Here is a 144,179-nt window from a genome sequence, read left to right as displayed (position 1 = left end):
TTAAAACATAAATATGATGAAGAATTTCTAATACATAGTACTTATGCCTGTCAATCATACCAATCAACGGCATATGAATTTATTGATGACATTGATTACCATATGTGAGAGATGAGATCGTGGAATATCTTAAGGAGCCTATTGCGCCGACATTGACAATATTTTGGATTGGTGAGCGAAGAACGCCGCCAGATATCCCATTTTGTCGTTAATGGCTAGGGGCGTTTTAGTGCAACAAACTACAAATATTGTCAGTGAGTTTCAGCAAAGCGGTTGAGTGCATGACCAATTAAAGGGATGGCTTCAAAAACCCTTAAAGGAATACATGTAAATTTTAATATAAACTTTGTTGTGATGGCGTTTAGACAGTATTAACATATAACTTAGTCTGAATAATATTTTTTTAAACTTTAAACAATCATTTTACCCCCCCCCCCCTAAATTAAATTTATTAATGATTTTTAAATTCTTCTAATATATCTTTATATTTATTTTGGAGCTTTCCGGAAGAAAAAGATTTGGCAAATGAAAGATGAACAGACATTATTTTTTTTATATTATAATATTTTTATTTATTAAATTTTTGTATTGTAATTGTAAAATTTTAATTCACGATTTATAAAGATTTAAATAAATAAAATGAAAATTTCAAAGCGGAGTTCTGAGCACTACAAAATATGAGTTATAATTTATTTCATAAATAGACAAGCCCTGATTCGAATAAAATTCTTAAACAAAGTTAGGACACTATTTCAGGAAAAAAATTGTTTCGTGTTCATAAATTCTAGGAGTTTTTAAAAAAATATATTAAATAAACATATCTTAATCCTCAAAATTTTCCTCAATTACCTAATCGATTATGTTTATTACTATTTTAAAGATGATCTGAAGATCGGTTGGTTTTTGGGTATTGTTACGAGCATTCTTTTTTTATAATATTATTCTTTTTTTAAATCTAGATAATTAAACTTTTTTATAAATTCGTATTATCCAAGTCAGTCAGTGGCCTCTACACTTTCTGAGCGATGGATGCAGAATACCACCCTGAAAAGTACACCTCCCCTACTTCGAAAAAAATGGTTAATTATTTTTTGACACCCATAAATTTCAATAATAATTTTTATTGCAACAATCTTTAATATATAATATAAAAAAAATATATACTTTAAAAATATTATTTTTAAATAAATTAGGGAAAGAGAAAGCGAAAGAATTTACAATTTCATCAATTTTAAATAAATTTTTTCCCATTGATACAATGTTTAAATTATTAAGAAATGTATCATTCATGGTACTACGAAGTCTTGTTTTAATTAATTTAATTTTACTCTGACCCTTTCGTCGGCACATGAGGTATTAGGAATGGTTAATAAATATTTATATAAAATTTTTAATTAGGGAATGCAGAAAAATTTTAAAGTAAACGATAAGGTAAAATAAACGAATAGTTTTTCCAGTCTGAATCAGAATTATCATCAGAAGAAGAAGAAGCCAAATAATATATTAATAAAAATATTTTAATTAAATAAATTTACAATTCTCGGAATCCGACAAATCTTTAGATTCTTTAACCTAGGTCTAGTAATAATTACATCCCCCGTTTTAGCCATCTTAACTACAACATTTCTTCAAAAATTTGACTTGAATTTAAATGGTAAAATTCACAGATATTATCTTTAACGATTGTATTTTCCGCAATTCCCGTTTGTTTAAAAAATGATGTTTGATTTAAAAATTTCATCGATTCATTATAAAATCTTTTACAAAAATGTACCCCAATTCAAATTTTTAGAAGCAGTTGCTTCGGACATCCCTTCCCCCCCCCCCGTTTTAGGGGCCACTTAAGTCAATTATAAAATAGGTATTTTAACAATTTTCTAAATCAGCTGTAACATATTATATTTTGATAAATAAAAATATATCAAGATCATCCAAATCTGTATAATTTACCAAGTTTTGATAAATGCTCAGTTAATATATGTATTACATTATGAAAATAAAATAAATTGGTTTTGTAAATTAATTCTTGTGTGTTTATTATTTTTGGGTTAGAAGTATTCCTATTGTCATCAAAAGATATAACCGTACAAGATATTACAAGGAAGGTTAAATAGTCATATTAGGGAGTTGTCCAAATTATCAGGAACCCAAAATAGACAGATTTGATTGTATTAGGAAAGAGCAAAACGCTACCTTTATAAGTAGCACGCTATCGCTATCGTTTTCAAATGAGTAGCGCGCTATTAGCTACTTTTTACGCTATTTTGATTTTTTTTTAAATATTTTTTATGTAACTTTATTTCCACAAATAAAATATTGGTATAAAAACATGACTATAGTTTGTTACACATATATATATATAATTTATTTATTATTGCACTTTAATAATAATAACATTTTAGTACTCTCATCCCCAAGTCTAGAGCGACCATCAGAAAGTATAAGCTTTGCCATACCATACTAAATAATCGTTCAGCACTAGCACTTGAGGGCAACGCAGTATTAAATTTAATAAACACTTTTTATATGAAAAATATCATCAAAAATATTTAAATGAGTATTTTTAGATTTAAAAAAAGCATCTAGAGGTTTAATAATATTATTATTTTATCAAATAAATCGTTATGGAAGGCCGCGGTTTCGATCGTATCGTGGTTAGGCATGGCATTTTTTAACGTTACCATCAGCCTATCAAGTTGCCATTTAGATTCAGTCAAATTAATGTATGGCCAATTTAACTTGAAACTAGGATGAACGATAGCAGCTATTACATTATCATCATCATACAGATCTTAAAATCTAATTTATATAAAGCGATTGTATTTATTATAAAAAAAGAAGTTAATTTTCAAAATATAAATTTATCTGAGATTTAGATTCATTTATAAAAAAATATTAAAAAGCATTAAATTATGGTAAATAAAGATTTTAAAAATATAATTATTATACACAAGGTAATTAATAATATATTCATTTTGAATTTTATATTAATACTATATGTTAATATTATTACATTGTGTTGTAAATTAAGCCAATTTAAATTATGGCTAATCAAGCAATAAATCATTCATTTTATATAAATAATAGAAAATAAAAATAAAGTTTTGACCTTTTCTCAATGCCTTGAACAGTATCTATTATAAAGTTCATTATGACTTTGTCAGCCAATTTTTGAGATACACCTGGTGTTGATGAATCCAAATTGCATAATTTTGTTTGAATTAAATTTGATTTGGAAGTGGATGTATCTTCTTCCATTACCCCAAAACTTTTGAGATATTTTTCAACCTCTTTATAATTTAAGGTGTGAACAGTCTAAAATTATAATAGGATAATTAAATAAAAATGATTGAAATAACTATTTTAAAATGTTTTAAATTTTTTAGATAAAATTTATGAATATATAAAAAAAATGATTAATCTTTGATTTAAATTTATTTTAAAAATTAAAGATTAGCCTACACATTGATATTAAATTTGTTTAATATATTACCTTTAAATGTTTTTTCAAAAGCTGCTTGGATGATTTGAGGATAAAATTTTGCGACACATCTTGCAGCGAAACCGATATCTAGTAGTAATTTTTTCTTCAAGATTAAAGTATTTTGAATTTTGGGAAAGGATAATCTATATTTTTCTAAAGAAATTTCTCTATCTTCAACAATCTCACACATTTTTAATAACTAAATTTATAATGCTAACTAGATTTTTAATTTATATTTTTAAATATAAATTTCAAAATTAAATTAAATAAAAGGATTATAATTTTAGATTTAATAAAAAATATATTTTAATAAGTTTTAGATGTATTTATTATGTAAAATTGAAACGCGCTACTTCGCTACTTTCTAAATTAGTAGCGAGCTACCGCTATCGCTATTTTCTAAAAAAAGTAGCCCGCTAAAGCTACCGCTACTGAAAAAAGTAGCACGCTATTTTAACAACACTTGGAAAGAGTCTGAGATGTGTTTGAAATTATGCAACATCTATAGCATTTTTTGGATATATTATCAACCATTATGGGATAATTTAACATCCTCAAAATAAAAATCACCAAATTTTATCTATCAAGATTTGAAATAGATTCTTATGGATTCGCCGGTAATAATATTTTGAGATTTGTAAGTTCTGCATGATGAATTAAGAACTTTTCATTCATTTGAGTACTACAAATATCCTAGATGGGGATATTTTATAGTATTCTTCGACTGACCCTTTATTAATTTTTGACCGATGGGCCTACCTTAGATAAATATTAGATTCATAGAGCTCTGCTTTTAACTCAACAATCACATGTAATTTATTAAATTCGTCATCTATTATTGTCCTAATTTTCTTAAGTTGCAATATATTGCTTTCAGCTATCCTCATAGTCACAATCAATCGATGTCATTTTTTTTAAATATATTACATAAAATACTTATGTAATTAAATAATTTGTTTATATTTAATGTAAAAAGAAGTTTGGTTGTAGTTTTGTGTCCAATAATCTACTTCTGAATAAATGTTTTTAAGTTATAAAAGTCGCTACTACTTGATGCTGAAGGCTTCATCTTGTTGGACAAACTTTTTGTAATATTTTCCATGTTGGACAAGGAGCTTAACATATTCTATTTATTATATTTTATATCTTGATGTTTAGCTATCTTGCCTAATGTATTTTAATCAAAATAAATAAATTATACCTAAGAAATTTAGTATCAATTGGTAATGGTATATAGGTCATTATTTTTTATATAGGCATGAATCCCATTTGATTGCCTACTCATTGCATGACTCCATCATACTATCAAGATGACTAGTATTCTAGTTTTTATCAATACTATTTTAACAGTTCTTATTAAATTAATTTTGAACCTTAAATATTAATTTTTTGAAATATTTAGATTTGCATTAAAAAAAGTTGAAAATGTGGTAGGAAATTTTAAAATTTGAGGTTAATATAAAACTAAGGAAAATTTGAAATCAATATTAATTCATAGAATAAATTAGTTGCATATATATTTCTGCTATAGAGATGATAAAAACTGCAAATTGAAATGTATGTACGATAAGAGGTAGGAATGATTATAAAATATAAATTAATAATCATAAATCCCCCCTCCCTCCACTGCATACGTGCCTGAACAAGGAAAAACTATCTCACAAAGTTCACGAAAAGATTGGGTTGGAACTATTGTGTCACCCTCTGTTGGTTATTTATTTCAGAGCAATGACGTAAAGCAGCTTACAAACGTTCATTAATTAGGAATGGCTAGAGGCCTATCAGCAAAACAATAATATCACGTCTGACAGAGTGCAGTGGCAATCATTAGGGATGAAAACATCTCAACCACATAAATGCCAAAGAAATATGTGGCACATGTTTACCATAAAGCAAAACATCCTCTCCATGGTCTTTTTAATTGATATAAGGCATAAAAACAACTGATTTTTTAATCATATACGACCACTTGCAATTGCTGAGAGAAAGAAAGGCCTAAAATAATGATACATATATATTGATAATTATCCCATTAGTTGTATCATCTCTCTTCAAACTTATAAGTCAAGGACCCCTAAATCCATATCGAAGCGATTAAAATGAAACAATAAGCTACGAACAGATTTATGGTCATTATCATATGATAAACTTTTAATTTTTTGTTTTTAAATTGCCCTATTGGCTAATTTTATTTCTAATTTTTTTTTATATATTAGCCACATTTACTTTTTAGTATTTTAATGTTATATTATTCTTATATATTTGAAATAAATGTTTAAAAATATAATTAAAACGCTAACATCTTTACCCTCCTAATACTTTTTAATTTATTGTTTACTATCAAATATATTTTATTCTTTTTACAAAAAAAATAAAGGTTAATGTGGGTTAGATTCTTTGGAAACGTTTGGATATACCCCATATTTCATGTATTATCAACTTATGAAATATTCTTATTTCTTTCAGTCATTGTGCTCTTGTTTATAACTTTCTCCTTTTTGGGCCAAAAAGTCAACCAAATCATTTGGCGACCTAGTTAGATTTTTTTTTAAATTTTATACCTTATTTTTGTTTTATAGGCAAAATTCCAAAGAATATGCTTTAAATATATCGCAAGTCATTATTACTAGAAGCAAAATTCCAAAATGTATTGAATCTCAAATTTATAATTTTTAAAACAATGCTTTACCTAATTAATTTATTAGCAAAATGTTTATTTAAATGTAATTTAACTAATAAAAAACCGATAAAATTAAAACTTTTTATTTTGGATGATAAAAAAAAATTTATAAAAAAAATAACTTGATACCGTTGATATACGCAGATATAATATAAAAAATGGAAAATAAAAGTTTATATTTATATATTTTGTATGAATTTGAAATCATAAATACGCGTCGTCCGTCGATATAATTAATGTAAATAGAGTAGGAAACAAAATGATATTTATAATGAGTAAAAGATGATATAATAGGAATATGACAATTTTAATATATACTAAAAAAACTAAGCTAAAATTTATGGTATTTTTTATTTATTTTTAAAAATTCATATTTGTTTCAAAGCATTATAATAAAATTATTTTGTCATATCACAGTTGGGCAAAGGGGACTGAAATAATATTTCCAACTTTCAAATTTTTTTAAAATGGTTGTAAATGTTACTTTGGGTAAGTTATACTCACTACTTAAAATTAGAATTTTTAAGCTAAAAAAATAATACTTTGTTTGGTGGATTTAATTATTTTTAATTTGTAAAAGGACCCTATTTTATTTTAAATTTGTATTTTTAAAAACATACGAATTTATTGTTTAAAGAATGTAAACGGCGTAATACTTTTTCGTAAATTATTATTTATGAAAATTGAATATAAATGTTATATTTATGTTTTTCTAAGATCAAAGATTTTTTTAAAATGAAAAAGTTAAATATTGTTTATAAAATCTGTTTATGGCGCGTTTAGTATCCATTATCTTGATTGGTTTCTTGTGAGTTGAATAGTCTGTAAAAAGATTTCATATGTTTGTATTGTTCTATCTCGGCCTGTTGCTTATATATCACGATGGACAATTCGGCCTTGTGTCTTATTTTTCAAATATTAATCATTAATACGTTCAAGAATTTAGACTCGATATTTTTTTGCATTAAATAACAAATAAAATATATCTCTTGTCGAACTCTATTTTAAATTAAAACTTATAGTGCTTAACAATTTTTAAGAGATTTAATTTGAGAAATGATTAATTTTTTTTAATAAATAATTTAAATTATGTCTATTTTAAAACCTTGATATTAGCTTTTGGTAATTATCATCGTAATCTTCATAATCCTCTAAGTAGAGTGGTCTTAATGATTGTGGAGAAAATTGAGTTATCTAATTTTTTGTTTTTTGAAAAAAATAATGGCTTAATAATCATTCCCTTTAAATTTTTAAAATTTTCAACCATTAATTACTTAAAAAGATAAACGTGTATTTATTTTTCGAAAATATATAAAACAAAATTTATAAAAATCCATACCTTGGAATAGCAACTTTTGCAGAGAAACTTTTCAGATTCATCCAGATCTCGTCTTAATAGTTCGTCACCACAAGGTGGCCTTAGCTGTGTTCCATAGGCGGGATGCTGATGTGGTGAAGCTTCTGAAGGTAAATATGATGTTTCCCTGTATTTTATCATAGTTTTTTCAAACAAGATGCTCAACTTTTGGAGATCTTCTTCGCTTTTACAAGCTCTAGGTACTAAGCCACCATATTTGAATGGTAACGGAGCTTGGCTATTGTGGAAGTAATCCAATGAAGATTGCTGATTATCGTGACCAAGGATATTATATTGGTTGGGAATAGGTTGGTGAATATTGTTCCCGCTACTGATGCTATCTTGGTGGAAAGATGAAGAAAGGTGATTATTTGGGTGATGATGATGATGCCCGTTGAGCCGGCTTCTCACAGGAACTTTGCGTGTCAACCTCATTTGCATATTGAGATTGTTCACACTATTATCGGCACTATGGTTTAAATTGTTGGTATGATTCCTACGTTGTTTCGAAGAAATCTGGGGTGGTAGTTGATGCCTACCTTGCATTAGCGCCAACATATTAGTTGGGAAAGGGGAGCGACTAGTGTGTGAATGAGTAGAAGAAAGGCTACCTCCTCTATAGTGACTGTGGTGGTGATGGCGAGAAGTTGGTTTGCGTTTATGCTGTCTGGCTTCTGTTGCTTGGTAGCAACTACGAGCGTCCGGAAAATCTATGTTGTAATCATTTTTGAGTGGAGCAAAGAAAATATCCAAATTGCGGTCGTGATTGGCGTTGACATGGCCTTCTTGGACGCTGCCTTGGTCCTCGACTTCCAGGAGATCAAGACCACCAAGTAAGCTTTCTGTGCTAGAACTACGAGAAATAGTGAAAGGACTTGAATGGACAGAAAAGAGGGATGATTCCTCCTAATATTATAAAGATAATAATAAAATAAATATTTTAACTGAAAAAATTTAAAAGATGCAAAAATAATATCTTAAAAAATTACTTTCTCGTCCTTTTTATCTAAATGTTCATGTTCCATATACTGATAAAAATGGTATGATGGCTGATAGCTTGAAGTGTAAATAGGCATAGAAGGTTCTGTACTCAGAGGCTTAAAGTACACGGGTTCAGGGTATTTTATCTGAGAAGAATTATAGTCTTCAATAGTATTTTGATTAGTTACTCCTATACAGCCGTTAAGAAAAATCTTTCCTTCAGTATTGCTAATTGAGAAACGCCCTTTTTTGGTAGTAGTATACTTTGAATTGTTAATACGAACATCTATATTTTCATCGGAGGCCCCACTATTCGATTTTTTAATGGGCGATCCCGTTTTATCTATAAGCCGTTCAAAATTGGTTTCAGCAGTGTTTACATAATTGGGATTTTCAGCTTCCTTCGGTCCATTATCCACAGGTTCTGTGACGATTGATGGTTTGACATTATTGGGGTCCACTACCTTGTCACAAGTAATACTTTTACCAGTCTCTTCAAATCGAGCTATAATCTCCTTTCCAGTAAGCGATTCACATCTCTTCAACGAATCGTTAGAACCTTCAACGGAGTTTGTCTGATTGTGAAGAAGTACTGAGTTTATCACATTCTGTGATACCAATCCAATGCTAAGAGTTGGCAATGAAGCTTTTTTGAAGCTGTTAATGTTGATCGATGAAGGGTTTAGAACATTGTTGCTAATATTATTTCCGCAACCATTAGCAGTATTTGAGTTTCCGCCACTAGTGTTAGTATTATTTGCAAAAACTTTGTGTAGTTTGTGATTTAGGGATTCAAGATCTAAGAGAGGAGTCGATTTATTGTTGTTGTGGTAATTAGAGCCTCCTAAGGCGGTGTTATTTGGAACTAAATTGCTACCTGTGTGATGTGACAATGTTTTTTTAGCAGTAGTGTTGATGAGACTGTTTATACTGGCCGAGAGGGTTGAAACCGTAGAGGATTTATTACTAATTATATTGTTACCAGTGATTTGAAAGATAGATGATTGATGAGAGTCAATTTTCTTGACCGTTGTAATAGTATTTGGATTGAAACTAACATTAATATTTTCGATGCTGAGAGCCGTTGAAGATCCTATAAAATCGTTAGTCATATTTGCTTCTCTATTTAATGTCGTTTTCATATCGATGGGAGTCGTTGTTTTTAGATAGTTGGAGGATATTTGTTGTGGCTGCAGCGGACGCTTTTCATTGATTTCGGGCATATTATGAGTTGTTAACGATATAGGTTTCGAGTAGGAGTTGTTAATCATGTTTTCCATTACGGAAGAAAAGGGAGGTATAAATGTCGGGTTAGAAACGTTGGAAGAAGAGGAATTAGAAGAGTAAGGCAAGTTGAGGGACCTGGTGCCACTATACATGGGAGTTTGCTGAATGTGATTATGATTTTGCATGATATTGTTTTGAAAGGGTGGCCCGTAAGGCATAAACCTATGTGGGTGACTGTAAAAGTTGGCTAACGGGTGATTGTGGGGAAGGGCATGTGGATGAGGAAATGGAGGTAGCATTGTATGTTGCTGATTTATTTGATTCCACAAGTGATACTGATAAAAGTAATCGGTAGAATAGGGATAATAAGTGTGGTAGCCGGAAAAAGAGTTCCTGTGGGATATAGCAGGTTCGAAACAATTCAGTGGCGTATTTTGTTTTTGATCGTAAAAATTTTGTTGGTTATTAATAAAGGGCTGAGGGGCGTGCCCCATCAAAGAAGGGTGGTAGTGGTTGTAATTATTGGGTGGCGTTGGCAGAGTAATGTAAGGATTATTGAGCATTTGGTCTTGGTTGAGCAAAAGCGTTTCCCAAAATCGGTTCGATAAGTTTATATCTTGCATCTCCTTGAGTCATAATTTAATTTTTTTTAAAAAAAATATTTGATAATTATAATTCTATACCTTCATTTTTCTAAAAAAATAATTAAATTTACTTTCCAAATCACACAAACCAAGTGAAAAATTAGTGGCTACTCTTAAAGGTCATAAATATATTTATCATTGAGTGACCAGTCACTGTACGATCACAGTATAATATAACAAACGAATGATAGGTTTAAGGTTTACAATATTAAAGTAATAAATAAATAAATCATGCACCTTTTTGGCATTGTAACCAACATCTCGATTCTCAATCTTCACAGGGTGCTGACCACTATCAAAGTTTAAAGTGTTTTCGTTTCCGTTCTGATAAATAGAACCAGTAGAGTTGGGTTGTTGAACCTGATCTTGACTTTGTTGTCTAAAAATTTGGCACTGGATTTCCTGTAACTTCTGTTGCAGCTTTTGAATGGCTATGTTTGTGAGCATGACGTCTCTTTCCAAATACAAATTACTATGACTACTATTACCATTAGCGTGTGGGGCTGAGCCTCGCCTCTTCAAATTATTGATTTCTCCGTTCATTGCCTGTCTGTTCTCTTGCTCGGTTTCGGAGTGATTGGCTGAGGCCAAAGGAATGGGCGTGGATGAGGAAAATACGAAGGGCAAACTGTGGGTTATTTTCAAATGTATTTTATAATTTATATTCCTTCATTTAATAAATATTTAAATTACTTTCCAGGAGGGAGAATCGTAGTTGCGATAGTTGAAGAAGACATGTTTTTGTGAACATCTTTGACCGAACTGATGAGGTGAATAAGTCTTTGCGTGAAGGCTTCACTCTGGGTACATGAAAGGAGGTTTTGTTGAATCTAATGATATCAAAAAAGATTTCATTATGAAAGGATGATAGAGCTTGAAATATTTTTATATGATCAAATATCACGATTTATATCTTAAAATGAATATAATAAAGTATGACATTCCCAAAATTTTTAATTACAAACTTATATTTTAACATGCAAGTGGATTGTATGAAATGGAAAATGTTTTATAAAAATATATTTAAAAGCAAGATTTCAATAAGACTTAGATATGTAATTTCTTTCAGCGGTATTCAATCAAGAAGACATTAATTAATATCTTTCCAATAAAAATTATAAGTAAAAAAACAAAAAAATAATGGAAAAATAAATGTTACCAAATTATTGGCTATATCGTTGGGATCCGTTGCCTCGGGCGTGAACTTAAAAGTGGTAGTTATTTGCTTCCCCGTGTCTATAACACATTCCAAAACTAGCTCCACCAAGCCGTTTTCTTGGTCCATACTTATGACAGCTAATTTGGGAAGTGACGAGCAAATCGAAGAGGAGGAAAGAGAAGTGGGACAGGAATATTCAATTCCAATGCTTTTCTTTTTAGCCCTGCTTGTCAAAGGTTCAGTGTTGATATTTGTAATAATAGTGTTAGTGGAGGTACAGGTGGTGGAAGAAAGTGTTGTGGATAACTGAGACTTAGCAGATAAATATAGGTTTGTGGATGAAGAAGATAGATCTTCGTTACGAAGGGATTCACTTTTGAGTATAAGTAAGATAAACATATATTAAGCTACTTAAGAAATAAATGAAAAATATAAAATTCGAAATAGGCGTGTAAATCTATAATTACACTTAAACCTAGGAAGCTAAAAACCAAAAGTCTATGATTTATTACACTAAAAATGTCTAGCAATCAAACCCGAATTGGGATTAAAAACGAGAATAATAATTGTTTTATATATATAAAATATCCAGTTACCTCTCAGAACCGGAAATAATCATGTCGTGTTGAACGGTTTCCGAATCGGATATTGGTTGCTGTGATTCGACGCTACTACTCATCATTTTTTCAATATCCTATCAGAAAAAATCGAAGATTATTATATGGCTTGTGTTAAATAAAAATTAAGAATAGAAAAAAGGAAGTATTATAGTTTAAATATTTTTTTTAAACAGAAAAGGTTTCAAACAAAAAAGATAAAGGTTCAATTAAAAAATGAAAAGAATAAAATTTTCATTTTTATATTATTTTCAAAACTAAAAATTCAAATAAAATTTAAAAAAATGGTTATATATATTGAATTTTAAAAAAAATAGCAATAACGAATTTTCCTTTGAATGGGAATCCCGGCACTAATTATGGAAGTGTGAATTGATTTAAAAATAAATCATTTATATGATTATGAAAAATATAATGAGCTTTTAAATATGGTATTAAAAAATTATTTATTTACTAAATCTAATATAAAATAATATTTTAGAACTTGATCACTGGGCAGCATTGATACTACAGGTTCGAATATTGGACTTTCGGGAGATTCTGCAAAATATGTCAAATATAAAATCAATAAATCTTTTCATCAATTTTTTGTACATTTAAAGGAAAAGTAAAATAAAAATCTTATTCATTCAAAAGAGTGGCATACTGTTAAAACAGCCATATTTGATTATTCTGATTGGCCTGTAGTGAACTCATCTTTGTAGATATTATTTACATAGATCATTATTACCTTCTATAATCGGGTTAAGGAGGCAGGAAATAGACGAAAACAAAGAGGAAGGCACCACTGGCAATGGAATAAAATTGGAATGTGATGTTAATGGCCCGTTTACAATACTATTCATCGGATTTGTCAAGGAACAAGCTGATAAGCTGCTATTATTGGTGGATTCGTTTTGAATGTTCTCGCTATTCGTATTCATGTCAGAAGTGATGGCGTCTTTGCTATCCTTTTCTCTTTGAGAAGCATTAATAGCGACAAAATTTTCTTTCTCGTTAATCGTATTTGTCGAAGTCAGGGACGTTTCCCTCGAAGGAGCATCTTCGGATGGTTTATTTGATAATCTCATTTCGCAACTATCCATAATTGTTTCCTCTACAATCGTTCCCCCATTATTATCCAAACACTCAATCGAAAAACTTTCGGAAGTTGGATTTAACAGCTGAGCGGAAGTGTGTGTTGTCTGAGACAAAGAGTTGCTCCTAACCACTAACGAGGGTGTAGCGTTGTTACTTAATTGCAGAGATTCGTGCTTGGTCAGAGCTTGTTTTTCCTTTTCCAACGCTTTGCTGACAATCGCCACTCGTTCTCGAATGAGCTTTGCTACACAACGAATGTTTTCCACATCTTCTTGGAAAAAACCGGAATTGGCCTGTAGAGAAATATGATCATTATTTATTTCTTACTTTTAAAAACAGCTCTATTTTTTTTCTTTCTTTCCTCTTTTCTTACTTTCTTTACAAATAAATACTCACCATCTCCTGGGCCACTTCCATTGGATTATCAAGATTGATATCAAAATCAAACTGCACCGCCTCGTTGGTTTTGCATTTATCCTTTCGCTTAGCAGGGTTAAGAACAAACAGGCGTAGTTGTATACAATTTGGCGTTTCGTTTCTACATTCCTCTGGGGCTACCAGTTCGACCTTTGATAAAATATATTAATGCAACATTTTTTTAGTTTTGTGTTGGGGTAAGAATGTTTTTAAACTATACAAAGGAATGATTTCTAAACAAGGTGGAACAGGGTAATGTGGGTCAGCCCAAGACAAATACTTTAAAATTCATATTGAAAAATCGCTTATAGATTAACGTTTCACTTTCTACTAATTTAGTAAATAAATAATAAATATAATCAAATTTTTAACAGTAGTTTTTAATTAAATAATTACAAAATGATATTATATAGTACTAGCAAAAATTATTTGCAATAATATATAATTTTGAAAAAAAATTTGATTAAATGTAGTGCTGTAAAGTAACGTCATTACTAACGGTATTACTTTTTTGAAGAAAAGGAATTCCATTCGTTACCCTTTTCTAGAGGTAATGAGTAATTGTAAGTGTTTCTTTTTTTGAGTAACGGTAACGCAAAACGTTACCTTAAAATTTTTTCCTAAAAAATATGGGAAAAACATATTTTGTACTATAAAATTATTTTTTAAATTTTATAAATAATTTAAGCAGAGTTTTTAAGTCAGATACCAATAAATTCCTTCATTTTTATTTTAAATTTTCAGTCAAGATTTTTAATCTAATTAATATTGAATCAATCAAAATATGTTAATTTTTAATTTTATTCTGTAATATTATAATTTATTTTATAAATATTATGTCAATTGTATATATTTCTTCAGATGAACATGATTTAACCTGCCCTAGTCCCAATATGATACATTTTTTACGCCAATAAAGAAAATGAAGGATACAAAGTCTAAACTTTGTAAAATTGTGTCCCAACTCAAATATTTCATTGTGCAATAAACATACAGTCTCAAACTGTGCCGCCATTCTTAAGGAAAAAAATATAACTGATTAAACAGGTTATAACAAGGTAAAACTCTTTTTATAACTCCGTGAAATTAATAGTTTTATTAAGGAGTATAGCATATTTGATGAATCTTGTGATAAATCCGAATTGCAGAGATTTTCAGATAATGATAAGTTGTTCATATTTATATTGTGGTTAGTGTTAATTAAAAAATATGATTTATGGAACCTGTTACTAAGGTTTTTCGATTTTAAAACTTTTGGGATCACTCTTACGATAACTATTATAATATTAAAACTTAAAATTTTCTTTAAATAATTTCAAGTTTTGTAAGCCACTTATTAATGCAATCCTGCAAGATATAGATAAAATGTATACAGTTGAAATATTGTTTAGAATTTTTATTTTTGATTATATTTATTTTCAATAAATCGAACACATCTATAAAGATGAATATATATTATCATCAATATTCACCCGCTACTTAGATTAGATTGGCCCGAATAAAATTATAAGCCAACGAAGGCAGAAAGCTTGAACTTATTTCGAGTTCGAGAAAATATCTTGACAAAGAAAAAACAGACTTTAATTCCTTTAAAAAACAACACACATACCAGATTATTTCCTGATAAAAATAAAAAGAATTTTGATGGAAATTTGAATGAAGATTCCATTGAAGATCTAGCTTTTTTCAAAATAAAGATCATTCCTAAATTTTTAATAAATTCCCCCAATTAAAATTTTTATTTAACCATGCTCTGCGGCAGTTGAACGTGTGTGTGTAGCACAGCGAAATATGTCTTGTTTATCTGATCAAAATTTTGGAAATCATTTGTTGTTAAAAATAAATAAAAAATTATTATAACAAATAAATTATTCTTTTATAATCTTATTTATATTATATATAGGGAAAAAAAATTATTATAAAAAAATCTCATATAATATATTTTTTGTATAATTTTATTTATATTGTGTATAAGAAATATTTGTATATAATATTTAATTTTTCAAGTAACGCGTTACTTTCTGAATAGCAGTAACACGCGTTCTTTTTTTAACATGGTAACGAGTAACTCGTTTCTTTTTTGAAAACGTTTACAGCACTAGTTAAATGTATTCATTTGAAAAACAAAACGGTCTTAGTTATAAAAATAAACTTTTCTCCAAAGAGAGGACTTTTATGAAACCATAAATTTAAAAAGTTTTATCGCATAATATAATATATTTTTCAAAATTCTAAAAGTATGAAATATTAATAAAATAAACTCTTGTCTTTGTGTATATGTGGTAACGGGATTCGATGAGGATTATGAAATTCTCAATTTTAAATTTATTACTCATTGTACATTTGGAAAATCTATTTGACCGGTAATGTATTCCAGTATCCATAGTATCTCATTACAAATTTCTAACAATTTTGCCGTTTACTCTTAAACTTATACAATATAATTGATTTTTTTTCAAGTTATAATAAAAAAAATATCAAAGGTACATGGCAAAATTGTATGAATACTCTAAACATGCGGATTACATATCCCGTGTTAATGAATTTCAGACAATTTGACATAAAAACTTGTATTATTTTTAAATTTTATATGAACAATCTATAATTATTATAAATCATGAATAGTTTACAATACTTGTCAAAATTGTCTGCCATCTGGAAATACATTTCCGATCAAATAAAATTTACAAATTTAAAAATTGCCCTCAGTAAACGATTTAAGTGAGAGATTCCGAATCCCCATGGATTCCATATCCCATTACAACGCATATTCGCAAATCAATCTAACCTTGAATCCGTAATCCTCCATAAAAAGTTCGTGGTTCAACAAGCTTTTAGCAGTGAAACGCTTATCACATTTAACATCTATACAACCTTGGATTATTTCACGTAGGGCCGGAAGCTCGACTTTCTCCAAAGCCACGGGTTTAACCCCCTGTATTATTATTTTTTTAAATTTAATCTCAAATCTTATAATCTTTGTACTTTTTTGGAATTCAAGTATGAATTTTTTATATATATCTTGACAGTATTTAATCTCAACTACAATGTTTCTTTTTGAAAAAATCTTTGCCCTATTTATATCTCACATAATTAAGGTATAGTATGGTTACGTACTGTGGTTACTCTCTTGTAAATCTGTGCTGCGTTATGGCATTCTGAATAAGGATATTCGCCAGTGGCCATCTCCAGCACGCACATACCGAAAGCATATATGTCTACGCTTTCGTCATAGTGTTCTTCGTACATCTCGGGAGCCATAAATTCAGGAGTGCCTAAAAGAAATTTTAAAAAATTGTAATATAAATTTTTATTATGAATGTAATTCAGATAATTACCTTGACTAATTATACATCATATTTATATGACTAAATTTCATGAAGCCTATCTAAAAATGAATATTAATTAGTTTATCTATAATAAAATAACTACGTAATATTGATAAATTTATAACTTCATTTTACAACAAATGGTACCAATTAGACCTATTCAAAAGCGAATACGAATCGAATAATGATTTATTTGCATTGGATTCTTCTACATAAATCGAATAAAAAAATATGCTATTCTTATTCGATTAGATAATTAAAAATAGTGAATAATATAATTCTAAGGTTGTTAAACGGCTCGATTTTTAAAAACGGCTAACCCAATATTTTAGCCATAAAATATTATGCAAGCTTGATATTTCATTAATATGTCTAAACTTTTATGCCATCTATAAAATCTCCGGGCTTTCGTAACATTTTTTTGTTAAAATCTTGGGTTAGCAGTTTTTAAAAATCGAGCCGTTTAACAATCATAACGATTAGTTTAAAGAATCTAATGAATAATTCATTATTCAATTCGTATTTGAATAGGCCTTGTGCTAATATAGCAAACCACTTTTTCAAAAAAATCTAATGAAGGAATGTGAGACGTTTTTTTATTTAAATTTTTTGGGGGCAATACAGATTAAATTTCAGCGATAATTAATTAAATTGTTTTCAATATTTTTTCTTTTCGGAATTATTAATAAGATAGTATTCTTGTATTCTTGGAGAAATTTAGGCTAGCGTGTAAATTAATATACAATATAATTTGAATATTTTTTATCGCTCTAGCTTATCGTTAATTTACCATATTTCGATTTGGCAAATAAACTTTTAAAAAAACGACGCTTGGAGCTCTACTACACAATGATTCAATATGAATATATGATATAGTTATTAGCATACGTGATTAAAATTAATGAAAAAAAAAGTAAACAAGATATTTATTTATGAACTCGTATTTTTAAAAAAAATGGGTTCAAATAATTTTAGCTGATATCAGCGAATAAAACTTTAACTTCAGAAAAAAATTAAAACTACAAAATTTTATTAAACAATTATAATTCGTTCTAAATTAAGTGAATGGAAATTTACAAGGCTGCTTCCAAATCTTTTTTTAACTCTTTCTTTTCGTTAGCTCTAATCTATTTTTTGATACAAATGATCGGAACACGTAACCAAAAAAAATTGGGTGTGGCATTCTTGGGATCAGCCCTCTCCCAAAATATTTTATTAAACAATTATAATTCGTTCTAAATTAAGTAAATGGAAATTTACAAGATTTGTTTTTTTTAACTTTTTCTTTTCGTTAGCTTTACACAGTGTTGTGATGATTTAATGAAACATATTGACGATTAAATTAAAACCCATCCATATAAAATTATAATCTTTGCAAAAATAATTAAAATATAAAAGCATTATTGAAAATTCTTTTATTACTCCTTTTGTTATTTTAATTATTTTTGCAAATAAAATAATTTTATATGAATGAGTTTTAATTTAATCGTCAATATGTTTCATTAAATCATCACAACACTATAATCTATTTTAGATACAAATGATCAGACCGCGAACCCAAGTTCGGCTTAGCAAACCCTCATTACAAACCCCGATTTTCCCCAAATTCCATCAAATTTTTTGAAGTTTAGATATAAAAAAAATTCACCCCCCCCCCCTTAAGGTAATGTTTCATGTAAACCTGATACGATTTTTATTGTTATTACTAAAATTTGGTATTTAAAATTAGTACGAATTTAGTGGTTAATGTTTTGCTTTGGTACTTAATTTGTTATTTCTCGTGCATGTTTTATAACAAAAAAAATACAAAAGTTCAGCTCATTTTCTTTAATTTTTGTTTGGTTTTTATTTTTTAAATATTTTTTTATTCGATTATTAGGGTTAGACTGTGCCTTAAATATCAAAAAATTAAATTCACAAACTTTATTGGAAACAAGGTCCAAAACATAATTCTAGAAAATTTTATAAATTTAACATACGGACTTAATTAAAATTTGTAACTTTTAGATTTTTTGAAAAAGATTTTGAACACAGCCTTAACAAAAATAATATATATGATTAATTTTTAAAATCCAAAACTTGCAAAAATCCGGAACAAACCGAAAGGAACGAAGATTTATAAACTAGGACGAACCTATATCAATTTTAAAAAACTGAAACCGAAATAAGCCGTTTTGAACCGAAATGGAACTGAAGAGTTATATATTGGTTAGACGCCCTGATTCTACTTAATCTGATGATATATATTTTTTAAATCGAAATATTTATATAACAAGTATTATACCTATCACGCTTTTAGCGAAGGATGATTTTTTGAGGGTAGCCAGACCTAGGTCTCCAATCTTGACAGAGCCAGTGTTGCCGGTTATGAATATATTGTCGCATTTAAGATCCCTGTGAATTATGGGCGGATCCCGCGTGTGCAAAAAATTCAACCCTTTCAGAATCTGTCGGCACCAATTCTTTAGGACTTTTATGTTGAGTTTCTTAAAGCGCTTGATGTAACTTTATTTATATTTTTTATAAATAAAATAATTCATAGTTCTCAAATATTTGTCGGTTTTTCAAAAATAGAAACTTTTGTTAAATTTCGCATTGGCATATTTGTTCTATTAAGACTGATCAACACGAATTCAGTTAATTAAAATTTGCGAGCACAATCCAAAAATTCGCTATATTAGCCTTGTCTTTGCAGCAAATTAAAAAATGGAGCGAATACCCACATTTTGTAAAAATACTACCTTTTTATTGGTGCGCGTCAAAAAAGCGCAAAGCTTAGTCCGGCCAAAAGTATTTCTATTAAATCATGTGTAAAAAAATTGGATATTATGATCATGTCTATCGTTTTTTTTAAATAATTTACAAATTTATATTTTTGCGTCGGAAAACTGATTTAATTTTTTTAAATAGATGCGCAGTAATCATTAGTGCATCTCGTGACTTAAATAACGATTTAGACTTTCTCTAATATAGTAAATACTAATTGATAAATTTTCTTCGCTCTTTTTAAAATTAAAATTAATGTCGGCTAACATTATAAAAACCAAACTGAATTATTTTTCGGATAATTTCAAAAATATGGCGATTTCATAAGTCTGTTATTTTATTTTATTTTATTTATGATAATATTTACTCGCTTTCAGTATGCTTTTGGCACTCCCCGAAGCAAATGATATAAATAAGTAATTTTACAAATTACTTTTTTGTTTACGTGTTTGGTGGATTCAGAATTTAAAAAAAACTATATTATTGTTATTATCTTTTAAAAATTTAGAATACATAATACTTACCATTTAAACCAACACAAACGAATTATGCAAACTAATGTTGATAAACGGCTCGATTTAAGCCGATTTTTTAAAAAGCTAATTCAATGTTTTATTCAGAAAAATATAATGCAGGAAAGGTGCTCAATGGGTATTATAGCCAAAATCGGTTGGGGGGGATAATAACCAAATTATAGCTGAAAGATATTCATTGAGTATTTACATAGCTATCTACTTAATATTTAAATATTTCCTAACCCTCGAGATATCACTAATACATGTCCAAACATTTATGACATTTATAAGAAAAATCTTCAGGCTTGCGTAATATTTTTCTAGGTAAAATATTGAGTTGGCTGTTTTTAAAAATCGGCTCAACTCGAGCCGTTTAACTTCACTAGTTACAGCCTGTCTATAACATCTTTGTGCCTTTAATGTTTTGATTTCAAGTTCCTGAAATATTAATTTACAATGTTTCTACTAGGTCTTGAAATTTCGGGCTTTCATAAAAATTTAAAAATTCTGCATTCCTTTGCAAACATTATTCGATCGAAAGAGGGCCGAAAAATTAAGACCCCAAATGGTCCCGATTTTTAAAAAGATAAATTTTAAATCAATTAACCAGTTTGATGAAGCATCATTAGTTTCTCATAAATATTATATTTCTTGATTTTTCTTAAACTAAATGGACTGACAGATACAGCTTTTTTTCGATTTTGACTTCGAATTCAGCCCTGAAAATAAACACTCATTAAATTTTCTTTCCTGCCCATATCTGTTATTTTTTCTAATATTATTCTTATTTGCTATTTTAACTAAAAATTTTAAAAATAGAATTATATAAATTCTTTCTCATCATAAATAAGAATTTAAAGGATAGAAAACAACATTTTGTATTATAGTTAATGTATGTCTATGATGTTAGGTTTTTGAAAGAAGAAAGAAACAAAAATTATATAATATTCTCAAACAAACATAAATTGGGAATTTAAATAAAAAATAAATTATAGAAGGGGATTTTAATTTTTTTTGAGATAATAAAAAAAATCATTTTAAATTTAATTATAATTTTTAAAAAGCAGTCTGCGATAAAATAAAATCTTATTATATTTTTAATTATTTATAAAAAATATAAAATGTATAAATAATTATTATATATCATGAAACCTCTATAAAGTGACCTCTCCAGCGAGGTAACTAAACCACCGTTCTAAGATTATAAAAAAAAGAGTAAGCGACCCACATTATAGAGGTTTTTACTGTATCAATTATTATATATAAGATAAACAAATGAGATTACTTTTTGTATGTGGTAGTAGTAGGAAGATTTACAAAAGAACAAGGATACATTTTGAAAATTTTATTTTATGTGGAATAAAAAAAAGTACTAGACACAATTAAAATTAATTTGTTTTATATATTTTTTTAATACCATTTTTCGTAAACCAAATTTTTTTGGCTAAAAATAACATAAAATGTATTATATATTATATAAATTTCTAAAATAGAAGGTTCAATGAATCCATGAGTGAAGGCGGGAGGGGGGGGGGGGAGAAAACACCACATATTTTATACCAAAATTTGTTTCACAAATAAAAATAATATCATTCATTTCGTGTAAAAAAAAATTGGTGGTAGAAGAAAAAAGAAACATTTTCAGTTTATTTTTGCAAGATAAAACCTATAAATAAAATAAATGCATAATCATCTCTTTGGAACACTTCAGTTCGGTCCGCCCCAGCTAAACTGTTATTTAAAATAATCTAATCAAACTCGTGGTCATTTATAAGATGTTTCAATATATTAATGTAGACTCATATCTCCAAACTCTACATTTCAAAACTAATTTATGGTTCTAGAGAAAGATTTGCTACGACATATTTTTTGCAAATGAAAATAGCAATTTGGAGCAAGCGCGCCAAAAATCCAGTTATTAATTACTGAATTTTTTATTATGACAAATCGATTTCGAAGAAAATTTAGAGTAGCGTTAATTTTTTATGTGTTTTATTAAAATGTTATATAGCGTGTATCCTTATATATAAAAAAAATTGATGATTTTGAGAAACGTATGCTACCTAGTCGGTTCAGTAAGTGTCTCCCAATTCGAAGGTTGTGGGCTCGAATCCAGCAAGGGTCATGTTTTTTAAGCCAATTTGGTGGTTCCGTCCTTGGGAGAATGATACATAGTATATCGGACTCTACCACGTAATTCCGTCAAATATATATTAAAAAATTAATGTGCCTTATCGTATTTTATTAAATTTTGGTCGTTGTTTAGCAAGTGGTCTAACGTGATATATCATTACCCGAAAATTTTCAGACCATAATATGTAAAGTGAAAATAATAAAAACACGAAATAGATTTGAGAATAAATTTTATTATAATTGGCGCAACAGGATCTATATTTTTTTTAAAGCTGATCAAATAAGAAATTAAATCTAATTATTTACATTATTCGTAAATGATAAGGAAAAATACCTAATTCGACATCGCATGAATCTTAAAAAATTTAGATATTGGTTTAAAAAGTGGCAATGGGTTTAAAGAAAATATAATAGTGCGCACACATTGAGCGTTTCAAACCAAACGCAACATTTTAAATAAGTTCCTAAAAAAGGATTTGTCTTTTGAAAATCATATTATCGTCTGCGTTTTTATTTCTTTAATTTCTAAATATTCCTTTTTAGGATATAAGTAAGATATTTATATTACATTTTATATAATATTACACAGCGAATAATAATAAAAAGTAATGATAAAGCAAACCTATTTGCGTTTTTTAAAATGGTTGCTAACGCCAAACTCTAATTTTACCAATTTGCACGAGGTCATTTGGAATGCATTATTTGCGCTTGAAACGCAGTGTTTGAAACTCAATTTGTGCGCATTATAAATGAGTTAATCCAATACTAAACTTATATAGGATATGTTAGACTGGACATTTCTTAACTCGATAAAAGGATATGTTAGACTGGACACTTCTTAACATTTAAAATACGAGAGGTAATAGTAGTATTATTAAAATACATACAAGTGTTAGATTTGTATTACTTTAAAACTATACATAATTATAATCGCACAAGGGATTTAATGCTTTTATTTATTTTATTAATCAATGAACATAAATATTGTATAATGTATATAAAATATTTTTTTCTTTTACTTATTATTTAAATGGTGTCGTGGCCAGATATAATAAATTATATTTCAGATATAAACAAAATTATAGCAAAGCTATAAAGGTCATATAGAATATGGAATAGAAAAAGGAAAAGGAAATAGTAAATGTATCTTATGGATGGCAATGAAAAGTTAAAAAAACATAATTTATAAATCAACTTATTTTACATTATTTTATATCTGTTTCTGTGCAATAAACGAAGAAGAAGGAAGAGGGAGGGATTATGGATAAAATTTTAATTTGTTAATAAAAATATGATAATATAATCTTATATTTATGAATAGATAGATATAAAATTTTAAAATTAAATTATTATTAACCGCAATTATAAGAATTAATCAACTCGTGTGAGTTTCGAGTTATTAAATAAAATACTTCGCATGAACTTTAATAAAATAAGTTTAAAAAATTTACATCATAGTTTAATTTTTTTTATGCATATAAACATAGTATAAATATAATAATTTATAAAAATAATATTCATCGCGGAAATTTATAAAATATGACATTTATGATAAATGGTTTTATTTTATATTAAAAAGAAAAAAGTATTAATAGAAATAGTGAAAAAATTTAGAGTTTTATAAAATAAAATATGACTGCTTCCAGGGAATTAAATAAAATTACAAGTCTTCCAGCTATATCTGTGCTAGAATCTTGCAAGATATATAAAAATTTGGCCCGAGCCTGCTGGTAAAAAGAAACTTTATGATAACCAGTAGTGCTGCAAAGTCGCTCCATTTGAGCTTATTTTTAAAAACGCTAACTCAATATTTTATCCAGAAAAATGCTAGATTCTGTTCATAGATGCAAAGGCTTGGGAATTTATTAGCGAAATCTCGAGGAGCTAATATTTTTCTCTCTAAAATCACTAATAACCAGTTCAATGTATTGTATTTTAATTTGTAAATCTATATTAATAATTATTTTTGGTTTCGAGATAATTTATTGATGATCTCTCATGGGCCGGGCTCGGGTCGACCCCGCGGAATTCTAGTCTATTTATATCAGAGACCTTATTTTAAATTTTTAAAATATACTCAAGCTGGGCCTGAAAAATTTTTTTTTAAATGGCCGGGCCGTATTTTTTTAAAAAATTTATACAACATGAATTATTATATTTGTCAATTAGATATGGTTATAATGATTATATATAGTTATGAATATAATGTTTGGTGAAAATTAACACTAGCTAACACTTATAGTATCTATTACATAATATAATTATAGTTTTCCTACCATGGAATAAATACGCTAAGGATAAAACACATTATTATATAATAATATGTTATTTTTTATTAATTAAAATATCAGTTTTATTTTTTTTATAAATACAATTAATATAGTATATTCTCAAAATATTATTTACACAAATTTTTTATAGTATCAATTTGTAATATACTGAATATCTGTTTAGAATAATAAAAAAATAAAAATATGTAGTAATGTTGTTAAACGGCTCGTTTTGAGCCGATTTTTAAAAACGGCTAACTCCGTTTTTTATGCAGAAAAATATTATGCAAGCCTGAAAATTTTGCTCATAGAAGGAGCAAAGGTCTAGACACATAGTATCGAAATTTCGAGGCTTAGTCAATATTTTTCTGGCTAAGATATTGAGTGCCGTTTTTAAAAATCGGCTCAAAACGAGCCGTTTAACAAAATTAGCTAATAAGCTTGATTATTAAATGATAATACACGCCGAAAAATATGATAAAATACCAAATAGGTGAATTTTTTGCATATACCAGGTCAAATACAATTTTAAAAAATTCCGAGCCGGGCCCAAAAAAATTTTTTTCAACTATCCGGGCCGGGCTTAAAATTTTTAAACCCGAGCCGGGCCGGGACGTAAAAAATTTTTGAGAAAAAAATCCGGGCCGGACCCAAAATTTATTAATCCAGGCCGGGCCGTGCAAATGGTACCTCTGCAGGTATCTGATTTATATTTAATGTTTTTGGTTGATTTTTCAAAAATTATAAAGATAGATGTATTAGTCTAGGGTAAGTTGAGTCTATAATAGAACTATGCCTGGCCTATGTTTTTAGGCTCGACCCGATCAGACAGAAAAAAATCGTCCTACATGTCCAAAAGAATTTTTAAAGATTCGACTCCTATCCGAAGTCTTATTTTGTAACTAAATCCAAACAATTAGGTGTTTGGCCGAAATCCTAATCCTGTCGAATGAAAAATTTGTAATCAACACCCTGCCTAACTGAGTTATGAAAGAATGCCCGTCAAGTCTAATTGTTCCAAGTTGGACCGAATCTATGAGGTCCGTACAAAGGTCTTGTATATGTGAGGTGTGGCAAGGATTGATTAATAATTTTTTCGGAAGGGAGGTAACGGCAGTTTTTCCTGGGATTCGAAAAGTATAGATAAGATAAAATTTCTAAAAAACTTTCATTTATTTGGGAATGATAATGAAATAGATTTTAGTAGTATTTATACTATAATAATTTATAAACTATCCTTAAAGCAAATTGCATCTTCAAACATAAAAATTAATATTAAAAAAACGAGACAACTGAACTCGTAAAAGAGAAAATATTTTGCCAACTATTCGCGATCATCCAATCCCATAAAACGTTTTAACAACATTTTTACCATATTTATATTATTTATAGTAATGTAATATGAAACACTTAGAAAACAAGCTTTCCAATAAAAATTGAGAATTTTGTGATATCATTATTTTTATTATTATACTTATAAGCTTTTCTGCCCTATATTTATCATTTAACATGCATTTTATTACACAATTATTTTTTTAAATGTTATATAATTCTAAAGGTTTCGATTTTATTATCGATAAAATAATATTTTTAAGATAATGGAGTAAATTTTACAAAATAATTATAAAAATGGGGAAGAATTTATTGACATTATATCACGATAACATCGTGAGAACAATAGGCCCCCGAGGACAGAAGGGACATTATAGGAATAAAATATAATGATACAAATTTCCAATAACTAAAGAAAGACAAAAATAGGATGATGAACGAGGTTAAGGTGATTTTTTTTGGTGAAATAAAAATTATAAATAGATCTACGTATAAAGAAAAAAAATGCAATGAATTATGCCATCTTATCTTACTGCCAAGGATATAGGACCATTTAATAATAAAAAAATAACCAATATATTTTAATAACTAATTTTGGCAGACAGGATAAATTATATAACCCATATAAATTTTACGATGTCAAATATTAAATAAATAATAAAATCTCGATTGTCGTCTTTTTCGCATTTTTTTTATTTTCAAATAAAATATATAAAATAAAAATGCCGTTTTTAATAGTTCGCAAATCATGACATGAAAAATATTAATCCACTTTGCTTCAGTTATAGAAAGTTGTCATAAAAACAAAAACTGTAGATAACGTTTATTTTATACTTATTAAAGCAACTCTTCTAGCAAAGCACTTTTTATTTTGACTTCATTATGAGACAATCTATTAGGCCAATTCAAAAGAGATTATTATCGCCCACATTCCAAACCATCTTGAGCCCAGAAATTTATTTCATGTCAAAACAAAATCAAATTTAAGATATTTATTTTATAAAATTTGATCGTATTATTTGGAATAACACAAAATAAAAATAAACTAAAATAATGATTACCAATACCATTATTTATTGTTATTGTATTTTTGTAGTTGTTTATTTGGATTGTAAATTTTACTATTAAATATACAAAAAATGGGAGCCAATATCGCAGCTATTATTTTTGTGAATAGATTGCAAAATTTAAATTTTTAATGATAATAAATAATTTGGGTTCAATTTTTGTTTTATAATAGATAGATGATACCAAACAAATAGTAATATTAATGTCTGCCATTAAATTTTGATTTAAAATATTTATTCGCATTTTAAGAGATTTTGTTTGGGCAAATTTTAGAAATTAATATTTTAAGCGAAATGCATCTACAAATATAATATACAATGAAAAGTTAATGCAATTAAGATAGCCTAGCTATCTTTTTCCAATATTTCCACACCATAATAATTGATTAGAAAATTTATGGACGTCTGTAGCACAAGAAAAAAAGATAATAATGATTAATAATCTATAAAATATATCGATCCATGACTTTAAAAAAAACAATTTAATCATTTTATTCGGCAGTGGTAAGGAAAGAAGATTATACAATAAAAAAAATATTACGTTTTTAGGGTGCCTGAAGTCATTAATTCGGTAACCAATACAATGAATTTGCGCTTGGGCATGAGGACTTCCCAATAATCGTAAAACCTGACAATGTTAGGATGTTGCAAATTTTTGAGCATTTCCGCTTCCTCCCTGAATCGCTGCCTCTCCGCTTTGGATAACTTCTTTTCCTATTATAGATAGATTTAGATATGCAAAAAATAGGATATAATAAGATAATTGAATTGCGAATTAACATATAATTGCGATTTCCACCATTGCGAAATGATAAAATTAATTTGAATTTATTGATTATCTTTAGAAAAAAACTCAATATGATTTATAAAATGTTTTGAAATAAGATATAATTTCTGCACCCCATAATCTTGTTATTAAATACTTATGGGGGAAGGACATCTAGGAATCGTATGAAATACTGTTCCACTTTAATAAGTTAGAAATTATAATTTAAAACCTACATATACCCGCTGAGGTGAATGATATAATGCGAAAGATAGTATTAGGTATATTATATCGATTTTCCTAGCCATAATTTACTGCACCCCCCCCCCCCCCTATTCATCTCTTCGAAAACGTATTCTTAATATTTTTTTTAAAAAAATAATGTCCCCGTTCCATTCCCTGGCTTCTCAAAAATAAACCCATTCAAATACGAATAATATTAATCGATTCGTATTTAATTCTTTCGAACGAATCGAATAATTTACTATTCGTATTCATATGAATAGTAAAATATATTATTCTTAATCGATTGGTATTATTATGAAAAAATATCGAATTTTTGAGCCTACTCTAAAATATGGCATTTATTGTTCCCGAAACTTTTATGGAAAGTTCAAAGCCAATGATTTTGAGTTTGACCCTAATTCAATTTCGATCAAAAATGGAGTTTAGATGCAATCCTATAACAATCTAGCCATGTTGTTTAGATTTTAGAATAATATCTTTTTTATAACAATATAAAGAAATATTTTATGTAATTGATAGAATAGATTTCGTAAATATGTAATGTAACATCTGTAAAACTGATAATTTAATCATTTTTTTTTAAAAATTAATTATTTATTAAATTCTTTTTATAATAATAGATAATATATAATTTTTTTTAATCTTTTAAAATATAAATAAAACTCTAGATAATTGATTTAGATAATCAATAAATAAAAATAATCTTATTACATAATAAAACCCTGCAATGAAGACCAAGCCACCACTTATGTAGTAAGTAGCCCGTTCTTCCATGTCGATATTCAATCTGAATGAGTTACTAAAATCATTTTATAATAGTAAGTACTCTTAACAAGGTGCATATGAACGATACGCTCTTCAGTGGTCAATTTAATAATGTTCACTGCTTAATATTAATATATGAAGCTAAATGCATGATTAATAACCAGTTGGTCAGATTTTGTTACTCATATAATAATGAATAATATTAGCTATGAATGATATAATATATTTTAAAAAAATTGAAACAGGCGTAGTGTTGCTTTGAAATATATAGATAATATAGGCATAGGCAGCCGACTTTTTTTTAGTTTTGTAAAATATATTATTTTATTAAAACATTAAAATAATATGCAAGATGATTTTAAATTTAATTATAAATATATTTGCATAAATTTCTTGATAAATAAATAAATATTATACATTATTTTATTAAACTATAGAGCCGCTGCATATCAAACGCCAGCCACCAAATATTTTAAGGGCGACAGAATGGCGACTCGGTGTAAAAAGAGTTTTTATTCATACAAATTCTGAACGTAAATTAAATTCTTGCTTTCTAATTAACTAATAAAAATATAACCGGCATGCTAAATTTAGGTTGGGGGGGGGGGAGATGTTACAAAAGTCAACGTAGAAAGTAACTTCACTAGGGTAGGTCGAGTTGTGTGGAATGCTGACATTTTAAATCCTAGGTGATATGAAAACATTACTCATGGTTCTAATAGTCATGAACCGCTCTTAAAACTTGCGCCGTTTTTTAAAAAATCCAACTTCACATAATTTAAAAATAAATATTTATCGAATAAATGAAATCATTGTTTATCAGAGCAAAATTAAATGCTAAGACAAAAATTGGAGATAGTTTAGTCTAGACTTTTATTAAATGATTAGAGACGCTTGCAATTTTTTCTTCTTCGGATATGCTTAAATCAATCCGCTATTTGAAAACAATTTAAAGACGATATATGGAAAATAAAGTTATATTTATAATGACTAATGAAAATAAAGCACGTCTTTGTATAACATATACTAAACAATGCCCTAATTTATTTATATTATTTTTTAATAATTACCTTACCCACCCTTTTAACCTTACCCCACCCTTTTAACCTTACCCCACCCTTTTAACTTTACCCTAACCTCGCGGTTGATCTAAGGAAAAAACTGGCCCCATCAGAGATCTATCCAGGATCTTGATGAGCATTATAAGATGTTTTTTTTTGACTTATAAGGATAATTCTCAAACAAAGTTCTGAACTACTCATTATTCTTTCTAATTTAAGAGATAATAATAAGAAAATATTAACGGTTTATGCTAATCATCTTGAACTTGAAACTATTAATATTTATTTATAAATAATAAAATTAAATATCTTCCGTTCATAATAATAATCACAATTTGTTTCTGAATAAAGGTGTGTAAGAAATGAAAGGCTTCCAAATAGAACATCCGATAGGCACGATTTTTCAATTATGGAATTAAAAAAGTCGTTTTAAAGGAGTTCCTTTAAGCCATTAATTCCTGAAGCTATAGATTAATCAATATTATTGGTAAATTATTGATTATCGATTAACCATATATAATAGCAGTTCTCCTTTATCCAGAGACGTCACTTTAGAAGTTTCGCAGTATCGCATTAAAATTAAATTTGTTCAAAATTGAATCAGTTTTGCCGATCCAAAACTTTTATTTGCCGGTACCAAACCCTCCTTAAAATATTTTTGTTTGATAAGATATTTTTAAGTGTTATTAACATTCCAAGATATATATGTATTAAAAAATATCTGTCAATCTTGTGCCAACAAAATATTTACATTTATAACCAGGTCATTTTAAAATCGGCAAAAAAATAGGTGCAACCCTAATCGTTTGAAGTACAATTTTTTTTCAAAGCATATAAAATTAGAATTCTTCACGGCCCATAGGAATTAGTTTAAGGTAGCGGTAGTTCTTTCACAACTTTACAGATCATTTTAATTTTTTTTACCACATCCATTTAATTATCTAAAAAAACAAGGATTATGTAAAATATATACCTTTTTATTTAAAGCGAGAGAAAAGGAGTAATTAGATATTTAGGAATGAAAATTAAGGGAAAGATTAGAGCAATATTTACTATATATAAATAACCTATAATAAATAATAAAGAAAATATGGTTAAGTAATTGACACTCAATTTTATTTTCGGATAATTTCATCTTTTTTTTTACTTTGTCTAGATTCGCAAAAATAATTTGCCATCTCACTCTTATTGTCTTTCAAACATCGTATTTATTTATTTAATAAATATTTATTTATAACTTAATATTTAAAATATTATAATATAAATGAGGAGATTATATATAATATAGATGAATTATACAAATATAATTTATCATCGTCCTACATCTCTATTTCCACAAATAAAAAAAAGACCGGAGGTGTTAAAGACAAAACTTCAAAAAAAAAATTTTATGATAAATTATGCTAGTCACACCCAACCAGAACAGAATAGGTATAAAAACGAATGAATGAATGCGTGATTGTATCATTTTTAAGAGAAATAAGGATAAAATATACAAAAAAATATTATACCTACTAGACGATTTAATAAAGTTAGAAAAAAATAAATATTTTATGAAAATAAAAAGGTAATAAATAAGTCGATACTAGGTTTATGATATACTAAAGGTCATTTTTTATGTGTAGTGGTGGCCTTTTGTAAAAAAATAATAATTGAAAAGCAGAATAATTTGAGTTTAGATAATTTTATTAAGACCAAAATTTTAAATAATATAAGAGCAAGGCTGGACTTATCATTCGAGTCAAACACAAACTTGGAACAAGAGTTAATTTTTGAGATAATAGTGCTACATTTATTTTGAAAAATACCGATTAGCAATATCGCATTCCTTTTTAAAATATTTTTTCATATAAAATATTAATTTTTTTTATGCTATTAGTTCAAAGTTAGATGATAAATAAATAAAATTCTAAATATCGGATCTGTAAAAAAAAATTTGTGAATTGGTATAGCCCTAAAATAAATATACTATTATAAGTAGATCGGCAGTCTTGGAACCGGAAAATCTGAAAATTCAGATCGGACTTTTAAAAAAAAATTAAATAGGCTGGGCTGGGACAGGGCAATATAAAATAAACTTTAATTACACCAATTATCTAGTTGGAAGAATCTTCATAATATAATGGACTTTTTAACATTTATATATAAAATAAAAATATAATCTTTACTTATTTCGTTTTGGTGTTATTTTTTTTATCTATCTATCTTAATATGAGTTGTAAATTTTCAGCTAATTTTCAATATATTTAAAATATGATGGAAAAAAATAAAGAAATTAATGCTTTATAACTGCATTTATTGAATAAATATCACTAAACCTAATATAATAAAGATCAAGCCTTTAAGGCCAACTCCAATTTAAAACAGCCCAAATTTTTTTAAAAAAGATTTTTGTATACCAGTCTAAATTTAGTCATTTTAGATAATTTTGGCTGTATTTTATAATATGTTTCAAGAGAAAATAAATTTATAAAATAGTTATAATATAGATACTTTAAAAATAAATGCATAAATTATTTTATCGCAAAACATATTCCTCTGATCTGATCTGAATCAAAGAATGTATTGATTTGGATTATCTATTATTTGATTAATAATTATTTTATTATAATATTGTAAGCTATGTATGCATTCCATTCATTCTCTAATTTTTTATAAATAAATTTGAGTGTGTTATTATTTTTATTTGTTTTAATTTAATTTTAAAGAATGATTAATTTAAAAAATAAATGAAAAATTAATAAAAATCTCAAAATTTAAGGTTAAATGAATGTAGACATGGGTTAGTCCTTATTATTTTTTTTATTTTATTAATAATATTTATTTTTTTTAAATTAGATCATAGTTTTGTTATATAATTAATTAAAAATAATGTGTTTAATATATAAAAGTAAAATTATTTAATAAAATATAAATTTAATTTATAGGTTAATGAAGATGTATTGGTAATATATAATCATAAAAACTTTAGATTTCTTAGGTAAATAAAGTATTTTCATTAAAATAAAATGAAACCATCAAAAGATATTTTTTAAATAATATAAAATATGCATAGATAAAATAAAATCACTTTGTGTAATTGTTATTGCATAACATAAAGAAAATTTTAATATAATTAGTCTAGAATAATAATATAATATTGTTAGAGTCCCAGCCAGGCGCATAACAAATGGGGGGGAAAGGGGGAAATTTCCCCCCCCCATCGCAAATTTGACTATTTTCATAAATATCATTTTAAGCTAATAAAAATTTTACCCCCACCCCCCAGAACCCCCCCCCCACAAATCAAAATTTTACAAATATTTGAATATCAATTTTCCAACATATTATTCAAAAATATTAATAAAATGTAAAAATATTTAGTCAAAGAGATTGAAATCAAACGATAATTTATAAATAAGGCTGAGCATGAAAAAAAGTAATGTGTCGTTAGCAGCGATATCATTATTGAATTCAATTGATCAATCAGAGTTTATCATTGCTGCTAGTTGCATCAATAAATTATTTTTAGCTCACTACTTTGTAGAAATTTACAAAAACCAAATTTAGATTTGGTTCAAGTTATTGATTTGGCGGAAAATATACATGAACAGGTAGATACAATAAGAATGAATGTAGATAAATATTAAATCGAAGGCTAAATTTTATGATATAATACTAATTAAACCTCGTCTAGCACCTAGGCCATTTTTGAGATGAAAATAAATATTGGCTCAACTGAAGAATATTCTAAAATATCCATTTTCATCCCATTCTTAGATACTTTTTTATAGCAAATAAAAGTAAGGGTTTTAGATAAAAAACAAGTCTTTAGCAATCTTCAAGTTTTATTACCCAAAGATCCTTCTTCATTTTCTAATGCCACTATTGGTAAAATTAAATATTTAGAAAAATTTTATTCCTATGAGATTGATACTGAAATAAATTTAATCAGTGAATTCGAATTGTGGTATAAATATTTATACGTTTAGCTATTTTACCTGAGCATGCTATTGATGCGCTCAATCGGTGTAAAGAAACCTTGGCTCAATTTCCTAATATTTCGAAGTTGTTTTATATTCTTGCATGTTTGCCTATTACAACATGTACGAATGAAAGGACTTTTTCCAACTTGAGAAGGTTGAAAACATATTTACGAAGTACTGAATCTCGGCTAAATGGGTTAGCTCTGTTAAATATACACAGAGATTTGGTTCCAAAGACAAACGAAATAATTAAAAATCTTGTATTTGATAAGAAGTTAAAAAAAACTTGTTAATTTAATTATTTTCTAGTCAATATTTAAACTACTATTAGTATTTTCAATAAAAAAAATTATATTCTACTTATATTGTATGAGAATTTAAGCTGAGGCTAGTTTTTAAAGCAAATTTTATAAAAAAAATGACATTACACTTTATTTCAACTTTACATATAAATAAACCATTACATTTAAAAAAACTTTATTAAATATAATATACCTAACTTGAAATAATAAAAAAGAGGCTTGTAATATCCTATCCATAAGCACGAATTAGTAAATAATAGTTAAAAATAGAAATATAATTATTATTAAATTATTCATAATTTAATAGAATAGCTAAATAAGACCTGGCCGAAGGCCGGGGGAAAGCTGGCCGAAGGCCAGGTAAAAGGGGTGTGGGGGCGAAGCCCCCAAAAAAATTTTTCCCCCCTATAAGAAAATCCTGGATACGCCACTGGTCCCAGCTATAATTAAGAGTTATATAAGTATATGATAGCAAAAAAATTTAGGTACATTATTTTCAATATATATTAATATCAAGTCATTTAAAAGCAAAACTTTAACTGGAAGTTTTATTAAAATTAAAAGCTTTTATCACCTTATATCTAAAGGCACAGAATGGTATAACTAGTGTTGTTAAAGAGTTCGATTTGGGTCGATTTTTCAAAATGGCCCGATTAAGATTTTAGCAAAAATAATATTATGTAGGGATTGAGATTTGGCAAATAGATGCCCAAGGATTTCTACAAGCTATGGGCAAAATCTTTAGACTTGCATAATATTATTTTAAATATAATCTTAATTGGGCCATTTTTAAATTGACCTGAATCTGGCTTTTTAACAACACTAGGTATAACAACCTATAATATAGGCACTTTTTGGTGTTTTAAAAAAGGATCTCAGAAGAATATAAAACAATATATTTTAATAAAAGAATTTTTTGTTTAAATATTCAGAATCAGTGATGTTCTAACTTTCTGCATTTAGATAGAAATAAAATTGTTCAATTTAACCCTAAATCACTATACATTGCTCTATTAGAAACATATAGTTTTCAATAATTTTGATTTTCATTATTTCCCACCATTCATATCAAAAAATTTTATTGTTTTTTTAATTTCATAGTTTTAAGAATAAAAATAATTCCTTATTAGACACATGTTTAATAGTAAAGTTATATTTTTTAATAAAATTATATTGAGGATAATTCTGATTAATTTTCTCTTTGTGAAATGGGACTTTTTTAGAATTTGATATAAAGGGGAATGATTTTGATTGAAATTTACCTTTGATTATAACCTTGCCATTAAAATAGATTAAATAAAATATGCCCATATTTGGCAGAGATGGTCATTCTTTATTTCATATTTTATCTAGTACAGCATTTATTTCCTATATGCCAAACCCAAAAAAGTTGCCCAGGTATTATCAACAATTCATGCTAAACCAAGATTTCCATAGGCAGCTCAACTTAGTTATCTAATATGGGTGCATGGAAAATATAGATGGCATATCATATAGCTTTGAAGTGAAGTATTCCTTTTCTATGGTAGAAGCTCAAAGCAATGAATTATAACAAATGAATGAAAAATCAGGTCTCCTGAATTGTCAATTTTGCCATTTTAAAACATGTAAATGACAATTTCCATGCCAAAAATTTTGAAAAGAATATCAAACAATTTGTTGTGCCAATTGTAATATTATGAGTATATTTTAATAATTATTATATAAAAATTTAAACCCAGTTATTCTCCTGAAATTTAATAAATGAAATACATGTTTAGTAATAACACTATTAAAACATTTGATTAGTGAATTAGGGTTAAATCATGATATGAACATTTTAAAATATATATATACATAGTTAAAAATTTTACTTGTAACTCACACCATGCTACATAAACCCCATTTTCAGTGTCTAGGCCTCTATAAACTGTTTTAAAAGATCCTCTGCCAACTTCTTCATCAAATTTAAGAAATCTTCCATCTGGTGAATATGCTACAGCTTTTTCCTCTAACTCTTCACAAGAATCTTTTAATTCTGATACTTTATTTCCCAATTTTTCTACATCTTGAATATTACTACAAATTAATGTTTGGTCCTTTTTTGCTTCTTTTGTATCATTATATATTTCACATATATTTCTAGAAAATATATAATCAATTGATACATTGCTAATTTTGATAGAACCATTTGCAGGTTGAAATTTATCATTAATAAGTGTTAGACTAGTGCTTTTACTTCTTTTATTGATTTTAGTACCAATTGAATTTGTAATTTTTGGTGATAGGTCAAACCTTACTGGTCTATTCTTTTGATTTAATATAGGTGATAATGAAGAATTTCGGTATATTGATTTTGTTTTGTTTTTTAGTTTCTTTAATGAGTTTGATTTAGAATTACTTTCTTTCTTTCCATCATCAGTAAGAAATATAACATCACGAAATTTATATTTATGTCTAAGATTATTTTTTGGAATATTATGCTGATTATCAACTTGCTTGTGAGTATCATGTTTTTCGAGTTTAATTTTTTCCACTTTTTTGCTAAAAGGCTTAGGACTTAAAGATTGTGATTTAATATCAGGAATAAGTGGATCATCCTCAAACACATCCGGAGAATTTATGATTGAGAATTTATAATTCCTACCCTTTTTCATATTTTATATGTTAGAAATTACTAAAAAATTAAAATTTATTAAAATTTCTCATCGCAAATTCATTTATACTAAAAAAATTATTTACTAAACGTTAAAGAAACAAATCACAATATTGATATTTTTTACAAACAAAATATTTTATATAAAGTGAATGGGAATTTTTAATATTGAAAATTTAGATTATATGTAAAATTTTTATGTATAATTTTTAATTTATCATATGGGTAAAATTATTTTTATAAATATGAGTTGTATTTCTTAAACATTGCATTTTCAATATATATTTGTGAGCGTCATTTTATTATTCATAATATATTATAATCAGATATTGATATTCGAAAAAATCTATCTTTTATAACTAAATTTAGCGAAATCATATGAGAAACATATCGATATCATTTGTAACGTTACATGTTTGTGGGCAATCCACGCAACCGAAAACTATTATTTGAACGTTTGTGGGCTGAATAAAAAGTGATTAGGTCCAGTGGCGTCGCTAGCCTTTACAATCTCAGGGGGCTCAACTAAAAAAATTTTTATGGGGGCTAAAATTAAGGGGCTAAAATTAATTAACTCTGAACAATTATTCTGATTTTCATATTTTGTCATTTATTATATTATGCATACAAAATAAACTGGCATATAAGAAACCACATAATGCAATAATATAATTCTTAGCAACTTACATTGACAAAAGGTTATCAAACTAGTATAACTCTCTGTTATCATTTTAGACAATGTTTTATACGATAAACTAATAAGGAAAATTTTTATAGGCCTCTACTAAATCAACAATTTTTGAAGAAAAGAGTATAAACGACCAATCCAAATCATAAAACTATATGGTGGTTAGAGCTTCCTTTTAGATGACATGATGGAAGCTAGATAAATAATCGAGAAAATTATCGTGAGATATTAAATTTCTAAAAGATTATCTTCCATTTTAAATGATATATAAACGACTACACAGTTGACCATTATTGTTTATCTAAAATATGCAATCATATTCTCTCAGCCGTTGTTGTAATAATCTTAAATTACATAGCGTCACAAATAATATACACTGGTTAATTTGCAGTAATAGCCATGACACTCACGATGTAAACTAATATCAGAATTTATTAAGTTGGATAAATTGATAAAATAAAAACACTAAAAATAATTATGCAAATATATTGAAGCCTGGAGTTATTTACACGGCAATGCCATATTAGAAATGAAACATTTTCTAACTATAAAATAAGGACCAGAATGATATGATGAAACAATTAAGATTTAATATATTGTCGATATTATATCTTAAAATAATAGTAGTTTGTAATAATATCAAAAATATACTTGTATTAAAAATTTAATTCAAAACTGTTTTTCGAAAAAGAAAAAAATAGAAAAGAGAAGAGAAGAAAAGAAAAGAAAAGATAAATTTATTACATCTATTGCAGAATGAATAATGAAATGTCTATTAAAATTATTTATAACTAAATAGATGGCGTTAAATACTTAAATGCATATTGTTACTATATTTATTATCAAAACTATTTATTAGTAAAATTTATTATAATATTAACTGTAATATATTATATAGTTGTCAAATACGTCTATAAAAGTGGCATTTTATCTAATATTTTAAAACCAACTGTATATAATAGAGGATTATAAACTATATCTCTATTTATTTACTTTTTATAAAGTAATCTCTTATACTTATTTCAATGACATATGTCATTGACTTATTTGGATCTTGAAAATATTTTTAGGAATAGGTATGATAATTAAATTTAAAAATAAATATACAGTTGATTAGTCATTTTGAACTCGGCTAATTACAATATTAAATTTGTTAATTTTGAAATAATATATGATTATATTTATTTAATCAGGGTTATATAATAATTTAAATAATAAAAGTCAATTAAACTTCAACTCTTAAAGCTAAACTAATATTTAGTGGGTTATTGATATTATATTTTTAATACAGAATTTGATTGCAAGCTGACATAGTGAAAATAAAATTTATATGTTTTAATCTAATCTAATAATTAAAATGGTATTCATTTAATAAAAATTTAAATAGTCTTATTAATTTCTAAATAATAAAATTAAATCTATATATTACTTAATGGAATTATAAAAGAAATCATTAAGGGAGCTATCAAAAAAATTCATTTTTAGTTCAAGGGGATATTAAGTAGCCATTAAAAAAAAAATTTGCTTCAGGGGGCTCTTCAAATTTTTCAGGGGGCTCGAGCCTCTGCTCCCCCCCCCTGGCGACGCAACTGATTAGTTTAAGAGCATAGCTCCAGCCTCGCAACTGACCATCATGTTTTCTTATAACTCTATTCACATAATTAACAATATATGAATAAATAAAACTTTTTGGCTCTTGCGAATCTTTACCCTTATATTTTAAATCGTGATTTTTTTATATATTTAGCGACTTCATAACAAATATCTGGTCTTATCCAAAAAAAATTGTGAATATTATTTTTTAGAATTTAAATTATATTAAAAACCCCTTGGGTCACACCATAAAGGGGATAGAAGTAATACATCTGGACAGAACACCTATAGCTTTTATAGCAACCCAAAAATAAGGCGGAAGTTCATTCATTCCTGGATATGGTAAATTATTACCATAGATTTATAGGAGAATTTGCTAAGATAGCCTCTCCGTTATATCATTTATCAAAGAAAGGCATACATTTTGAATAGGAAAAATCCTAACAAAATGCCTTTTAATTAATGAAACAATAAATTGGTGATTAATTTATTTCAATAATGATTTACAATTTTATCTATTGACGCGTCTAATAAAGGTGTCTGCGAATCATTATTACATTTAATAAATGATATAGAAAACCCTATTTTATTTTTCTCAAGAATTTTTCATGATGTTGAAACTCGATACTAAAACTTCAAACAGTTCTGTGTTAACGCACAAACCAAATATATTTTGGTACCACCAAATCATTCTAGCTCTAATAAGCAGACTTAGAGGATGATGACCATTGTTAAAATAGTTAAAATACGCCAAATAAGACTAGTTTTGCAGAATATATGACCTCTTGTTGCCTTCCATACCAGGTCTTTTCTGACCTGAGGGCTAGCACCTTCTTCAAATCTACTGGACTTTGGAGAAAAAGCGTGCTCCTTTCGGATGAGTCCATGCGTTCCTCGGCACCTTGTGATCTTACGGTTCCAATATCTCCTACGTTGGCATTTGGCAATGGTACTTGATATATCCCCATTCCCAACAGCGGAGACATCTACGTTCTTTGAGGCCATTAACTTGACCGTAGGTCAGTACCCTTCTTCCTTCCTTCTACGACGAAATATCTCTGAGTAATGTGAATATGTCACAGTATTGGGTGAACATAATAAACAAAAATATTACAAAAGAAAAATTGTTTAATTTCCAATATCGCCATAAAAAATTTAACAAAATTCGAGTGTAACCATAACGCCTGGTGGAAATGAGGGAGAATGTGTAATATTTGAGAGTTACAAAATACCCAAAATAAATTAATGATAAATCATATAGATTCTCAAAATTATGGCCTATATTGGCTTTATAAAAGATTTATGGAACAACCTCCGGCTGGTATTTGCTCAAAATAAAAAGATCGTAAAATTTGAAGATCTTTTATTTTTAAAAAATTTTGAGCAACGATCTTCAAAGATCTTCATATTTTATAATGTTATAGTAAATTATTAATTTTATGATATTATTTTTTAAAGTAAATGGGTTAGTAAGCATGCTAAATTAAAATAAAAATTCAATAAAGATGTACCGACAATTTTCATAATCGTTATTTTTTTAAACTTTTTTTGACATATATGGGTAAAAATTTATATTTAAAAAAAAAATTATATTAAAATTTCAATGAAGATGTAATGTAACACAGAAAAGTGACAATTGTCATAATCGTTATTTTGTAAATTATTTGATTTATTGTATCGCAAATAGGTAAAAATTTATATTATTTAGATGTAAAAATAAAATTTCAATGAAGATGTACCATAGAAAAGTGACAATTGTCATAATCCTTATTTTAAACTTTTTTGAATTTTTTTAAAGTAAATGGGTAATAATTAAAATTTCAGTGAAGATGTACCACAGTAAAGTGACAATTGTCATAATCGTTAATTTTTATCTTTTTTGAATTTTTTTAAGGTAAATGGGTGAAAATAGATTTCTATTTTTTACCCATTTGCTTTAAAAAAATTCAGAAATTTTAATTTAACATGTTAACAATATCTATTTTTACCCATTTGTTTTAAAAAAATTCAAAAAAGTTCAAAAATAACGATTATGACAATTGTCACTTCCTGTGGTACATCTTCACTGAAATTTTAATTTAACATGTTAACAAAATCTATTTTTACCCATTTGCTTTAAAAAAATTCAAAAAAGTTCAATAATAACGATTATGACAATTGTCACTCTCCAGTAGTACATCTTCACTGAAATTTTAATTTAACATGTTAACTATATCAATTTTTACCCATTTGCCTTAAAAAAATTCAAGTTCAAAAATAACGATTATGACAATTGTCATTTTCCTGTGATACATCTTCACTGAAATTTTAATTTAACATGTTAACAATATCTATGCTTTAAAAAAAATTTCAAAAATAACGATTATAACAATTGTCACTTTTCTATGGTACATCTTCATTGAAATCTTATTTTTACATCTTAATAATAAAAATTATAACCTATTATTTACGACACAATAAATCAAATAAGTTAAAAATAACGATTATTACAATTGCCACTTTTTTGTGTTACATCTTCATTGAAATTTTAATTTAATTTTTTTTTAATATTAATTTTTTTTTTACCCATATATGTCAAGAAAAGTTTAAAAAAAATAACGATTTTGTAAATTGTCAGTACATCTTTATTGAATTTTTAATATAACATGCTTACTAACTAACCCATTTACTTCAAAAATATCAAAAAAATAATAATTTACTATAACATTATAAAATATAAAGATCTTTGAAGATCGTTGATCTAAAATATTTTTAAATATAGATCTTTGAAGATCGCTTTTAAAAATAAAAGATCTTCAAATTTTACGATCTTCAAGATGGTTACTAAAAATTTTTAAAAGTAAAAGATCTTCAAATTTTCAGATCTTCAAAGATCTCGCTCAAGAATCTTCAAAGAAGATCTTTTGTACAACTCTGTAGATAGCAATATATTAGATATTATTTAAATAAAATAACAGGGGTCAGATAATCTTAGCATATATTTCACCACAGTCGCATAACTAATGAAATAGGGGGGGGGAATCCCGCCATTGCAAATTTGTATGTTATAATAATATCATTTTAAGCTACTAAAAATTTAATACACCCCCCCCCCCCCTCAAAAAAAAAATCAAATTATGCAAATATTTGAATATCAATTTTTTAACATAAAACTTATTTTTTAAAAATAAATTTTATGAAAATTTTCTTTCCTTATGAGTATATTAACATTATTTACTTTGTAGAAATTTACAAAAACTAAATTTACATTTGGCTCAGGTTATTGATTTGGCGGAAATTGTATATGAACAGGTAAATAAGAATGAATGTAGATGAATATTTTCATAATATTTATCTAGACGTTCAATCAAAAGCTAAATCTTTTAATATAACACTAATTAAATTGTATAGCACCTAGGCAATTATTGAGTTGTAATATAAATGTTGACTCAACCGAAGAATATTACACAATATCCATTTCCACCCCATTCTTAGATACTTTTTGGAAAATAAAAGTACGGTTTTTAAATAAAAAACAAGTCTTTAGTAATCTTCAAATTTTATTATCTAAAGACCTTTCTTCTTTTTATGATGTCACTATAGGTAAAATTAAATATTTAGCAAAATTTTATTCTTATGATATTGATATTGAAATCAATTTAATCAGTGAATTCGAATTGTGATATAAATATTACATTTGCTTATCTTACCTGCATCTCATTCGATGTTAGGAAACCTTGGCTCAATTTTCAAATATCTAGAAATTGTTCTATATTCTTGCATGTTTGCCTATTACACAAATGAAAGGACCTTTTCCAACTTGAGAAGGTTGAAAACCTATTTACGAAATACTACTTCCGAATCTCGGCTAAATGGTTTAGCTCTGCTAAATATCCACAGAGATTTGGCTCCAGCGACAATTGAAATTATTGATGGATGGGAAAATTTCCCACGAAAATTAAAAATCACAATATAATTATAGTATTTAATAATTTTTTTATATAATTGTATTTGATAAGAAGTTATAATAACTTGTTTTTTAAATTATTTTATTATTTTTAGTCAATATTTTATATACACTACAATTAATATTTTCAATAAAAAATTTTTTTTTTGTTTATTTTGTATGAGGCTAGTTTTTAAAGCAAATTTTATAAAAAAATACTAAATTTTATTTCAATTTTACATTAAAGAAAATTTATTAGATATAATATATCTATCTTAAAATAATAAAAAATTGGGTTATAACCTTTATTTCTTCTTTAAATACCCATAAGCACAAATTAGTAAATAAGGGTTAAAAATTAATTTAATTACTATTGAATTATGAATAATTTAATAGAATGGAAAAAAGCTGGCCGAAAGCCAGCTAAGGGGGGTTTATAGGGCAATTCACCCATAAAAATTCCCCTCTCCCTATAGGAAAACTCTGGATACGTCCATGTTTTACCAAATTGTTTATGTTTGGTAGCATTTTTAATAGAAGAACAACAACAATAATAATATTACCGTACGAAAAACTTAACAACCCACCGCCTAGGCTAAATCTGATGACAATGTTGGTCAATTAATTCGTGGTGTATATACGTTTATGTCATTCAAGCTAATGATGATACTCAAACAGGAATTATTAAGGACATTGATGACTCGGATATTCAACAATACGGTAGGAAACAACAAAAGAGATGACATCTAATCATACATCATTAAGATTATAAGGTTGAAGGTTTGAACACCATTGTAGAAGATAAAAATAGTTGAATCTAAATAAAAAGAGATAATAGATAGAATAATGAAGGGTATGAAGATTGAAACAAAATGTTAATAACATAATTTGTGTTTTCCTTTATTCATCTCCATTAATTATAAATTAATATAATGTAATATATATTACATTAACATTATGAAAAGATTATAGTAAAAAAATTAACAATAAAAAAAATTATTAAAATAATAAAGATAATAAAAAGATTATAGTATTAAGAATAAAAAAAATAAAAATAATAAAGAGTGAATAACTGAAAAGTTGTAAACCGTTAAAGTATATATATATCTACGATTATTTCGATTGTGGATTTTATAATTGATACAGTTCAGCCAATGTCCTTGGTTGATAATACATCATTTACTATGATGATTAAAAATTTATCACCTGTACAACTATTTTATGTCGCCAGACACTTGTGAATAAAATAGCAGATAAGTTTAAAGTGATGAAAGATGCTTTAATAGTAGAATTATCAGAGATATCTCATATATGTACCACGGCAGATAGTTGGACACATAACAGAAGGTAAACACTTATTTATATTTATAAATTGATCTGATTAAATATTTTAGAGCTTATTTGGGAATCACAGGCCATTGGCTAAACCCTAGGACTTTAAAAAGAAGATCAATAGCATTAGCCCTCAAAAGGATAATAGGATGCCAGACATACGATGTACTTGCAAATAAAATTATTGACGTCCGCAAGTCTTTTAGGATTCATAATAAAGTTTGCAAGATGGTGACCGATAATGGGTCCAATTAGCTGAAGGCCTTCAAGTATTATAAATTAATTTTTAAAATATTTAGAGTAATAAAATTAAATCAATAATAGTTAAGTTATTAATTAAATTTTTCAGAATTTATTTAAAAGTTGTTTAATATTTCACATTATATATAGAATTTTTATTAACTAAATACATACATATTTTAGTAATATTATATCATAATTTATATCAAATTATAAAAAAAATTAGTGAATTTAACTAATAAAATTTACAACAGAGATGGATTATTTCATTAGTTTTTATTGCACAGTGTCATTGAGCTTAACATTTAATATGATATGGTTATTGAATATTTCATGGATGATTAGATTTTTACTATATTAATTTCTTATTGATTAATATCCATCAATTTATATACAGTACAGGGAATTCAATGTATTCATTTGATAAAATATTTTTACTTAGTTACATCATAATTCCTGAGGTTTAAAATTTAGAATAGCAACCTAATGATTTTACCACTCCATTTTTGATAAATATCACTACACATTTCTATTAAAAACGGGATGAATAATTTTTTCTATTTAATATGAATATAGAATATTTGGTGAGGATAATGCTGAAGGTGAGACACAGAGAGATTATTTAGTAAGGCAAAACTGATACTTTCTGATCGTCGCTCTAGACTAGGGGATGATAATATTGAAATGATTTTATTATTAAAATTCAACAAATTCCCATAAATATTTAAAATTTATTACACAAATTTTTTTATAATCAAAATTAACTATATTTTAATATTTATAAATGTTGATTTTTATATATTATTTACTATACAATTACATTATATACAAAATAAAAAAAATTGTTTTTATAAAAAGTAGTAGCTAAAAGCGAGCTACTTTTTTTTAACAATTAGCGTAGCGGTAGCGCGCTAATTTTTTGACAAATAGCGATAGCGGTAGTGGGCTACTTTTAAAAGTAGCGATTAACAACTCTGTCTAAAACCTTCGAATTCATAAAGAAATTTTCAGTGCCATTACTTTTTAGCTCAAAATCTAAAATTTAGATATATATAAAATTTATATATTTATATTTTGAGCTCAGTAAGTTCTAATACCATTGGGTCTAATAATAAATTAGCATTGTCATTATATTTTACTCCACGGGGGGAAAAAATTATGAAAATTTTGTATAACTTTCTTTTAAGCCTTTTTTAAACTTTTAGATATAGAAAGATGTTTTAAAACTATGGGTTCATACATAAATTTATAGTGCCATTATTTTTTAACTCCATGCTTAAAATGAAAAAATATAAAAAAAATCATACTCAATTTAAATATGCCTTGAAAAGATTGATTGTCTATGGTATGAAACACAAGGTTATTTTTCATCAAATATCTAAGTTTGTACTAATTTATTGCAATAAAAATTTTCATCAGCCAATAATTTTTTCGAACTATACAATGTATCTGATACTTTAACAGATTCTGTGAATGAGGATTGTTTATATAGAAATATTATATGTTTTCACAAATTGGCTAAAAATATAAATAAATTTCCCTCATCTTATTTTTGCTTAAATATATTGCTAAAATAAATCTATTTGTTATATTATCGTATTAGTAATATAATATTTGGGTATTTCCGTGCATTTTAACATAAGGGGGATTTAAAAATTAACAGCCATTTTAAAAAAATATTGATTATTACATAATAAATATTAAGATATTTGAAATTGTAAAAAAACCAAAATTCTTTATTGCCATTTTAAAATATATTTTAAGAACGAAGGGACAAATAATAATCAGCGTTCATGACATAAATTCATAAAATTTATTATAATTTTTAGGCAAAAGTCTTAGCATTAAATCAGGTGGGCATTTTGAAAACTTTAGAATACTAACAAAAAAATGAATATTTTAAATTTCTATATGTCATTTTATAGTTCATTATGGAAATAGAATTCAATTGATTTTAAAATATTATTTAAAAAATCGAATGATTCACAAAAATATATAACAAATATTTGAGATAATAAATATTTTGGTAAATAAATATTATCCTTACGTATAAATTATCAGACTAGTGGCTGACGCACGCTTAGCAGAATTCTTTAGCCGATAGCTTTTTAGTTTAGCCGATTTTAATGATAGGCCTAATTAGGTTAAATCTGTTTTTTATGGCTAAGCCGAATTCGTCTTAGGCGTTTATAACTGATAACGCAACACTAGATTAGGTCACAATATAACACTTAGAATTTTTAATATAAAATTGTAAATTATGAGAATTTCCTTGAGATACCTCTTTGTTAGATTTTTAAGATGGAAAAATGGCAAGATCTTTGTATTAGTAATGTAACTGTATTTTTAACTTTTGACCAACTCCACTGATTACAATAATCTCTATTGTGCCTATGAATATATTTTAACATGATAATTTACGCAGTGAATTGTAAAAGAACATTTAGTAAATTTATAGTCTTAGGGCTAGTAAAGGTTAAATTTGAGCTAATTTTCAAAAAGGTAGCCAGGAATATATATTACAAACCTCAAGATTTCGCTAATAGAAATTAAAATCTTTTACCATCCATGGGCAAAATCCTAAGGCTTGAATAATATTTTTTTACCTAAAATATTAAATTAGCCGTTTTCAAAAAACGACTCAAATCGATCTGTTTTATGAGAAAATATGAGATACAATAAATTCTATTGATTTCCTCTGAAAGAGAATGTTGATGCAAATTTAACTTGATTCGTTTACCATGCAATTCTTAAAAAGTGTATAACACATTGTTTAGATATGTCTTGTTCAAAAAATAAGAAATAATAAAAACAAGGTGTAATTGGAATAAACCCGCCATCGATAGAATTTTAAAATTTTATAAACCTTTAAAAAAATATTTCTTAAACAAAGATTATAAAAGCTGTCCTAATATTTTGAAAATTTTTTTCAATAATGAATGGCAAAGGTATATTTAGGAATGATTTTACATGTAGGAAATCTACTACATGCTGTTAATGTGTAATTGCAATAAGAAGAATCTTAACAAAGATTCACTAAATTATGCTGCAGATGTGTTCATCTTTACAGTTAAAAATTGACAATAAATTTTATGGCGCTATTGCTAAAACTTAATTATATTTTATTTGAGATTAAATAATAGAACTGAATGTTTACCGTCGTTATTGAGATATTTATAAAATTCCTGGCATGACATATTATATATTTGTTTAACCATTCGCTCGGCCTCTAATGTTGTAAAAGCAATCCGATTTCTCTCCTTTTTCCAGGCAGTCCTCATCAGGCTAAAAATGCGCTTGGATGAGGCATTAGAATGAGGTAAGGAGAAGACATACTCGCATATTTTTTCCAATCATGGGGATTTATCGTTATTACGAAAATATTCTACCCATTTCTCCTCTAGACCATCTAACTTTAAAGTATTTTGGCGAATCATAAAAAATAGAGAGAATTACAATCCTCAAACAAGAAATCAATGTCTTTTGGTATTTTTAATATATTTATTAAATTATAATAACCATCAATTGATGGTTTCTGTTCCAAGGTCATAATATTTATACATTTGTAAATAGAGTTATTAAAATCAAATTTTGATTGTAAATATTCTAAAATTGTCTTAATAAAAATATCTGCTTCATTTAAAAATGTATTAATTAGAGTCTTATTTGAACATTTTATTATAATATTTTTAGCAATAGCGCCATAAAATTTATTATCAATTTTTAACTGTATAGATGAACAGAGCTGTAGCATGATTTTGTGAATCTTTTCTATAAAGAATATTCTGATTGCAACTGAATATTAAATGCATGAAGTAGATCTCCTACATGTGAAACGAATCCCAAATATGCTTCTGCCATTTCATACTCGAAATTTTTTTAAAATATTTTAGGGCAGCTTTTAAAATCTTTATTTAAGAAGTATTTTTTTAAGGGTTTGTAAAATTTTAAAAACTTTTTATACATTAACTTTTTTATTTGATGACTAAATTCGTTAAAACATTTCATCACAATTATTTCGACATCCACAGATAGTACATTTATTGCCTTCTTTCAAGAATTATGTAGTATATGGCATATAAAGCCAATTGGTATTAATTCATTATTGTGCTGCCTCAATCCTGTAACTTTGGTTTTTGCCTAAATTTACAGAGGTATTATCAGCGCAGAAAGCTGACATGCTAATCATTGATAACCCTGAATCAGCTATATTTACCATTATGTGGCTTGCTACATTGTTGGATTTTTCACTATCCGAGGAATAAATTTTAACAGTTTTATTGAAATGTTCTTATTCTTGTTGAAATAGCGAACGATCAAGGGAAATGTTTTAATATTTCCCTTATTAGTTGCATCTGTTAGAATTTCATATGGGTGCCCATCTTTCAAATCGTCTAGAATTGACCTCTAGGATTCAGGTACTAAAACACTTGTGATAGCCTTGCTCATTTTTGTTCTGCCACAAGTAAGGTTTGCACTTATATTGGAGTCGTTAAATATCATGAGAAAAAGATTCGACCCACATTATGATGATATAGCTCTGTGAATGTTGAACTACATGAGAGATGTATACGATTTCCACAAATGTAGTTGCATCTGTATTATTTATTATTTGGGAATATTTTTGTATTGCAATCGATGTTAATATACTCCCCTGTACTGACTTATATGAACGAAATGATGTTGATTTATTATTGGATAAAAATAAAATAGGATAGAAAGAAATTTACAAACTGACATGTTTTTCGAATAAATATTTAAAATTATTTTGGAAATATAAAAATAATCAATTAATGTCTCTCAAAATTATTATTTATATATTAAAAATGTTAAAATACTAAAAAAAAATTGCGGTAGATTTTTGCGTGAGATTTGCTATTGTGGTAGTTTTGCGGGAGAGAAATGTCTGCGTGCAAACTAAAAAATTGCTGGAGTCTCCCGCTGATAGGGGAAGACATGGCAACCCTGTCTACTTACTTTTTATGAATAAATCTCTTAAACTTATTTGGATTTGGACCTTGAAAATAATTTTAGAAAGAGACATGCATATGATAATTAAATTTAAAAATCATTAATATAGTTGATTAGTGATGTTAAAATCGGCTTATTACAATTAAATTTGTTAATTTTCAATTAATAAATGATTATATTAATTTAATTAAGGTTATATAATAATTTAAATAATAAAAGTCAATTATGATTCTGCTAAATAAGTAAATTATATATAATAATATAAACTATATGTCTACTTACTTTTTATAAATAAATCTCTTAAACTTATTTGGATTCGGGCCATTGTCCTACATATTCCACTAAATATATGTCTTTAACATCATGATTAGGGTTTTCAATAAAATAAATTTTTAAAATGCGGCGTTTATACTCTTTACTTCTCTTTAAAATACTATAGTATTTATAAAGAACAATAATATTTTTGGTTAAAGGTTGAGGTTCTATTTTTTTAAAAATTCTAGAACCACCTAGGCGAGTGTCCTGCCTAAATAGGCCATCTTTAAAAATATATGGACTTTGAACATTATCGTTATATATATTATAATATAATTTTTTTGAGCTTGATTTTGAACCCGTCCATGGTCCACAATCATCTATTAATAAATGATTTATTATGTGGTTAACCGAGCCACATTTCCCAATCGAGCGATATTTACTAGCCGAGCGATATTTAGTAATAAATGATTTATTATTTAGTTAGCCGAGCGATATTTTCTAGCCGAGCGATAAATAGACCCACCCGTATTCATTTAATAAAAATTTAGATAGTCTTATTAATTTTTAAATAATAAAATTAAATCTATATATAACTCAGTAGAATTATGAAAGAAAATGTTCAGGGAGCAATTAAAAAATTTATTTTTAGTTCAAGGGGATATTAAGGAGTCATTAAAAAAATTTTTTTGCTTCAGGGGGCTTTTCAAATTTTTCAGGGGCTCGAGCCCCTGCGCCCCCTAGCGACGCCACTGGTCTGGGTTTTACAAAACTAACCACTTGACAACAGTAGTACTAAGTGCCTTTTTTATATAATTAACTATCAAAATCATTAAATTCTAAATCAGAGCTTAAAGTTTAATTTTAGAATATACATCTTCCGATATGTTTTTTAGAAGTAAAGCAACCTTATCAGCATCTGATAATGTTATATTATTTAAAAAATATATATATTTCTTTCAATATATAGGTCACACTATATTTTCCTTATAAAATTTAATAAAAAAATTACCTGATTTTATGATTTTTTTCTCCATTTATTTAATTAATAAGAAATAGTGTATTGTAGCATGAATTTATATATTTTTTAAATTTTAACAAAGGCACATGATATTTGTAGGAATTTATTCTCGTCATAATTATAAAAACTTCCGTCAAGTAATTTATAATATTTTAGCATCTCCATAAGGTATGAAAGCATAAAAACGTACCCACAATTCGCAAGTCTGTAGTACTCAATATACTGAGTTCCTAGTGTCGAAAGGCAATTGACATATATAAATGGTCGATGGTATATTTAATATTTTAAAAACAAACATATTTTATAATACAACATTTTTTTACATTTATATATATTGGATACTATGACCATTTTATTTTATATACTGGATCATGTTATTTACCTTTTATATATTTTAAGTTAATATGTATATATATATTTTTTATATCATAAAATATTTTTCTTTTTTCTTTTCCCACCGTAATAAATTACGGAAATATAAGTTAAGAAATAAGAAAAGTTGAATTGAATATTCAAATCGTATAAAATAAGGTTAAATTTAAATATAAAATTTAATGACTTAGTATGAATATCCCTAATATATAATACCATTTTATAGATTTTTAATCATTTTAAAAATTTTAAAAATTTTCCTTATTTTGTCATATAGTTTTTATATATTGCTATTTTAAATTATTATGTTTTTTATATAATTTTTTTGATGTTAGACTTTTTAAATAAAAATCGAATTTATTATTAAAATTTTAACAAATTTATATTTAAAATTTTATCAAATTTATATTATATAGATACTTTATAGTTAAAATTAATAATATAGACCTGGGAATTAATTAAATAATGTATAATTATAACATATTATTACTAAATCATTTTTGCAACGATAATCTTGTCTGTAAAATTAAAATTTTTTAAATCCCACATGAGTTTTTCAAAGCAAAATTTATCCCAATTGGTAATCTTAAATTAATCAAAATATATGATAATATGATTTATAGGATGTTTCTAAATTATCACCCCTTACGCCTGAAGTTATTAGCAAACAAGCAACCATAAATATTGGTTTTTTTTAATCAAGACAAAATTATCTTTACAATTTTTATATGTAGGTACTATTGGACATGTAGCACATGGAAAATCAACCGTTGTTAAAGCTCTATCTGGTGTACAGGTAACCTTTTTTTTAAATATATTTAATTGAATTGACCAAAATGAAAATTTATATATATTTTTTAATATAGTATATATAAATGAGTATATATATATGTATATTTATATAAAGACTGTTAGATTTAAAAATGAATTGGAAAGAAACATTACTATCAAACTAGGATATGCAAATGCTAAGGTTATTATTATTTTATTTGATATATAATAATATATATAAATTGTAATTTAACAAAAATCGAGGATAATTACCCCCTCCATGTTTACCCCATTAAAAAGCATTTATATAGAATAAGTGATATTTACCCATGTGGTGATAATATTTGTCCCCTTAGTAAATAAATAGCATTTTTAAATGATAAATAAGTGATACCTTATGGTAAATAGAATAAATATAGAAAAAACAATATTAACCACCTTATTGAGTAAATAGAATCAGTATAGAAAAAAAAAATGGAAATAATTCAATTTTTATATTATGCAAAATTTTTATCAACAAATATTTTTATGAGTCTTAAAATTAAGCATTTCTTTTTCCAAAGATCAATATTTTAATCCTGGCTTGGATTTGTAATAAATTAATAAAAAAAAATTATAGATGAGCAAATAAAGACCCTAATGAATAATTTTAGTATATCTATAAACTAGAGATCTGTGAATTCCTGCTAGCCAGAATGAGCTGGGCCTTATTTAAAATTAGACTACACCATATTTTAAAACAAAAATTACCCAGGCTGGGTTTGGCTTAAATTTTTAAATATAATATCACTCAATTTTGTGGAATAAATTGATATATTTTAATATTTTTACAAGAAACAAGACACACCAATATTACAATTAAAAAATATTAAATTTTTTTATATTAAATATATTTGGGCCAAGCCAAGTGGGCAAATAATTTTTTTTAATTTTAAGTCTTCTAAACTAATAAAAAAACTTTTCAGGATTGGGCCAGGCAAATATGTTAAAAAATTTTTAGACCAGCTTGAAAAATTAAACCTGATACAGATCACTAATATAAATTAATTCCTTTTATGAGGTTTTTTAAATTCTACATTTAACAGATATAAATTTGAAAGTTTATTTTTGCTGTTACTCGTAGCCTACTTTTAAACAATATATTTTATGTGTCTTTATATTCAAACATTTGCTAATATATTATAGTCCAATATATTAAACTTAACTAATAAAGTAATATATCAAATTTATATTTTGACATTTTTTTTATTTGATAAAAAACAATTAAATCAAATATACATTTTGGCATTTATTTTTATTATATAAAATAACATAATAATTATTTTTTAAAAATAGTGGAAAATAATATCATAAATGTCAAATGTATATCAAAACACAAAATATAAATATTATGAATTTTGCCATGTACTACAAAACCAAAATTTAAAGCAATTTTTATTAATATTTTGGCTATGAGAATGATATCAGTTTAGACAATTATCACATAAAAGTAAACTGCTTTCTATTTACATTTGGCAATCCTTGCAATTTATCGGTTTAATTTCCATGTATGAATATGCTTTATTTGTAATGTAGGGAGTAATTAAATGAATATCAATACATACATTATTTTAACATTGCACATCTATTGTAGTAAAAAATAAGATATCCTCGTTTAAAATATCATCTATATTATGTATTTTGTACAGTTAAGTTCAATAATTTTTTTAAAATATCAATATAGCTTGCTCTTCTTTAAGCAGTGCTGAAAATGGTTTTATACTATCAGAAATGTGTTTTAATTCATACAGCATTTTCTTTTCTAAATTAAAATTGAAAATATTTTATCAAGATTCTGTATTGATTCCGTAGCTAATAGCAGAGGGATAAAGTAAGCATGAGAATGTAGTGTCTTTTTAGTAGTAATGGAAATATAGAAATCTTTTGTATTGTATTTTTAGTAGTAATAGAATTCTCGCTTTTATTTCTTTTATTTCATATCAAAATAATAAATAATATTTTTTTATTCAAATTCATATGATATATATAATAATGAAAATAAACATTTTACAAAAATAACAAAACAACAATTCAATACCTATCACAATCTATTTGGTTTTGTTTGTATTCTTTTCGGATAACGATTTTCACTTGTATCATCTTCCTCCCTCTCCTTTAGATTCATTTCATCGTTATTGCTTTATTTCCTCTTAGTTTACTCTCTCTTCGGTTCTCTCTTCTACTTCAGATCTCTTTTCTAATTCATATTCTTCAGTTAATATATTTTCGTTCCTTAATTGATCAGTATGACGTATAATCGTTTTACCCTCTATACTTACTTCATATCGTAGTGATCCGAGTATGCTTTTAATAATGGCTTTTTTCCATTTTTTTTCACTTTTTCATTTATCTCGAATTTTTGAGTATAGTATTCTAACTTCTCCTTTTTGTTCCCCCGTTCGAATATTTGGTCTAACAATGCTCTAGGTTTAATTTTTAGTAGTATTTCAGCGGAACTTTGTTCAGTTTCTGCCCCTGGTGCATTTCTATAATTGTAGAGAAAAATAGCTAGACTGGTTTCTAAATCCCTTTCGTCTCTTTTATTCATGCTCTGTTTAAAAGTTCGAACTAAACGTTCGGCCATGCCGTTTGTCTGTGGATGGTAAGAACTTCCGTGCACTAATTGTATTCCATTTTTTTCGCTGAAATCATTGAATTCTTTGCTGCTGAATTGTGGTCCGTTATCAAAACGATTATCTTAGGAAATCCAAATCTGGCAAAAATATTTTAAATATTTTTAACGTGTTTTCGGTTGTATTACTGATCATGGGAACTATTGGCCAGCGACCATCTATCACTACCAACCAATCATGATTGTTTCTATATCTTGGTTTATATTAGGACACCACGCGTATTGTCTTGCTCTCATCTTTTTTTTACTATTCCAATATGTCTTGATGTATCATATCTAACACGTTGTTTCGGTATTGTTGTGGTATTATCATTTTAGTTCTCCACAAGAAACAATCTCTCTGTTGTAATTTCCTCTCTCCTTTGGCTATACTCCATTAAACATGCATCATAGTTTATTGGCCATCCGTCCGTCTATTGTATATCTGTATACTTAGAGAGTACAGCATCTTGCATTGTTTTTTTTCAATTTCGCTTGCATTTAAAGGTGTTTGTTCTCCCACCTGTATTTGATCTAGTGTTTCTTCTTTTGATATTATGGTTCCCTGTATAGGTAATCGAGATAGCATGTCAGCATTGGCTAGTTATCGACCATTTTTGAATTCTATTTCATATTGGTATAAAAACCCATCTTTGTATTCTGGCAGTAGATGTTATTGATATATCTTTTCTGGATGAAATAAATTCATTAATGGCTTGCGGTCTGTTTGTAATGTGAACTTTTTTCCATATAAATTCTTTGAATTTTGTAACCGCAAATATGATGGCAAGAGCTTCTCTTTCAATTTGTATATAATTTTTCTCAGCTCCATTTAGTGTTCTTGAGGCGAATGCAATTGGTCTCTCCTTACTCCCTTCTATATGTGATATTACTGCCCCAATTCCTATGGCTGACGCATTTGTTGCTAATATAATGGGTAATTTTGGATCATAATTTTGTAATATTGGAGTACTATTTATTTCTTACTTATTTTTTCATACGCGTCTTTGAAATCATTAGTCCATCTCCAAGCAACTGCCTTTTCTAATAATTTGAATAATGGTTTGGCTTTGGCTGTAAAATTTGAAAAAAATTTTGAATAGTATGTTGCTGACCCTAGAAATGACTGTAATTGTTTTAAGTTTGTTGGTTCTGGCAGGCGCGTACGCAGGAATTTGGTCTGGGGGGGATAATAAATTTTTTTGAGAAATATTATTGTTTTTTAAAAATATCAAGCATAAATTTATTAGGACTAATAACTATTCCTAATACACAATTTTAAATTAATGTGAATTATAAAAAAATAATATGTAAAGAATCACTTAAATGACCCAAAATAGAAATTTGAATTTTTTGAGCCTTTACACAAAAAGTTTTTTAGGAATAATTGTATTTTGTATGTTATATATTTACAATGTAAAATCCAATCTTCGTTGGAATTGAGCTAATCTTTCAATTATCTCATCCTTGCTCGTCGTCAAATTCCTATGAATATTCAAAAAATCCAAACCTTTCAATCTACTTTCACATGGTGTACTTCTTGGTATGTTTTTCAGAGACCTGCAGGCCCGCATCCTGGGCCGGACAATATTTTAATTTTTTTAATTATACCAAGGCCGGGCCTAAAATTTTTTTTAAAAAACACCCGGGCCGGACCTAAATTTTTTTAAAAAAACACCCAAGCCGGGCTGTATTTTTTAAAACAGCCTATATTTGAAATCGTTATTATTAGCTAAATCCAGGCCGGGCCTGAAAATTTTATTTTAAAAAAAGCCGGGCCGAGCCTGTAAATTTAAAAATAAAGCCGAGCGGCCTAAAAAATTTTTTAAAAATAGCGTAAAAAATCTTAAAAAAATCCGGGCCGTGCCCTGCTAATAGTACTTCTGCAGGCCTCTGTTATTCTTCTTAAAAAAGAGTGTTCTCTCATTAGTTTACGAATGGGAAGAGTTTATAAACCCTTTTAATACATTGGGAATTTAATCTAAAATGTGTTTGAAATAATGCAGAGCATCCATAGCATTTTTTGGGACTATATCAACTATAGTTAATCTTATAAACATAGTTATTCAGCTAGTAAGGCATCATAAGATACTTTAACATCTTCATAATAAAAATCTAACAAATATTTTTTTTTCTCTCACCATCTGAAAAAGGTTGGTAAGGCTTTTGTGGAAGTAATATTTGCAGATGTTAAGTGCTGCATGATATATTAAAAATTCATTTATTTGGGTTATAAATGTATCTGCATCTAAGATAAACTCTTCTACTGATCCTATATTAATGTTTTAACGATGAGCTTGCCTTGCTGTCGAGGGAGACAAATATTAAACACGTATAGCTCTGCTTTTGACTCAACAATAAAATATAAAATATGAAATTCTTCATCAACATTAGCCCTAATTTCCTTGAGTTCTGATAAAATGCTCAATATGAAATTCTTCATCAACATTAGCCCTAATTTCCTTGAGTTCTGATAAAATGCTTTCCGCTATTCTCATCTTCTTAATCAAATCATTGTCATGTTTTTGAAAAGTAATACTTAAAATAGTTGTATAATTAAATAATACATTTTAATGAGAAATAAAATTTGGAATAAGCATTAAATCCAATAATTTTCTTGCTTCTGAGGAAATATTTCTTTCAGGCCATCGTAATATTTCAGTAATAGCAAATAATTGGCTCTTCTAACTCCTTAATAGCTGTTAGTGCTTGATGGAAGAGGCTCTATCTCGTTGGACAAGGTTGCAATTTCTTTTTCCCTGTTGGACCAGAAGTTTCAGAAATAATTATTATTTGACTAGAAATTTGAAAATGGTAGATAAATATTACGCCACTAAAAATTTGAAAATAATAAGTAAATATTACGCCGGAAAACTTGAAATCGAAATTAATTGATAAAATAACTTATGAATGTGATAATAAATGTAATATAATATATATTTAATATGAGATACGAATAAATATTAATAAATATAAATTAATATAAACAATAATATTTTTGAAAAATATATCCGGCATCTGCATTTTTTGGCTTTGGGGGGGGGGATTTGTCCCCCTGCCACCCACCCCGCTGCGTACGCCAATGGGTTCTGGTGCCTTTTTTTACTGCCTCAGTATTTTTTTCGGTAGTTGTAATTCCGTTTTTTGAAATATTGTGTCCCAAGTACTCGACATTTTGTTTGAAAAATTTACATTTTTCTATTTTTAGCTTGATTCCATTTTCATCTAGACATTTTAGCACCCTTTTTAAATTTGTTTCGTGCTTTTCTCTATTTTTCCCGGTTATTATATTATTATCTAAATAACATGCTACTCCTTCAAAGTCTTTTAATAAATATCGATAGCTCGTTGAAATATAGCTGGAGAAGACGATATACCAAAAGGTAGTCTTTTAAATAATCCTCTATGCGTATTGATTACAAGATATTTTTGAGACTCTTCCCCCACTTTAATTTGAAAATAGGCATCAGAGATCTAATATTAAAAATTCCTCTCCTTTTCCCAAACTGGCTAATAAGTCTTGGATTCTTGGTATTAAGTGTTAATCATCATTAATATTTTGAATTACAGTCCTTTTAAAATCCCCGCAAATTCGTAATGTTTTTTTGAACAATTATTATGGGTGATGCATAAAGTGAATGATTAATTTTTTTAAACTCCTATTTTTAGCAATCTGTCTAAATCTTCTTCAACTTTATCTTAAAATGCGTATTGTACGGGACGTGATTTACATAAAATTGGTTTCTCGTTTTCCATATATATTTGTGCCTTAAAATCTTTCAAGAGCCCAATTCTTTGGTAAATAATTTAGGTTAATTTTGTATATTAATGTTATTTATTTATATGGTCCTTTGAGGTATTTCAGTCATTTTGGGAAATTTAATTATCCAGTTTCATCCAATTAGATTTTTGGTATATCCTTTTGTAATTATGAGAGGTAGTTCTAATGTTCGTCCTTTATATTGTACTTTTACTCTGTCCCAAATTCAGGCACTTACATTGTTGCCAGTGAAAGAGCACAAAATGACTGGTATTTATATAAAAGATTAACAGGAAATAAGGGGATTATCATTGACCTACCGAATCTAAAGTGTAGCGATTCAAATTCACTGATTTTATAAGATCATTTGAAAAGTTATTATATATGGATTTCATATTTACTGAATTTTATTTTAAAACCAAGACCATATAAAAAATTTACTCACCTAACCGAAATTAAAAAAAAAATAAAATCTAGGCCTTTATTTTAAATCCAGTCCTTAATAATTTTTTATTGTTCTATATGCTATTATATCAAGATCTAATACCAAATATAAAATAATAAAATTTGATTTTCACATTCTGGTCCTGAAGTGAAATTATAATTATATAAAAATATATATCAACCAATAATTGGGGAAATACTGGTTCTTACCACAATATTCTCTTCATATTCTGGACTGAGGAGTAATAGAGTTATAAAAATATATTCACCAATAATTCTGGAAATGCAGGTTCTTGCCACAATATCATCTTCTTGATCACAGTCTGGGCTGGAGGAGAAATAATTTTATAAAAATATCATCTATTGATACTTGATGGCACAACAATGAACAATTTCTCAGCAACACATCATTCACTCAATTTTTGAAAATCAAATCACATAAGGTAAATGTGATGCATAGTTTGCCAAGAATGTTAGCATCATAATATATTTATTATACTTATCTTGTTGTGAAAGTGTTTTTTATTGCTATACAAGGTGCTGATAAGACTGTGACGTCGTTAAGAGAAACTGATACTTAAATTCTAAATGGTTATAACAAAATTTTCAACCTTAAAAGGTTTTTATAGATATATCTTAACCATAATTAACTCAATGGCATCGAAATTTTTTTTAGGCATGTTATGAATATTTAAAAGGTGTCACTATTCCCATTCAGTTCACTTATCTGCTGAATCCAGATGTCGAAATCTGTAAGCCACAATTATGGAAGCTGAGAAAATAAATATTTCTAAAATTTTTATTTGGGCAGCACACTTTTAATATCATTGAATGTTGATCAATACTTAACTTGATTTTAATGTTGCCTTTCCTAATAATTATTATTACCATCATGGAAGCTCAAAAAGTGAGATAAAATTTTTCTGATAAGACCATTTTGATTTTTGGCTCTAAAGGAGGGAATATCTGTTGCATTTAAACAAAACATGGGCCTTTCAAACCCATGTTGAAAGTTTTGATTTAAATTATTTTTCATCATCCATATTGGGACAATTTTTGAAATATTAATATTTCTCATTATTAAAAAGGGAAATTAAATTTTTTTTTATAGTTTTAAAAATAAAAATATTTTTCTGATCTTTTAGACAGACCCATGTTAAATTAGCAAATTTATTCTTTTGATTTTTGAAAATAAAAATTGTAAATTTATAATATTTTTAATGATATTTAATTTAAGATGATTCTGTTAAGGAAGATTTTGTTAGGATTTGATAAAAGGCAAAATTTTATAGTGGAAAATGACGACAAAAAATAATATATAAATTTGGGACTTTTAGACCTATGTTAAATATAAATGCTCTTGCAACATAATATTTCTAAATTAGGATTAATAACCATAATTTGAAATAATATAATATTTGTAAACAATATTTTATTCTCACATAATAAAAGATTAATTTATTTTATTATATATCTGTAAGAATTGAATAGAATCTTCCATTAAGTAATAATATCATGATGTATATATTTTATTTTTATAAAAATATCATTTTTATTTTTTATTAACTACTTATATATCTTTTTTTTAACAATAAAAAAAATAACTAATTCTGTGAAAAACAAATTGATATAAAAAAAATGTTAATATAAAATTTTCACTGATTAAATTTAAATTCAAAGTGAATAAAAAAAATGTCACATAAAAATGATATATAAAAAAATGTTAATATATTGACCGAAAGGTATAATCACTATTATTTAACAATATCTATAATTTAATTACTAATCTTTCCATTATCCAAATTAAAACCATTTTTATTATAAAAAAAGATTCATTATATCATCATTATAAATATACACATATCAAAACTTATACGATACAAAAAATATAGATATTTAAATGTGACAATCCATCCTGCCCCAGACCTTCATCTTATTGTTGTTTTGGAAGCAATAAAGAAGATTCCTTTAATTGCACACGCCTAAACTGTGAAGGCAAATTTAGGTTAGTAAGACATGTATCTTTTGTAGACTGTCCAGGTCATGACATCCTGATGGCGACTATGTTAAATGGTGCGGCTGTTATGGATGCTGCTCTTCTACTTATAGGTATATTTTAAAATAAGTATTTCTGATTGTTTAAAATTATAATTATTAACATATTGCCGGCTGCATTTCAAATACAGCTTACCTCATTTTTTCTATAACTTAGAGCCCTATAAATTAATTTTTTGCCCAAGGCTGGACCAATTTTTTAATTTTAGTCGGACCCATAATTTTTTTATTAGTTTATAGCCTAGTCCAGTTTTTTAAATATAATTAGATTTGGCCTAAAATTTTTATGCCTGAGCATTATAGTTGGGTAATTTGTATATTTTTAGCCGTTTAAGCCAATTTTTAGCCTGCTAAAAGATCGGCTAATCCGAGTTGCTAGCTGAATTATCACTTTGGACTTGGGTTTTTCTTAAAAATGTAGTAGCTCAAATTTGCAAGAAACTATGAGTTAAAACGCCTTAATGTTAATGGATTTTCTGATATGCGCCTATAGATTGAGTCGAATTAACCGACATTTGCTATTACCCAACTATACATGATCATGGCCTAAATTTTTATTTTAGCTCGGCTTGGTCAGACACTTTAAATTGAAAAATATATTAAAAAATTTTAAATTTAATTAAAAACGAATTTAAAACAGTTCAATATAAAAAACTTAATGATTATAAAAATATAGCGCATATATATAAAAATTAAAAAAAAAATCATTATGAGATTGGTTAATTTGCATTTGTATATGGAACCATGAATAGCAATGCAATTACTTGGATGTATAGCCATCATAATGGCTTGTTTGTAATAGAAGGCTTTATTACGATCGAATTTTTTAAGCTCGAGCCTGATCTGCAGGGCTCCCCAGATCAGGCTTTTATTCAATCCATTATATTCTTACACAAACATGTCTTTTTTAAAATTAATAATTCAAAAGATTTTCATACTTTTTTTAAATTTTTATTTAAATTACATAGGACATATGATCCAATTAGTGTTGTTAAACGGCTCTATATTTAACGGCTATCCCAATATTTTAGCCAAAAAATATTACACATGCCTGGAGGTTTTGCTCATATATTCCATATTCCAGAGAGGTTTGGACATCCTTTAACGAATATGGGCAAATATCTTAATTTAGAATTTAAGTAAATCGAGCGGTTTAACATCATAGATAAAATAATGCTTTACCTCTTTTTCATCTTATAAATTTTAGTAGTTTAAATTGCTTTCCCTATAACTAAAACGTTCATATATATTATGTTAACCAATTTATCATGATCTTTTTATTTATTTGTAAACGCATGTACACAGCTGGTAACGAATCTTGCCCCCAACCACAAACCTCAGAACATTTAGCTGCCATAGAAATAATGCAACTCAAACACATCATAATCCTGCAAAACAAAATTGATTTGGTCAAAGAGAGTCAAGCCCAAGAACAGTATCAACAAATTATCAAATTTATACAAGGTAATCTTGTTTATAGTTTCACAAAAAGTTTTTTTTAAAGAATAATCTATCAAACTACACATTACTAATTATATCCTACATAAAACAATATTAATTCTATTTAAAAATTTTCTTTAGCTTAATTGGTATGACATTCTGATGTAAAAGGCACCGCTTATATCTTGTTAAATTTCAGATAATTGATAAATTATTTTTTAAATAAGTTATGAGCCAATGTACCACGTCAATCCAACCCATCACGACACTTGATCTACAATCATTTTTATAAAGCTGAAAGAACACAAAATTAAACACTAAATATAAATAAGGCTGTGCCGATCCACAAATTATCATTAAATTTTTTTATTTTCCAATATCACCTGAAATCGATGCGATAACTGGTATTGGTTATTGGATCGACTTTGGCTGAACATCAATAAATATTGGATCGGGTATGGCACAGTTTTAAACTGAACTCAAATACAATGATATTAATTTTTTAATAAATAGGTACAGTAGCTGAAAATGCCCCAGTCATACCCATATCAGCTCAACTCAAATATAACATCGAAGTTATCTGTGAATTCATAGTCAAAAAAATACCCATACCCTTACGTGATTTTACTTCGGACCCCAAATTGATCAGTTTTCTTTTTAATATTTTATAATTTAATAATATTTTTGACAAGGTTTGTTCAATCAATCATACCATTCATTTAATTAAACTACCCAATCGTTTTAATAATTTACAAAGCTTCCATACCAGCGTGGTTTATTTAATATCTTATGTTTAAGAAAATATTTATGATGTGATGCAGTGGTATTTCTTTTGTAATAAATAAATGGATTGCCACATATACTCTTTATTTTACGATAAAATGAATGTGATACTCGTTATTTTAAAAAGTTTAAATACAAGGGTATAAATACTTATGTTTATATATTTTATAATCTTGTTTGGATAAAATTATGGAAAAAGTTGTAAATGTTCAAAGATGAAACGGGAAAGAGCATGAAAAACGACTGAAATTAAATTATTAATGTATAAATAAATTTGGAATGTTGAGTTAAATTTTGCGCAATAAATGCTCTATATCTAAAAAATCGTTTTACTGTTTTTTGTTAAACGTTTGACAAATAGGACTATATCTTACCGTTTAACTTCTTTTTCTAAATCGAAAAATTTTTATATATATTGTTTTAAATCTTTATTCAATTTAAAGTAATAAGATCATTTGACGTAAACAAGCCTGGTGCAGAGGTTGACGAATTGAAAGGAGGCGTGGCTGGTGGAAGTATACTCAAAGGAGTTTTAAAGGTTTGGATTATCAAATTTTTATAAAATTATTCATTTTTTTATCCGGATATCCCGTAATACTGGATGGACAGGTCCGCGTCCAGACCCATGTTGAGTCGAAGTAGCACGTGTTTTATTTTTTTTAAAATCAGATGGACTCCACAGCAAAGAAAATATAGATAAAATTTTCTTTTGAAAGGTCCGAACCGCCTAAAACATGTTGAATGCATGGAGTATATACCATGACCATTTTTATCCTACCCCCCTTCCCCTTCATTTAAACCAATCATCAGTTTCATCCAAAAAAGAATCTGCAGTTGTGAGATCTCATCAAGTTTACTATACATATTTTTTAACCAATATCCTTTTGATATTAAGGTAGGACAAGAGATAGAAATAAGACCGGGCATCGTTTCAAAGGATATAGAAGGTCGACTGACATGCAAGCCCATTCATTCTAGAATAGTCTCTCTGTTTGCTGAAAAAAATGACCTTCAATATGCCGTTCCAGGGGGGTTGATAGGTTATAAAAATGATAAATAAATGCATCGACATATTAAGATATAAATCAGAGACCGACAGAAATACCATTTGCATGGCCCGGCCCGAGATTTTTTTTAAACAATTTTTTTTGGCCAGGCCTCGCCCGGGTTTTATATTTCCAGGTCCAGCCCAGATTTTTTTAAATATATTACATTTATTTTTGATTTTTTAACTAATAATGGCGATTTAAAATTTTGGTTTTAAAATATACAGCCCACAGCCTGGATATTTTTTTAAAAAATTTTCAGGCCCGGTCCAGGTATTTTTTAAAAAAATTTCAGACATGGGCCGGGCTTAGGGCCGGGCCTGCAGGTCTCTGATATTAATATACCAAAATGAGTCGAGTAAAGAAAAACTATTTTGTAAAATAAGGAAATAAAAATTTATTCATTCATCTTTAAATAAAATTTAATCACCATATTTAGGTATAGGCACACTGATAGACCCAACCCTATGTCGGGCTGACCGAATGGTAGGCCAAGTACTCGGTGGTGTCGGGGCTTTGCCCAATATCTACACTGAACTAGAGATATCTTGCTTCCTCCTCAAACGTTTGCTGGGCGTAAGAACGGAAGGGGATAAAAAAGCTGCTAAAGTTACTTATTATATTTAATATATGAATGTATAGTCAGAGTTTGGAACTCTCGGAACAGAGACAAATCTACAAACTGGAACCAAAACCTGTAAAATCCCCCTTTTAAAATTTATACTAAACCCATTTTAAAATTACCAGAAACCGATCCAGAACCAGTTCTATACAAAAGTGCAAGTAGTTTATATACATTCAAAATTTTGTGTGGTTCATTTTTAAGTGTCTTTATTTATTTAAATTTGTTTCATTGCTTTAACAGAATTTCGAATTAGAACTTGGCATTCTCAAAACCGCATCAAATCTAAAAACTGGAATAAGATCTCCATTTTCGAATATTTAGGAACCATAACCACCCCTTACTTTAGTTTTTTTTTAAATTTAAATGATGTCCGATTGTGATTTGTTTAATATTTCTATATCCTTTTCTTCTTGCAAAAACAAAAAAATTTCATTTTACTTTTCTTTCATATTGATTTGATTTTTTTAAAAAACTTTTACAAATACAAATTTTCTTCTTTCAAAAACAAAAAATCCCATTTTTTAACTTTTTGTTTATAATGATTTGATTTTTTAAAAAACTTTTACAATTACAAATAAATTGAATTTTTGTACAACTTTTTATTAGGAAATTATGTAAAAAATAAAAAAATATTATTAGGTTTCTCGGTCTCATAGCTTTTTTTCCCCATATGTTTTATGTCTTTTATTATTCGAGATGATACACCTTAAATGTGTATCTTCGCCACGAGCTTGATATCACCTGATTGACTGATATCTTCTTCCAAACTTAGGTTTTAGATATCTCTATAGTCATGCTGTTCTTAACCCCTCACCTAATCCCTTTGGAAATTATGGCTACTTTGACCTTTTCGAGAATGCATTGAATACCACTGAACTTGCATTCTCTGTTAAGTCTGACTATGCCTGTATGCCGTTACGTCTCTTCTTTGCTTTGCACGGCAGCGTAGAACTCCTAGAGTACGGTATTATTGGTCTTGGAGGGATATTGTAGTTTAAATTTGCCAAGAAGAGCGATGGGGTCCAAGAGGTCTGCTTCCGTACAGATTGCTCCAATGCTGCATTGTTGGGTGAGCTTGGCAAAAATAGAAGAGCCTTTTTTCTAATGAAAATCTTTTTGATGTCGAAGAAGCCTTGTGATTTCCCCATAAGGCACTTCATCGCTACTAAATTTTTGGAAATCAAGCTTGACAAACTCGGTTGTGTAAGTGGAGGTGTTCATTGCGTCCATCGCTAAAGAACTTTATTTGTATATAAGCGTTATGTCTGCTCCAAGAGAGAATGCATAGCAAGTTCAAAAATTATGTATAAATTTAGGATGAGAATTCCACGTAGGAGTGAATATGCATTACATAACTAAATGTTGATAATATTGTGCCATTAAGTAATAAAGGGAATTTGTAGTTTTTGGATCGATTTTTCAGATCAAATTTAATGATCATGAACATGATGTTGAATTATTTTTTCTTTAAATACTAAAAATTTTAACTTGATTTAATCAATCAAAATAAATTTAACAAAAAATATCTAAAAGTTAAATTTAAGTTAATAGATTTTTTTTTTTTTGATGACTTGAATTTTTTTAAATATTTAATACATTGAACGTTAAAAGTAAAATATATATACGTAATTTAAAAAAATATATATATTATAAATGTCATGTAAACTATAAAATCTATATAAAAAATTGTATAATAAAAAAAATAAAATAATTAGAATAGTAAATTGTATGTTGGGTGGGAGGAGGTCAAGAAAGAGAGCCATGGATGGCAATGCAGTTAGATCTGCATATATCAATAGATATGCGCTGTCTGAGATAGAAGCCTTCCTGAGGATCACCAGTGATGGCGCGGATTTTTTTACCAAGGGTTTTGAAGAAGGTTAGGGCATGATTGCCAAAAGACCCGGTTGTGTCGGATACGATTGGTATGAGATTGCAATTTGTTAGGGAAGTGTATTTATTAATTTTCGAGTTTTCAGCTCGCATGAATGAGTTCTTATTAAAGGAGGGAGCAAATCGGTCGATGCAGGTATAGTCCCATGCTAATGGAATTCCATTACTCCATGGTATTAATGTCAGCCCATCTGGACGTATATTATTCTCGGTTGAGAGGCTACAGGGTTCGAGGGTTGCTGGAATTTGAGCTGAGCGTAGAGCACGGAAAATGGTGCCATTAACTGCACTGTGTCGAGAATGTCTACCTTTAGAGAATCGACAATGAAGAGGATGGTGTCCAAAACAATCAACGGGTTGGGAACATAATGTACATATGGAGTTGGCCAGTATATTACAACCAAGACGGAGACCTATTGCTATGCGTAATTCTTCGTTTGTTAAGAGAAGTCCTAAGTTTGAGCTGGGCAAAGCTTTTAACCATTCATAGCCCGATAAGGAAGGCAAAAGTTGTGGAACTTGCATAAAAAAAGAAATAATAAAAAATCAATCGACAATAGAAATTCACGTTAAATCAAAATGTCATTAGAATATGAAATATCGACTACATTAACTTAATAAATTATATTTTTAAACATTTATTATAATCAAACAAGGTTCAAAAACTAAACAAAGGTGAGATTCTGATGGTGAATATCGGTTCGTTATCTACCGGAGGTAAAGTGAACGGAATTAAAGTCGATCTCGCAAGAATTGGTCTCACTCATCCAGTTTGCACGGAGATAGGCGAAAAGATAGCCCTAAGTCGCAGAATAGATAAACATTGGAGGTTTTTAAAAAAAATTATAATACCTTTCAAATCATTAAAAAAAATTGGATATAAACAAAGGTAGATTTTATTAGCCCCTTGTTTTTAACTATAATTAATTTATAAATTACAATTAATTTTTTTAATATCATTTATCTCATTTACAATTTTGTTTATAGATTAATAGTTTGCAAAACCTGCACAATTAATAAATTTATTAAAAATATTTTATATTTTTTAATTCCCTATATTTTAAAAAAATCGCGCTGATTTTGCAGAACAGTAATATAGATTCCAAATTTATTTTTAGATTAATAGGATGGGCAGAAATCCGTAGAGGCGTTGTGATTCAACCATTGCCTTCTGACTGAACTAATATTTATATACATTTATTATAAAGATTTTCAAAAAAAAATTTGTTTTCGGTTTTTACATATTACAATGATGGACGAAAAAGCTATTTAATATAAATAAACCATAAATTATGTGCTAGTGAAAATTTTAAATAAAATGTATTTTATTTTGTACTAGACCTTTATTCAGCGTTTCGACTACTTAAGGGGGAGGGACATTTGTTTCTAGTTTTTTGAAGGGGGTTACGCACCATCTAAGGTGAGGTGGGGAAGGGGCAGAGTAGTAGGACAGTTAAAAATTAGATTAAGGGCAAAAGGATTCTAATATGAACAGATATTTATTTCACTCCTAATGTGGATAAATTATAAATCATTCATTCACACATAAATTTTAACATGATTTGACTTTATACATGCTCGGGAATTTTTATATCACACGGGGTAGTACTAACAACGAATTTATTATCAACAACAACCAATTTATTTGTATTCATATCCTAAATTATGCCTCATTCTATTGGATGAAGCTTATAAATAGTGGTTCAATTTCTTTATCATACTTCATCGTTTAACTATAGTATAATTGCTAGAAGAATAACAATTTTCTGCCATGTAGATGTAGGCGCTACTTTTATTTAATCATTGGCATATATTGGAGATAGTTTTAATCATATTTTCTAAATTATGTAGAAAGAAATTATTATATAAAAACATAATACTTATGTTGGCATTACTAAACTATATGAAATGACGCAAAAGGCTTGACAAATTTTTAACTAACTAAAAAGTATCCCTAAAATTGTTAGCCACCCAAGATGATAGAAAAGCACGCAAAATATGAAAAAAGCATGCTCGGTTCAGTTCCAACGACTTCCTTAGGCACAAAAAAAATTGAGCACCACGAGAATTTTTTTAAAGTAAAATTATATATAAATAGTAACTTAAATCAATTTTAAAAAAGGATTTAAGAAATTATATTATAAAATATAAATAAAAATTAAAAAGTTAAGAAAATATGCAAATTTTTTTTTACAAGGAATTTGAAAATTAGTATATTGCGAATATTTTTTTGCTCTATTTTGAATAAAAAACATTAAATTATGTAAAAGAAATTTAATGAAAGATCACCCTGCATTTTATCACATTTGCAAATAAGCTTTTTTCCCTCTAGAAAAATTTCCTGCAGAGGTCAATGATTATTCGGTAAAAGAATTATTCAATGATTTCTATATTACGATTCCCTTTCTAGTCCTATTTTTATCTACAAGTTTCATTATTAGTGCTACACTCCACATTAAATCACAATAACCCCCACAATTATTATTGATGTTAGAATACAATTATTTCAATAACAACGGCTAGAGTAGGAAGACAAAATTTGGTGCTTATTTAATACTCTGCATTGCTTATATGCCAATATTGTGTTTTTCTTTTTATAGTAAGATCATTAGATTTTTAAAGGGTGGAGGGAGGGAGGTTAATTAAAAAGCAAAAAAGGAAATTATATCTGCAATAGGTTTAAAAATAAGAAGGAAATTTATAAAATTTGCAGAAGGTAATCTTTTCATAAAATAAATTGGAAAGAAGCCACCAACAATTATTGTTTAATATTAACATGTTTATAATTATATTTTCAACTCATAGAATGGTAAAAATAACATTTATAAATAAAAGAAAATTATTATTTTAATTAATTTGGTGTTTTGGTAATTTTTGTTAAATCTAAAATGTTGTCAACATTAACGAATAATTTAGCAATTTTTAAAATTGTAATCTTTAAAGAAATTTAAAGTTCCAGCGCAGGCGCGTATGCAGGAATTTGGTCTGGGGGAGGGGATAATAAAATTTTTTAAGAAATATTATTGTTGTTAAAAATATCAAGCATAAATTTATTAGGACTAATAACTATTTCTAATACACAATTTTAAATTTATGTGAATTATAAAAAAATTATATGTAAAGAATCACTTAAATGACCCAAAATAAAAATTTGAATTTTTTGAGCCTTTACACAAAAAGTTTCTTAGCAATAATTGCATTTTATATGTTATATATTTACAATGTAAAATCCAATCTTCGTTGTGAATTGAGCTAATTTTTCAATTCTCATCCTTGTTTGTCGTCAAATGCCTATGAATACTCAAAAGATCCAAACCTTTCAATCTACTTTCAGATGTTGTACTTCTTGGTATGTTTTTCAGAGACCTGCAGGCCCGGCCCCCGGGCTTAACCATATTTTAATTTTTTAAAATATATCCGTGCCGGGCCCGAATTTTTTTTAAAAAAACACCCAAGCCGGGCCTGAAAATTTTATTTAAAAAAAGGCCGGGCCGGGCCTGAAATTTTTTTAAAAAAAGCCGAGTCGGGCCTAAAAATTTTTTAAAAAAAGCCGAGCCGGGCCGTAAAATATCTTTAAAAAAAATCCGGGCCGTGCCCTGCAAATGGTACTTCTGCAGGCCTCTTATTCTTCTTAAAAAAGAGAATGTTCTCTCATTAGTTTACTAATGGGAAGTGTTTATAAACCCTTTTAATACATTGGGAATTTAATCTAAAATGTTTTTGAAATAATGCAGAGCATCCATAGCATTTTTTGGGACTATATCAACCATTGTTAATCTTATAAACATAGTTATTCAGCTATTAAGGCATCATAAGATACTTTAACATCTTCATAATAAAATTTTTTTTTCTATCATCATCTGAAAAAGGTTGGGAAGGCTTTTGTGGAAGTAATATTTGCAGATTAGTAAGTGCTGCATGATGAATTAAAAATTCATTTATTTGGGTTATAAATTTATCTGTATTTAAGATATACTCTTCTACTGATCCTATATTAATGTTTTAACGATGAGCTTGCCTTGCTGCAAGTCAAGGGAGACAAATATTAAACACGTATAGCTTTGTTTTTGACTCAACAATAAAATATGAAATTCTTCATCAACATTAGCCCTAATTTCCTTGAGTTCTGATAAAATGCTCTCCGCTATTCTCATCTTCTTAATCAAGTCATTGTCATGTTTTTGAAAAGTAATACTTAAAATAGTTGTATAATTAAATAATACATTCTAATGAGAAATAAAATTTGGAATAAGCATTGATTACATCCAATAATTTTCTTGCTTCTGAGGAAATATTTCTTTCAGGCCAATGTGATATTTCAGTAATAGCAAATAATTGGCTCTGCTAACTCCTTAAAAGCTGTTACTGCTTGATGGCAGAGACTCTATCTCGTTGGATAAGATTGCAATTTCTTTTCCCTGTTGGACAAGAAGTTTCAGAAATAATATTTATTTGACTAGAAATTTGAAAATGGTAGATAAATATTACGTCACTAAAAATTTGAAAATAATAAGTAAATATTACGCCGGAAAATTTGAAATCAAAATTAATCGATAAAATAACTTAGTAGATAAATGTGATAATACATGTAATTAAATATATATTTAATATGAGATAGGAATAAATATTAACAAATATAAATTAATATAAACAATAATATTTTTGAAAAATATATCCGGCATCTGCATTTTTTGGCTTTGGGGGGGGGGGGGGGTAGGAAGGAATTTGCCCCCCCCCAGCTGCGTACGCCAATGTTCCAGCGCTATATATCAACCCAAGCTGTATTTTCCTTGCTATGGTTTCTTAAAAAAATCAATAATAAACTTTCCTTGACGATCGCTGCATCATCTTTTAATTCAGATGGGGCTCCAGGATCAAATTTACTGCATTTGTAGGAAATCGTATGATGGCAGTAGTTTTATGATAGAATGCGATTCTTGTAAAGAATGGTTTCATGGAAGGTTAACTATTTGTAAGAACTAATAATTTTACATCGGATTTTGGAGTAGATGTGTAGAAATAGATGAAGCACAAGCAGCTGTTATGGATAACTATATTTGCCCTAACTGTAAAAGGATACATGGCTCGCCTAGATGTATATATAATTTTAATTATATAGAGATAATTATTATTTTAATAAACAAATTTCCAGGTGATGCTGATGTTTTTAGAGAGATTTATAAAGCTGGTACTCCAAAATTTATAAAAATGATTAAATCCAAAAAATTCCTAAGGTATGGTTAATTTTCTTAGTTATCTTATGCCATTATTTAAGTATTAAAAAAATTATCGAAATATATATATATATTGTATCCTATAAGCATCTTATTTTATTTTTAGTTCAAAAACAATTATGTGGTATATGACAGGCCAAGAATTAAATATGTCTCATTTTGTTTCACATGGGTTTAACAATCCAATTTTTGTGGAAAAGAAGGAAAATATAGGTCTTAAGCTTCCTCCCCATGATTTTAATGTCAATGACTTAATGCGTTACATAGGTGAACTATTTTTAAAAAAATAAATGTTTAAAAAACAATTATTTTACATAATATAATTGTTAAAGATAGACTTTCTACATCAAGCTTGATTTAGATTTTAAAAAAATATTAGATCATCATAATAAGTTTAGAATAATGTATGTTGAAATGCCAAATAAAAAAACTAATTCAAATATATTGATGGATCTTAGCAACCAAGCTTGCATAATACTATCTTCTTAACAAAACCTTCATATAATTTGATATTTTAAGTCAATAAGATAATTCAGTACTATTTTTTAAAAAAAGGCTTAAGTGTATGATTAGGTATAAGATACACAGTGAATGGCTAGTGGTTTGATGTAGTTGGTAGTGATTTAACAGTTAGAAATTGGAAGGATTGGTATAGATAATATTTTTGGTTAAAGTTTAAATTATTTTATTATATTATACAAGTTTCTACCATTTTTTTAACAATAATTTTAATTTTCTCCTTAAATATTTTTAAAATCAAAAAATTATTATTTATTTTTTTGATTAATTGAATATTTTATAATGCAATCCTTTAAGCATATATATATATATGTTAGTGTCAATGTGATTTTTCTGGCAATGTGTTATTTTTACAACTTTAAATCATTTTTGAGTGTGTTTTTTTTAAATTTAGAAATCAGATTCTACTGGAAATATATTCTATCATGTTTGGAATACCTATCTTAAAAATTGTAAACAATTCTACCATTAACCTTGAGTATTTTATAATTTATATAAAACATATATGTAAAATGTAATATAAATTATATTAAGTTTAAAAATTCATGTTAAAATTGTCTGAAATTCATAGGGTGGGTATTCCAAACATGACAGAATATATTTCTGGCAAGATAGAAATTTTAATTGTTTATAAATGCACTCAAAAAATGATTTAAAGTTGGAAAAAATAACACCTTGATGTTTTCATATATACTCTTCTTTTGAAATTCTTATTTTCTCGAAACATTTCCTAATTATGAATCAAACAATGCCTTTTAATTCAATAGGATATCTAAATTAGTGATCTGCATTGCTTAATTTTTCAAGCTCGGCTGGGCCTAAAAATTTTTCTAAAAAAGTTTTGCCCAACCTGAACCTGAAATTTTTTAAAATAAGTTTTACCAGCCCAGCCCGAATTTATTTAAATATAGATATTAATTTTTATAATTACTAAAAATAAACGATATATGTTATTTGGGGTCTAGTTTTTATAAATAAAATAAAATATTTTTATTTTACATAAAAAATTCAACATAATAAAATTGATTAAGTTAGATATATTTAAAAAAAATTTCTAAGGCCTGACCCGGCCAAATTTTCTTAAAAAATATAAGGCCCGACCCAGCTGTGGGCCGGGCGAAAATAAGTTTTGCTGGCCCAGCCCACCCGAATTTTTAAATATAGAAATTAATTTTTTTTAAAAAATTTTAATTTTTTTTAAATTATCATACCTAAAATAAATGATATGTCATATGGCGTCTAGTTTCTTCAAATAAAATTAAAATTAAAACCTTTTTTGGTATAATATGATTCGAAATAAAATTGATTTAGATATAAAAAAATTTCATCTACCCGATTCGACCCGATTTTTAAAAAAATAATAGGCCCGAACTAACCTGAACCAATTTAAAAAAAATAGGGCCGGGCCTACTTTTACAGACCTCTAATCTGAACCATAAAACTTCAAATAAAAGTTTAAAAAAATTAAAAAAGAACAAATGTATTTTACAACAATTTTATTTTGTATGCCCCTTTTTTTCTGCACATTATTTTCAAAAATCATGAGCACGTACATAAAATTCGCTTTTAGACGAATCACCAAAAATAAACTGCTGACTTAAAAAAATGTTCAATATATTATTTGAAGATTAAATATCACAGTTAAAAACTATTTCGGAGAATTATAAAGATAATAAAAGAAAAATGTATATACAACTCTGAAATTTCTTTAATGGGAATTTGTCAAAATCCACTTGTAATAAAAGGATTTATAAACGAATTTTATAAGATAAAGATTAAGATTATTTTAATTATTAAATCTTTTTCATGGAGTCAAAGAAAACCCACAATTAACATATCCTCGGAAAATACTCAATTTTGGTAATTAGCTCGGAATTAGACTTCTGAGAATCTACTGATTTTTAGGGATGAACGCTGATTAGTGATAGGTTATATTAACTATAATAATTCAGTATCGCATGAAATTAAGCTTTTCTCTCCGATTTGAAATTCCCAATGAAATAAGTATTAGGTTTGCATGATTGAAAAGAATTAAATAGATTTGGGTTTTTTGATGGTATTGTTAATTCTCAAACTCACTCAGCAGTTTATCTATTCAATTAGTATTCTCATACATTTTACAGGAAAATGGAAACAATTTTCACAGAAAATGTAGATGATAGAATAAAAGTTTTAGACCCTGATTAAGTTACGAACTCAAAACCAATAGAATATAGAAAGAGTATCCTGATATTGTCTTATTACAAAGGCATATTTGCTAAATGATAATGAATATGCATAAAATTGCAACAGAATCACTTATAAATCTTTATTCCAAGTAGAATAATGCTGGCCATTTAAGCAAAGGGTGTCCTGGAAAGATGATTTATGTGAGAAAATTTTTAAACGACTGGGGAGTAATAAAAATTATATGCCAATTGGGGTAGTAAATACTAAATACATAGTACTTGGTGATTAATTTTACATATATATGAATAAATATTATTTGCATTGTTTCTAATATGAATCAAAATTTTATAATATGAATTTGCATTAGAGGTTTGCATTGGTCCGATTTTTCTCCCGCACGCCGACGTCCATCCATCTTTGGAAGGGCATGGTCGGGTTTTCTATATTTTCAACATTTGACGGGTGGCGGGCGGGTTAAAAAATTTAAATTAATGGCCTGGCGTGGGCGGGTGAATTTTTGATATTTTTCAGGCTAAATGAGTAGAACAGATTTCAATTTATTAAAAATAATAGTTTTATTTCATAATATTGCATATTATATGTTTAATTAAAAATACATTAAAATGAATGAATAAATAACCAAACCGGCCATTAAAATAATTTTTTAACATTAGGCGGGTAGGTGGGTTAAACAAAATTTATAGATAAATAAAGGGGCTGGCGGGTAAATTTTTTTAAAAAAATTATAAGTGGGCGGACTTTTTAGCTAAAAACTCGCCCATTGTAGACCTCTAAGATACATAGCTTTATTTAATCTTAATGTCACTTTTAAAAATTTTAGTAGCTATTTTCAAAAAATATTAATAAGTCCGGCCCGAGTCAACCCATGAGAATTTTTGCACAAATTGTCTGACCCGTTAAATGTTTTGCTCGGTCCTTTATATTTTTTAAAAAAACAATTCGGTCCGAACTTTGCAAATCTCTATAGTGTCTATATAGGACTATCTAGATTGGGAAAAATCACTATGATTTAGAAAAAAGATCATGCGATTAAAAAAAGCTACATAATTACGTCGTCGTCATTTATTCTTATGTCCTGCTCAGAATGCTTTATCACTCTTTTCATCCCGTAGCGCAATGGTCTAAGCACTTTTTAGAGCTGTGCCGATATTAAATATCGGATCGGATTAGCACAGATATCTCGAGTTTTCCAAAAATATCGGATCGGGCCGATACCTGTAAAAACCGATCCGATCTTTCCATTTTTCTTTTTTTGTTATTTTATGTATATTTATTTTACATTAATAATATTTTCCAAATAATTTTTTTTTAAACAATGCAAATGCACAACATCTCTTAAATTTTATTTATTTTTTAAAATAGATTTATATTATTTAAAAGTTTTTTTATAAAAATAGAAAGGAACACCCAATTATTTATTTTAAATCTTTTTAAATAATGCCAATTTTATTACTATAAATCAGGAACGAGAACACAAACTCTGAACCTATACCCTCAATGTTTCGCTGAACCCAAAAAATTTAAGGTTCAGGGTCCAAAGCTTTTTTTTAAATTTTAAAATTTATATATTAATTTTAAAAAACATTTTTTGATCATTTTTTCTTGTAATAATTTTTGTTATATTTAGTAAATTTTTAAATTGTATTGTAGTATTATAATATAATTATGATGATAAATTATTTTTATGGTGATACTAATTAAAATAAATTTTTTTAAAAAATGATGTTTAATAAGTCATTATTTTTTTGGTCTCCAGACCCTGAACCCCGGGTTCATAGATTTTTCACTGAACCCAAACCCATTTTTTTTAGAAGGAGGGTTCTCGTCCCTGCTTTAAATAAAATATTTTTTTTAAATATGTTATCTGAATTATTGAAATATTTTACAAAAGACAAAGATAATTTTGCAAAATGCGTTATCTGCGGAATTGTAATTTCACGAGGAGGAATAATGAAAAATTCATTTAATACAACCAATATTTTTTAAAATTATATTAGAAATAAAAAAATTAAATTAATTGCATATAGAGGTGGGCGCGGGCTTAATTTTTCATTCAGGCCAGCCCGCTCACGGTGGTATTAAAAAAATTCACGCCCATTCACGCTTACCACTAAAAAATTTTCGACCCGACCCACCCGCTCACGAAAAGCAATATTTTGATTCACGCCCGTCACGCCCGAAAATTTACGGTGTTTTTAAATTTTTCAAAACTATTACTATAATTTTACACTTTTTTGAATTCATTCTATTTATTTTCTAAACAAAAAATAAATACAAGCTATAAATCGAAATTATTAAGGAAAAGAAGAATGTCCATCTTTTTTTATTTCAATTGTGTACGTCTTTCCTCTAATAAAAGATTTGCTACAGAAAATAACCTTTCACTAGAAGCCGAACTTGCAGCTGACAAAATTTTACTCTATAATTTTCTCAAAAAAGGAAATGAATATTCCTGCTTCCAAAACTTCAAAATATTGTCTTGTTATTTAACTTATATGAATCTTTTAAGTTCATCCTCACAGCTTTCATCGGTGATGTTGATGCTTCATCAGAATCATCTAGAAATTCTCTAAATTTTTTATTTAGATTATACGGTCTTTTATGAGTGTAGGTTGAATTAGGAAAGTTATAAATGATAGTTGGTATTGATCATTTAGAATATAAGGTTTTTTTATGAGTTTAGGATAAGTTAGGAAAGTTATAAATGATAGTTGGCATCGACTTATGCATATCATCTAATTTTATATCATTTAGCATTTTTAAGATGGTTTTATATATATCATCCTTTTCTTCTTTTATTAAAAACTTAAGTCTTTTGAAATTTGGATCTAGAATTAAGCCTACCTTATGTAGTGGCTGCATAATAATCTTTTAAAAGAAATCTTGTTCTGTATTTTAAGGTTTTGATTATTATTGTATTGGTTAACAAAATTTTACTAATTTTTGTTTCCATAGACAAACTTCATTTATTGTGGGACGAGAATCTGCTCTCTATCCGAGCATTCGTTAAATATTGATAAAAATTTATCTAACTCGCGTATGATGCTGATATCAATTGTGGAATCTATTTAATTCTTGCTTGCTAAACAAGTGCACCTGTATTTCAGAATATGATTTTAAAACTCTATATAATGATATATAAAGAGTTCCATCTCGTTATTCTCATTAAATCTTGTTTAAGGGTGTGGCTTAGTTTGCTATTAGCTGTAGATTGTTTGAAATATTGTACTATTTTTTTACACCATACAATTAAAAATATAATGCATAATATTATTTAGTATATGGCATATACATGCTAGCGTTTCGCCCTTTGAATGCACTTATAAGATTTGCTCCGTTAGCACTCACAACTATATTTATTTAAGTAATTTTCTACTTCTGTATATTCTCCTAAAATTGAATTGACTACACTTTTAATATTGACTTTTTTTTCATCCATTGTCCTTGTGGCCAAAACAAATGTTTTTAATTTAAAATCCTTAATGATAATATGTACTGTAATGGTTAAAAAACTTAAATTTTTATAGTCATCCGTCCAAATACCAGTGATTATGGAAAAGTAATTATTATTGATCATGCTTTTAATCTTAAATTTTATTTCATGGTATATTTTTGGACCTATAGTATTCATGAGAGTTTTCCGGTTCACAACTTTTATATTTTGTTATCCATAGTAACACCAACATTTATCTTTTGGCCTAGCTTGTAATTCACTTTCTGATGCATTTAAAGATTGAAGATCTTTACAAATAAAATATAACTGACTTTTTTGTAAAAAATTTAAGCAAAATTTAGCATAAAGTCTCGCGATAAAAAACATCTAAACATAAAAAGAAAATAGAACTAACGAAATGTTACCGGATGTTGTTTATAAAATGCGGAAGATTTTTAGTTTTCATAAATTATTCTTTTTTAAAAAAGAACTAAAATAAATAAGAAAATATATAATTATAAAATTGCAAATTTATATTTATAAAAAAAACAATTTTAAAAATTAAAATTTCCGTGATTCACGGGAAATTTATGTTCACGCCCGATCACGCACGGAGAAAATTTTGGGAAGGCCCGTCACGCCTTGGAATTTAACATTTATTCACACTCACGCCGTGACCCGCCGTGACCCACCGTGACACGATGGGTCACGCGTAATTTCACGGTTCGCGCCCACCTCTAATTGCATAATTCCATTTTTTTGCATAAAAAATATTGATTTCTTTTCAAAGGTGGGTGGTGAAAAATCAATATAAATATCTTATCGGTATCGGATCGGTTTTAAGCAAATATCGGATCGGATCGGTGAAAAATAGGTGTATCGGCACAGCCCTACTTTTTTTATTATTCCCTTTTTAATTTTCTTTTACCTTCCTGACTAAACCTTTCTCAGAATTCTTGTTCACAATACTACCCTATTTTATCGCAATATTCCTTTCCAGAAAGTTCTAATAGTCATTGGAGTTTAATATTTCGGTCGGCTTTGACCGTTTTCTCCCTCTGGCGCATTCCTGAATACATAAAAAAATAAAAAACTAGCCTCAACACTTTATTGTATTTTTTTTAAATAGTCTTTAATTGATTTTAATATTACCATAATTTCGGTTATACCCCCTCTACCCCAAAATACCTTTTTGAAACTTTCCTTGTTCCCTCTTCGTTGCTCCTACCCTCCCCTCTTCATTCATGTACCCTGATATCAAGCTTTCTGTGTCTACTATTCATCTCAATTATTTCTGACCATCGTCTATTAGCATCTATCACAATTTACATGTATCCTTACTTTTTCTGTTGGCCCTATCCACAGATTGTTTCCAGTGATACCAAATATTGCCTGATAGGAGTGGTGAAAATCATGATTTTTTTAAAAATATTTAAATAGCGATTTAAGACAAATGGTATTTGATAATATCTCAATCAATTAAATAATAAATTATCATAGATTTATAAAATATCATTATTTCTTTTTGTTCAAGGCCATTTTGTTTGTTTTTGAAATCTTACATTTATTTTAAAAAATTGCAATGTACAACCTTAATATTTTAAAATTTGAAATATTTTTCTAGTTCAAATAAAGAACTTGGTAAATTCTTATATCTGAACATGATTTGAAGCGTTAAACCAGTATTAACTGTTAATTACTAAACCCAAATTGAACTTGAACCATTAAAAAATTTACCCCAACCTGAACCACTCCTAAAAAGGCTATGAATTTGAAACTTTTGACATACGAACTGTCTTATAGTGCTCATAAATTGAGGGGTTTGACAAAACTGTAAATACTTAGGTAAAAACTACAAAGCCAGGGTAAACTGCGAATGCTTAGGTAAAGATTTTTGATATATACTCTATTAATTGAAGTGAGATTTATTTTCTTATGATAAATAACTTATAAAAATTAAATTATTAGATATATTCAATGATAAAGGAATATACTAGGGCTATGCCAATATTAAATATCGGATCGGATTGGCACCGATATTTAACCTTTTTCAAAAATATCGGATCGGGCCGATGCTTGTAAAAAACCGATCTGATCTGATCCGATCTTTTTACTTTACTTTTTTTGTTTATGTATATTTATTTTACATTAAAAATATTTTCTAAATAATTTTTTTTTTAAATAATGCAAATGCACAACATCCCTTAAGTTTTATTTATTTTAACTTTTTAAATAATAACCCCAATTTTATTATTTATATTTTAAATAAAAGAATTTTTTTTAAATATGATATCTGAATTATGCAAATATTTTACAAAAGGCTAAGATAATTTTGCAAAATGCGTTATCTGCGGAGTTATAATTTCAAGGGGAGGAATAATGAATATTTCATTTATTACTACCAATATCCGTAAACTTTTTTTTAATTGTAGAAAAAAAAAATTAAATGCATAATTCGATTTTTTGCATAAAAATATTGATTTCTTATAATTACATTTGGTTCAAAGGGGGGTGGTGAAAAATCAATATAAATATCGGATCGGTTTTGAACCAGTATCGGGAAATATCAGATCGGATCGGTAAAAATTATGTGGATCGGCACAGCCCTAGGTTACACATTAATAGTTGTATTTCTTTTTATATCATAATAAATAGTTTAAATCCTTTATCAATTAATAGAGTATATATCAAAAATTTTTACCTTGACATTTGCAGTTTATAGGCATTTGTAGTTTAGTCAAACCGTAAATTGAGCGTTTGCGTTTTGCCGTAATTTTTTAATAAAAAAGCTTCACGCATCCCTTGTTTAAATTGAGGCTGACTTTTTATTAATATCATTCATTGGTTCAAAATTTTAAAAGGTTTAAAAAAGAATTTTTTTTGAAAATTATTTTATTGTCTGCCTTTTTTATTTATATAAGTAAGTTAATTTTTTTATATTTTATATAATATTACAAAATGAAGAATAAAAAACTATTGAAAATAGCAAACCTGTTTGGTTTTTTAAAATGATTGCTAACGCCAAATGACAATTTTACCAATTTCACGATGCTATTTGATTTGAAATGCATTATTTGCACTTGAAACGCTCAATTTGTGTGCACTATTATAGATTATTATAAATAATTGATTTTGATTGATAAGTAAAACCTTATTTAGATCTATTTGTATATTGTTATTTGACAGCAGAGTTTTACAGTGGCGAAGCACATTTTGTAAAAGCTAGTGCGTTAGGTTAAGCTGGTAGATTAACGCATGTATTGAAATGTAACTTTGGGCCATTGTATTAATGTTCCTTTTCTTCGAATTCTATATTTATTTTCTAATTAAATTTGCATAATTTTAAACAAATTATTAATAATAGAAAATATCGATAGTTAATTTGATTTTCAATGGCCTCACTTTATTTTATAATTTATAATATACGGAGTCACTTCTAATGTAAAAGAACTATATTATTATGAAAATGACAGAGGATAACATCATTACATTTACAAATATAACAGGCGAAGATGAAATTCTTCAGGAACAAATGAAAATTGAAAAGTATTAAATTTATATGATATAATATTATGGTCTTTTCAATTTTATTCAGCACATAAAATCTGCTATCTTAGATGGTATATTTTTAAAGTTAACGCACAAGGGAACCTTTCAATCCATAACAAATTTTATTTAGGACCCACATTGCTATAAAAACTGATATTATAATAATTAAATTATTTTATCACGAAACTATACTGCAAAAAATTAAACTTTTATAATTTTTGAAAAGCTCATGCAGGTCTAAATGAAAGTGTTGATCAAGTAGAAGAATAGGCTCAAATATTATTTCTATCAATTGCACGATAGGTTATAGAAGGAGGGATATTATGGCAACATAGCTTCAATATTATTTAGAACTTGGCAAAAATTTATTTTACAAAATGGCTCACTGAAGTATTGTTAACCTTACTTAATATTATTTTTATTGTTCTGGAGAAAAGATATGAAAAATTTTAGATTTTGACTTGGAATGTAACATTTTTAGCCACTATTTATTACCCATATTATAAACCGAGTATGCCAAGTAGAATCATCTGGTAGTCTACGAATGCACGGTTGGGCAAAATGTCAAAAATTTCGAAGGAATAAAAGGAGAATTGTGGAGAGCATCGTAAAATGGTGTTGTATAGTAGGTTGAATGTTAATTGCCGGCGGTTTGGCAAGTAGATTGAAGATTCTCGACGTGGCTCATTGGGAGGAATGAGGAAGGAATATGCTGATTAACAGTTATCGGTGGTTTAACGGCCCTATTGAGTCGGCTTTGAGACCATTTTGAGGGAACACTCCTGGAATTAGGAGTGTAGTTCTCGGTGATTTAAAGGATCAATTGTGGATTATCGGTTTTGAAACTCATTTTGAGGAAGCACTCCCGGAAAAGAGTTTGCTTTAGTTGTGGTCAGAAGGGACACAAAATTGGATTGTAGAAGTGGAATGTTCCAGGGGACGGAGGAGGGGAGATGCGGTCTGCTATAGATGGTACATCCCCTCTAAATACGGGGGTAAGAGATGTTTTGAGTATGTCATAAGCAGATATATTGCGACGTGGTCATTGTGGAGAGGACTATGGTACGGCCACTCTCAATACGTGAGGTGAATTCTTTCAGAGGGAAGAGGTATTAAACACAGGGTGGTCTGTAGCATTACCGGATGCGGTAAAATATAAAAACTTGATATCTATGGGAGCTAGGGCAAGTATGGAAATGGAATAAGAAAAGGAAGGTGGTAGTAAAAAACGATATGCTTAAAATGTCAAGTAAATGGACGTTTGATGATCCATTGTGGGAATCAATGACTTTTTTGGTTAAGATTTGTGCCCCTATTTTACGAATCGAATATATTATTTCAAACGATGACTTAATGTAGGCTAAAAAATTCTAATTTAAGATTATTTATCATTTTGGGGTATCTTTAAAACTCCTACAATTTAGGGGTGAGGCTATCAAAGGTTAGCATTGAACAAACAAAGTAAAGACGACGTTTTCTAGTTACTCAGATAGTTACAACATTTTGGTGCCATAATCAAACAGTACCCCTTCCTGCGAAAGTTAACCCATTATCGAATATTCTTTGTCAACCCAACTTTGTCACGGTGATGCCTTTTTGACCATAGATATGAAACAAATCTAATTTTAAATGAGATGTAATTTTTAATAAATTCAAAAAGACTTTTCATAATCATCTTTTTATCTTCGCTGATTTTTAAAGTTGTATAGGCATTGGAATTTTCCATAACAAAAATTTGGCAATGATAGACCTTTTTATTATGTTAGTTGTAAAATATAACATATTCCTATTATGGTTGACAAGTATTTTATTTTTATTCACACATTAAATTTAGATCGAGACAAGATGATCGATGTAATAGACGTGCACAATCAAACGGAGATCAAAATGCGGCTAAAAAAATGGCTTAAATACTATACCAATCCAGTTAGGGATAAAATCTATAACGTTATTAGCCTAGAAGTTACAGATACCGAGTGAAAATAATCGATAAATATAAAGCATTAATTTTCCCCATAACAAGGGAGAGTGAGAGGGCCCAATAATTTTTTTTTTGAATTTTATATGTTAAGATTATATTAGAGGTCTGTAAAACAAATCTAAAAATTTTCAAAGCTTTGGGCTTCGGGTCTTTTTTACAGATCTCTTTCTATAGGTTAAAATTACTCGTATTCTACAAACCGATTAAATATTAGCTTTATATATTGATGTTTGATGAGTTTTTCTTTTTATTGAAAATATACACAGATATTCGCGAGTATACCTAAAACGAATTTAAATTATTTATAAATATTTATTCTTAAGCATGTAACATGTTTTTTGCTAAACTTTTTTTTAAAATTTTTTCCACTCTAGAAATCACTTTTTAAAATTTTAATAATCCATTATTTTATTTTTGAAAATATTTATAAAGAATTTAATTTTCAAATCGAATAAGGTTTTATTATTCGTACGAATACGAATTATTTGATTCTATTAGTTTTTTGTAGGTATACTCGCGAGGATTTTTTAAATTTTTTGATCCAATTATCAATCAAATAGTGTTTCTGATTAGTATTCATTTATTCTCTTGCACTCGATAAAATTCTCCACGATAGTCGTATTTCAGATAATTCATAATAGCGATTTGATATTTGCAGCATATCATAATTAATCATTTGTGGCATTTGATATTTATGTTACCTTGATTTAAATTTTTTTTATTATAAATTTCGTTTTAACAAAAAATATTAAGTTTAGGAAAGATGATCAAAGTACCCAGAATAGTTAGGCGTTTAAGCTGGGTGGAACTATATTGGCCTAGGCCACCGCCCCACTCACATATAAATGTTCCGGACAATCTCAATTCAACCAGTATTTACTATGGCAATTCCAGTCATTCCTGCGACAAAAACTTGACCCACAATCGATTTAAATCCGATTCTTATCAACCTTATAATACATATGATTCTTTGAGTGCCACACTTAAAAATCACCTATTTTCTAACGAAGTTTCGGCTGATGATAAGAAAGAAGACGAATTTGAAGGAAAGGACAATATGGCCGAAATTGAATACCTTTACCCACCTTGCGTGGAAAAATATTGCTTAATGAGTGTTCGAGACAGTTACACAGATTTCCACATCGATTTTGGGGGGTCTTCCGTATGGTATCACGTTCTTAGGGTATATTTCCTTAATAATCTTGCCCACTTTTTTAAAAAATATTTTAGCAAACAAAATTGATAAAAGTAAAAATATTTAGTTGAATTGTGATATATTCTTAAATATCTTTGAATTTTGTCAAGTTAATTTGGGAAAAATATTAATTTAAAGTTAGATAGATTTTAATAGAATAATAATCGCTTAAATTTTGAAAGAAATAAATGCATCGTTAATCACTTACATAATAATAATTATTATTATCCAAAAAAGGGCGAGAAAATATTTTACCTTATTCCACCTTCGCCTCAAAATTTGCAACTTTACGAAGAATGGTCCCAACTCAGTGATCAAACTCAGGTATTCTTCGGCGACATGGTAGAAAACGTTTATCAATGCACCATTAAACAAGTCACTATCATCTTCTTCTTTTTTTTAAAATAGTTATTATAACCTTGACATAATATAGTAATAACAGCAACTTTTTGAGAGATTCAAATATATATAATGTTAAGATTTTATAATTTATTACAAAAGGGGCAAACACTTTTCCTACCCTCCGGATGGATCCACGCAGTATTAACACCTATCGACTCACTCGTTTTTGGAGGAAATTTTCTTCATTCCTTCAACGCCTCTCAACAATTAAGGTTTGGATTCTAGAGCTTCTAGATAATTTAAAATAATAGAGTAAATTTAAATCACAATTATTTTTGGCTTTGAAAAATCATATGAACATACATGGTAAGTTTGGGTCTCGTTTTAGTCTTTTAAGTTTATTATAATACTATATCCTTTTCATATTCTTTTACAATTAGTATATACGAAATAGAATCGCGCCTCAAGACAGCTTACAGATTTATGTTCCCTTACTTTGATTTGATGTGCTGGTTGGCTGCCAAGAATTTAACCAAAAAACTAAATGGTTTCAATCATTCTTAATTATATGTCTTTTTGCATAATTTTATTCTTTTTGCATGGTATATCATTTTTTCTAAAAAAAATTATCCCGCATCATTAAATCGAAAATATTTCTTTCTTTTTTTCTCTTTATTAACCCATTATAAGGTGTCACATCTTGATATTTTTAATATATAGGTTTTATTAAGAAACCCTGAAAATGTCAGCTCAATATCTTATCAGATTTGTTAGTTAACTGTACCAAATATGGTACTTTCACCATTTCACTTATCAATCATCAATAAAATTTTCTTATTTTTATTTAGAAAGTTTATGAATGGTATTTTTAAAATTAATAATATATAAAATAAACATATTACGCAAATCGAATTAATTGGAATTTATGAAAATCGACTACGTTTTGCAGGTCTTGAATCTTCTTTTGCTTTATAGGGCGTCAGCAGAAGATCTAAACTAAAGTTATTTTCTTGTGTTAAATTTGTATATAGGGTTTTCTATCAAGTTGAATAGATTAGTTTATATTATTTGACCATAAATTTGCTCCTTCGGAAGATCGTAATGCCAATAAAATCCCATAAATCTTTTTAGCATTGATATATAAAGATCAGAAATTCTTTTTATTTTTGCGTAATGTGATATTGTTCAAAGAATGAACATCTATGAAAAAAATAGGACATATAATTGTTAAGGCCATGTCTGGTTAGCAGTCTAAAAAGAAAATCTATTTTGATTTATGTACCGGTCAACGAGTCTTTGCTTTATTTGTACCGAATATAAATAACAAATAATATGTACAAACTTAAAACAAATCAAAATAGGTGTCATAGTTCAAAATCTGTTTAGACTGGGCTAAACAGAAATAAGTTTTAAAAATAAGACGAACCAGGACAAGGCCTAATGACCTTTTCCGAAAATCATTAAGCGTTTTTATTTAAATTGCTACTTTACTAATTGGAGAAGGAACATTTTTTTCAGTGAAATTTTGTCATTAATACTAAGTTTATTATAATCTCCTCGATGTATTTCAGCCTACCCCCCTATGTCAGTAAGATTAGAATCATCTGATAAGTTGTTATCTATATCTTCTTCGTTGCTAAAAGAATTGCATTGCTATAGAAAAATGATAATTCTGATGGTTCGGAAATATCGCATAACTTGATACATGTTTAAGCGTTTAATTTTTTTAAATTTTTTTAGTATTTTTATAGAATGAAACAACAATACTCTTTTTTCAAAAGCATTTTATCTCTTTATGGTTAGTGTTCCTTTAAAAGTGCATAATATATTTAAAAATAGTTATTTAAAATTAAATATTTATTGGAATGATCCTAAACATAGATGTTGAACCTTCACGACCTCTTTAATCTTGATTAGATACTTCCCTCCCTTTAAAATTCTATTAACTCCCTATCGACCAAAACATAATCTTTGATGTCACGATATGAAGGATTCTTTGTACCAAATGACCCACATTTTATTATTAAAAAAACGAATTAAGTTGTAGTTTCAACGAAACCTTATAACAAGGAGAATCTTCTATTCTTTAAAATCAAGTAAATTAGAATCCTTTGAGTTTATTTATTTTTTTGGCCCATGGCTCTCCATATATCATATGGCACAGTTCAGATAAAAATTTTAATTTTTATTGGGGGATCCTTAATACTGGTATTTGATTAAATATCATGCACATAATTATTTAAAGCATTAGGCCTGTCTGGACCCGCCTAACCGAACCTCATTTTTTAAAATGTCAAAACCTGAATTTGGTTTGATGAAGGGTGGAGAAATTAAGATCACGATTCGAATCCAAATCCTGGCTTCATAAAGAAAAATATCTAACAGGAACGAAAAATGTGTAATCTTCTAAAGTGACCTCAGTTTACTGTGTATGGTTTTTCATTCCATATATTATTTTTTTTAATGATCAGAAATATAAAAATTTTAAATAAAAAAAATTATTAAAGAATTTACCGACACAGATGATTCTCCCCCACCAATTTACCTCGTACGAGGAACCCATTTTTTGCTCCAGAAATTAAAACTCTGGGAAAAGACTACGGAAGTTATTTTTTATTACTTTCATTTTAAAATTTTTTATTATTATATTTAGAAATTTTGAATTGTGTATTAAAATATTTCTAATTATTATACACATAATTAAAATATAATCTAATAATTAAAATATAATTCTAATACCACTGGAAAATTCAATAGACAAAGCCTTTTATTAGTCCCGATCCCAATTGACATTTTCGACAATTGTCATTTGATATTGAATAAAAGGGCATATACTGTAAAACTAATCAATCTACGACATTTAAACATTATTTGATTGACATTTGATATTATATAGTTATATATATATATAATATAAAAATACGTTTACAACACGCCCATACTTCACAGACCACATGCTACATTCTCCAAAAAAATATTAATTCATTTAATTTCCAAAATTCGCTTCATTTTTTATCAAAATCCATTTGATACCATTTCAATAATATTTGAGTCAGAGCTAATTACTCCCATATTTAAATCATTTTCTTGTCTTTCAACACATCAAGGGTTTAATAGAATATATACTTATATATTTCTTTATAAAAGGCTAATCAAAATGTAGATTACATGTAAATACAATTTTATTAAATATACATAATCAAATGGATATTTTCTTTCTTTAAATTTAAATGCATCGTCTTTAGCATTTAAAATAATCATATCATATGTTTCAAATTTAATATATCACATTTATCATTTATAATTAAATATTTTATATGTTTAATTCTAAATAAACCAATATTAACACACCATTCAAAAAACACTACATTAATTGAATTAAAATGAAACAATAAAAACATATCTTTAGAACACATTAATAATATATCAACATTAATTTAAAATGAACTACCTTTACAATAGATCAACATTAATTAAAAATAGACCAACACACTTTCTAAACTTTATATCTCAAATTTTATTAAATTAAAATATCTAGCCCCAAAACCTTTTATTTGAGTTGAAATTTTGTTTACAAAGATCAGACATGATCTTTATTTCACATATATATTTATAGACCTATATTTATTTATATTTTAACCCTTGTAAACATTCCTGCTTAATATATATAACTAATTTTACCCTTTATTAGTTACCCATATGTATATCTAAAAATTTCCAAAAAATTAAACCCTTCTACATATATTCTTATTTTGAATTTATTTTTTGAAATATTAACTATCCTGCGTTGTGTTTATCTAACATACGAATATATTCACCACTTATTCCCATATGTGAAAAATTTGTTCTTTTCACTAATTTTATCATATCCCATATTAACCCACTTGTTATAATGGGTGCACGTGCACCACTAAGATATTTCTAATAATTATATACATAAATTAATACCACCAGCTGAAAGATTCAGTAGACTAAGCTTTTATTAGTCCTGATCCCAATCCTTAAATTTTATAATTGACATCTTATCCGACATTTAGACATTATATGATTGTCATTTGGTATTGAATAAAAGTACATATACTGTAAAGCTTCAATCTACCACATTTAAACATATGATTGACATTTGATATTATACAAAGTTATATATATAATGTAAAAATACGAACTTTCAACAATGTTCAATTATAAATTGAATGAATACCTATTTAATTTTTATGATATTTTATATTAACCAATGAATTGACATGATGCAAAAATCTAATTGAGTATGAAATCGGGTTATTTTTTGCTAAGAATAGGTGAATAGTTTTATTCGTCTTTCTCCACGGCATAATTAGCTCAAATGATATATATTGCAGGGGTCTGAATTGTCAATATCGAATGAATTATTATTATATACATTTTTATAATATTAAAATATTATAAATAATTAATCAATTAAATACTTATATAGCCAAAATTCGTCCTACCCAATTACATAAATACTACAAATATTTTGAATGAAATGGCGCTATCCCTTCAAAATATAAAAGTAAATATATTTATATTGTACCTTTTGTTATTGAAAAACGAAACTGTTATCAAATTTTTAAAATAAATTATTTTGATTTTTTTTAGAAAATAAGAAAGTGTTCACATATTGCACCATCTCATATAAAACATAGATCATAATTTATACGAGCTATTAATTTTAAATAAGCTTGTATTAAAAAAACAAATACATTATTTTTAATTATACGAGCTCAGAATTTTAAGCTGGCTTGTATAAAAATAAATGATCAAAGGATTTAAAAAAATAAGTATTGAACTTAGAAGGCATTGAAAGATAATTAAAAATGATTTCGCTTAAATGTCTAACCTAAAAGAAATAAATGAAGTGGAATAGGCTTTGGATAGGAAACCTACATCTTGGAACCCTTAGGAATTCGATATGATAGGTTTACAGATTTTAAGAAATGCTATATCTCGTGTTAGGAGAAAGGTGAGATGGGAATATACTAAAATCTTCTCCTATATCTCATTAACTTCATTTTATAAAAATGAATTTATTTATGTATTTTTTGAACATTTATATTCCTAGATCGCTCATGATTTCGATTACATAGATGATGCCTATACCGAAAACATAAATTACGTATATGAACATTCATATTTTATTATCTGATGAATCTCTAAATTTTTTTAAAATTGATATTTTGTTAAAATTTATGATTTTTTTAAAAAAGATAATATATGCCTAAGAATTTTCAGTGCACGCTAGAATTACATTTAAGGGGTCCTCAGAAAATAATTTGCTCCAGATGCAATTTATACATACTCTCAAAGTTGCAAGTCAGCTCAAAGCAGGGCTCGGGCTTATAAAAATGAAAATAATAAAGTTTTTTCTTTTATTTAAATACAATTTTCGTAAAAATCTTTTTTAAATTAGATCAAACGCCATTAGCGATTTTTATTATAGTTAAATTTATTATAAAACGTGTGATTTCTATTTTCAAAATTCACAACAGTCTCACTAAGAATAAATTCGGACCGGACTTGAGATAAAAATTCCATTTATGCGGCTCTATCCCGAGTATATTGTTCTTCATTCATTATATTTTATATCCAATAAACCAGATACTCGATTCCCGTTTTCAAAGAGAACCATTTAGTGACAAATCAGATTTCGAGCCTAACGTTGCTATTGAACCTGCCGAAAAATTAAATATCAGTTTTCCTATCAATTCCCATTCAAAATCCAGGGATGAAGACACTAAAAATTTGGTCGAATCTAAGAATACTCAAAATATTAGGTGATTTATCCTTAAAAATGTTTATAGATATAACATTGAAAACGTTTTGATCAGCAAAGATTATTTATTAGATTTTGGGGTGGTACAGTGAACGGCTCAAGATAAGATTTACTATGCTCTTTTTTAAAATTAATTTTAAATTATATTCATAATCTTATATTCATACATGATTATCAAAAGGAGTCCAATCAAGAAGCTAAAAATTAAGAAGATCAGTAAAATCGACTCTAAAGATCCTCAAAATTTTATATATGTCGCTACGAGCTTATTTTGTGAGTTTTTTTCACAATATTTTATTGCATTTCTTGAATATATTTCGCTAACTTTAAGATTGTGGCTTATACAGGTAAATCTGGACAAGTATTGGTATTGAGAGAAAAAGTAATAACAATCATAATTATTTTCAAAACCATCGAAGATGTGATTAGTGATTATTTTTTAACTTTTTAATGTTAAATATGTACTCGCAAAAAAAATATTTAGGCAGTTTCTAATTTTTGTTTTTTTTCCTTTAATATTAAATCAGTTTTATTATTTTGATTCTGGGCCATATTTTATATGACCATTTTTTCTTTTTAAAAAATATGTTATCTCAGGAAAACGATGGAGTAAAATTAGAAACGTTATTTTACACTATAGGTTATTCAAGCGAAGGTAAATAACGGAAATCAGTCTTTGGAAATTTGGGGGATTTTTTTCCATAGAAATATTATTTTAAATATATGGACAAATAGGATATAAATAAATTTTTTAAACTTTTATTGAATATTTTTTAAGCATTAATCATAAGATAATGAATACTAAAAGTTATAGCCAAATTTTATATAGGGGTTTATTTTATTTATTTAAATTATTCTTAAATAATGTTTCTTATGTGGTCCATCTTTCAAGTCTAAATTCCATTCACATAATTATAATATATGCAACTAATTTATAACTATTTTTTTTAAATCGAGAACAAATGTTAACTACGAAAATGTGTTTTGTAAATAGCCAATTTTACACTTAAAAAATAATATTTACATACACAAAATAAAATGGTACATTAAAATATCATTTTATATAGAAATTAATTTATTCCTATTTTAGAGTTATCATAATTAATTAAAATGGGCAAAAATAATTATTTATAATATATAGTCATAATATATTAAATGTATATGACCCGTAATGTGTAACTGTTTTTTTAATATAATAATTATTAATTATAATTTGTAAAATCCTTGAAATGATGTAATATATAAAATAAATTAAATACACTATGTTTTATATGACGAAAATTGATATACATATTTATATATATGGGGTAATTTTGCTTCTACGTTATGGGCTTATTTCAATTGTATGTTTGCGACAATATAAAAGGAAATAAATCATAAATTTTAGTATTTTTAAAATCTTTGCACCTTAAATGTTTCAAATTATAGAAAAGGGATACTATTAATTATTCATCATCCAAGTATAAAGTAAATGGAGTGCATTTTTCAAACTTATAAGAATTACAATAATACTTTCTTGTCTAGGGAGGAGTATGAATAGTTGTTTTGATAACTAAATTTATGGGGAAAGAGATCAATATATAAATTTGTATCATTATTTATAATATAGATAGGTATAATAAAACTAAAATATTTATAATGATTATAAATTTAATATTATATATAAATATTATCGCCTATGTATTTTTCTGTCAATATATTATTTTTTCAGCCTTAAATTATTTTTTTGTTCCCATTTTTATAAATTTAAAAATCTAATTTTACCTCATAAATATTTATCATTATCCCATATGAATTACAAACAACTTTGAGTAATTTATATAAAAACTAAAGTGAATTATATTAAGTTGAAAATTAAAAATCAAAGAAATGGTTTTCCAAACATGCCAAAATGATTTCCGGTAAAATCAGATTTTTAAATGTTATAAAACGCGATCAAAAAAATGATTTAGATTTTTAAAAAATAGCGTCAACTGAAAAAAACATATTTATACCAATATAAGTGGCTTTATATAATATAGTAATATTGCAAATTTGTTTTTTTAGATCACCGACAATATAAAAATTTTTTTTTTAAACATTTCACATATTGGTTTGAAAGATTGTTTAAAAAAAATACAATTATTTTATTTTAAAATTAAAAACTGCCCTGAGAAAAGAGATATGGTTTGTTTGTGGTTTTCGAAAAAATAAATTCATTTTTTTTAAAAAATATTTAATTCAAGAGTATTTATTTTAGAGTTTGAACCCGGCAAAAATGTATATTATTTTATTTTAAAAAAAACACTGAATATTGTGATGATTAGTTAAATGAATGAGTATATATATAACATAAATAATGGAAGTTTTTTTTGAATAGCTATTTATTCCCAAATAAAACGTTAATGTTTAATAGCGCCTTTTGTTTTTTTCGCATCATTCAACTTGAATCTTGGAATCAAAAAAATCTTCGGCGTCAATGATACCTGATGGGGATAGGTAAGGACTTTCAATCCGATTAGACAAAAAATTGATCTACGAGTTATATAAAAATAATTGTTAGACAGTGTCAATTAGGATAATTTATTTCTGTTTTGCCCTAGACTATTCAACCTTTTAGCTATGATAATTGTGGCTTGTTTTAAGTTTGTAAGTTAGAAAAAGTTATTTATATATTTTTTCGGTACAAATAAGGTAAAAATTTCAATAGCCTCTTTCTTTTTAGTCTGTTTGAAATAATCTTAGCTTTGACATGGCCTTAACTTTTATTAAACAATAAAATAAATCACAATTTTTTATGATTGGATACAAATTAACATAAGCCTTATATAGTCTCAAATTAAAAATTCTCTGTTGCATGGGCCTGTGAGGGGCAAAAAGTGTACGCTTAAAATGTAATTGAACATTTATAAGCACTAAAATATGGGTTTGATTGCAGTTAAAGGAAGGTTTAAAGTTTATTTATGTAAAAGTTATTAAAAATATAAACTTGGGTTGGGAAGGGGTTTATTTTTTTATTTTTTATCAATAGTTTGTATTCCGCGATTCGCAATTTCTTGCCGTTTAAAATGCAAGTTCTTTTGGGTCTAGGCTTATAACGATAATCTGGGTGGATTTCCATGTGCAGTTTACTTAAACGGGTCTGTTCATCGTAATAAGGCTGTTTTTCTATGTTTGTCATAGCTTTCCATCTCGCTCCTTTGAATAAATTAAAATAAAACAAATTTTAAAATTGTCTTGCTTATATAATAATTATTGTATACCTAAAATTTTACTGATGTTTGAATTGTGCATGTCTGGACAATTACCCAATATTTTTTTCCTTTCATCCTTGGCCCATACCATGAAAGCATTCATGGGACGTTTTACGTGTTGTTTGGAATTACTATCTTTGCGTCTTTTTTCTCTAGATATTCTAACTCCTTTTTTTTTCATTGTCGTAATTGGTGAGCGTTATAGTGTAAATAAATATTCTATTACACTTAACTATAATAAAAATTTAGAATCCTTAATTTAAATATCCATTTCAGACAGTCTATGTTAGACTAGCTTAGAATTTTTAGCCCGAAACAAATATTTTTATCGACTTATGAAATAAATTTTAAAATAAAATGAAAACTTTGTTCGTTAATTGGTAGTGAGACGTTTTGAGGTGATTTGAGTTCTGTCCTTTCTTCGAGATCACAGTAATTATTAGCCGCAATTTCCTGGCACTTTTTCATTTTTTTGGTGATGAAAAGCTTCACTTCTTCCGAACAACTATGGATTTCTGGAGGTTTAACAAGATTGTCGTTAGAGTCCTCCTCAATCTGTAAATCTCGTTTTTTTAAAAATAACAGTGTCGGTTCTTTCTCGCTTAATGTAAGACTTCCCGACCTTTCCCTTCCCTTGGCCATGCTTATCTTGCATTGCTTTTTACTTTTATTAGATTTATGCTCTTTTTCCTTAATTTCCTTTGTTTCTGTCATTTGATTACTATTAATAGTCATGGTCGTATCGATTTCTGATGAGACAGAAGTACAATTATTGGCTCTGGCGGGTGCTATAACGGCAGGATTGAAATGGGATGGATTATTAAATGTGCAATTAGGGGCAGCGCCTGAAAAATTATTGTACCCCGGGTATTGATTAAGATTATATTGATTGTACATATAATAAAAGGGGTTGTACAGATATTGCTGTTCGCTCATCATCTTCATATATTGAGGTGGAAACATGTTTTCGAAAAAGGAGATAGATGATTGATCGTTATTCAAATTTTTAGTTGTTTTATCATTGAAACTTTCATTATTCATATAATCAATTGTTTTAATATATTCTTCGTTTGACGAGTTTATCGATGAAATTGCTTTAAGTTTATTAACTGGCGATGTCTGGGGGGATACTTTCTTATTCGATCGTTTGACATCTCTGCAATGCGTATTCAAGATTGCTTCGTGGGTGTAAAATGCGTCTGGAATTAATAATAATGTATGATATATCAGGAACCCAAACAACCGAATATTTATCAGGAATCAGTTACGATTCAGGGGATAAAAACAAGGTTGCGAACCAACGGATATAGATTCTCTTTTGGTAACGGCTCAAAGTTTAAGTACCGTTCGTAAAAAATAATAATATCGGTTCGGTCTCAAAACCGTTCGAACTTATATATAGAACATCTAAAATATTTATTACCAAAACGCCGACATTTTAAAAAATCGCAAATGTTTATTAAATGTTTTACCTAAAATTTGCTGTGCTACAATATTTATAAAATGTTAATTTTGTTATTATTTCACATTAAATACAACTAATTAAGTGGTGTGCAGATTTGATGAAAAACAAAACATTTCACTATTTTTTAATTTATTTGCAAATAAAATTATTTCACATGTAAAATAATTTTATTTGTAAATAAATTATAAAATATTAAAATGTTTTCCATTTAATCTGCACTGTACAACACTGTATATATTTTAATATAATTAATAACAAATAATAGTGTTAATTAGTGCTGTAAACGTCACTTCAAAAGAATAACGCGTTACTCCTTACTTAAAAAATATTAAATTGTAAAAAATATTTCATGTTGAGGCCAGGGCAGAGTTAAATCATCTTTAACCGAAGAAATAAATAATATTGACATATATATTCATTATAATAAATACTTTGATTAATTCAATATTAATTAGATTAACAATCTTAACTATAAAATTCAACAATAGAAATATAATAAAAATGTAGAACTTTGGTAGTTGATCTGAATTTAAAACTCGGTTAAGAAAAATTTAAAATAATGTTTTACGTTATCATTACTCAAAAAAAACGCGTTACTCATGATCTTTTTAAAAGGTAACGAATGGCGTTCCTTTTATTTAAAAAGGTATATCCGAGTAATAACGTTACCTGTATCGACGTTATTTTAGAGCAATAGTATTTATTAACTATATAATATTATTAAACAGAGAGTTATTTTCCTAAAAAAATCATTTTGAGCCATTCAATTAAAATGTGATTCTCTGTCAAATTATATCTACAGAGAAAGAATTAATGTCAACGCCAGATATCAATATATAAAAATATCTAAAAATGGCGTCTCACCTATCAAGATTAATCATAATCTTTTTCTAAATATAATCATAAATTAATTGTATGGTGAATACTAAATAAAATAAAAACTAATGTTGTTACTATTTTAAATAAATTTTATAAGTTCTTGTTTTTCTCAACTTCGAACCTTAAACATATGGATCAGGAATCCTCCAAAGAACTCGAACCTGTTTTTTGGGTTCATAGCTCAGTTTAAATCAGTCAAAGTATAAGAAAGAAGGTGTATACTCATATATACAGTTTTAGAGGTTCTGTTACAGTGACAAAAATTTTGAAAGGACAGAGGTCGGTTATTACTACTAGTCTATAAGTCGGTTTAGATCCCCGGCCAATAATTAAATATGGTTTCGAAAGAAATTGCAGAATTATTAGGATTTTAAAAATTATCACGAACTTTGAAAAATAAATACAGGTGATTTGATTGGTTTAAGGAAAAAAGATACTAAGTAAGTTTTTACACTTCAAAGAAATTACAATAAGGATATTAAAACAAAACCCTTTTAAACCGGTTCGATAAAAATATATATGTGGTTAGCTCATCTAAAAAATTTAGTAAATAAAGGCTTAATCATTTCAGTTTAATGTTTTCCGGTTTTTTTCATTTTACTCACGAGTCCCTGGACAATATAGACAAAAATATCTTTTTTATAATAGATTTAAGAAATATATTATTAAAATAATTTTCGAATAAATAAGATGTAAAATTAATTTTACTCTTTGTTCTTTCATCTAAGAGAAACTCCTCGTGATCAAGTTCATTTTCATTAATGTTGTTCGCTTCATCTGTAGATCCAATGAGAGAGTTAATATTAAAATTTCCGTTGGGATTTTCCTCGCCATTTTTCTTTTTACCAGCATCAAAATTATAATTATTATCTCTAGGCTTGGATATTGTATTCAATTTTTCCTTTATATCAAAATTTTTGTAACTTTCGTCGGCACAAACCGATGCCGATTCGAAATTTTTATTAGCGTGAGCCACTATTAGTTGATCGTAGAGATGATTGGCAAAACACCCATTCCGTATTCGAAGAAGCGCATCATCGAAAGAAGAGCACCTATCTCTCAGATAAGAATGATCTGCCTGGCTCTTAGTGTTATCTAGCCATGAATTCTGGTTATTTAGATTATTAAGGTAGGGATCTGAGTTGGTTAAACTCTGATTTATTATTGGATTATCATGACTAGCGGCAAATGCCGAGAGCGTCCGACCGATTTCATAATTGTATTGATTGGCGAAATGGTATGCTAATTGATTCGTTGAGTAATTATTATAAGAGTTGTATAAATCCTGAGGAACAAACGAAGGCAAGTAAGGATTATATACTTCTGGTTGTCGTATGGAATAAGGAATAGATTCAGCATTGATTAAACCGTTTTTATTAATTTTACTTTTAGTAGTATTATTAATATGATTATTGAAAGTTTGAAAGGTTGGACCGATGTTAGCCAAGTTTAAGTTGGTTAAAGCAAAATTTCTATTGAGATATTTGCTATTTTTATCGAGCGTTGTATTCGTTGATAGATTTTTGACCCTAAAATCGAGATGCTTCCTGGGATTAATTGACTTGATGACCATAGTGTTTAGGTTGTTTTTGAGCTTTTATGAATTTTTAATATTTTATAAAAATGAGAATTATGATTAATTATATTTAAAGAGTGATCAAACTTAATTTAATTGGATCAACAAATTTAACCATATTTTAATATCAAAAACAAAATTTAAATTTCTTTTTATCATTATATTATGTTACTACTATAGTATGTATAATTAGATTAAATTATATGTTTTTATAAATATTTATGAATACATGTTTTGCAATATGAAAAAAAGAAGGATTTTAAAGTTTTTATGTTTATAATAAAACAGTTCATAAATTTTGTATGGAGAAAAAGCAACAAAATAAATTTTAATAATGTAATTTAAAAAAAAATGCCATATCGGAAACGTTAATTATTAGCAAGCTCTTTACTAAATCTACGCTCACACATTGCGCATTTCATACAAAATAAAGTACAATAAAAAATTAAATATCATACAAAGAAGAAAAACAATACCATACCATACTTGTATATAAAAATATAAATAATTAGTGAAACAACAAAAGCTACATTTTGTCCATTATTTGTCACCGTGGAGAATAGAACTATTTTTTTGTACAGTTTACATTGTTTATAATTAGCATTATATCCGGACAACAAAAATAATGGATATTTAAAATATAATATAGAGAAAGCGCGCTTATGAAATTTCTCTGGAGATCCCGCCGTAAAGTGAAAGGGGAAATGAAACGTGAAACCAATAAATATTTTAAATAAAATTTATAAGAACCGAAATCAAAAGATTAAAAGCATGAATGCATGGCAGATTATAGCATAAACAATTTAACAAAATGTGAATAATAATTTTTAATACATACAATTATGGAATATTCTTTCTTTTAAATCCAAATTATCTTAATCAAACTTTTCCAAAAAAAATAAATAAATAATTACTTATTTTCAAAATATTTTTTACCTGGTTGTTACTTTTAAAAAAATAATGAATTTTTTACAATATATCAGTCGTTTTATTAATATTTATGGCAATATGTTTATATTTAAATCAATAGTATAATATTTTAAAATTCATAAAATATAAAAAAAAATATTATTTTCGTCCTTACCTTAATATAGGGCCAAATCAAATAATTCGTTTTATATAGTTATAAATTATATATATAATACTATTTTTTTAAAAAAATATTTTATTTGGAAACATTTTAAAGCTATTTAAATTTATAGAATCTATCTTTTTATAGCAGTTTTAGCCAATTTTAAGCTGACTAATTAACATATATTACATTAAGTTAAAGTTTTTTATTCATCCTGCCTCAAAACTTTTGTTAATCAGGCAGGACTATTTAAAGGGAGGGAAAAAACCATTAAACTCCGAGCAAAAACTAAATTATATTTAATATGCCCGTACTATAATCCAACCGGGTTTATAATTGTATTACTTTTCTAATTAAAATTTAACTCTTCCCATAGCTAAAAAAAAGATCACGAAAATAATACCCTAAGGAAGGACATTTAGATCATATTCGTATAATAAGATTTATTTCGATTATAAATAAAAATTATAAGATATTTTGTAATAAAAATGTCTAAATTGTTGGGATCAAAATCTTAGGAGTCGCCTTCTCATAAAAAAAAACTTTTGCTCCTTCAAAAAAAATTTGGTTTTCTTATAAACTTCTAAATTTTTTCGTGAGTTAAATATAACATTAAAAAAAAATATATATAAAAGATTCAGTGAGTTTTTTTTCAAAAAATTTTTTTCTGGAGTTTTTTTCTTCTTTCATTCCAGGAATAATTATTTTTCTGCGATAAACTAAACTCGACTATAATTATAATCGTTGCTTGTGTTTGAGTAAAAATTAATGTTTGGCACATGATTCTAAGGAATAAGAATTGAACATCATATTTATAAATAGCGTTGCAAAATGGTCTCTAAAATAAATCTTCCTCCCTGGCTGAACTCTTGTCAGATGTCTTTTCTTTAAAGAAAATTTTATTATTTATCTTTGTCATTTATCTAGAAGTCATTAAAATTCAGTATACGATCCTCCTCATATTGAATATAATTTTTATTAGGTTAATTAATAGTAAAAACATGAGCATACAAAGAACAAATGTAAGTTATGTTATTTAAAAAAAAAACTTTTTGTGCACAAAAAGTTGAATTAAAACAATGGAAAATAATATGTAGCTGTTTTTTTATGTCACAAAATTTAAATAAACATTCGTTATTTATATGATGCTAAGTGTTAATATAAGAAGATAGCCTAAAATCAACATATAATTAAATCTGTTTTCCATTTTTAAAAATATATTAGTATAGAGGAAATATTTATAGGCTTAAACTATTTTCGAATAATCTTCCGAAATTTTTTGGTTCACAAACTCATCTCAAATTATTTTGTGCTTGATTATTGTTATGCACTTCTTACGTTTTAAATTAAATGATTTTTTTGAATTAATTTTTTGTATTCCGAATGGAACAATATTAATCAGTCAGTGCGTTGGCGTATGCAGCAAAGAGTGAGTGCAGGGTGACAACACCCCCCCCCCCCCCCCCAAGCATGCAGATGCCGGAAATATATTTCAAAAATATTATTCTGTTTTATAGTAATTTATATTTTATATAAAATAATCATATTCCTCTCTTATATTAAATACATATTTAAATTTAATTACATTTATTTATCACATTCATCTACTAATTTAATTCTATGAATTAATTTCGATTTCAAGTTTTACTTAGCGAAATAGTTATCTACCATTTTCAAATTTCCCTTTAAATAATTTCAATTTTTTCACTCTTAAATTATGGCTAATTAGGAAATTTTTTATACATATTGATGATGATGATATTCAGGATACTAGTCATCTAACAAAAAAAGTAAAAATGTATAGAAGATCATTTTTAAATATTTTATTTATTTACTCAGTAATTAAAATTCCTCCCCTAATAAATACAAATTATGGAACATGCAAATAGAAGAATAATTGATTATATAGATGAAAGTCAGTATAGGGCCATCAAAAGGATAGCTATTCTAAATAATAAAAATCAATTATATTTAATTTTATGGGTAAACCTATCTATATGGAGGTGTTGTATTATACATAATATATTATCATTTTATAATTTTTACAAAACTAAAGCACAATGATCATCCATACGATAGAGCCTTCAAAGCGGGGATATAATTCCCATTTCATCACATATTTAAAAAATAAGATTAAAATGACACCAGAAAATAGATGTAAAATAAAAATAACTTTTAAACCCATCTTGTATTGTGGATTGAAGATCCTAGCATTACATGATTTAAATTCAGAAGTTAGAATTTTGATGATGATAATAATGAGGAATTTTCGTGATCTTGTAAAATTTTAAGTATTAAGGGATTCTGCATTAATGGAGAGCCTTAATAGCAGCAATATAAATTATCAGCCCCAGAATTCAAAATGAAATAACTGATAATCATGCCACATGTTTCTCAATTTTAGCAGATAAATACGCAACTAAATTTTATGCCTATGTTTGACATAATTTAGCCAAGTGCATTGATCTTTATAGCTTTTGCACTTGAATGTTTTATTGTAATTAAACCGGAAATTTGAGTATATTTTCAGGTAAAAGTAATGTAACGCGAATGATAAATAATAATGATTTATAAAATTGGAAAAGAAAACAATAGTAAAGTTTGCTATAATTATGATATATATATTTATAATATCGTATGCCGCAGATATTGTAGGCATTGACCAGTAAGAAGTACAACTTCTGAAAGTAGATTGAATGACTTTGTACATAGGCATTTGACGCCAAGTACAGATGAAATTATTGAAGAATTAGCTCAATCCCAAAGAAAATTGGATTTTACATTATAATTCGCTTCTTAAAAATATTTTCCGTGCAATTTTATTTTTTAATGTGAAATACATTTTTTAACGTGCAATATATATTTTAATGAATACTTTATAAACTATACGTACAAAATAAAATTATACTTAAGAAACTTATTGTGCATTAATTTATATTTCCAACATATAAATTTTTCAAATATTATATATATATTTTTTAAAGGCTCAATTTTAATTTCTATTTTGGGACATTTATTATATAGTAATTTATACGCCGGTTATATCGGTTTAATATTTTATAATTCCCATTTTTTATTTTTCATATGCCACCGGTTATATACATATAATTTTTATAATTCATATTAATTTGAATTTATGCATTAGAAATAGTCATTATAATAAATTTATGAAACTTAAGATGTTTTTAAATAACAACAATATTATCTAAAACAAAATTAATTATCCTCCTCCCACAGCAAATTCTTACATAAGCGCATGAGTCGGTGGCATCTATGGGGAGTAAGCAAAAGCTTGCTCAGGACCGCCTAAGATATTTATAATTGAACATCTTTGAACACGACCAAGTAATAATAAGAAAATGACTTATTTTTAGTATAAACGTCGATATCTAGCTAGAGCGGCGCAGCTGATTTCTAAAGGGCAAAAAGAAATAGATTGAACGCGGGAAACAAAATACAATAAAGATATTTTTAAATTAGTTATGGAATATAAGTTCAATTAACATTGTATTGTTTAAAAAAATAAAAATAAAATTAATTTGCCGTTCAATCCAATGAAGGAATCAGTGATTCGATCATTTTTAAGTTGTTTTAAAAATATATAATAATAAATATGCATTTTTTGACAAAAAAGGAGATAAAGTGCTAATTGATATTAAATATAAAAGATAAGGAATACGAGAATCGATTTTTAAACAATACTATATCTAATTTTTATTTTCTCTCTCATTTATTTTTAAATAAGGGGGGGGGGGGGTTAATTATTTGAATAAAGTGACTTTTAGTGATACTATCCATAGGTCTCTTGGAGACCCCCGCCATAAAATAGTGTTTATTTTTCTTAGAAAGTCCATAACTTACTTAATAAATTTGAAGATTTTTACAGCCATTGATCATCGCTGATTGAATTAGGTAAATTCCTTCAATATAAACGTTTTTTTTGACATTTTAAAATAATTATTAAGATTATTTTTAACAAATAGTTAGTTTTTCATATAATTTCGCTATATATTACATATTAAATATTTATATGAAATATATAATATTAAGATAAAGATTAATTCAAAAGTTCACGGAAAAAAATTCTGAAATTTACAGAATAAGTAATTTGGACATGCATGCTAGAATTTAGTAAGATTAAATTTAAAATTACCCATCAATAAATAGTTTAAAATGGGGTAAATTTATTTTGTTGTTAAAATTTAATTTTTTATGAAAAAAAAACGTTTATGGCCAAAATCGTGTTTTCGACCTTAAATTTAAAAATAAGGAATTTACAAATAAAAACATGATTTTTTAAAAATGACTTTTTTAATATTTGCTATCCAGATATTTTATATCATTAAGAACCAATACGCATTTTTGACCATATTCTTTCTTTTATATTATTAGAAGGCCTATTTACGCCAAATAACTTTAAAAACATGAATTGATGATCAATTAAAAAGGTGCATCCGACGTCAATGAAATTTATTTCAATACTAAGAGTGGATGGCGAGCTATTATTTGTGTACCAATTTTTTAAAGGTATTTAAATATTCCTTCTTGATGAATTGAGAAACTGTCTAAGTTGTGCAAAAATCTTGGTCCCAATGGTGTCAAAATTAGACTAAGTATTTTTAAAATTGAAACTATTTTTTTTTGAGAGATAAGAATGGGTATTTATAGTCCCTTCATTAGCTACAATCCTTATAAAATTTCTTATATAATTTATTTCAAATCGCTAAATATTATATAAAACAATAGTCATCATTTATTATATGACTAACTTCTTTTAGCATTTGACATTTTTACACTCTTCTTTTTTGGCCTATTGAGAACGCTTCATTAGGCAAACTGTTCGGTGTTCAAAATTATATTTTTATAAAAATTTGGTATACGAGCAAGAGCTCGTTATCAAGTCTTCGTGATTGAAACAAATTTCATTTGCGTTGGGCGCATCTTTTTGAAATTGATCGAAAATAATTTATGTTTAAGTTCTTTTGTGTAAAACTTCCTAATAAATATCGTCAAAAATGTGTAATGGTGTGCTTAATATTAAATATCTTGATATATTTATAAATTTAACGTCGAAAACACGTTTTTTTAGGGTAAATATATTTTATTTTTTATAAAAAACCTTAAATTTGAATAATAGAATAAATATTTATCAAATTTGATATATAAATTAGAGATCCCAAACGGATTTAGGGCCGGGCCTTAAAAAATCAGTTAGGGTTGGGTCGGGCCTAATATTTTAAAAAATTTCACCGGGGCGGGTCAGGCTTAAAAGGTGATATTTTGTCAATTAAATTGATACATTTTAAAATTCTTGCAAGAAACATGGCGCTAATTTTTATTTGTAGAATATTTTTTTTATAGTCAAAAAATATTAAATTTTCCTATATGGAGATATATTTTTTATTTCGGATCGAGATTTTCGCTACAAATAAAAAAAATCGTTCGGGATCGGCCAGGCGAACCAATTTTTTTAAAAAATCGGGCCGGGCTTAAAAATTAGATCCAAAAATGAAATAAAAAAGTTTCGATTTTTAATATAGAAACCACGTTTTTTCATAAATGTTTATTTTTCATAAAAAAAAATTTAATTTTAATAATGAAATTTCCCTATGTAGTTGATAAAATAAGTAATAAATTATTTCTTTTGTTCTTTTAAGAAGAATAACCTGCCTGATTAATATAGTATGAAAATTACGATATCGAGTAGAATTAAAGAATATTAATTTATTTCTTTTGTTTAAGAATACTAGTTTTGATTTTTAGTATAAAAATTTAAGGTATCATGTAAAATTAAAGAATATTTAAATATATGCCGTTTAAAATTGAGAGGTTGATCACTAATTTAGATTAACTTACCATATCACATAATATAATATTTACTACATTACATTCACACCTTAATAAGTAAGGTCTCCAACCAACTTTTTAAGCAAAAATAGCAATGACATTAGGAGTGGGGAGAGAATTATATATTTATTTTTTTAAATTGAACAATAAAGCAATATAATATATCATTATGAATATAAAACTATAAAGATATTACATTACAATGTTCACTATCGATAGGGTTATTAAAGTGCATTCTCGATCGTTACCGTAATAATATAAATGATATAAAACAATTCCGTTATATTGTTTTGAATTTACGAATAATGATTAATATAAATAATTATTAAAAATTATAAAAAAAATGTAATAATCATTTAAAAAAAATCGAATTATAAAAATATGGTGTTTGCAGTTGGGTATAATACTGTATTTTAGAGATCTGGAAATCACGGCCCTGCCACGAGCCGGGTTTATTTTTTGAAAAATTTCGGTTTGGGCTGGGTCGGGTTTAAATTTTTAAATATGATATAACATTTTGTCAAATAAATTGATATATTTTAAAATTCTTGAGGGCGGACAAATAATTTTTATTTCGGATCGGACTTTTCTGGACAAATAAAGAAAAATTTCGTCAGGGATAGGGATGAACAGGACAATTTTTTTTAAAAAAATTAAGGGCTGAGCTTACAAAATTAGGTTTGATGCAGATCACTATGTGCCTAAAAAAAGGAATTATCACGCTATAAATTTTGTATTTTCTGTTTGAGTTTAAAGTCTCTTGGTTCTCTAAGTTCTGGATATAAAGGTTCTTTATTTTATACTTCGAAAAAAACTGAAAGTACCACTTGACATGTGGCAAAGGAAGGACAGGTGGGTTTATGTTGAATTAATATTGGAAGAGTAGATGCAAATTAAGTCCAAAATTAATCAAGTCTAGGGCCGTCTTCTTAGGCTACATTTTTCTGGTTCAAAAAGGTCATGTTTCATGTTATTGTAAGACTACAACTTATATTAAATTGAAGACTGCAAGTCTTACCTTGATATGTGCAGTTTAACTATGTATTCCTTTGGAGCCCCAATTACAATTTATACATGTACGAGACTGAATTATGTATTCTATTATGTGGTTTATAAAAATTCTAAATTGTTCACCTGATAGAAAATTACAAAGGTTCCGACTAGGTAACATTCCAGCCCCTCAGGATAACTTAATTTATTTATATTTTGTCAAATTTGAACATACTGCTTCATAACAATTTTAATATATAGGCGGAGAATATAACTTGTCATATTTTTGAAGTTATTAAATATATATTTAATATTTATATTACTTATAAAATATGATGATTGTTAGCTTACTTCAGAGCCTGCAGGCCCGGCACTAAATCTAACCTGGGTACATGGGCCGGGGCTTATTTTATATTTCTTAAATATACTTTTTTTTTACAGCACCCGAACCGGGCTGGGCAAATTTTTTTTTTAAAAAAATACCCGTGCTGGGGGGCATATTTTAAAACCAAATATTTAAATCGTCCTTATTAGCTATTAAAATTAATAAATGAAATATATTTTTAAAAAATCAGGGGGGCCGTACAAATGATACCTCTGCAGGTTTTATTTGTAATAAATTGAATAGATTCCAAGAATATTTACGAAATTTGAAATAAGAATTTGAAAATAAGGTCTGAAATCTATTTTTAATTATCATAAATACACTAGAAAATTATACTTTTGTTGATTTCCGGATGCTATGGTTATATTACCTAGAAAGATTTATGAAAAAAAATTTTACGGGCTGGCCCTGAAGTTTGAATCTTTTTTAAAAAAATTTACAATTAGACAAATTTATGTCTTTTTCCTTCATAAAAATAGGGCGGGATAACAGGCCTGGCAAAAACATTTAAAGACCGGACTGTAAAACATTTTCAAAAATTTCCACAAGCCGGGGCCGGCTCACACTATCAAATAGATGTCAAGCCAGAGCAAATTATATTTTGTAGCCTTTACTTTCTAATATACATTGATATCGCGAAGAGAATGCAGATCATAATGTCCCAATTATAAAAATAATTATGTTTCATAAAAATGGACTGTTAATTGTCAAAAGTTCTATTTAAAAAAATTCGGGGAAAGTTTAAAGAGTTATTTATTTAACTTCTATAATTCTATTAAATTTTTAGGGGCGTTTAAGCTCTTATTAAAGTTTTAATGGCTCCGGGGCTACTATTTAACTTCCGTTCCCTTAAAATCCACGATTTGCTAAATTTTTGTAGAATCTTAATTCGTGTGATGCAATTAAACGTTTCTTTTGAATAACTAAAATTAATATAGAGAAAGCTAAAGATATTATATATAATCTTTAAATTTAATTCGCTGGAGACTATTGGTCTTATTTTTGATTGACTTTTATTTCTTCTTCTAGTGGAATATCCACATTTCTTCGCGTCTTCGTGGTTAAAATGCCAAATTGTTTTCATGATATGAAAGCCAGTCCTCCGCCGAACCCAGGGCTTGGAATAGCATATTTCGATCGGATAATTTATATAATACATTATAATAATACAATTAAAAGTAATTCACATATTTCACTTTAAAAAGGAGAGATAATAGACAGACAGAGAGATAGATAGCATATCAATAATGTATAAAAAAAATAACAATGGTTCAATAAACCTGATTAATATATACAAGATATAAAACAAAAAATTTTTATTAAAATTAAAAATTAGTAAAATAACATTCTTTGTATAAAAAATAAAAATAACAGATTATATTTATTTTTTTAAGAAGAATAACCGATGCGATGAGTAAGTGGAGAGGAATTTTTAATTAATTGAATTAGAAGGAAGGAAATGGTTGCATTGCAATAGAAAAACATAATTGATATCGCGCTGGGGTAAAAACAAATCATTCTGTGCAGTACAATTTTGGGTCGGAGGTAAATGCAATTAACTCAAGATTTTAACAAAAAAATATTATCCAAGCCTAAAGATTTTGCTCATAGCTGGCAGAAAGATTTAGCCATCTATTAACGAAGTATCGAGGCTTAGGTAATACTATTTTGGCGAAAATCTTGCGAGCCGTTTTAACACTAGGAGAGAATAATTTGTGTAAAATATTTAAAATCTCCTAAAAAAATTTAAAATTATCTTTTTAAAAAATCTTAGAGGGCTGGATAATTTCTGATCCTTGTTAAAAAAACCTTATAAATACTTGCAGAAGAGATCGAGAGACGATTGGGATAATTTTCGTTCAAACCTGAATATGTTCCATATACTACCAACCCAATAATAAAGTTTAAATAATTTATACCGGGTTTTTTTGAATTTTGAAAAACCTCGTCAAGCCGGAATTGTATTTAAGTGTATATAGTGTCTACACTGAATTTCGGACAATTTTACTTGAATTTTTGTGTATTTTTTTACTTGTATGAAAAATCTAAATACAAAGAGCAATATAAATTAAGAGAGGTTTAAAAGTTCCTGGCTAAATTGTCTGAATTTCACAGAATAAGTAATTTATTGATTGTTAGGAATATGAATCCGGGGAAAAACAGTCCTTGAAATTTTTTTAAAAAACTCGCGCTATCAATGTTTTCAATTTTCTAAAAACCTAGATTTGCTAAAATTATACGACATTATAATAATTTGTTTGCCATTTTATTTAAAAAAAATATAGGTGATTTCGATCTTTTTCGCATTCGATAATGCGATTGTGATCGGTGTAAAAAGGTTTGTTGTTTAACCAGAACTTTATAGTGATCGTCATTTTTTATATAAAAGAAATATTTTCAACAATGTGATTGCCCAATCACCTCAAATCTATTGATTTGTGAAAACATTAAATAATCGATTAAATTCGCTAATTAAAATGGTAAACTACAAAATAATTATAATTTTATAATCTCAAGCCAAGCCTTTATAATTCTCTATACAGCCTCCAACACTCCAAAATAAAAGTTAAGGATACAAGGAGCACTCCGCTCTACAAGACCTTCTACCTTCCGCAGATAGGACCCCAAGGATAGGGGGGATATTGTAATATAAGCGAATTCATTTGTTCATTCCGATAAGTGAAGTTAGATAAATTAAAATTTTGTTCGAAGAAGAGATAATGAATAAATCTGTGTGACACTTTGTGATAAGGACACACGCTTAAATGTGATTTCAAATGTATATTTAGCCCTATTTGAACATTACGATTATTGAGGTAAACAAACCGGCCGATCAAAACTAACCAGTCAGGTTAGGATTTTAACCAACAACTTGTTTTTTTAATATACCGGACTACTTTATCAATTATAATGAAAGCTATATTTTCCACTCAATAACATAATCTCATTCAAGTTTGATTCAAAAATTCTTAAAACTAATCACAAAACCTTTAACTAATGATTCTTGTACCTTAACTGTAACATCGATCTGGTGAGATAAATAGTAAATTATGTTAAAAAAAATGATAGGAGGAGATTATTTTCCACAGGTGTGATCTTATGAGAGTGAAATAAAATAAAACTATTTTGACCACCTATCCCAGATAGTCGGAAATAAGTTCATAAATTAAAATTTATATATTTCATTTATACACATCATAATTAAATTATTATATACTCGTGTAGTGTAATATAATATTTCTGGTTTTATTATATAATAATATTTTACATGTTTGTTGCATAAAATAAAACATTATTTGGGTCAAATATCAATTAATTAATAATATGTAGGAAAGATATATAAAACGAAGAAGAAAGGTAACATAATGTCATAGGAGGAAATGTGAATAATTTTGTAAAGTAAATTTCTGTAAAAAAAGTGAAAGTTATAATTGAAAGCTCTTCAATTTTAATCGATTTTTGTTTGTCTTATATTATAACCATTAAAAAAAATTTCAAAATGGGGTTAAACTAATATTTAAAGTTTTTTATAATTTATATCCTTAAAATGTTATAATTCGTTAATATAAAATGATGTTATTTATTATATTACTTCTATTATTAAAAACAGCATCGAAAATATAATTTTGAACAAAGCGTTTTTTTTTCTTAAGCGGGGTTCAACTATAAAAGCCCGGGGGCTTTGGTCCTTTTTCGGCAGGGTTTATTCTAAAATCGTATATTGTCCTATTTTTTAGAATTTCAGCAATATCATATTGCTATTCAATTTAAAATTACACAAAATCAGACCTGTAATTATTTTTATTACTGAAATAACATTTAAAATTATAACTTTTTTAAACTATTTTACAAAGACCTAAACCAAAATATATGTTGTTGAACACCAAAATAAACAACTATTATTGGAGAGGAGTAGTTAAATTTAAAAAACTATACTTTATACTTCTGTGATCAGAATTCTTCAAATATAATGTATATAATTTTTTTTGCCTAACCTAGCCCCAAGAAATTTTCAGACATACCCAGCCCGGCCAGATTTATATTAATTAATTTTTGAAGAATATTGGTATTAGTATTGCTTAACCAATATATATCACTATTGGTTTGATTTATTAGCTGGTATTGGCAGTGAGTGACATTGTTTTTAAAAACCAATAGAAAATTCTGTTTTAATATTGAATTGTATTGGCATTTAAAACTAATAAAATTAATGGGTATTGTTGCCAGCCCTACTAATCGGAATACTATAAATATTAATTTGTCTATTTTATAACAATTATCAAGCTAGCATTTTTTAAAAAAAGTTAATATTAATAATAAATGACCAGGGATCCTTGCGCCTTTGAGTGGCATAAAAATTTAAAAATAGGCGGCAAATCGATCGATAATTATAATTTGTAATATATGAAGTGGAGACTAGAATGATATGACATAAAACATTCTTTAAAGGTGAATACTTTATTATATTTTCAACTCTGAATTCTTATATAAGCGTAGCATATATTAGGGATGCGAATTTACGATGATCCGTTCACCGAATACCGTATTAAAATTACTGTCTTTAGATATTAATAAAAGTGTTAACCCAAATGACAGGCTCCTAATCCTAAGAGTATTTTTTTTTCTCAGATGAAATGACGAGAAAAATTGATAAGAGTCTACAACAACAGCATCCTTATTAGGTCAGTAGGTCATTCAGCACGAAACTTTTATAGCGAATGTCGTTTGTCGCGAAGACAAAATAGCAAACCCATTATCGCGAATTTATTTCCAAGAAACCTTAAGTGCTAATACTTTAGAGTGAATATATTTTAGAGAAACCTTTATCGCGAACCTGTTATAGCGAAACTTTTATAGCGAACCCTTTATGGCAAATTTTCTACCGCGAATGTATTTCGCGAAACCATAATCGAGAGCGCATTACTGCGAAACAATAAATATATTGCGAATGCATTTATTTAAAAGTTAAAAAAATATTTAGTATTAATTTACCCACAAAAGTTCCTCAAATCTAAAACGCTTGTCATAACACTCCCCCCTCCCTTTTCCCATGCTATGATATATGTTTTAAAAAAATTTAAAAAGATCTTCCTAATGATTAGTAGTGATGAAGATGCTTTAATACCTTTGTCTTGATATTCTTTTGGAAAAATGTTTACCCCCACCCCTTCATGATATAAACTACTAGAAGACATAGAGTAATGATTAATTTGAAAACTCAAAAAAACATGCTTATGCACTTAAAAATAAAAATAAATAATAAAAATTACAGAGCGATATATTATATTTTATAAGAAATTCAATTTTGAGAAAATTAAAATTATTTGGCAATTCTTGGGAATTTAGTAAAAATTACAAATAGTTGCAGTTCTGCGAAGGAAAAAAAATTAATATATGTTAAAGCACTAACCTACATGTATATTAAGTTTCATAATTAGTGAGTATCAATGTGGTAAACTTCGTGCTTAAGGCTACGTCTTAATATTAGATTCAGATTTCTATCAAATTTTGAAAATATAACTAATATTTTATATCTAAATAAACAGAAAAGATAAAAAAATTATCTATAAGGATCGTAAAATCATAAGATTCAAAAACATTCTGATATTAGAGAAATTCCTTTTAATTTGATTTTGAATCGCCATTCAAAATCAGATAAAGACAGTCATATGAGTAATTTTTTTTAGCTTATAACTGTTTTTGGTTAGTGATTGGCAAAATTGATTGATAAATTTATAAATATTAAGTACTCATCAGACAATAAATATTGGCACAGCCCAGATATCAATTTCGCCACAAAGGATCAAAGTTTACTTAATGAACTCAATGGTTTATATACTAATAAAGCCTGAGATCGACTTTGAAGAAAAGCATAGGACAGGATAGTAAATTTATTATCAATAATAAATTTTATAGACCAAATCTAAGTTCATTAATCATAATATAAATTTATTAAGGTTATAAAAAAAATTTTTTTAAAAAATATTATTCAATTTTTAATGATAAAATTAAATGTCTCAAAATAAAATTAAATGTCTCAAAATAAAATAGTCACTAGTAGCAATTATCTCGATATTGACCTCGCTATAATATCTCCGCGAAAAAGTTTTCGGTAAATTGTATTCGCAATTTTGAATATTTGTTTAGCTATATTGTCTTCGGTATTCGCTAATGTGAATTCGCGATAATAGTTTCTCCATAAAAAGTTTAGGGATAAAGGTTTCGCTGAATTGACATGGAATGAAACATCACAATCACAAATTAAAATTTTAAGTAAGTCATATTATAATATATATAATACTTTTTTTCTTGAATGGTCGATGTTAGAATTGATTAGAGCTTTTTTGAGGGCAAGTTCTAGTCTACGATTCTTGAGGCTTCTCGTTGACATTAATTCTCCGAGTTTGACTTTAATATCTTGTAGCTGGTATATCAAATCGTCCATCCTTTTCCATTTTTCTTTCAATGTTACCTTAGAATCACCCAGAATTTGTTTCAGTTTGATCGCTTTAATTACCACTAGTCTGTCATCGGGTCGAATCTCTGTGTCCGTCTTGATTAGCCGGGAATTTGTATTCTTATTAAAGGATTGGCCCAGGTTTAACGTTATATTTTTGAGTGTAAGACTCCTTTTGGCTATAGATGGAGGAATTAATCGGTTATTTAGATGAACGGATTGATGGATTTTATTGATTCGACTAAAAATTTGATCGCGATTTTGATGATTGGTAAACCCGTTTATATTGAGTGGCGGCGATATTTTATCATCTTCGTTCAAAGGTTTAGTTGGGTATATGAAATTTGTATGACACGAATCATTCGCGCCATTCAAATCGTACTCCGTATTATTTTTGTGGATAGTTTTGGCGTCCATCTTTATGTACCCGTTTTTAGCGTGATACTTATCAAGAGGTTTTGATTGACTGATGGAATGTGCTGATTTTAAGCTAAATTCATTGAGAAGAGAGGCAGGAGACGCAAATTTTTCTACACCGCTCATTTCATCGCTATCACTGAAATGAAATTCAGATTTGTAAGAAGAAGTCGTGTCATCTTCCCGCATGCCATCTCCATTACTTAAATTATTCTTATTATCCGGGATATTTATTTGGAATTTTGCGTGGTCAACAAAGGTCTCCTTAATTTTTTGCATGATAGAGTCGGAATAGAGGGGCAGGAAAGAACCGTACTTGTAAGAAAAATCGAAATTTGAATCGAATTTCATCGAATTCCCGCATTTTATTTCGGCACCGGGTACTATCAAGGGAGCGGTTAATAAAGATATCTTGTTAGGCGGGTTTTTCCGTTTAGATGACATGTGAATGCGACATTTTATATAAATAAAATCGGGAATTTTTTTGATTTAATTTATTTTCACTAATTTTACTAATAATTTAAACTATAATTAAGCTATTAATTTTTGTTTATTTTTCTAAATTCATTTTTTTAAATAAAATATTATGCAAATTTAAAAATAAAAAAAATAATTAATGTCAACTAATTTTATAATTTTTATTTAAATATTATTTTTAATTTTATTTATCGGAGGACCATCTCATTAATCATTATTTTCAATTAAATTTTTGATTTTTTATATATAAAAAAAAGAAAACATTTTTTAAAACCAATAAAACCAATATGTGGAATCAATAATTATCTCCAGCATTGTTTTTCCTTTTTATCTCTCTTTTTTTTAATTATTGATCGCGAAATTATATTATTGAAATATAGAGATAAAATTAAATTTTTGCCATTTAATCCCTGAGAATGTTGTTCACTTCTATTATTTGATTTTTTTTAAAAAAAAATATAAAAAATTGATAAAATAATTATTTAATAATGTATTTAAAATTTTATAATTAAATCAAAAAGTTTTGACCGTTGTAGCCAATGATCACGATTCTTTAAAATAATTTAATTCATTCAAAAAAAACAACTAAATTATCTCGCATGGATTTGTTGGCGACTTTATATAATTAAAATTTTGCAGGGAATAGATTTTTAAATTGTGCACTATGATTTTAGATTATTTCGGGGAGTTTGAAACTCTAACCAAACCCTTAAAATTTTTTTATTTTATTTTGAAACTTTAAACTAACACCCATCCCATATATTTGGTTCTATTTGAGATGCAAATGTATTTATTATAATGTAAGGCATTAGTTAACTTGGCCAATCAGCTAATTTAACTTAATTCCCATTGGGCGAAAATTCAACAATCTTTCTTCCAATAAAAAAGTAGATTAAAAAATAATAGTTTTGAAGCATCATTCCAATGATTTATTTTTCAAATTAGTAATTTTTTGCAACTTTACTCTTCAAAATCTTTCTTTATTATTAACAATAAAAATAAAATTATCCCAATAACCATTTTTTTTTTAAAATTAATTTTTTCTTTTATTACCTTACATCTGCTTAATTTCTATCAAACCAACGAATCTTCTTCTAACAATTATTAATTAAATCATAAAAAAAACACAAAAATAGATTATTATAAAAGTTTACTATAAAAACAGATAAAACTTTATCAATACAATAGTATATATTTAAGATAATGAATTATGTAATATATTAAAAATTTCATTTTGGAATGCAAAATAATAATAAGAAAATTCAATTATTTTGGTGACATTTGAGGGTCGAGATTGTAATTATCAAGGGTATGTTTTAGTATATTTTAAAAAAAAATAGGAAAAAGAAAATTGAAAAAAAAGAAAAAGTTGTATAATTTTGAGTACCATTTCAATAGGACCAAATATTTCGAACTAACAGGTTGCTTTGTTTAGGTTTTTTTTTCTAACATACATCAAATATAAAAGTCAATAATAAAAAAATGCACAATATTGATTATTTATAAAATCTTTTTATGTATAAATTTTTGTTGTCAAATCTAATGATCGTAACTTAATTTCCACAGTCTATTGAGCATCGCAGGAAGAGTCAAGGGGTGTAGCTCCTCACTACTAAATTAATTAGTTTTTAGTAAATTTTAAATACCTAATGTTAATATTATATTTCAGGGTCCAATTATAATTTCTTTGGTCACAAGGTAGCAAAGTATAAATTAGTAAAAAAAAAATCCATCCATCTCATATCTAATTTTTTTTTATCAATTTGATCTATTTTCAGTTCATCAAATTTATTATTGTTTATCTGATTTAAGAACATATTTTATGAAGAGATATAAATTTTGGGTTAATTATATATTAAAATCATAGGTCCATCAAAGTAATAAATTGTTATATTCTTTTGCTAGTGTTAAATCATTAAACCCTAAGTACAACTATTTTTTCTACTATATAATATTTAAGAATTATATTTTGACCAAAAAATCCACTAAATTTTTTGAATATTATTAAAATCCCTAGCAAAACTCATGTGGGCGCCTCCTCCCTAATCCGATATACTATTCAGACTCAGAGAGCTGCAAGCCTAATCAGGGTTGGCTTAATCCGACCCGTTATATTTTTTAAAACAGGGTGTCTGATAATTGAAGTTTTCTTGTGTTAATTACTTTGATGAAGTAGTCAATAATATAAAAAACTAATAAAAAATCCGGTTCAGGCTGAAAAATAAGCCCGTATGAGGTGTTGGAATATTATTTTAAAAAAGACCTAGTTTTAACAATTATGACCGGCCCGAAAAATGATTTTGACAATTATTTTCCTTTTTTTTGAAAAAAAAACAATGATATGGGTGACAGACAATACGTTTCTAGTCATACTTCTGATTTAGAATTAAACGTCACTTTTTATTTTGACTTTTTACATTTCCATTGAGAAATTTTTGACATTGTCAGATAAAAGTTTTTTTGTTGGATACTTGAATTGAATGTATTATAAATTCTTTAAGAACTGCAATATCAAAAATGTGCTTAAATCAAGAACCACTTTTTTCTAATTTTATCCCAATAGGGATTGAAAAGATGAACTTGAGACACCAACACCATTAAAAACATTTTTTTTTGAGTATAGGAAACCGGGGCTATAACGAGACCTGGTTTTATTTTCTAGAATATTAAACTCTAACGGCTCATTTATTTTACCAAAACTATATAATCACTACCGGCCATAAATGATTGCCCACCCTGGATTTTCTTAGACATTTTTCTTAAAATAAGACAAATAACACACAGTATGAGGTTTAAATTTATTTATAAGTTTACATATTATTGCATAAAATTACAAAAAATAAAAGACATAGCAATTAATTAAGATCAAATTTTGGTCTCATCAATATGACCACCTTTATTCTTAATAATTGCTGCAAAAATTTTTGGTAATCTTTCGATGAGATTTTTTAAATATTCGGAAGTGATATTGTTCCATTCTCTCTGCAATACTTCCCAAAGGTGCGAATGAAAGGTTAGTGGGCTTTTTTGCGCTTGTCGATCAAGGTGATCCCATAAAAGTTCGATTGGATTGAGATCGGGAGACTGGATGGACAAGTCATCAACTCGAGAATATCGTGTTGTAGATTTTGTAAATAATCTTTGTATAGCCTGGATGTATGCTTTGGGTCATTATCTTGTGAAATAAAAAGTTATTCCCGATCAAAAACTTTCCTGATGAAATCACATGGTCCTCAAGGACTTGCCGGTATCCCTCCTTGTTAAGGATTCCTTTAATTTTGACAATGTCGGTGGTTGCCCCGGCACCAAAGCACCCCCACACCATAACAGACCCTCCCCCGAGTTTGACTGTAGGAATTATGCAGTGATCGCTCATTCGCTCTCCAGCTGAGCGGCGGATATATTGCCTTCTTTTAGAACCGAAGATTTCTAATTTTGACTCATCACCATAAGACGTGGTACCAGTTGGCAGATGTCCAAAATGGATGTTTTCGTGCCCAGTTTAATCGCTTGAGTTTATTTTTTTTTGCTCAAGAGTGGTTTTTTGACCGCTACCCTACCATAAAGTTCAAAGCTCCTAAGGCGCCTTTTCACAGTTGTGACACTTATCGGATTTTCCCGAGTCAGATTAATCTCCGCAGCTATCTCTGAGGCGACAAGCCTCGATTGCGTTTACTGATCCTTGCTATATACCTATCATCGTTTAAAGTCGTTCTGCGAGGTCTTCCAGGCCTCTTTGGATTCGATATTGTATTATTGTTGCGTAATCTTTTAAGTATACAATCGACTGTTCGTTGAGCTAGGGTTAATTCTCTGGCAATTCAGCGATTACTTTTACCACTGTGTAAATGAATTATTTTGTGTTTAGTTGGAATAGAAATTTCTTTTCTTTTAATCATTTTGGTCGAATGTTCGTTAAAATATTTATAAAGACTGAAAGTTTCTTTAAACAATGATTTAAAACAAAAAAAATCTAGGAATTTTTTTTTTAATTAAAAATAGGTATTAATAAGCAGATTATAATGTGATTAATAACTTTCTTCCAAAAAATAATGGGCAACTTAAAATTGTTGCTGAAAAAAAACTAATGAACCCTATTTTACCAAATTGGTCATTTTTGGCATGTTATTTTCAAAGGCTAAAATTTCATAGAAAGATTTAGAGAAATTTCGAGTTTTTTATTTCTAAACATGTCTAGACATCTTAAATTAAATAATCAATTCGCTTTTACCCAAATAAGTTAAAAAGTTTTAAGTTATTAATTTTTTTATGTAAAAATGCAGGGTGGGCAGTCATTTATGGCCTGTAGTGTATATAATGCATTTGCGGCAGGCTATAATTTTATTTCTATCGAACAGCTTGAAGAATTATAATGCAATATATGATTCGTACCTGCAAAAGTAACTTTTTATATCTCTACTATTTTTCAAAAATAAAGATTAATATACATTTTTATCACCCAAAAATCATTTAATATAAAAGAAAAAATCCTATTTTATAGAATATCAATTTACCAGAGTAAAATGGATATTAAAAATCTCAAAATATGATCTTAATGAGTCGTGGCACTGGGGCTATTTTTATGAGGTTAGTTCTAACCTTTTTGGCATTTTTTAAATATTTTAACATGTAAAAAAGAGCCAAGAGAGAGCAAATAAAAGAAAAAAATCGAAAAATGTTATTAATAAGAAAAACAATTGTTTAGTGTTGAAGAAAAATTATTACAAGCATCACAACAATTAAGACTGGTTTCAATGTCGTTAATGTAGTTACTGGTCACATGGAAGCTGTTGCAATAATCCTTTTTTTATATGCAAAGATTGTGAATAATATTCATATTTTTTTTGTTTATAAATAATTTTATATATTACTTTTAAATATATCATTAAATATATTCTAATAAAAAAAATATTTAACTTTTATGTGGAAAATTAAGCAGAGCTTATAATAGTTTCAAGCAAAAATTCGTTTGTTCACTCGTTCCCAAAAAAAATTCCAGAAAAATAAAATGAAAAAAGTATTAGATATGTATTTTCGAAAATTAACCTACCATAAAACTAATAGAGCTGAACAAAATGAGCTATTCTTTGTTAAAAATAAGTACTTTTAATTTTATTAATGTTTACTTTTTAGGGTCCGACATAACTCCGGTCCCCCTACTTCCCAGAGACTACATGGGCCGGGCCGGCCCGTGACCCGCAGGCCCATACCCGGCCCGATTTAAAAAAATTATTTTTAATAGGCTGGGGTTGGGCCTAAAAATTAAATTTAAATTTAGATATTGCCTTTTTTCTTCTAATAATAATAAATTTCAGTATTGTAAACAAAATGATTGCCTAAATATTTTTAAATATTGTTTATTTTCATGATATAAAAAATAATTTTTGGATATGGGCTTGGGCCGGGTTTGGGAAATTTTTTTGAAACTTATCATGGGCTTGGGAATTTTCTTTAACATTAGATATGGGCCGGGCCGGACTTCGGCCTAAAAAAAATTTTTACTGCGGGCCTGGGCCGGGCTTGGTCAAAAAATTAAGGCCCATGAAGGTCTCTGCTACTTCCATTGTTTTTTTTCCGGTGCGTGAAATTTAGTTTATAATTTAAAATATATAGTATCTTGATTAGTATAATCAATATTACATGATAATCACTAAAATAATTTTTACTAGATAAGAAGAAAATACAATGATGCAATAAAAATAAGACGGGTCAAAAGTAATCAGGCAAATAAGAAGAAATAATTTTCGATTATTTACAAGAAAAATCATCAGGTGATTGTGATTTGCATTATATAAGTGTTGACATAAATGAAAACAGGTTTTTCTAATTCTTCAAACGCCAGAATAGCTTTAATAATTTTCTTAAATGTTATCTTTCAAATACACAAACACAGATGACCATATTGGCAACGAAATGTTATCTTCAGAGAAATACCGATACATATTGGTAAGATACCTATGGTATTGGCAGGCATCGATCGATACTATTTGTTTTTTAACATACTAAATTATTCAATTCTCGAAAAGCAAGTTGAATAACTTATCGATGCAAATGCAAAATATATTAAATATATAGTTTATCCTAAAAAATGGGGAGTTTTTTAAAAAATTATTTATATAAAATAATTAAAGTTGTCCCCACATGTGCTTTTCCAAATTACGGAAATATTTAGATTAGGTTCAGAAAAAACGGTTCCACCTGAATGAATCCAAGTTTAATGATCCCTAGGTCTCTAGCGTCTGAGCCACCCTTTCTATTGGATACAAATTTTTTTTATATAAGAATAATTTACGACGTTATCTAATATTTTTATAAAAACACAAAAAAATGGTATCATTATACAAAACATTTTGAAGTTTCCCGATTTTTATTATTAAGTATTTTATTAATAAATAATGTTTTTTTTTAAAAAAAACTATTTAAAATTTTTTTTTTGGGCAATTTGTTAATTTTATTTAATTTTTTATTAGACATTTTACAACAAAGACATTAAAACTATGCAATTTTTTTTGAGAGGTATTTATTATGAAATGGGGATTATCGCTAAATTAAACTTTTTTAAATTTAGGCTTTTTTATATCTTATAAATCGGTAAAAATAGCAACAAAAATTTGACAATCTAAAAATATAAACTTATTAATGTTATTTATAATCATCTTATTGATTATCTAAAATAATAAAAACGGCTCGATTCGTCTTATTTTTAATAAGGCTAATTCAAAATTTTAGCCAGTAGTAAATTACCCAAGCTTAGAGATGTTTTTATAAAAATCGGCGAAATTTAGGCGTTTAACAACACATATATACCTATCATATTAAGACTTTTGTCAAAGAAAACCACTTTAACGGATTAATAATATTTAGATGAAAATCATTATTATTTTTAGATATTTTTTTATAACTTCATACTAATTGTAATTTATATCTGAATAAATTTCAGGTGTAAAAGGATGTGGGGGGGGGGTGTTTAAAATTTAAATTTTATAAATACTTCGATTATAATATAATACATTTCAATTTTTTTAAAATTAATTACAATAATTTTTTTACAAATTTTTGAATAATTAATTAGAGGGAATTTTGATCATTAATCCCAGGGGCTGTGAAGTGCAACGAATTTTTATATTATAAAATATTATAAATAATACAATTTATTTCTAAAACATTCCCTTATTGGAAATTTTTGTAATAAGTAGTTTAATAACAATATAATATAATTTAAACAATAAGTTATGAATTTGTCATTTAAAGTTAATTTTAATACATACCATCATTATCATTTTGAATAAGGTTATATGTCAAATATAATTTATAATAATGATATTTTTAGTTGATTTTTTTGATATAATATAAAATTAAGGCCTTTTTATAGGATAATTAGCGTAATGTAAAAGCGTAGCATATATTTAACGGTTAATTAAATTTAAATATTTTACAAATTGTAAAGCTGCGATAAAAAATTCAATTTTTTTAAAACAAAATAATAATATTTCAAGTGCCAAAAAAAGGACTGCCAAAAAAAATAATAGATTTAAATTTTTTTTAAAAAATAGTTTGATTAAATACTCTATATAGTGATTATAACCAGCCAATTACATCATTTTAAATTCATCCCCTAAAATCATGAATAAATGTAGACGTACATTCACTTGACTTGAATGTTGGATTGATTTAAATAAATTCAACATAATTAATAATGAAGAAAATTGAGTATATTTAATAAATACTTAACTATGTGCCAAAGTAATAAATTATATATAAAAAAATAATTTATCCTGTAAAACCACCAATATATTTGAAATGGAAGATAGGAAGATCTTAAATAGAAGTTACGCTCGAATAAAGAAGGCGTATATAAATTAAATTTAAGGGGTATTGACATTGAGCACACTTTTGCAATGCCATTGATTTTTTCACCAAATCTCTGGACTGTCGAGAGCGAGACAATTTGTAATAAATATTATAATATTTTTTTTGGTAACCATAATATTTATTATAATATCGATTTTATATTGGTATCTCAAAAAAAAACCAACACTTAGATCAGGTGATGCTGTGTAGTGTCTAGTGACGTCTTTAACGGGACAGAAACGCGTGCTCATTATGTGTAGGAACTAAATCATTTGGCTTATATAAATTAAATGTTGACGATTAGAACTCTTAATAAAAAGAAGCAATGCAGCGGGCAGAGAGGCATAGCTTATACTTTAAATTTATACCATAACATCTTATATTCCTTTTTATCTGATAAAAAGAAAATATTAGATGTTAACAGCTTCCATTTCCACCTGTATATTAATTTCTTAAAATGCGCTTTGTGCAACTAAACTCTTGCGATCTAAATCTTCACAATTTCAAAATCACACCCAAGAAAACATATTTAGGTTCCACGGTACCTTCCTCCATTCTATATTTGATGGTCTCCTTAAGCTTGATGATTTTTTACCTGTTATCCTGGAATGATTTTTTTTCCCTCTTATAAAACTTCTTTAATATTTTATCATGCGTCCTTTATGTGTGCCATCAACTCCTGGTTTTAAATTTTCCATTCCTCTTAACATTTAAGAAAAGGAAATAAAAGATCCAACCGAATATCTTAAAACGAAAACTCACTTAAACTGCATGGGTTTAAGCTTAATTACCCACAAAAGGTGGTGGTTTATGTATTGATCTCCCACCGATCTACCTCTCATTATCAATATTTTGAGCATCTACTTTAACCTATCAATGCTCACACGTTAAAAAATGACATTTTCTTAGTAGACGATATCTTGTTATGGAAAATGCGTGTCATTAATGCCCCATCACCTAAATCCAACAGAGAGATGGATCGGTATAGACTAGTTTACTTCGCCGTATTGAATCTTTATTATCTGGCATGCTACACACCAATAGATTCTTATTTACTACCTTAATTTAGGAATCCGGTGAGAAATTTTTGGAAGTTATTCCTTCTACTAATCTTCAGCTCCAACTAAACAATAAGATTACCCACCACTCTATGGGAATTCGCCTAAACTGTACGTTAATCTCTCCTCCATTCAGCTCCAGTTTCAGACTATAAAGAACAAAGTAAGACATGGTTTAATGCCGATCACGTAAAGGCTTAATCCTTGGCAACAACCAATGTAATTTTCTGATCTAACGAGCCTTAAAATCGGTCCAAATATTATCAAATTTTTGCCACCTGGACTTTTTAGATCTGATAAAAAGTAGTTAGTTTGTTGGAATTATCCTGTTCCCATGAAAAAAGGGGTCAAGTTATTGTTTGGAACTATTCCTGCGTATCCATTGGCTCTCTCCAACCAAACACTTAACTTATTTGAGCAAAAAATAGTTGAAATATTCGGAAATTTTAGAGGATCACGTTCTTATTCCAATTATATCCACTACATTAACTTTATTCGATAAAAGTGTTTTATTCCTTTTAAAGATTTGGGAACTCAGATCTGGAAGTTCTCTGGCGAGTCTCGAGAAGTATCTTCCTACGATACGGTCTGGCCATAATCCTTAAAGTAAACTTTACTAGCTTCAACGGCTATCAACTTTTCATGCTAACAAACCTCACTCAATACAATACAGGTTATCGAGTGTAATTGAATGTGTTGACAATCTAGAAAAGTTTTTCAAGTGGTTATAATAAAAGATTTATTTGATAAGAACAGTTGATGGATGGATATGATTAAATAAAATGTAAGAGTATAGATTTAATTATTAATAAAAGGTTTATCAATGACTGCCGGACTAAAAGACACTGCACAAAAATAGCCATGATAAAAATGATACGCTGGAAAATAATTTATTTATAGGATAAAAACATTCCATAAACATTTGACAATTTTGAAGAATAAAAACACGTCTTAATGAGAAATATTCAAAAACTAACGATAATAGTCCATCGTATTTGAGCGCATAATAAAATTAACTATTTGTATTCAATTCTAATTAATAATTGATTTTTTTATAAAAATATAAAATAATTCATACGTAAATATATTCAGTTTTTTTTTAAATTTTAATTCATTATTATGTCATTTAATTTAAAATTCTCATCAATAAAATAAGCTGTTAGCCCTCAAAAGTGGAACTTAGTTGAGCTGATCCAAATATAGGCGAAAAATTTATTTGCCTATTTATTGGATGTTATTTTTTTTACCAAATGTTCTTTTTCTGCAAATAAATTATGCCTATATGCAAGAGTGCTAACTAATTTTATTGATGAATAAAAAACCATTTTTAAAATCCTTTAAATTTACTGTTTTAAATGCTACATATATTAATTATAAAGAGTTTTAATTTTAAAAAGTTGACTTTAAAAGTATGGTTCTTATTAACAAAAAAAAGGTTGATGATTAAGGTTTAAAGATAGAATTAGTTTTACCACAACTCGTTTTATTCAGGTGTGAATGGACTATTATATTATAATGAGGAGATATTGTTGTTTATATATTTACTTTAAAAAAATTTGGTAACAGTGAATCTGAAAAATATATAAAATAGAGATCTGCAAAAGTAGGCCCTGCGTTCGGGTCGGGCTTATTTTTAAAAAAAAATCGGGTTCAGGCAGGGTCGGGCCTAATATTTTTTAAAAAAATTAGAATCGGGGCGGGTTGGGCCTTGGAAATTTTTTTTAATATATCGAAATTTATCAATTTTATGTTGAATTTTTAATGTAAAATAGAAATATTTGATTTTATTTATAGAAACTAGACACCATATAACATATATATCTTTTATTTTGAGTGATTATAAATATTAATTTCTATTTAAATAAATTCGGGCCGAGCCGGCAAAAACTTTTTAAAAATTTTGGGTCGGGCCAGGCTTGAAGAATTAGGCTCGATGCAGATCACTAATTTAAAATAAATTATTCAATTTTATTAATTGTAAAGCGAGTTATTCTTACTCGAACAAAACGAATAATTTAATATTTGTATTCGTTTCATGAATAGGCGTAAATGTATTTTTGCCAGTAATGTGATATCATTTCAACTTTGAATTATTTTGCTCCGTTTTTAAAAATATCTGATTTTATTGGAAATATATTCCAGCATGTTTTAAAAAAACCTGCCTTATGAGTTTCAGATAATTTTGCCGTTAACATTTGAATTATTTGTAATTTATATAAAATAGCTAATATAAATTATATTAAGTTCAAAAGTTCATTGCAAAATTTTTCTACAAATCACAGAGTGATTTTTGAACATACAGAAATATATTTAAAATCAGATTATAAAAGATGTGCCAAAAATGATTTAAGTTGAAATTAAACACACTGAATTATATTATATAGTATATTGAAAATGTGTTTTTTAAGGTTAGTAAATTTTTTTTAAATATCTTTATTTTGAGCTGACAACCCTCTATATTTACCTAGTTCATCCACACTCCAGATCCCATAATTTACCCTTATCTATGTTACGCATTACATATTTTCTTAAAATTGGAGTAAATTATTGTCCTGTTTCTTTTTGCCAGAACATTTTGACTGATTACCTAAGAAGAATTCTCAATGAAAAAAATTACATTTCATATTAATATTAATATAATAGTTATAAAAAAAACACATAATGTACATTAAACAATTATTGTTTTCTTAATAATTAAATCATAAATTCTTTTTTTTATTGCTGAAATGACCTTAATTATTTTATGTTTATGACAATATTAAAGAAAAAGAAACCTTTATCGTTCATAAATTTACATTGTGGCATTATGTTAATTTATTTAAAATAAATAATATTTCTTAAAAAAAATATTAATTGATTTATATGCCCAGTCAATGCTGAGATTGGTTGCTTTATTTTTGTAGGACAGGTTAATCTCTATCTATTATCTTTTTAAGTGTAAAATGATAATCTATGCTACACGCAGAAAGGTGATACACATCGTAAAATCAGAGGTTATGGTTTTACAACAAAATCTCAAGACTTAGGTTCGAGATACTTACAGTGCACTTTTTTAGGTTAATTTTTTTTTGCTGAAACGAATTTGTTAGTAGATGCGGAGTTAAACGGAGTTTTATTGTCAATGTTTCCTTTATTACTATTGTGACATGGATATGATAACTGCTATATAGATTTTGATAAGAAACTTTTAATTAACCTTTGTACAGCCTTGGGAGTTGCAACTGAAAGAGCGGTATATGCTTGATCTCATAAGTATTGAAGATCAGGGCATATGCAGGGATATTTTTTTTAAACAGTGTTTGCAATCGATTCTCAATTCATACTTTCAAAATAAACATAATCTAAATAATATTCTACACTATTATTAAATTTTAGAAAACTGATACCAATAATATCGCTAGCTTTTTCAACTTGAGAGAGCTCATTCTAAAATTATAAATATTAGTAAAAAAAATTGGGTAATTATAACTCAAATTAGCAAAAAAAAAGAATTATGACTATAAAATTGTCACATATGAATTTCACTTATTGAAGTTTTCAGGGGTGTGTTCCCATACTAACGACACTCTTTTAAACAGATGTCTTATTAAAGATGCTAGAATGTCATGAGCAAACAAAGTTCAAATTTCACAAATATATTATTTTATATTTTAAAAAAAATTAGTTGCGAAGGTATATAAATTTAAAATTATCTCCTTTTCTTTACCAACCCTGGACGGAGCTGGCAAGGGCGAAGCGCTAGTATTATATAATAAGACAAATATATTAAAATAAACTGATAAATGTTATTATATTAATCTTACCAAATTTTGACACAAGAAAAGCGAGGGTCTTAAAACTGATCGTGGTGAAATTTTTTGTTATCAAGACGACGTCTAGCCCCAACCCTGCAGGAGTCACTGATCCCATCGCATTATATAACTAGGAATTAAACAATAATTTAATACTAGAACTTTCCACAAAATGGATATTCGCCCTTATGGAAACAAGTGCCCCAACCTTTTAAAATCCAATTTCAAATTTTGAATGATTATTTTCAATGTATTTAATTTACTTTTCTTCTCAATGTTTTTATAAAAATCAATATTCTTATTAGTTATAGTAATAGCTCTTCTAATCAGAGACCTTCATGAGCCTTAATTTTTTGACCAAGCCTGGCCCAGGCCCGCAGTAAAAAATTTTTTTAGGCCCAAGCCCGGCCATATCTAATGTTAAAAAAAATTCCCAAGCCCGGCCCAACAAGCCCATGATAAGTTTCAAAAAAATTTTCCAAGCCCAGCCCATTAAATTATTTTATGAATACTCATGCTGAAGTAATACTAATGGAAATATAATATTTTATTTAACATTTATATAATATTAATAAATGATCAAAATTTTAATTTATATTTTCAAATTATCATTTAAAAATAATATATTATCAACAATTTCATAGTTTAAATTTGTCCTTCTCTCTTCTATAACTCTTCCAATAGTGCTGAAATTTCGTTTACTCGAGGCATTTGATGCTGATTGCATGAATTTTTTTAACTAATCTTGCTAATTTTGGCAAAATTTTTTCAAGCTTCTTCCACCAATCTAGGATATGATCATCATAATTGATATCATTATCATTACATAATACCCACATATAAAAGAAAACACACAAAAAATCAATTAGTTCGGAAAAAGAGTGTTATGTTACATATTTAGCTTTCTTAGCCTTCAATCTCATTAGTGTAATACACAAAGGAAATACATAGAAAGCCAACAGAATTTATAAATGATATAAAATCCTTATTTCAATTATTGTAAAGATCATTACCTTAATCATTTTAAATATCATCTTTATAGCCAAATAAGAATGAAAAAAAAGTGATTTTTAAATAAAAATATCATGGTAACTTTAAATCAGTTATGTCAGGAATAAGTATACCAATTTCCGATTTTAAAGAAAAAACAAAATTAAAACTCTCCCAAGGTGTCTAGGAAATGGGATAAAGGATTTGTTATATTTGTTCAAATAAATATCCTTAAAATAATCTAAATTTGAAAAAAAATTAGGCATAAGCCCGGCCCAAGTAGAAAATTTTCATAAACCCAAGCCCGGCCCAGGCCTGCTAGAAAATAAATATGGGCCGGGTTAGCCTGCGGGCTGCGGGCCGGCCCGGCCCATGAAGGTTTCTGCTTCTAATTACATAAAATGAACATGGAAAAATTAAAAATTTGAAACTTTTAAATTGATGAGGCAATAATTATTTATATTTCTGACAGTGATCTCAAAAAATTATTATAAGGATTATATATAAATTAAATCTAAGAAACCGTGAAATTGAAAATAACTTAACTAATATAAATTAATTGTCCTTCTATAATCATCAACATCATTTAGGGCTATGATTATAAGTTCTTCTAAACCCATAAATTTGATAAGAAAATTAAAAATTTGAAAGTAAAATGAATCTATAATTTTAACTTATAATTTTTTTAAAATTCATTTTCATTCAATAACTATTGTTTCGCTCTCCGTGGCAGAGTCTTGTTCTGATTTATATTCAATATTATCATTTTCTTTAATATTTTTTAATTAATTTTCTTGGTGTCGAGAGCTTCAATCGATTTCAGTTTTAGTAAGAATATTACCCCAAATCGACGAATTTCTTTCTGAAAAAGAAGAATATGAATTGTTAGTATAATATCACTTCTTAAAGAGCATGGTGGGCAAAGCTCACTTCACTGACTTGAGGTCTGAGATTATTTCTTATGAAAGTTACTGCTTTTCAAATAATTTGATATTAAACATGCCCCTTTAGCATCTGAAATTTATGATATCACTTGAAATATTTTGAATATCATCATTTTTTAAAATACCTAATTCTTGTATTATAGCAAATACTTTATTAAATTAACTACTAGTAAGAAGCTCCCTTTGATATTGGGGATCCAATTAATATAGCATTACGGTCACATGTATTTATATCAATTTATTTTTTCAAACATATTTTTCTTCTTTTTTTTTAAAGATTTTTTAGAGTATTTATCCGTATTTGACCAGGTCAGATACTTCTCCGGTCAATTGGTTAAATTTGACCACTTGCCAACCCTGCTTTTAAGTAATTAATTGAAAGTTGAATGAGGAAAAAAATTTTTTTTTAATTTGGGAAAATAAAGAGACAATTTTGGAAAAATTCAAAATTTCCCATTTACAAGAAAATTTTCACTAATTTACAACCCTACATTTCTTACCCAGCAAATCATATCTCTTGCTTTACTCTAAGAAAGCAATTTTGGAAGTAAGATCATAATCTTTTTAAGAATATAAAGTGAGAAATCTTAGGTTCCAGCTATCTTATTTTTTACCAGGGATGCAAACCCGGCAAAAATTTTACAAAAAAATTTATGTGGGTTCGATTCAGGGGAATATTTTTGCAGGTTTAGGAATTTTTGAATTGATGAAAAAATTCTATATTTAAATCATAATTAACAAACTAGACATAAATAAGTATAAAAAATAAAATTTTTATCATATATTTATAGGCAAAATATATTTAAGAATACAAAGCATAGCCATGTATCAATTTTAAAAATTTTATTTAGACGTATTAGCATAATACCTTCCAAGAATTGTTTTCTCTCCTTCAATCCATGCAAGAATGAATTTTCATATGATAAATTAACTTGGGTTGCAAGAATAGCAAATAAGTTTCGGATAAAATATATAAATCAGGGTGCTGCAGCTTAGCAGACTCCTAAAAATGCAAAATATTTTCTTTCTTATCCAATCTTTTAAAATCGTTCAATTCAATAATTATCGTTCCAAAACTTTTCTCTGCAATCGTTGACCCTATTTTATGTATTTTTTCATGTCTTTCTTTAAGTTGTATAAATTTCTCTAAATCAACCTGTTCAATAACTTCATCCGAACTATTATCAACAAATAAAATTGACGTGGATATGAGTTTAATCCTACTCTATAAATTAAGAAGATGCCTTTTCACACAAATCTATTTATTATCATTAAGTAAAATCTGTAATAGGATTTATTTTATACCGTTTATATTTAAATAAATTGAAAATATTAAAAAATCTCATTAAATTATTAATATTTTTATTTACAATTTTACAAATAACTTAATATATGATTTTAAACAATATTTACTGAACTCAGTTGAGCCCGGGTTCACAAAAAAATTCCTAGTTTCGGTTCGGGGTTTTAGCAATTTTATAAACGGGATTCAGGTTCGGTTCGGGTCCAGAATATTTTCCAAAAACCAGGGCTTTCTTCTCCGGGTTCGACTTTCTCAAATAATGTTTGCATTCTCAAATAATGTTTGCATTCTCTATCATCTAATTTCCTCTTCACCTATCAATGCAACGCACCATTTCCTTGACATTGTTTTATTCAGAACTCCCACAAAAAAAAAAGTTAATTTTTTTTTAAATATAATAAAATAGGTTTATAATAATATTTTGAAAAAAAAATAAAAATAAGGATGGACCAAGGATATCATAATTCATCATTCATTCTTTATCTATTCTTCATTCTATCTTTCACAAAATAGTCATATCTAAATTTCGCACCTACTATTTATATAGAGAGATATAGATATTAATATAATGGGAGGGTGGAAATAATCAAGTCAAAATCAATTATTCCGTATTAAAAACTATATACATACACAAAAATTGTGATCTGATAATTATAAAAAAAGTTTGTATTTTATAAATTACATAATATCATATACTAATAAATCTTGTCCCTCAAATGATTAAATAATATAATTGAAAAGGCAAATGGGAAAATAAAAAATTCCATGGAAAAAATAACACATATATGTTATCGATTACTTTGGTGATAAAATAATAAAAACTTCAATTTTTTTTTAAAAAAAAACAACATTGTTTGAATTTTTATTTGATAATTAAGGAAATTGGGAAGGTAAAAAAAATAAAAATATCGACTTACCTTTAACACAAAAATAATAATATGATATTCCATGGTTCCTTTTGTTTACCTGTTATATTTCGTTCAAAATAAAATAAGAATTCATAGCTTCGAATCGAATTAATTGGTTTATTATATTAATTAATCAAAGTATATATGCAATAATAATTAAAAATTAATATAGAAAAAAAAATAAAGGTGGAAACATATTTCACACTTTTATAATATAAGTTTACCTTTATAATCATGGGTTTTTTATGATATGATTAATTAGTTAAAGTTGTACATTAAAGTGAAAGTAATTTAATTTTTTAAAAAAAAAATTTTTTTAAATCTTATTTGAATTCTAAGTTAAATAATTTGAAATTCTATGTTTTTTTTAAATTTTAGATATTTATTTTTTGCTAAATTTTTATTTAAATCGATAAAACGAAATTTTATTTTTTATTTTATTAAAAATGACAAGGTTCAATCTACCCGAACTTCAGAGAGGTCAGACTCGTTGGGGCTGAAGAATGATTTAGGACAAAAAGAAGGTTTGGGTTCAGGGAAAAATCTCTGAACCCGGTTTAGATTGAGGTAGGTTTAGGGTTCGGAGACCGAAAATAATTAAAATATAGACAAAGCATTATTGAAATTTCTTTTATTATTCCTCTTGTTATTTTAATTATTTTTGCAAAGATTATAATTTTATATGGATGGGTTTTAATTTAATCGTCAATATGTGTCATTAAATCAAACACTGTTATATATTCGTGATTTTGTACTTCTCTTTGTCTTACTATCAATTTAATAATCCACAAATAACAATATCCTAAAATAGATATTATAATATATTATCATCATTTATAAAAAAACTTTTAAAATCTGCTTTCTGGATAAAATTTAAAAAATTTTACGAAAAATGGCCGACTCTTAGATATAACAAAAATTATTCCACGAAAAAATGAACAGTAAATGTTCTTTTTAAATTAATATTTTTTTTTTGAATAAAAAAACATTTGTTTTAAATAAACTCTTTTTAAATAGGAATCTTTTATAAATGAATATTGTAAATACATGTTGAAAAATTAAAAATAAATTTTTAAAAAAAAAAAAGGTTGGACCCTAAACCCTAAATTTTAAAAAAGGGTTCGGGTTCAGCGAAATATCGAGGGTTCGGGAGGGTTCAGTGTTTGGGTTTTCATTTCTGCTGCTGACTATGTATGTCTCCTAAGAAAGTACCCCACTTCGCCCCCAGAAAGAAAGATAAGGTAATAAAAAGAAAGAAGATTGAATAACATTCTTTGGTTGTAATATATTTGGCCAGTCAATTTTAAGATCTGTAATTTTCATGGTATAGGCTAATTTAATGTTTTTTTATCTTGCCAATAAATGGTTGCTTTTGCTTTCCAGAAATAGGAAAAATGATAAACGTTTTTTTATAATGATCCCAGTTGAAGTTAGCTTACAATGAATTCTAAAAACAGAAAATTCTATAGTTAATCATTTAAATAGTATAAATGAATATTAATATGTTGGTAATATTATGATCACTATCGCGAAAGTATCGAAATACATATTTTGAGTATCTATCGGTAATATGGCTTTACTTCACATAAAATTGACTTAAGTGTGCCTACCATTAGATATAGAATCTCTACTATTTCAAAATGACAAATATAATAATTAATCATTTTTATTTTGAAGAATAAATGATTGAATGTATATTTTTTGAATAAGTCTTGTGCAATGTCTTATTACTTACTATCTATCTACCCTATATTCATGTGCGTATGTCCAGGATTTTCATATGGGGGCACTATTAGGCCCACCATAAATTTTATTGGGGTCTATTTATTGTATTACGAAAGTAGGTAATTTGGCATGCCCCAGACTTCTTATTCTTAGTATATGTCATTATACATTTTGTAAAAAAATTGTTTGGTTTGTCGAAGGATATTTATGAAGAAATATTTTATTCACTAGATAAAAACTTTGAAAAAAATCTTCTTAAAAGCAAATAGAAAATTATAAATATAAATCTGTTTCATAAACGTCAACATTGCCCAACCAGGCGGCATATGCCCACCTAAAAATGCAAATTATTGCTCTAATTTTATTACTTGAATTCAGTTTTAGTGAAGAGATCGATGCATATTTCTAGTTATTTGAACTTCATCTAGTTAATATAGTGTAATATCATTAGATACATTTACAAATAATTGTAAAAAAAAATATATCAGTTAACTATTTTTATAAAAGAGCAAATATTTCGTTTGATTTATCAAAAATAAGCTAAACATTTAAATTTAATTATGGTTCCTTATTGTGAGCTCACTTATAATATGATATAATATTTCTATTTCATATACTTTATATTTTTACTATCTTTTATATGTTATATTTGTGATTTTAAAATGTTTTAATTATTTAACGTAGACTGGATTCATTGTAGTTGCTAGATCTCTTTCCATAAAATGTGAAAATCATTAAAATCATACGGAACGAATGTATTATGAATAACTATATTAATATTAATGAGATTTGCCATTTGATGGAATAGAGATTCTACAATGAATTCCGCCAAAAATATTTCCTTAAATAAACAGTTTTTTTATACTCTAACATACTCCCCCATATAAAAATTAGCATTTGGACATTCTTGATTTAAATTATAAATATTGCAAGTGCATATCTTATATTATTTTGTTTAATTTTCTCTTAAAACTCTTCAAAAAACTCTATAAGGGCTCGTAACCTCCAAAAAATTAAACTTGATAACAATTAATTTTAACTAATCAATTTTAAATTCTTTCACTCATAAAATCTGGAAAGCTATATTCAGAGGTTTAAAAATGAAAAATATTTATAACACTAGTTAATCACCTCACCAGTTATGTAAATTCAATAATTAAATTAAATTACATGATATACAGTTGGGAGATTGTAAATATTATAAAATTATCTAGTACCGTAGGGAACGTTATTAATGGGTTTCACGGTATTTGAAGCAGAATCATATATGATAATAATTCTAGAATATATTTTATTATAAATAAAAATATAATTGAACTTAATGGTCCAAAATTTATGTCACCGACTATAATATATGAGTTAGCATAAATAAATATAATTTTGATAAATGATTATTATTTTTTTTACCTTGTAATAATTATTAGTCTAAATTTCTTGCTTTTTTAAAAAATATAATTTAGAAGGATTAGGATTTTCTAGAATATATTTAAATCGAGAAGACAGGAAAGTGGGAAGACTTTTTAAATAAAATTAACAAAAATGAGTTTATTTGACGTTTTTTAGTTTTAACTTAATTTTCTATTTCTTTTTTATTTACGACAAAAATGACAAAAAAAATGATTTTTTATTTTTTTTTGGGGAATTAATTTAAAAACATAATTTGGGGGCATAATTTTGAAAAAAATGAAAATTTTGATTTTAATATGAAAATATTAAAATTAAATGAGTGAGATATACTATAATTATTTAATATAATACTATAATGATAGAAGAATTTATTTTTTTATATTAAATAGGAAGGTAAAAAGTGGTATATTTAAAAAATAAATAAAAAGGTATAAATTATTGGTAAAGCCAATAAAAATTTTTTTTATGAATGTTTGATTTAAAATTAATATTATTATACGTAAATTTAAATGGAGGAAGGATGGTATTATAGATTAAACTATAAATTTATTTAATTACACAAGTTTAGATAAGAAAGACATAAGAGCATATTTTTTTTAATTAAAAAAAATATATTGATTTTATATTGTTACATTAAAATTACTGGGTCTAAACTTAAATAACATTAAATATATAGGTTTTTAATATAGGTGTAGCCAGGATTTCCCTAGAGGAGATAAATTTGTTAGCGTTAGCTTTTTCATCTATCAATTTCACTCTAGAGCCCGTTAGGCTTTTTTATAGACTTTTGACCGGGTTACATTTTTTTTCAGAAGGGGTAATGCTTGAAATAACATTTAGGAAAATCTGCAAATTCGTTAAAAGTAAAATTTTCAATCCAAGTAATAGATTTTTCCGCGTGAAAATAAACGGCTTTTACCCGTGCGCCTGATTAAAAATATTTCCATTCTCGAACTTATATTTGTTAAAATTCTTATTAAAATTAAATATAAAAATGAATAAATAAATTTCACGATGAATATCAACTAGGATTTATTTGTTCGAGAGTTGAAATTTAGATAGATCATGCCCGAAAAAAAAATGTTTGTTATTCAAAATATTTAAATTATTGTAATTTAATATTATTATATTCACAGGTAAATAAAAAGGTGAGGAAATAAGACGTGACTCCCATCTCTAAATTTTCATTCTTTTAATTGTTGTCTCTTCTTTAAATAGTTTTTATTTTGAAATTTTATTTATTTTTTATTATTTTAAATTGTTTATTTAAGGAACGAAAAATTAATTATATCTTGGTTTAAGCTAAACAATACTATTTTACTAATTTTATGAGTATAATATTATAATAATTAAAAAGAGAAATAGATATTCAACATGTCTTTGAGCATATTTCCGTTGCAGCCTTTACTCATTAGATATTGTAGTTTAACTCTTATAATAAATATTATATTACCGATTCTTTAATAGATCTTAGATGGTATTTGTGGATGAAATAATTAAAATATGTTTAAATATATATTTCAAAATGGTTAAATTTTAGAAGGAGACCAGGGATAATACAGGGTTGCCATGTCAATTTTTTTCAAAGTGCGAGAGAAATTTGGTAAAAAATTTTAATTCTGAAGAATCATAAAAAATAGAGAGCATAACATTCTCCTTAAACATGATATTCTATAGGTAGTTTATTTGTCAAATTAAATTACAAAATCCATCAAGTTCATAACATTTTTACATTTGTAAATAGAATTATTAAAATCAAATTTCGATTGCTAATACACAAAAATTGTTTTAATATAAATATCTGCTTCATTTAAAAAGCCATTAATTAGGGCAACATTTAAACAATTGAAAATGACATTTTTAACAATAGAACTGTAAAATTTATTATCAATTTTTAGCGCCTGACCGGTACCAAATTTAATATTTTATATATTTTTGAAAATTATTTAGTCGACTAATCAACTTATTTAGTGAGTAAAGTTTTTAGTAGACTTTTTCGAATAATTAGTTAGTCGCCAGTTAGTCGAGTAAATTTATTAACTACACTACTATTAAGAATTAAAAAATTAATATCGAATTGGTATCAAGATTTAAGATAGATGACAATTATAGAAGCACTAAAGCAATTATAATAAAAATTTTAAAAAGTAGAGGTACCATAAAAGGGTAGTCTAGCCTGTCGCATCTTTGGAAAAGGTAATACTAAGATGATTGATTATCGTGAAATCGAAACGATTACAAGAGATGATTTTCAAAATTTAATTAAAAATTTAAATGTGCATAGTTCTCTTTATTATTAAATTTTGGGATCTTATTATGCACTCTTTTCTTTGGAAGAAGAAATTTCCTCAGTGAATTTTATAGAAATAAAATAATAAAGGAGGAAATTTTATCAATTTAAGAGTAATGAAAGCAAAATTTCTTCTAGATAAATGTAAAAGCATTATGAAAACCCAAAATTTTAAATAATCACATTTCTCAGAGGGTTGGGGTTCTAACATTGACTTATAATAATACCTAAACTGACGACGCATTCATAATAATGCATTTGAAAGCGTCTTGAATGCAAATCAGCTGGACCCGCCATTTTGCAACACATATAGTAATTATTCTTATAAAAACTACTACTAAATTGATAACTTGCTTCCTTGTTACCTCGATGTTCAGGCAATTCTTTAATAAAGTTTGCGTCAGATATAGAAATAAATTTGGCCTCTCGTTTAAAAATTTTAAATAATTATATGGGTAACCAAAATAGCGACCCCAGCTGTTTTCGTTGATGCACACTTTTAATGAATGTGTCGTTGGGGTTCTATCTGAAATCATCCCCAAGTCATTGTCTACGCCTATGCATAAGATACAATAAATAGGTCAAACTGAAGGAAGATTCCCAATAGAACTGTATTGTACTACCTAACCTAGCAGTATTTAATAAGATTCCCAATAGAACTGTATTGTACTACCTAACCTAGCAGTATTTAATTAATGGTTTAAAATTCTCAACAGGAAAATAGAATCCTTAAAGTTGTGCTATGTTATATTAGTTAAAAGAACTTAAATAACCTAAAAAAAATATGGGACGCCCTTATAATTCCAATATATTGGACTTATATTTGCAATTAACCACTTATGTGTGAAATAAATTTAGATTATTTTAACAATTTACATTATATTTAAAATAAGGCTCCTTTTAGTGATCTGCATCTGGTCTAATAGCATCAAACCTGACCCGACCCGAGAGGTTTTCCCACGATGTCAAATAAATTTTTTTTTATTAGTCCCGAAAAGCCTGACCCGAAATAAAAATTACTCGTCTTCTGGACCCGCCCCGATTTAAAAATAGAAAAATAACAAATAAAATATAATGGCACCTTGTTTCTTGAGAGATTTTTAAAATATATAAATTTATTTCATAAAATAGAATGATATCATATTTAAAAATTTAGGCTCGACTCAGTCCGAAATTATTTTTAAAAAATAGACCTGGCCCCGTTCGGACTGGGATTTGCAGATATCTAGCACTCTTATTAATACTAAAATATTGAAATAGAAAGTAGGAATGAATTAGATTTAATTATATATGTGTGTGATATTATTAAAATACTTATAAGATTGCCTTACCAATATTTGAATATTGAAAAATAAATTATGCATTATACAAATCAGATCTAAGTTCTTATAAATCAGAGCCCGATGTTGTTATTGATATTTTGATGTGATGTCAATAATATGACAATTATAAAGGATAATATCGATGAGATGAAAATGATTAGATAATAATTGTTTATTGTAGTGTGCAAGTAATAAATATATTATATTCAACATAACCTCACTATTAGGCCCAGTTTATAATCATGTATATCTAGTATATATTATGTGTGAGATATAATAATACATTATATACTATTAGTGTTGTTAAACCGTTCGTTTTGAGTCGATTTTTTAAAACGGCTAATTCAATATCTCATCCATAAAAATATTACGCAAGTCTGAAGATTTTCATAGAAGGAACAAGGCTTAGACGTATATTGAAGGAACAAAGGTTTAGACGTATATTGGCTAAATCTCGAGGCTTAGGCAATATTTTTCTGGCTAAAATATTGAGTAAGCCGTTTTTAGAAAATCGGCTCAAAACGAGCCGTTTAACAACACTATATACTATAATAAAATTCGGAATTTAATTTCAAAATGTTCCACTCATTTAAAAAAAATCATTTGACAGTTTTAAATGAAATAATGAAATCCGGACAGAAAGCCCTGGACAAAAATGCCCACGGACAAAATAGATATCGGACAAAAACACCCCATTAAAAATTTTTAATGCTCACCCATTTAATTTTATTAAACAAATTTTGCCCACGGACAAAAATACCCCATTAAAAAATTTTTAATGCTCACCCTTTTAAGCTTTTAATAAACAAATTTTTAAAAGGGTATTTTTGTACGTAGGATATTTCTGTCCGTGTTTCTTTTAAATGAGAACAAGTTCCTACCGTGATATTTATAACATTGATGAAACTGGTATTAACATATTTAGCAATAAATTTTCATAGGATTAACAACAGTTCAATGACTTAACATAATTGAGAGGAAGGAAGCGAGAGGGGGGGAGGTTATTTAAACAGTACACGTATAACGATGTAAAAGATGTGAATACCTTAGGAAATCTGGATGGATGCCGGCAAAGGATTTTGTAATTTATTTAAAATATCTTACAATCAAGGCAGAAAAGTTTTAATGATTCAAGATAACCATGCAACTTGCGTTGTTAAACCGATTTTTTAAAACGGCTAATCAACAAAAAATTACGCAAGCTTCGAGATTTCCTTAATAGATGTCTATACTTTTTTTGAGCGAAATCTCCAGACTTGCTTAATATTTTTGTCGAAAATATCGGATTATCCAATTTTAAAAACTGAGCGGGTTAACAATATTACATACATCCCACTAATGTGTCTGTGCTCTCAGTAATGATGTTTTCGTGATCCTTCCCATTGTAACTATAAACTGCAACCACTTGATAGAGCTGCTTTAGGATCCCTTAAAATATTTTGACTTTTATACGAAAAAATTATAAAAAGATATCCACAAAAGGGTCATAAGCCCTCCGTGCATTTTTCATTACTCAGAAATTACTAGTTCTTGAAAATTTGGTTTAATAAAAAAAAGTTTATTAAATATATATATGAAAAGAATAAAACTAGGTTTAAATTATTTAGAAAATTTATTTATCTATTTTTGACTTATCATCGCATAATTATAATATTAATGAAAAATAAATAAAATAAATCCGCTTTGGTTGCTCAAAAGAAAGGCCATTTATTCATGTTTTTTTCTAAATAAAGGGTTGATTACTTTATCTTTGCCTTTTGGTATGGTTAAACGTCTCGATTTGGCCAATTTTAAATTAAGATTTCGCATATTTCACAACCCTCGAAATTTCGTTAATAAATGGCAAAGCCTTTCTGCCATCTATAGGCAAAGTATCCAGACCTGTGTAATATTTATTCTTTGACTTTTAAAAAGTGAGACGTTTAACATTAGCTTTAATATTGCGAGGAAATAACAATTTTTTAAAAATTAATTTATAAAAATTCTTCGATTAAACTTTAAACCTAAAAAGATTTGATCTAATAAAAAAATAAGCATAAAAAATAAGAGGTGTTTTAAATTTAATTGAAAGGAATATTATAATGTTTTTTTTAAATTTTTTTATGTGAATTTAGATAAAACATAACTCTTTAAAAATTCGAACAATTATCATCTAGGCATATAAAAAGTTGAATAATAATAAAAATGGACATTAAAACAAGAGATTGTCATATACTAAAAAAATATATTTCTAATGATTTCTGAGATTGATATTCCGAATCATGGGATATTGATATTGGAGCAAGTAGCTCATAGTCATAGATAACAAATTAATTGCTTTTTGATATACTATTTTATTAAAATTGGAATATAAATGCATATTATGTTATATATATATAATTTTTATAATCAAAAATTAAATAAATATGCATAAAATAATATTATCTATTTCATTTAGTTTGCCAAATTAAACGAATAGTTTTAATATCCAAAAGATTTATCTTTTTTAATAGGTAACCTTTCTCATAATTTTGCCATTATCTTAGATTATATTATAATTTAAAACTTTTATAATTATCTGCCAGGGCAGAATCAACTGAGAACCGAAGCTACGAAAGATAGGGAGAGGCAATATGATTTGTTCAAAACAAAATCTTATTTTTTTGAATGAGATTTTTTTTCACATATTATAGATGTTATTTAAAAACTGTAAATTAATTTATTTTTCACGTTTCTTCATGGAATTTCTGCAACCACCGGGATTTCACTGCACATAATAAATTAAATATACGATATTTTTATTCGGAGGAAAATGCATTTTTTAAAAATTTTTTAATCTCCTTCATAAATAATTCATTACTTTATTATTTTCAGGGAAATAATATCATATTTTCCCAAATATTATTTCTAGTGTTTGATGAAATGATGTCATAAAAGCTAATAAGTAATAACTGTATATTAAACTACTATACTTTGTTGTTATAATATGATTTACAAATTGCAAAATTAATAATAAATTAAATATTATAAAAATGAGAAGATAACAAACAAAACCTCATTAATTTATTATTAAAAAAGGTATATAGAATTGTTGAAAATAGGTTATTGTAACACTTAACATAACAAGCAAAAGAGGTATAAGTATACATAAGTAACTGTTAGTCATTAGTCATATACAGTGTGCAGATTTGATTCAAAATATATCCATATTATATTTGACTTGCAAAAAATTGTTAAAATAACATATTTTTTTACAAGTTAAGTAATTTTATTTACAAATGAATTAAAAAATGTGGAAATGTTTTAAATTAAATCTGCTCAACACTATATAATATTAATTAATAAAATGTTCTTCTATATATTAATAATAAATATATTTACCTATCCTCATAATTTTTTATATTTTTTAACGATTTATTAACTGTTATTATAATGTCCAAGGGCGTCGCTAAGATTAACAGTTAATAAACTTGCTTAAAAATTATATGTATATTAGAAGTGCTTCAGAAAAACAGAAAAATTTGCTTGGAAAATATAAAAAAATATGTTTTTAAAATATACTTATCAGAGTTGTCCAAAGATACTTTTCTAATGGACCTAAGATACAATTATTATACTTGTGTAAGGTATCCAAACGCTTAATTTAGGGTTCTATTGTTATTTGTTAAAACTCAAATTTTGAAGTGAGCTAAGAAAAACCTATTAAACTGATATCACTTATAAACCCAATAATATATTATATACCAATAATATATTTACCAATAATATATATATAATTAAAATAATGATTGTTAGATTTTAATAATTCATTTAAAAAATATAAAATAAATGATTTCAAATAATTGTTAGATTTTAATAATAAAATATTCTCAAAATTTTTATCATTCACTCCCGTTTATAGGTAAATATAATTTTAGCCACATTAAATTTCTACAGGGACACTTGATAGCAGAGGGTAATTGTTATATTTAATGACGAACAACTTTATATTGGTATAATCATTAAATATATAAAATTTCACCCTTATTTTTTAAAAAATTATTTAAAATTTTAATGAATGTCAAATATTTATATCTAAATGGTGCCCAAAAAAAATTATTATAAATTATTTGATCTCTTTCAGAGATTGTCTAGAAATATTGATCTAAAAATTATGATTGTAAATTAATATAAAATAAAAAAATTATAATATTAAATTTCATGTTGTCGTCATCCATTGCGTAAAATAAAATTTCTCTGGTTTGTTTTTGATAAAAAACGTAAAATAATAATGTATCAAAATGTATCCAAAATAAATACAGACACCTAGCGTCTAAATAAAAATACAATCTAAAGTGTGTCTAGATACAGATATAGATGTGATATTTTTATCTAGATACTTTAACCGATATCTAGACCAAAATTTGCATTCATTTATAAATTGATAAAACCTTCCTTAATTTTCTAATTTTTTAAAATCATCACCGAAATTTCTTCTTCTATTTAAATAGTAAATGAAATAATCTTAAAAATAGACAGATAAACAATATTATAGGCGCATTTCTTTTTTTAAATCAAATTCCCTGATGGATGAATTGAGTAAGTACTAATCAAGCATTAGATTTTAACATTCTATAACTTTTGTTCCAGCATGATGCAAATTTAAAAAAAAATTCCCAATTTTGCCAATAATGAGAGGAAAATAGGGTTCGGGTCGGCATTCATTAACCTAAATATTTCTGAGTCGTACGGGTTAAGGAAAAATAGTCCTGAATACGGATCAGGAGATGCAGGTTCGATCCAGAACTCTGCTCATAGGCACTAATAAAGTACGAAATATTGATAAAGACTTTAGAATGAACGCTTCCAATTGTTCAGCAAACTCAGAGATGATTACATATTTTAAAAATAAAAATAACCACTGGAAAATCAAAATGCTAAATCAAGATTTGTTAGAGGAAGGACCCCAGCCTATCCCTTTCCTTAATAAATATTGACTACACCATTGTCCTTCCCCGTTTTTTTGTTTAAATGTGCTTCGAAAAATGGCTATTATTAATTAAATTCTAGTGCATTGATTTAATGTTATGCAAATGAAATGGATTTTTTCATATAAGTTCTATATGTGTGATTTGAAAAGGTATTTCGTTCATTATCTATCTCAAATCTCTCCATAAAAAAATATATATTTAAATAAATACTATATAAATACATATCTTTAAAATTTCATAAAAATATTATACATATATATATATATATAATTACCTTTAAGAGGGTGTAAGAATTATATAAAAATTAAAATATTACATTTATTATAAAAAAATATTTTATTACCTGTTGTTATGCCTATATATATATAAGGAATTGTTTTCTTTAAGAAAGCCGATAAGTCATAAAAAATATAATAATATGTATAATACAATATTATTATGACAATAACTTTTTAATTCGGTTTAATATACCGTTTTATTTAATACAAAGTTATTTTATCTTATAAATAAAAATAATAAATATATTATTCTCCTCTCCCCCTTCCACCTATTTTGTTTTAAAATATGATTTTTCTTAATTACCTTTACGAGTAAGGTAAGCAGTGCTATAGAAAAGAAATAAAATCTTACCTATAAACTCAACTCAATATTTATATTAAAATGTTAAACAAAAAAAATGTTATAAATTATTATACTTATATATACTATGTTGTATTGTGTAAATAATGGAAATAGATTTAATTTTTTTTATAATCAAAATCAAAACAATGGATTTATGGCTTTGTAAAAATAAAAATTATATTAAACTAATTTTTGAATTTTATATTGAAGTAGGAGGTAAGTCGTATAAACTTCAAAAAATACAAATTTATAGTGCTAACATGTCGTGTTTTCTGTTCAATGTTTAAATTATTAGTTAATTTTTTTAGCCTTTCTTTATTCCCCTTTCTCTATATTATTATACTTTTATTAATGATCACTAATTATATATTATATAAAATAATAAATACTATTATAATGTTAGCAAAAAAAATCACAGTCTTATGCCAAAAAATCGAAAAAGTATTAATTAGTAATAGTAAGTAATAAAGAATATAATAAGATTTAGTATTGTTTTTTATTTTAGATTTCTCCTGATAATTATTCTTATAATATAAACAACCATTATAATAAATCGATAAAACAATGTCAAATTTTATTTTTATTACCTGTTTATTTATTTTTTTAAATAACGAGGGAAAAGAAACAATATAAATTATGAATTTTTTTAACAAGAAAAAAATTTTGCATTATTCAATAAAATAGTGGGTGAAACTTTGTCAAAATGTTTTGTTTTTATCTTACTTTTTGGATTCAGTCTCCTAGAGAAGGGTTCAAAGCTAGTACCCTCGTTCAATTTGGTCTTTGCCTTCAGTTCAGCTTCGACTAATCAGATAAAAAATTTTATCTAATAATCTTTATGTATAATTTTCAAATTAAAAAAATCAGGGTTCGAAGGGTTTGGTTCAGAGTCTGGGTTCGGGTTCACAGCCCTGTCTAAAACATTTAGTAATTTTATCCATTGGGATAATTGAACAATGATTAAATTTAGAGATCACAATAGCACAAAATAAAACTGCCTGTACTGTCTCCGCTCTTATCAAAGCCGGTACTCCACTGATCCTTTCACTCATGTTTGAAGCACCATCATAGCTCTGCCTAACAGAGATATAGATTCATGGAAAAGTTTGCATATTTTATTTTTTTTAATATCGAGATCAATCGTTTTACAATATATATCTTTTAACAGGCTTAGGCGTTTCACCCTTTTCAATATATCTTACTATCAAAGCTATTGCTTCTGACTTCGAAACATCATATGTACACTGTCATCAACTATAATTGGGAAATATCTATTGGATTCAATTTCTTTTTGAATTTTTTTCATCGCCATAACTTTTATGGTTT

The 144,179-nt window shown here is 27.0% G+C and overlaps 5 protein-coding genes across 7 annotated transcripts in view; 3 read left to right on the top strand and 2 right to left on the bottom strand.

The window, feature by feature from the left end:
- The window catches only part of LOC135924867 (androgen-induced gene 1 protein-like), an 18,730-nt gene extending 12,461 nt beyond the window's left edge, over nucleotides 1-6,269 (top strand). Inside the window, exons 5-6 of one of the 2 annotated variants that reach the window (XM_065459993.1) lie at nucleotides 5,862-6,019; nucleotides 6,064-6,269. In XM_065459993.1, coding sequence (XP_065316065.1) covers nucleotides 5,862-6,019; nucleotides 6,064-6,089 — 184 coding nt within the window. In that variant the 3' untranslated portion in view covers nucleotides 6,090-6,269. Of the gene's footprint in view, nucleotides 1-2,402; nucleotides 2,500-2,631; nucleotides 2,810-5,861; nucleotides 6,020-6,063 lie in introns of those variants that run through there. The other variant, XM_065459992.1, reaches the window with a different exon arrangement.
- A 45-nt stretch (nucleotides 6,270-6,314) lies between these two features.
- On the bottom strand, nucleotides 6,315-36,865 carry LOC135924866 (uncharacterized). Its single transcript, XM_065459991.1, has 16 exons — nucleotides 36,017-36,865; nucleotides 27,600-27,772; nucleotides 19,260-19,480; nucleotides 16,764-16,921; nucleotides 16,435-16,581; nucleotides 13,626-13,796; nucleotides 12,880-13,522; nucleotides 12,634-12,689; nucleotides 12,129-12,226; nucleotides 11,533-11,905; nucleotides 11,067-11,203; nucleotides 10,611-11,001; nucleotides 8,511-10,355; nucleotides 7,504-8,427; nucleotides 7,270-7,358; nucleotides 6,315-7,067 (listed from the first exon to the last, which is right to left on the bottom strand). Exons 1-16 carry the CDS (start codon nucleotides 36,797-36,799, stop codon nucleotides 6,944-6,946), a joined length of 6,333 nt encoding a protein of 2,110 aa, XP_065316063.1. The 5' UTR covers nucleotides 36,800-36,865; the 3' UTR covers nucleotides 6,315-6,943.
- Nucleotides 36,866-51,691: 14,826 nt separating this feature from the next.
- LOC135923257 (eukaryotic translation initiation factor 2 subunit 3-like) lies at nucleotides 51,692-67,960 on the top strand. The gene is made up of 12 exons (XM_065457912.1): nucleotides 51,692-51,775; nucleotides 51,819-51,882; nucleotides 51,930-51,991; nucleotides 52,103-52,168; nucleotides 60,713-60,929; nucleotides 62,181-62,339; nucleotides 62,829-62,963; nucleotides 63,542-63,636; nucleotides 63,994-64,138; nucleotides 64,584-64,753; nucleotides 67,319-67,491; nucleotides 67,781-67,960. The coding sequence occupies exons 1-12, from the start codon at nucleotides 51,743-51,745 to the stop codon at nucleotides 67,839-67,841; spliced, it is 1,380 nt and encodes a 459-aa protein (XP_065313984.1). The 5' UTR covers nucleotides 51,692-51,742; the 3' UTR covers nucleotides 67,842-67,960.
- Nucleotides 67,961-71,497: 3,537 nt separating this feature from the next.
- On the top strand, nucleotides 71,498-131,211 carry LOC135925275 (lysine-specific demethylase 7B-like). 2 transcript variants are annotated; one of them, XM_065460510.1, is made up of 15 exons: nucleotides 71,498-71,623; nucleotides 71,672-71,757; nucleotides 71,815-71,896; nucleotides 72,003-72,163; nucleotides 83,422-83,563; nucleotides 84,322-84,751; nucleotides 85,001-85,138; nucleotides 85,265-85,377; nucleotides 85,546-85,652; nucleotides 87,613-87,710; nucleotides 89,559-89,636; nucleotides 90,186-90,239; nucleotides 90,722-90,897; nucleotides 91,078-91,169; nucleotides 130,994-131,211. In XM_065460510.1, exons 1-15 carry the CDS (start codon nucleotides 71,523-71,525, stop codon nucleotides 131,044-131,046), a joined length of 1,911 nt encoding a protein of 636 aa, XP_065316582.1. In that variant the 5' UTR covers nucleotides 71,498-71,522; the 3' UTR covers nucleotides 131,047-131,211. The 2 variants fall into 2 exon arrangements, with proteins under 2 accessions (XP_065316582.1, XP_065316583.1); XM_065460511.1 differs by lacking the exon at nucleotides 130,994-131,211 and adding an exon at nucleotides 91,494-92,023.
- LOC135925274 (uncharacterized) lies at nucleotides 92,066-113,792 on the bottom strand. The gene is made up of 6 exons (XM_065460509.1): nucleotides 112,645-113,792; nucleotides 97,182-98,067; nucleotides 94,495-95,328; nucleotides 94,139-94,297; nucleotides 93,865-94,073; nucleotides 92,066-93,410 (listed from the first exon to the last, which is right to left on the bottom strand). Exons 1-6 carry the CDS (start codon nucleotides 113,659-113,661, stop codon nucleotides 93,312-93,314), a joined length of 3,204 nt encoding a protein of 1,067 aa, XP_065316581.1. The 5' UTR covers nucleotides 113,662-113,792; the 3' UTR covers nucleotides 92,066-93,311.
- Nucleotides 131,212-144,179: the final 12,968 nt, after the last annotated feature.

The sequence above is a fragment of the Gordionus sp. m RMFG-2023 genome, chromosome 2, assembly GCF_954871325.1.
Source record: "Gordionus sp. m RMFG-2023 chromosome 2, tfGorSpeb1-WG-v2, whole genome shotgun sequence".
Taxonomy (NCBI): Eukaryota; Metazoa; Nematomorpha; class Gordioida; order Chordodea; family Parachordodidae; genus Gordionus; species Gordionus sp. m RMFG-2023.
This window is presented reverse-complemented; position numbering and strand designations above follow the sequence as displayed.

What these genes read in the sequence shown, in the direction of transcription:
- LOC135923257 (XM_065457912.1), top strand. Translation starts at nt 51,743, where the DNA reads ATGAGTTTTTCAAAGCAAAATTTATCCCAATTG. An exon ending in TAGGATATGCAAATGCTAAG is followed by an intron (nt 52,169 to 60,712) that starts GTTATTATTATT and finishes CAAAAAATATAG; the next exon opens with ATATTTAAATGTGACAATCC. An exon ending in GGGATAAAAAAGCTGCTAAA is followed by an intron (nt 64,754 to 67,318) that starts GTTACTTATTAT and finishes TAATCAAACAAG; the next exon opens with GTTCAAAAACTAAACAAAGG.
- LOC135925275 (XM_065460510.1), top strand. Translation starts at nt 71,523, where the DNA reads ATGGGGCTCCAGGATCAAATTTACTGCATTTGTAGGAAATCGTATGAT. An exon ending in GATACATGGCTCGCCTAGAT is followed by an intron (nt 71,758 to 71,814) that starts GTATATATAATT and finishes ACAAATTTCCAG; the next exon opens with GTGATGCTGATGTTTTTAGA. An exon ending in CTAGAAGTTACAGATACCGA is followed by an intron (nt 83,564 to 84,321) that starts GTGAAAATAATC and finishes AAAAATATTAAG; the next exon opens with TTTAGGAAAGATGATCAAAG.
- LOC135925274 (XM_065460509.1), bottom strand. Translation starts at nt 113,661, where the DNA reads ATGTCATCTAAACGGAAAAACCCGCCTAACAAGATATCTTTATTAACC. An exon ending in ACTACCAATTAACGAACAAA is followed by an intron (nt 94,298 to 94,494) that starts GTTTTCATTTTA and finishes TGAAAAAAAAAG; the next exon opens with GAGTTAGAATATCTAGAGAA. An exon ending in TAAACCCCTTCCCAACCCAA is followed by an intron (nt 93,411 to 93,864) that starts GTTTATATTTTT and finishes TATAACTCGTAG; the next exon opens with ATCAATTTTTTGTCTAATCG.
- LOC135924866 (XM_065459991.1), bottom strand. Translation starts at nt 36,799, where the DNA reads ATGAAAAAGGGTAGGAATTATAAATTCTCAATCATAAATTCTCCGGAT. An exon ending in TTTACAAGAGAGTAACCACA is followed by an intron (nt 16,582 to 16,763) that starts GTACGTAACCAT and finishes ATAATAATACAG; the next exon opens with GGGGTTAAACCCGTGGCTTT. An exon ending in ATTATTTCCGGTTCTGAGAG is followed by an intron (nt 11,906 to 12,128) that starts GTAACTGGATAT and finishes TATACTCAAAAG; the next exon opens with TGAATCCCTTCGTAACGAAG.